At 41.1% G+C, this 121,721-nt stretch overlaps 1 protein-coding gene across 1 annotated transcript; it reads right to left on the bottom strand.

The window, feature by feature from the left end:
- Window positions 1–16,985: 16,985 nt before the first annotated feature.
- On the bottom strand, window positions 16,986–120,628 carry DGKK (diacylglycerol kinase kappa). The gene is made up of 28 exons (XM_030807110.1): window positions 120,074–120,628; window positions 74,595–74,705; window positions 72,808–72,888; window positions 70,767–70,871; window positions 55,087–55,222; window positions 54,529–54,635; window positions 54,099–54,221; window positions 52,092–52,194; window positions 43,969–44,152; window positions 43,159–43,267; window positions 42,272–42,411; window positions 41,162–41,243; window positions 39,359–39,450; window positions 36,272–36,371; window positions 35,075–35,303; window positions 33,438–33,542; window positions 32,886–32,982; window positions 31,219–31,326; window positions 28,689–28,785; window positions 28,335–28,442; window positions 27,275–27,388; window positions 26,807–26,941; window positions 25,142–25,302; window positions 24,408–24,549; window positions 23,355–23,441; window positions 19,779–19,889; window positions 18,465–18,592; window positions 16,986–17,061 (listed from the first exon to the last, which is right to left on the bottom strand). Exons 1-28 carry the CDS (start codon window positions 120,626–120,628, stop codon window positions 16,986–16,988), a joined length of 3,726 nt encoding a protein of 1,241 aa, XP_030662970.1.
- Between the last annotated feature and the right edge of the window lie 1,093 nt (window positions 120,629–121,721).

Here is a 121,721-nt window from a genome sequence, read left to right as displayed (position 1 = left end):
AAGCCCTTAGGTGTCTCAGTGCTTTCCTTCCCTTCAAATCAGTTTCCCATTCTTCCTCCTGACTTGCTTTGCCTTGGAGACCAGACATCACTAGGTTTCCTCCTGCCCCATTCTACTGTATTGCAAGATGACTAAGGGTTACAGCCAGAGAGGTCCAAGCTGCTCAGCAGTGGTTCTGCTGGCACAGCCAACTTTGCATGAACATGCTAAAAGCATTAGGCTGGAAGCCATCTTGCAAATCTCCAGCCTTACTAAAAGGATGTGTCTTGTACCTGCTTTTGAATTCTGGAGCTTTACATCAAGGGGAAAAAATTAACCAGTGGGATTATTTCCCCCTTTTTACCAACGCTGTTCTTTAAAGGTGCTAATGAAACCATCAGTCATTTTTGTTGTTTTTGCAATGCCTCAACATTTATTTTGCACACACTCATCACTACTTCAAAATTAAGATAGCTGTTAGAACTGGAGCTTGTTAAAAGTGGGTGCAAAAGTTATCGTGGTTTTTGCCATTCCTTTTAATGGCAAAAACCACGATAACTTTTGCACCAACCTAATATTTAGTGCCTTATTAAAGAAGCACATCTATTTTTTATCAGGAATTTGCTGGCCCAGTGAGGTGGCTCACGCCTGTTGTCCCAAAACTTAGAGAGGCCAAGGCGGGAAGATCACTTCAGCCCAGGAATTTGAGACCCACCTGGGCAATACAGTGAGACCCTGTCTCTACAAAAAGTTAAAAAGTTAGCCAGGCGGCCGGGCGTGGTGGCTCACACTTGTAATCCCAGCACTTTGGGAGGCTGAGGCAGGCGGATCACGAGGTCAGGAGATCCAGACCACGGTGAAACCCCGTCTCTACTAAAAATACAAAAAAATTAGCCAGGCGTGGTGGTGGGCACCTGTAGTCCCAGCTACTCGGAGGGGCTGAGGCAGGAGAATGGCGTGAACCCGGGAGGTGGAGCTTGCAGTGAGCCGAGATTGCGCCACTGCACTCCAGCCTGGGTGACAGAGCGAGACTCCATCTCAAAAAAAAAAAAAAAAAATTAGCCAGGCACAGTGGCTCATGCCTGTGGTCCCAGCTACTCAGGAGGCTGAGGCAGGAGGATCACTTGAGCCCAGAAGGCAGATGTTGCAGTAAGCCATGATTGTGCCACTGTACTCCAGCCTGGGCAGTAGAGCAAGACCCTGCTTCAAAAAAAAAAAAAAAGAATTTGCTTTTATATTTTGATGACTCTCTCTATATAAATAAAACTAGCTTTCTTTGTAACCTTATGTATTTTTAACAGTTTTATTTTCTTAACTGAATGCAAATTACTTTATATATGTATATATAACTTTATGTCTCCCTATATCTTTAAGATCATAACAGTTTAAAAAACAAAACTAAAAAATTCTAAAAGTTTAACCTACAAAATCATCTATATAGGTCATAAAAACACTCTGATAGAGAAATGTGCCCAGTAATTCATAAATAAAACAAACATAGCCTGTGAAATAATGTGACATGCTTAGAAAAATGCCTGACACATAGCATAAATATCTAATAAATGGTGGTGGTACTCTCTGGTAGTGGAAGGGGCACAGAGTGGCTACAGAGGTAAGGAGGGGTGAGACTGTTTTTTTTTTTTAAAAAGAAAAAGGCCTGGCTGGGCACGGTGGCTCACTCCTGTAATCCCAGCACTTTGGGAGGCTGAGACAGGCAGATCACAAGGTCAGTAGTTTAAGACCAGCCTGGCCAATATAGTGAAACCCCATCTCTACTAAAAATACAAAAAGTTAGCCGGGTGTGGTGGCGGGTGCCTGTAGTCCCAGCTACTCGGGAGGCTGAGGTAGGAGAATCGCTTGAACCCAGGAGGCGGAGGTTGCAGTGAGCTGAGATCATGCCACTCACTCCAGTCTGGGTGACAGCGTGAAACTCTGTCTCAAAATAATAATAATAATAATAAGGCTTATATGGTATGTTAAAGGTTTTTATACTAAGAGTTTTGATTTGGGAGATGTATCAATCAAGGTTAGTCAGAAAACAGAAACCACTCTAGTTATTTCAAACAGAGGAAATTTAATGCAGGGAATTGGTTACTCAAGGACAGAAGAGCTAAGAAGTCACACACACAGCCTGAAGCTTCTGTTATACTTAGGGCTGGAGGAACAGTAGCCAAGAGGTGGTGTCACCAGAGCCCCAGATGCCAGGGATATCAAGCTGGATTTGGAACCAGTGATCAGTTGGGACCAATGAGGGTAGGGCTGATGAAAGGAGGCTGAAGCTGGGAAGGAGACAAAGTTACTGCCAGACCTATTGCTGGAGGCAGAGTGAGAAAGGAAATAGCCTGGCTTCTTTATATTTTAATAGTTTTTGGGGAGCAGGTGGTTTTTTGTTACATGGACAAGTTATTTAGTGGTGATTTCTGAGACTTTGGTGCACCTATTACCTAAGCAGTATGCACTGTACCCTATGTGGGTAGTCTTTTATCCCTCACCCACTCCCATCCTTCCCCCCAAGTCCCCAAAGTCCATTATATAATTCTTATGCCTTTGCATTCTAATAGCTTAGCTCCCACTTATAAGTGAGAACATACGATATTTGGTTTTCCATTCCTGAGTTACTTCACTTAGAAAAATGGTCTCCATTTTTCTCCAACTCCATCCAAGTTGCTGTAAATGCCATTATTTTGTTCCCTTTTATGGCTGAGTAGTAGTCCATGGTATATATATATACCACATTTTCCCTGTCTACTCATTGGTTGATGGGCATTTAGGTTGGTTCCATATTTTTGCAATTGTGAATTATGCTGCTATAAACGTGTGTGCAAGTGTCTTTTTCATATAATGACTTCTTTTCCTTTGCGTGCATACCCAGTAGTGGGATCACTGAATTAAATGTTAGTTCTACTTTTAGTTCTTTAAGGAATCTCCACACTGTTTTCCATAGTGGTTGTACTAGTTTACATTCCCACCAGCAGTGTAAAGGTGTTCTTTTTCACCACACCCACACCAGCATCTATTATTTTTTGACTTTTTTGGATTAAGGTGGTATCTCATTGTGATTTTATGTGTGTTTCCCTGATAATTAGCAATGTTGAACATTTTTCCATATGTTTGTTAGCCATTTGTATATCTTCTTTTGAGAGTTGTCTATTCATGTCCTTTGCCTACTTTTTGATGGGATTGTCTTTTTCTTGCTGATTTGAGTTCCTTGTAGATTCTGGATATTAGTCCTTTGTCAGATGTGTAGTTTGTGAATATTTTTTTCCCACTCTATGGGTTGTCTGTTTACTCTGCTGATTATTTCTTTTGCTGTGCAGTAGCTTTTTAGTTTAATTAGGTCCCATTTATTTATTTTTGTTTTTGTTGCATTTGCTTTTTGGTTCTTGGTCATGAATTATTTGCCTAAGCAATGTCTAGAAGAGTTTTTCCAATGTTAACTTCTAGAATTTTTATGGTTTCAGGTCTTAGATGTAAGTCTCTGATCCATCATGAGTTGATTTTTGTATAAGGTGAGATATGAGGATCTAGTTTTATTCTTCTACATGTGGCTTGCCAATTATCCCAACACCATTTGTTGAATAGGGTTTTCTTTTTCCACTTTGTTTTTGTTTGCTTTGTTGAAGATCAGTTGGCTGTACATATTTGGCTTTATTTCTAGGTTCTCTATGCTGTTCCATTAGTCTATGCGCCTATTTTTATATCAGTACCATCCTGTTTTGGTAACTATACCCTTATAGTATGGTTTGAAGTCAAGTAATGTGATGCCTCCAGATTTGTTCTTTTTGCTTAGTCTTGCTTTGGCTATGCGGGCTCTTTTTTGGTTCCATATGAATTTTAGGATTGTGTTTTCTAGTCCTGTGAAGAATGATGGCGGTATTTTGATGGGAATTGCATTGAATCTGTAGGTTGCTTTTGGCTGTATGGTTATTTTTACAATATTGATTTTACCTATCTGTGAGCATGGGATGTGTTTCCATTTGTTTGAGTCATCTATGATTTCTTTCAGCAGTGTTTTGTAGTTTTCCTTGTAGAGATCTTTCACCTCCCTGGTTAAGTATATTCCTAAGTGTTTTATTTTTATTTTTTGCAGCTGTTGTATAAGGGATTGAGTTCTTGATTTGATTCTCAGCATGGCCGTTGTTGGTGTATAGCAGTGCTGTTGATTTGTGTACATTGATTTTGTATCCTGAAACTTTACTGAATTCATTTATCAGATCTAGGAGTTTTTTGGACAAGTCTTCAGGGTTTACACATACCATACAATTCACCCACTTAAAGTGTATAATTCAGGCCGGGCATGGTGGCTCATGCCTGTAATCCCAACACTTTGGGAGACTGAGGTAGGAGGATTGCCTGGACCCAGGAGTTCAAGATCAGCCTGGGCAACATAGTGAGACCCTGTTTCTACAAAAAATTTAAAAATATTTAAAAAATTAGAAAGTGTGTAATTCAAGTTTTCAGTAAATTCAGTTTTGTGGTTGGGCATGGTGGCTTATGCCTGTAATCCCAGCACGCTGGGAGGCCAAGATGGGCAGATCACTTGAGGTCAGGAGTTTGAGACCAGCCTGGCCAACATGGTGAAACCTCATCTTTACTAAAAATACAAAAATTAGCCGGGCATGGTGGTGCATGCCTGTAATCTCAGCTACTGAGGAGGCTGAGGCAGGAGAATTGCTTGAACCCAGGAGGTGGAGGCTGCTTGAACCCAGGAGGCAGAGGCTGCAGTGAGCCGAGATTGTGCCACTGTACTCCAGCCTGGGTGACAGAGCCAGACTCTGTCTCAAAAAAAAAAAAAAAAGTTTTGTAATCATCACCACAATCTAATTTTGGAACATTTTCATCACCCCTCAAATTAAGCTTCCAACCTGTTAGCAATCAATCTCCTTTCCCCACACCCCATGAGCCCTAGGCAACCACTACTTTACTTTCTCTATCAGTTTGCCTATTCTGGACATTTCATATAAATTGAATCATACAATAGGTGGCCTTTGTGTCTGGCTTCTTTCACATAGCATAATGTTTTCAAGGTTCATCCATGTTGTAGCATGTATCAGTACTTCCTTTTATTGCTGAGTAATATACCATTGTATGGACATATATACATTGTGTTTATTCAGTCATCAGTTGGTAGAAATTTGGGTTTTTCCACTTTTTAGCTATTGGGAATAATTCTGCTATGAACATTCATGTGTAAGTGTATGGGCCTCAGTTTTCATTTCTTTCAGGTATATACTTGGGAGTAGAATTGCTGGATCATGCAATAACTCTATGTTTAACTTGAGAAAGCTCCATACTTTTCCAAAGTGGCTGTACCATTTTACATTCCCATAAACAGTATGTGAGGATTCCAGTTTCTCCACACCCTCTCCAACACTTGTTATTATATATATATATATATATATTTTTTTTTTTGAGACAGAGTCTCGCTCTGTCGCCCAGGCTGGAGTGCAGTGGCGCAATCTCGGCTCACTGCAAGCTCCGCCTCCCGGGTTCACGCCATTCTCCTGCCTCAGCCTCTCTGAGTAGCTGGGACTACAGGCGCCCGCCACCACGCCCGGCTAATTTTTTTTTTTGTATTTTTTAGTGGAGACGGGGTTTCACCGTGGTCTCGATCTCCTGACCTCGTGATCCGCCCGCCTCGGCCTCCCAAAGTGCTGGGATTACAAGCGTGAGCCACCGCGCCTGGCCTTGTTATTATATTTTTACTATAGCCCTCCTAGTGGGTGTAAAGCGATATCTTGTGATTTTGATTTACATTTCCCTGATGGCTAATTATGTTGAGCATATTCTCATGTGCATATTGGCCATTTGTGTATCCTTTTTAGAGAAATATCTATTCAAATCCTTTGCCCATATTTTTTTTTTTTTGAAACAGAGTCTTGCTCTGTTGCCCAGGCTGGAGTGCAGTGGCACAAACATGACTCACTGCAGCCTCAATCTCCTTGGCTCAAGGGATTTTCTTACCTCATTCTCCTGAGTAGCTGGGACTACAGTCACTTGCGACCACACCCAACTAATTTTTTTAATTGTTATTTTTAGTAGAGATGAGGTCTTGCTATGTTGCCCAGGCTGGTCTCAAGCTCCTGTTTGCACATTTTTAATTGGGTTGTCTCTTTATTATTGAGTGGTAAGAGTTTTTTTTTAATATATTCTGGGTCATATATATGATTTGGCAATATTTGATTATACCAATTGTCTTGAAAGTTTTACTTTCTTCATAGTGTTATTTAAAGCATATAAGTTTCAAATTTTGATGAAGTTCAATTTATCCATTTTTAAATGTTTTTACTTTTGGTGTCATAGCTAAGAAACCATCACCCGATCCAAGGTCTTGAAGATTTATCCCTGTTTTCTTCTAAGAATTGTATAGGTTTAGCTCTTATGTTTAGGTTTCAAATTCATTTTAAGTTAATTTTTATATATGGTATATAGGGTTCCAACTTCATTCTTTTGCATATGGATATTTGGTTGTTTCAGCACTATTTGTTGAAAAAAACTATGTTTCCCCCACATAATTATTTTGATATGCTTGTTGAAAATTAAATTAAATATGAGAGCTTATTTCTGGATTCTCAGTTTTATTCCATTTACCTATGTGATATCTAGCCTTATGCCAGTACTGTAATTTTTTTAAAGATTAAAAACAATGACAAACAAAAATTATATTGCTGTAGCTTTGTAGTTTTGAAATTTAAAAAAAGATATGAATCCTCCAATTTTTTTATCCTTTTCAAGTTTATTTTGGTAATTCTGGGTCCCTTGCATTTCCATATGAATTTTAGCATCAACATGTCAGTTTCTGAAAAGAAGTTCACTGGGATTTTTGATAGGGCTCACATTTAACTCATAGGTCAATTTGGGGAATATTTTCATCTTAACCATCTTAAATCTTCCTGTCTATGAACATGGATATCTTTCCTTTTATTTGGGTCGTGTTTAGTTCGTTTCAACAGTTTTTAGTAGTTTTCAGTATATAAGTCTTGTACTTCTTTTCCTAAGTATATTCTAAGTATTTTTTGATTGAGCCATCAGTCGTGGATCACTTTCAATTACCTACTTCATTCCTCACAAACATATTTACCTCTTTACCTATCTCAAGTATCTTTATTTTCTGTTTTAAAGGTTGGACAGACCCACCTACTGTTCAAGGCAACTCAACTACCTTGGGACTTTTCTCCCTCAATTTTTCTCTGTCATCTTAGCCCTTCCCTTGCTTTTCCCTGCCACCATTTCCTGTACTTTCATCCTCTTCCTCTTTTGTAATCTCCATTTCTAGCTTAAAAACATGCTCAAAACGCTCTTGCCACATGCATACAAAATGAAAAGCAAAACAAAACAAAACCCCCCATTTTTTTTTTTCGAGATGGAGTCCTGCTCTGTTGCCCAGGCTGGAGTGCAGTGGCACAATCTCAGCTTACCGCAACCTCCACCTCCCAGGTTCAAGCGATTCTCTTGCCTCAACCTCCTGAGTAGCTGGGATTACAGGTGCATGCCACCACACCCAGCTAATTTTTTTTTTAATTTTTAGTAGAGACGGGGTTTCACCACTGGTTTGGCCAGGCTGGTCTCGAACTCCTGACCTCAGGTGATCCACCCACCTCAGGCTCCCAAAGTGCTGGGATTACAGGCGTGAGCCACTGTGCTCGGCCAAAATAAAACTCTGTATCTGCATCCACCTCCCACCTGCTGTCCAGTTCATCTCTTCTTTGTACTACTTTTAAAGTACACTGACTCACTGTTTCTACTTAACTCATGTTCCATTCAGTCCTTTAACCCATTGTAATGTAGCTTTTGTCCCCTAGCACTTCATTGATGGGCCTTTCGCGGAAACATTGATGATTTTCTGGTTGGCAAATCTAGTTGACAGTTTTGAGCTTTATCTTACTGGAACCCTTTTGCTACGTTTGACACTGGTGTCTTTTCATTCCTTTTGGCACTCTCTAGCCTCTTGGTTTCTGGGCCATTAGATTTTTCTAGTTCTCTCATCTTTCTGACCTTCCTTTTCTATCTTCTTTGTAGGCTGTTTTTGTACCATCTGCCCCTCAAAAGTTGGTGTTCTGTTGGTTTCAGCTTTGGCTCTCTGATTTATCTCCTTGAGTGATCTCAGCTACTCCCATAGTTTCAAGTACCACCAAGCCATTAACTTTTGAGGCTTGGTCTTCAGCTCAAACCTGTGGTCCTAGGTTCAGGCTTATATTTATCTTCTGTTGGCCATGTCTACCTGAATGTCACACAGTTACCTCAAACTGAACATGTCCAAAACTGAATTTTTTCTTTCTGCTAACATGGTTCTATCTTTTATATTCTGTATCTTATCACCATCCACTTAGTCACCCAAACCAGACACTCAGGAGTTCATCTGGGCTCTCTTTTCCCTCCCTAATAATCTCTTATTCAATCATACTGATTTTTTACCTTCAATTCCTAATTTAAAGGCTGACCACTCATATCTTAGACTTCTATGTTTCAATTATGGCCTTATAAGAGTGTGCCATCATTAAGTCTCGCTGATTTTACCTCCCAAATATTTCTTGGATTGGCATTCTCATCATATTCTCTCCTACCACTACCCAGGTTTGAGATCTCATTCTACTGCCTGGATTACTGTGGTAGTTTCCTACCAAATCTCCCTATCTTCAATCTTGTTCCTTTCAAATTCACCTTCCATACAAGCACCAGAAAGATTTATTTAAAATTCAATTTTAGGATTACAGTTCTGGGTAAGATATTTAAGCATCTGTTACCCTTTGTTTCCCACTGAACATGATCATAAAACCCAGATAGAACGCATGGCAACTCATGGCGAGTTTCCCACATTTTTTTTCTCTGGCAACTTAATCCAGTCAGAAACCTTGAAGGGAGCACTATGGTACAGACGGAAAGCTCTAGTGGAAGCTTTCTAGTTCTGGCTTGAGAAGTGAGAGAAGGAATTCCTAAAGCTTGGGGTTGGGGAGGTGGAAATCCCCATCTTTTTATTTCTCTCTTCCTTCACACCCCAATGCTCAGGCAATCATACAGCGTCAGAAACAATGATAGCAATGGGAGCCTTTGAGAACCAATACTCTCAGGGAAGGGACCCGTAATCTCTATTTGAGGTAGGGCTGGGGCCCCAAGAGAGCAAAGCCGCATTCTGTTGATTTTTTTCTCTTTCTGTTCTCCCACTGCTTATCTCCAGATGTGGCACAATTGCAGACATGAACAATTTCTGACTAGTGGACTGAAAGGGAAGTACTAGGAACTGGGGAGTACTGGGGAGAATCTGGAGAAGTAGGAGCTCAGGAAAGTGACCCCATAAAGTTTTTTTTCAATGTGCTCTTTGGTGTGTATCCTCAACCTGTATGTGTTGATCCAGATCCTGATTAGCATACTAAAGAATTTGAGAACTGAGCTGACAGACACCCATCTAGGTTCTAGACTGACCATTTCATGACACACACAGCAGACAGATCCAGATAGCACTGCAAAGGCTTTGAAAACTGAGGTTGGACCCTCAGCCCACAGAAGGCAGGTGGAAAGCTGTGGCCTGAACCTAATCAGATTGACTGCAAAAGCAAACATACATTTTCCATAAAATTTAAACCAGATCTACAATTTTATAATGTCTATCCAGGATATACTCCAGAATTACTAGGCATATGAAGAACCATTGACATCTAAACTTGCATGGCAAAAGACAACAGCAAGGACAAAATGATATAGGTGTTAGAATTATCTGACAAAGTCTTTAAGTCTGCTACCATAAAAACTCAAATGAACAATTGCAAACACTTTTGGAACAAATGTTAAAATATAAATGTTAAGCTATAGAGTCTCATCAAATAGGAATTAGAAGAGCCAAATGGGGCCGGGCGCGGTGGCTCACGCTTGTAATCCCAGCACTTTGGGAGGCCGAGGCGGGCGGATCACGAGGTCAGGAGATCGAGACCACGGTGAAACCCCGTCTCCACTAAAAATACAAAAAAGTTAGCCAGGCGTGGTGGCGGGCGCCTGTAGTCCCAGCTACTCGGAGAGGCTGAGGCAGGAGAATGGCGTGAACCCGGGAGGCGGAGCTTGCAGTGAGCCGAGATCGCGCCACTGCACTCCAGCCTGGGTGACAGAGCGAGACTCCGTCTCAAAAAAAAAAAAAAAAACAAAAGAAGAGCCAAATGGACATTTTAGGATTGAAAAATACAGTAACTGAAATTTAAGAACTCACTGGGTGGACTCAAGAGAGAGGACAAAGGAAAGAGTAAAGTTGAAGGTAGATAAATAGAAATTATGCAATGTGACAGAAAAAAGACTGAAAAAAAAATGAACAATGCCTCAGGGACTTGTAGGACAATAACAAAAGGTCTATCAGTCATGCTGTTAGAGCCCTAGGAGGAGAGGAGAAAGAGAACAGTGCAGAAAAAATCTTTGAAGAAACAGTGGCTGAAAAGTTCTCAAGTTTGGTTAAAGACATCAACCTGTAGGTTTAAGAAAACAAGTGAACATCAACAAGATAAATAAAACCCACAAATAGATAAATCATAGTCAAACTACTGAAAAGGACTAAGAAAAACAGAGAAATGATGCATTATGTACTGCATAGGGGAACAACAATTTGAATGACTATAGATTTATCATCAGAAACTCTGTAGACCAGAAGGAAGAAACAAAATTTTTAAGTGTTGAAAGAATGATCAATCCAGAATTCAGTATCTAGCAAAAAATAACTTTCAGGAATGAAGGTAAAACTTAAAACACAATTTCAGATGAAGGAAAACTAAGAAAATTCACAGCAAGCATATCTGCTGTAAAATAATTGCTAAAGGAATTTCTTCATATAGAAATGAAATGATGGACATAGAAAGTGGAATGATAGATAGTGGAGACTTGGAAGGGTGGGATGATGAAAAAATACTTGGGTACAATGTACATTATTTGGTTGATGGATACACTAAAAGCCCCAACTTGACCACTGCACTATCTATGCTTGTAACAAAATTGCACTTGCATCCCATAAATTAATACAAATTAAAAAAAAAAAAAAAGAAATACCAGAAGGGAAATTGGAACATCTGGAATGAAGGAAGAGCAACAGAACTGGTAAGTATCTGGATAAATATAATCGACTACTCTTTTCTTAAGTTTTGCAAAACATATTTGTTGATTGAAAGCAAAAATTACATTTTGATGGGATTTTCGATGTATGTAAATGTAATACATAAGACAGTAATAGCAAAAAGTGGAGAGAACAAAGGGCTCAATATGCTGGTAGGGTTTTTACATTGCAATTGAAGTGGTAAAATGTTGATTCTAAGCAGACCGTGAAAAGTATATATTTTGTTATCCCCGGAGCAACTACTAAAAAAATTACACAGAGAGATGTCAAAGCCACAATAGATAAATTAAAATGGAATACCAAAAGTTCAAATAATCTTAAAAAAAAAAGGAAAAGGGAAACAGAGAAGAAAAAGAAAACAGAGACCAAATAGAAAATTTTAAAATGGCAAACCCCAGTCCAGTCTTATCAGTAATTACATTAAATGGTCTAAACATACAAATGAAAAGACGTATTGTCAGGATGGATTAAAAAAGCATGACCACATGCTTCCTACAAAAGCTCACGTCAAATATGATGATATAGGTTGGTTAAAAGTAAAAGGCTGAAAACAAATGCCATTTGAAAACCAAAAGAAGGCTGGAGTGGCTATATTAACATGAGACAAAGTTGACTTCACTGCAAAGTGTTAGGAATAAAGAGTGATGTTATATATTGATAGTGTCAATTCACCAAGAAGGCAGCAATCCTAAATGTGTCCTAATAACAGTTTCAAAATACTAGAAGCAAAAAGAAACAAGAAATGAACAAATCCATAATTATAGTTTCAGTAATTGATGGAAGCTAGCAGACAGAAAATCAGAAAAGATATTGAAGAAATGAACACCATTAGCCAACTGAATCCAACTGATGTTTATAGAACACTTCACCAAACAAACGGCAGAATACACATTCTTCTCAAGTGCACATGGGACATTCTCCAAGATAGACCATATCCTAGGCCATAAAACAAGTTTTAACCAATTAAAAACAATAGAAATCACAGAGTGTGTTCTTTGGCCACAATGGAATTAAACTAGAAATGAATAACAGATAAACAATAGTAAAATCTTCAAACACTTGGAAATAACATACCTTTAATCCATGGGTCAAAGAAACTGGAAACCACCCAAAGGACCTCCAGTGGATGAATGGATAAACTGGTGGATCCATGTAATTAAATTCTATTCAGCAATTAAAAGGAACAAACTGTTGATTCACATGACATCTTGAAAGAATATGAAAAGCATTTTGCTGAATTAAAGAAGTCTGTCCCAAAAAGTTACATATTCTATGACATTCTTGAAAGCCCAAAACCCTAGTGATGTAAAATAGATCAGTGGTTAGAAATAGGGTTAAGGTGTGATTATAAAGAAATAATATAAAGGAGATTTCTGGGGCAGTGGAAACTGTTCTGTATCCTGATAGTGGTGGTGGTTACATGAATGTCTACATGTGTTAAAATTCATGGAACTCTACACCAAAAGTAAAGGGCAATTGTATGATCATTTGAAAAATAGACTTAAAATTCAATTCTGATGGTGCTTCACTAGCCTACAGGGTGCAGTACAGACTTCTTAATATGGATTACAGGGCCCACCCTGGTGGTAGCGCCTCAACAACAGGGCTGTTTCCCCTCATAAAGCCTAAGAATGTAGTTTTTATGGGGGTAGACTGAAATGTGGTCCCGAAGGTCACAAATGTTTTGTCTCTAAATAAGACACTTTTCAGTTTGGAAAATCAAGGATTTAGAAGACTCAAGTTCTCACTCTGGTGTAGCATGTTGTGGAATCCTGGTCTAATATAGCTTCAGTTCCCTACCTATTAAACATGACTAAGAACTGGCTCCCCTGGGGTCACTATTAGTGTGGCAGAAATTAAACTGTATTGAATGCTCAGCCGAACTGATTTTGCATTTGAACAGAATATGCCTTTCCACCTCAAACCCCTCTGGAGAGGAGAGGAGTATGTGATGTATGCATTGGGGAGAATAGATTGTATTGTCAGATTTCAAGGTCCCTTATGCATTTATTTAACAGTCTGGGCTACACTCTATCCCACTTTGCCTCCCCAGTAACTAATGCATTCCACTGAGATTTGTATCCTGCAGAGAATTAGCTCCTAGAACAATTACAGTGGCATGTATTTCCCCACAGGATCATCCAGAGTCACAGCTAGGTTTTAGAGTTCTTCATGGCAACTCCTTTAGTATCATGATCATCCCTGATGGAGATTCTTGGTTTGCGCTGCTGCTGTCCTCCCTCACCTGCCATCATGACCTGCATGTGGCTTGTTTAGAGCTTGGATGACCACCCAAGCCCACCTGCCCCCCATTCCCACCACCATTCAACTCCCCTTATGCTGAGGTAAATGATGAGGCACTGGCATTAATTATGTTTATCCATTTATTAAAATATTTCAAGAAGCAATACTTTATTAACATTGAGGACTGGTGTTCCATTTGGCGGGGGGGAGAGGAATAGGCACACTTTGTGGACCTTTTTTTTCTGCTTTTTCCTGTTACCATGTAAATACCCCAGTTTCCTCCCCCAACTAGCCCCTGGCCCTGCTGCTTATTTGCAGGGGCCTCTGAGGAAATAAAAAACACAGAGCAGAAAACAACAATGGATTACAGATTCACTGACAAATAGACAAATGCAATTCCATAAATCATATAGCCAAGCAAGGTCTCATATAGGATGGAATGGTGCTAATGGGTTTGGTTGCTTTGGTATTATTTTCCACCTCTCGTGAAAGAAAAATCCTTCCATTTGTGTCCTGAGGGAAGATGATGTTGACCCTGACTGTTTCTTCTGGCCCAGTTTTATTAAGGTAAAAAATCTCTTTCTTATTCTTACCCTGCCCTTATGGACACAGCACAGGGCCTTTCTGGAGAAAGGGACCCATAACTGTTTACCTCCTATAGTATTGACACCAGAAGCAGTCGGTGGCAGTTCAAATATATTGGCTTTTTCTTCCCCACTATTCTTCTGGCCAGGAATTGCCTACCCAACCAATTCGTCAGAAAGTGCTACCAAAGATACAACCAAACCCTAGAGCTTTGGGTCTTAATGATGTCTGAACATAATTGAGATGGATATTTGGTGTTTGGTCCCACCACCCAAGCAATTGTATTAATTACTGCAAGTAGTTAACAAAGTCCTTAAAGGAGCTCACACTCCCAGGGCTAAGACAACTCCCTTGAGGGATCACTTCTTGCTTTGTTTCCAAGTGAGAATATGCAAGAACTAGTGCTTGGCAAGCTATCTTCCTTTTTGGGAAACTACTGGTAACTTAGCAATTTAGGAGGTAACTGAGGGATTGAGCAAGCCACACCTGCTCCTGGGCCTTGTCATCTATCAACTGTGCTCCATGAGCTGACTCTAGCCCCAAATACTAGTGGTTTCATTCAATATCATTCTGACTCAGAGTGGGAGGACAGGGTAGGTGAAAGGGAATCCACATGGCACAACAGAGCAACAGCAGCATCACTGTGCACAAAGACCTAATTATTGCAGCAAAGTAAGCACAAGAGATGGAGTCTTATTACAGTTTACTATCATCAGTGATAAAAATAATTACAAGACACAGCCCTGCTTAGTCACTGCCAAGATAAAGCTACCTTCTCCCAGGACTTCCTTCTGTTGTCCTAAATTTGCTCATTTGGACATTTTCCCCTTCGGAAAAAGCTCTTCTGAAGAAAATGCAACTTGGTTCCCACTCTGTGAGTGTGTGTGCAGGTGTCAACGCATGCAGCCATAGAGGAGCCAAGTTGGGCTGCAATAGTGAGCTTGCTGATTTCATCTAATACCTCCTCCTGGGAAGAAAGACTAATAACAGAGAAAGCCAAGGACATAACAATAGCACACTCACTACTCAAATATGTACAATAAGCTAACACATTCTGATGCTTAAATAAGTTTTAAATGTTTTCTGTCATCTTTTTCCATTGACTTTCTTCTCTAGTTGTAGAGCTAGGACTTAGTTTGGCACAGCAATCAGACATTTGGGGACTATCCCTTTGTTAATATTTTTCTCCTCACCCCTGCGGAGGTGGAGCACAGGTGGCTGGTTTAAGTGGGTTAGGCTGGTGGAGTTCCAGAGTTGAGAACCAGTGCTTGGAATCTGGATTGTGCACCTCAATGAACCAGCCGTTGGACTGAATCAGGTAATTGAGCACGCTAAGTTTGTCTGAGAAGTAGGGAGAGGCCAGTTTTCTCTTGATAAGTGGGAAGGGACGCTTAACTAAAGGTATGAGTCAAGGGTTGGGTGAAGATGCAAGGCTGATCAGAGAGAACCTCTGTGGGCATTGGGGTTTGATTAGATTTGCCTGACTGGGAGAAGGCATTTTTGAAAAATGTGAATTAGGATTTGTAGCGATTTAGGAATGGTTTGTTTTCATGAGAAATTTGCAAGAAGAACCACAGGAAAGCAGAGGCTTCTAGCCTTCATTTCTCCAGGCCCATGTTTTTTCTGATCACTTCAATGCCCCTCTGTACTCAAGGGAAAAGGGCAAGATGGGAGATTTGAAGGTGACTTGAGGACTGACCCAACAGCCTGTCCAGAAGATCAGGCCAAGATGGAGCTTGTGGGGAAGGGCCTAGGCTGTGACTTAATTGTCAGGCAGTCCCTAGTTCAGGCATCTAAGTCACAGAGCTCAAGGCCTGGTTGCTCCATATAGTCTTTTTATTGGGGAAGGGCACAGTTGCTGATGAAGAGTCTAGGACAAATAGAGCAAAAAAAGGCAGCATGCCAGCTTAAACCCCTTCTTTAGGGCATTGGTGTTTTTGTTCCCCTTTCCATGGCCTGGCTCAGAATTTTAAGGGGGCGTCAGAATCAGCTGGGCCATAGATCCCAGCCACCTCTAAGACGCTGAAAATGCACCAAAAGATTTAGAAGCTCCACCAAGAAATAGGGCAGTTGGTAGAGGTGTATGTGTTATTGTTATGTAGAGTAAGGGGGAGTGGGAAGGGATTCCTGGATTAGCACAATAAATTATAGGGTCACTTAGAGGTCAAGTTGTATTTTCAGTTCTTAAAAATATATATGCGTATGTATATATATATATATACACATCTTTATGTCTCTATACATAATCTATACTGCAGCACAGCGGCAAAACATTTAGTTAAAAAATCCAGCAAGAATGCAGGCAAACACTCCGTGGAGGCATGCAGGCTAGGATCAAGGCAGCAGGAGGGGAGCCTGTATGGTTGCCATGAGGGGTGAGTTCCAACCAATGAGCCCACCAGAGCACCACCTGGACATATGCAGACATACAAGCACACATGGAAAAATGCAAAGGGCTTGCAGAAAGAGAGAGAGAGAGAGAGAGAGAGGTTACCACATCTACAAGAAGAGATTTCACATGGTTATCTTAACAGGAAAGTGGACAAGCCCCCAGGATCTAGTTCTCATTTTAATGAGCCAACTAGAAGACATCTCCTGAAGGTGCAAGTTGCAGTTGGCAGGGATTCGGAGAGACACACAACCAAGCCTGGCTGTCCTGCCTGCCCCCTTCTCTTCATCTCCCTGGGAGTCTGTGTGTCTTTCATTCATTCCTTAGCATTTGATAGTTTCTCTGCTGGTCAGAGAAAACCATTCCAAAACTCCCTGAAGAGGTGAACTCCCTTGAATCCTTTATAGATCCCAGGCCATTCATAAAGAGCTTATCCCAATAAATACTGTAGTTGCTCAAGATGCACAAGGAGAAGGAGAACTGAACAAGACAACTCAGAACAAGAACCTTTGGCCAATGAGGAAATGTAAACCTCTAAGGAGACCAGATTAAGTCCAGGAAAATGCATTAGTGAAAAGAATTGGAGGGTCTTTCTTGGTGGTGCTCATGTTTGTTCCGAAATGATTTAGTCTAGCCTGTATTGAGGTTTTGAGAGTTTTTTTTAGTAGAATTCTCAGTGTTGTGAGTTCTTCCAGCTTTCAAGGGCTACAGTTGAGATCTTGATGGTGTTAGAGGATCATCACCCTCTGCTTCATCTTCATGATGTCTGCGGTGCCATAAACTGCCTTCAGAGGAAAAAAAATGGTATAGAAATAATGCGGTTAGCACAATGCCAGATGCCCAAGTATGCGGACCCAAAAGAGAGCAAAAAGTCTGTTAGAAGATAGACTGGTTTGTTCCTATTGTACTAATCATCTCTGAATCATCAGGGAAAACCAGCTGAAACCATGTGAGCTAAAGACAAATGGGATGAATTTTCAGAACCTGATAATTTATGGAACTGATACTGACTCCATCAGAGTCTTTAGAAATATTTGCAAACACCATTGTCTCCCAATTGACAGACTCTTAAGGAATCAAACTAGTTGGACCATACCTGAGAAAATACAGCTCGATCCAAGAGATTCTCTCTTGGCATTCGTGCAAACTCTTAGTTCCTTGAAAACAAACTGCTACCCTCTGTCCCTTTCTTTTTTTTCTTTTCTTTTTTCTTTCTTTCCATCTTTCTTTCATTTCTCTCCCTTTATCCTTCCTTCCTTTCTTTATTCTTCCTCTCTTTTTCCCCTTCCTTCCTTCCTTCCTTCCTTCCTTCCTTCCTCCCACCCGCCTTCCTCTTTCTTTAGAGATGAGGTCTCACTCTGTTGCCCAGGCTGAAGAGCAGTGGCATGATGACAGCTCTCTGCAGCCTCAGCCTCCCAGGCTCAAGCAATCCTCCCACCTCAGCCTCCCAAGTAGCTAGGACTACTACAAACGCACACCACCATGCTCTATTAATTTTTTATTTTTTGTAGAGACGGGGTCCCACCGTGTTGCCCAGGCTGGTCTTGAACTCCTAGGCTCAAACGGTCTGCCTGCCTCGGCCTTCCAAAGTGTTGGGATTACAGGCGTGAGCCTGTTCCTTTTTTTTCCATGTCCACTATTACTACATCTCTCAAGCTTCCAGGTTGTCTAGGACCAAAATTTAGGAGGGACCACCATGGATATCAGAATTGGCACAACTGAAAACTCTAAGAGAATCTTCTTTTGAATCCTACTGATATGTCAATAGTGCTTAAGACCAATTCTGAAGAAAGAAGAAATGGAACCAAAATTCAAACAATAAAATATACAGATATGTTGCTTTTCTACCACTTACTATAACAGGAACGAAAGTGTTTAGATAGGCCACAGAACCTGTTCCTGATCCTTAGGAGTGAATCAGGCAGAAAAATCACTGCCTGTTTGCATTTTTGTTTTCTGTATATGTCATGGAGACCACACAGGTTCTCCCCTTACCAGTGTCCATATCACTTTCTCTCACCTTGTCCAAGATATGGCTTGGTATCACTTACTGCTAACTCCCAGATGGCCTTCCCCTTCATCATCACCATTCCCACAAACATTTCTAATGGGGGCTTTAGGTCCCTGGGAGGTAGCCAGGCTGTTGGGGGAAGTCTTCACGACCCCTCTGCCTGTGGGGGAGACTTACCAATAAAACTCTGGACACTCTGGCCTGATTTATGCTTGCGTTCTTCTTCTAGCTTTTTCTTTCCCAATTTGGGGAACTTAATTTTCAGCCTGAGGCTTCTACTGTCAGTGTCCGAAGATTTTTCCTGAGAAACCACAAGAGGAAGGTCAAAATGTTAGTTGCCTAATATTCAAAGATAATTGCTTGAGTCCTGGAAAAGTGGTGAACAAGAATGGCTGCAGAGAACAGGGAGATCTGCTCTCTATCCAGGTATGAGAAATACCCCCATCACTGGTCGCATGCCCTAGGAAAGCAATTGATCCTTACCAAGAGGCTACTTGATGCCAGGTGCTTTGCTAGCATTAATAAATGCTCTCATACAACTCTTAAAGCAACCTTGCAAAGTGGTTATTAACATCCCTGTATCAGAGATGAGGAAGCAGAAGCTTGGAGAGGTTAAATATTTCACCTGAGCTCATGTGGCTAGGGATTAGAAGGGTGAGATTGCTAGCGCCACTGCTAGCTCACATGGAATCTCTGCATGAATTAGGAAAAAACACCTCTTCCTTCAGATATATAGTTTGGTGAGCCCTTACTTGCGCCTTGGCCAAATACCTTCTTATAGGGAAGACCCTTGCCTGCCAGGCCAGCTGCTTCCCTGTCTGGAATGCAAAGAGGGTTCTCTAAACATAACTCTTAATTATGAACGTGGGCTCTCTGCTGTGCAGATCATGCAGGCTCTGTAATTCCAGCTCAGGCCTGCTAAAGTGTGCTTGTTTTACTACTGGTCTCAGTAAAACACAATTTTGAGATTAACTTTGTTGTCAGAAAACCCAGAGTGGGAGGGACGGAAAGCAGTAGGGAGAGGTAATATTTGGAAGATTTAACCACCAGTATGGCCTGGGCACCAACCATTTAGAACAGGTATTGGCTGTAAACTGGCATGGCCATACTGGTATGAACCAGATGAAGTTCAGTCCTGGCAGCAGGTGCTGAGCAGGGAGGGGAAATTTGCAGCCAGGAAAACAACACACAAAAAAAACCTGTCTTGCTTATTCTTTCTTGATCATCTCTTGTTACAGAATGAGCCTTCTTTCTGGTTATTTTTCCATAGTCGCCTAATTTTTCTACGTGTTTTCTGCCTACCCTATCTATTTATGATGAAGAGATTGGGGGGAGGTGGGCAGGGAGGAAGCTCCAGTAACCTTCAGTTGAAAGCCAGCACTGGACCCCCTGTACTACAGTCACCGTGTCCTGGCCCACACTGGAAGGGAAGACACTAAGGAAGAATCCCTCTTTCCCTTTATTTCCCAATTCCCAAGATTACGCACCTCTGGAACAAAGATTGGATTCATCCAGTCAATCTCAGATAGCTTTTTGAACTCCTTATTCATGGCATCCAGGGCGCTTTGTAGCGCGGTCTCATCCTCAGCACTTCGCAGCTGGTACAGACAGGAAAAAGAGTGAGTGTCCAATGCCTAGCACTTTTGTAGACGCTTACACTCTCCCCCACTCCCAGTCCCTGCTAGTGACCAAGAGAACACAAGGTGCCAACTTGTATCCCTTTGGCCCATAGCCAGCTGTTTTCTTTCTCAAAAGGAATACCCAGAAAACAACCAAACGGTGGGGCTCTCCTTGGGGCTGGGCATACTTACAGTTTTGCAAGCAGAGAGGTCCTTTGATTAGTATCAATTAACACTGAGCTTCACCCCTACAGCTTAGGGTCCAGGACAAGGGTCCTACTGTTGACCTCCAGTTCCTGGAGACATCTCAGTGTTCCCCTAAGTAAAAGCTACCTAGTTTTGGGCACATACTGTATGCCAAGCACTGTACATACATAATTTTGTCCCATCTTCCCGGTAACCTTACAATACCTTACAAGGTACTATTGTTTTCATTCCATGGGTGAGAAAACAGACTCCAAGAAGTTTAGTGCTCAAGATCACACAGCTAGACAGAACCCAGGTCTGTTTAACTATATAGCCTACCCTCTATACAACACTGTCTTAGCAAAGACATGTGGGGAGGCCAGATGCTGAGGGAATCTTTATTACATGCTTACTGTAATTTAAAGGTTGTTTTGTGAAGCAAGGAGAGAGCTAGAGAGAGGCTGGCTCAACTTTCTCCTCCTGGAAAAGAGGGTCTGTCTCCCCAGGCCATGCTTTGGCCCCCAGCTATCACTATGACTAATTAAGAAATGAGTTCTAGATGGCTTGTCCCACAGGTTCAGGAAGCAAATTTTAGTGCTCCCTAGTAACCCTCAGCGCCCACAAGATGAACTTTGTACAGTCCATGGAAGACTTAAAATGGATTCTTTTGGGACCATCTTCGACTCAGAAGAATCAAGTTCTAGAACATCAACACAGGTGAGATAGTTCACATTCCAGTAAGTAGTGAGCTGGGAGAACAGATGGGCACAGATATCTTCAGCCCTCACATGCTTACAGCCCACCTAACCTAGCCTCACCTCTACTCCCCGGCATGCCCTTTACTTTCAATCTAGTACTTATGTGGCTTCTTGCTGTGCACAGGCCACTTGCTGCTCCAGCCATAGGTCGAGTCTTGCTGGCTGTCACAAATGGGTGGCATGTGAATGAGGGGAGTACAGGGTACGAAGTTATGGTCAGTCACAATGGGATACTGAGGGAGGAGCAAGTCAGTGCCGACAAATAATGTTTTTTGCTTTTCAACTAGTAACTTAAGACAATACAAACTGCCCTAGATGCACGAGACATGTGTGTGCCAAGTAAGGGAAGTGGGAGTTACTGGGAGGGATTCACTTCGTCATCAATTTACTTCTCTTTGCTAACTCTGAGCTCCTTACTGCCCTCCTTCTTCAGGGGGAGGAATAACACCCAAATGAAACAAGCTGTATCTCCATCTCACCTCTAGGACAGCCTTTCTGGAGATACATGGTCATTCTCAGCTGCTGCCTGCTTCTTGGCCACATTTGGATGTGTGGATGTGTATGTGTGTTGAAGTCCTCACCGGGCCCTATGAGGTGGGAGACTTCTCAAGTGTGGTATGTGCTCAAGTTGGGTTGTTGGTTGGTGTGAACCAATTTTCAGGTCATGAGCCTCGGGAAAGTGGTGACAAGAGACCAAACTTACCTATTTCCTGCTGACCAAACAGGCAAGGCTGTTGAGCTCTGCCTATATATAGAAGGTACTTCTGTTGATGTTGTCTGAGGCTCAAAGACTAGCTTGGGGCTCAGATGTTGGGACAGCCTGACCTGATTGCCTTAGCCACTCTGCCTCCTGTGCAGTGTGCCAATTAGATGAGCAAATGAAAAGAGGAGATAGATGCACTTCTGCAATATCAACTCTGAAGCCCCTCTTCAAATAAACCTTAATTAGATGAGAGGCAAGCACAGCACCTGCCTCAGGGCCTTACCAGCCAACCCTAAAGTGGATGATCATAATTAGTCACCTCATCAGAGCACACTCACCAAGTATGCCTATGGGTTTTGCATTCTGAGAAACATGCAACTAGCCTTGTAGCCCAAAAATAGAGCCTCAGTCTGTTCTCCGTAGCACTAATAAAATGTACTATCTATGAAGCTGCTAGTAGGTGCTAGGCACTGATAGGTACTTAATATACAACACCCTGGAGAGGTAGGGATTATAATTCCTATCTCGTAGATATGCAAACTAAGACCCAGAGAGGTGAAGTCGCACAGCTAGTGTTATGGGTTGAATTGTGTCCCCCCAGGAATAATATGCTGAAGACCTAATCCCCAGTATATCAGAATGTGACCTTATTCGGAAATAGGGTCATTGCAGATGCAATTAGTTGTTGAGGTCACATTGGATAGAGTAGGCCCCAATCCAATGTGACTGGTGTCCTTATAAGAAGATGGCCTTGTGAAGACAGAGAAACACAGAACATCATGTGAAGATAGAGGATTGAAGTGATGCATCTACAATCCAAGGAACACCAAAGCTTGCCAGAAAACCACTGGAAGCTAGAAAGAGGCAAAGAAGGACCCCTTACAGGTTTTAGAGAGAGGATGGCCCTGCTGACACCTTGATTTTGGACTTCTAGCTTCCAGAATTGCGAGACAATACATTTCTGTTGTTTGAGGACACCTAGTTCTTGATACTTTGTTATGGCAGCCTTAGGAAACTAATATATTAACAGTTAGTAAGTGGCAGATTTGAGATTTGAACCCAGGAAGCTCCCAATTTTCCCACTATTCCACACCACCTTCTCATAGGGTGAAAGAGGCATGTAGAAACTTGGGAGGTACAAAAAACCAAACACTGCATGTTCTCACTCATAGGTGGGAATTGAACAATGAGAACTCATGGACACAGGAAGGGGAACATCACATTCCGGGGACTGTTGTGGGGTGGGGGGAGGGGGAGGGACAGCATTAGGAGATATACCTAATGCTAAATGACGAGTTAATGGGTGCAGGAAATCAACATGGCACATGGATACATATGTAACAAACCTGCACATTGTGCACATGTACCCTAAAACCTAAAGTATAATTAAAAAAAAAAAAGAAGGAACAAAAAAAAAAAAGAAAAAGATCTTACTAGAAAAAAAAAAAAAGAAACTTGGGAGGTACAAAGCAGCTCAAAAGAGCTCACCTTTTTCTACTGGAGCTGTATCAAGTACGGTAACACTCTACTTTTTATTGGCCTGGTCTGAACCCACAAGACATTTATCAAAGGAGAGGTTGAGACTTTCTCTCAAGAGTATGGTAGTCCCTGTGGATTAGCATAACCCATGAAGTCATACAATCAACAACAATCCTAGGTGACACAGTAGGGACTTCCAGGCAAGCACCTGGCCAAAATGCTCCCACGGGTCTCCAGTGCCCTTGGACCACGCACAAGACCATGACCATGTTCAGATAGAATACTTTGCCCTCCCAGGCTCCAACCCCCTGCACTCACCAGCTTTTCATCCAGGAAAGCTGTGGTGTCATCGTAGAGCCCTTTAAGACTAAATGTAACATCTACAGCATCATTTCTGCTTAGAGTCTGAGAGGAGAAGAACAGAAAAGGAGAGAAAAAGACAAAGACAGGGGAGTTGTTGGTTAGTAAGCATGCAGCTGGCTTCTCTGTGGGAAGGTAGAAGCAGGCTAGTAGGATGTGGCTATAGGTGAAAAAGCAATATTCAAAATATAGCACAACTAGTACAGCATGAGCTGTACTATCAGAACCAGTGCCAGCTGACAACTGCTGGTACAGTAGTTGTGTAGTACTATGTGAAGTGGCAGAGCACGGCTTGGCTTTGGCATCATTGATTGATTGCAGTGGGTATAGGAAAATAGGAAATATGCAAACCAGAGGGTAAATTTAAGGCTACTTGTTGTCCTAGGCCAAAGCCATCATTCCGGGGCAGATGGAATTAGGGCCTAACATCTCTCTTCTTGCAACTCTAGGCCTTGAGTTGTAGGCCTCCTCCAACTGTAATCAGGCCCTGACACAATTATGTCTTTCGCCTAGCACTAAAGTTACTTTTTAAAAGCATCAGTTAAAAATTCTGGCAGTGGACAAAGCCATGGGGTGACACATTTAACATTAAGTGTCCTGCCTGATATGGACCTTTCCCTCAAGAGGAAAACCGAGGCACCCGGAAGTTCTAGTTCCAATGACAGGTGTCCCATTATCAGGTTATGCAGAGATCTACTTGGGATAAGGAAGGGCCAAGTACAAGTTTCTCTTCATTCATTGTCCATTTCTCCCTTGAGGCTGGTGGGATGGATGGCTATCAAGGAAGAGGGCTAGCTCTCAGGCTGATGAAATCTCCTGTGGTTTTCCCCCAGCAACCACCTTGGACCTGTAACAAGTCAAGGAATGCCTGCCTTCCCGTCCACTCTCTCCATCAGTTTACTGCCCTATTTGCCCAGTTTCTCCGTCCAGCCTCTGGCTCCACTTCTTTCCCTTTCATCCTCTTTCCTATCTGTTTTGACTCCTTTCCTTAATTCACTCCTTTCCACTTACTTCAATGGGAATACAGGAAGCTGCGCCCATCTCATTGCCACTGTCTTGGCCATAAAATATATCATTCAGGATGTTAGCGCTGGCATTCACAGAATCCATGAGGACAGACACATGCTGGTGGATCTTGCTCAGGTCATTAAGTCTGTAATAAAGCCAGGACAGATAGATGAGTTGGGATTTCTGAAGGACTTCTGGCCTGGGGCACTGGTGTGGGTTTGGGTAAGGGTAGAAGTGAAAGCCCTGGGTACCTGACTTGGACTCATGACTCCCTCCTGTTATTTCTGCTCTTCTCTAGGTAGCCACCTATGCTAGCAAATGTTTCTACTCTTCTCTAGGTATTTACCTTTACCCATCCTTGTCTCACCTGAATTTAGATACTGGGAACTTGGGGAGGGTAGAAGGCTAGAACAGAGGAGGGCAGCTGACTCTAGGAACTCCAAGGCCCTCCTGATATTTAAGGGCAAGGGTAAACAGTCTTAGTTCTGTTGGGTTTGGAGCAGCATCAAGAGATCCAAATTCATCCCTGGGTCTAATGAGCGATGTCTAACCTGGCTTATTGCTGAGCACAAAGAATATTTCCTGCCTGAATTGTGAGAGTCCCACTCAATTTTTAGAGCTCTAAGCTAAATTCCTCTCTGAGGCCAGGCTCCCTAGTAGCCAATAGACACAAATTGGCTTCTTCTCCCTATGCCTTCTTAGGATTCTCAGCCCTGTATCTAGGCCAGTCCACTTACTTGCTGATGAGGTTTTCTGCAAGCCGAGCTAAGTGCTGCATCTGGGCATACTCCTCATCAGAGAGGCCCTCTTGAGAGTCCTGGGAGTTCAGCTGGGGTTGAGGGGCAGCTTGAATTACAGTATGCTTGTATTCCCACATTTTCATTGAGTTCTCAAAGTCCTGGAGATGAATACAGTGGCATATCCTAATGATTGCTGTAGCTACTAGCGCACGTGACAGATCTGTCTGTGAGCCTGACGTTTGTGGGCAATGGGTATGTGGGTACAGTGGGTAAAGGGGAAGGAGGGCCCCCTGTCCATTCCCCCTGTCATACCCATCTATATACCTATACAAGTATCTATCATTTTATTCAATCTCTTCTGGACTATGCCCTTTTAGTTTTTGTTGTTCTGAGTATGCTGGGTTTTGGGACACCAGGCTTGGATCAGACACATGTCTGCTTCCTAGAAGCTCCCATATGAAGGCATCATGACTGACAAGGCAGTGGAGCACCTTTCATGCTCCCTTCTTTGCCAAATGTAGGCAATATGTGGTGATGCAGTTTAGAGCCAAACATATCTAATTTAATTTTGAATTGTGTTTCTGTCATTTACTAGTTGTGTGACCATTAGCAAATTATTTAACCTCTCTGGTCCTCATTTTCCTCATCTGTAAAATGGGAATAAGTGTATCCACCTCATAAGATTGTGGAGAGAACCTACATGAGAGAAATGTAAAATGCCTAGCACAGAACAGGCAGTTTATAAACTGGACTTCTCTTTCCTTCTCCATTGCTGTTTCCATGGACTTTTCACAGGTTAGAGTGCAAGATAATCTTTAAGCACTGAATATGTGATCAATAATAGCTCCTTTATAAGCTTTAGAAGGTTTAGCTGAAGTGGATGACGTTTATTTTTATTTTTATTTTTTATTTTTTTTTTTGAGACGGAGTCTCGCTCTGTCGCCCAGGCTGGAGTGCAGTGGCGCGATCTCGGCTCACTGCAAGCTCCGCCTCCCGGGTTCAAGCCATTCTCCTGCCTCAGCCTCCCGAGTAACTGGGACTACAGACGCCCGCCAACACGCCCGGCTAATTTTTTTGTATTTTTAGTAGAGACGGGGTTTCACCGTGTTAGCCAGGATGGTCTCGATCTCCTGACCTTGTGGTCCACCCGCCTCGGCCTCCCAAAGTGCTGGGATTACAGGCGTGAGCCACCGCGCCCGGCCAGATGACATTTATTAATGCAGCATTTTAAGGAACCTTAGAGACACCTAAAGACCATATTCAATGCAGAATCTGTTGCTGAAGGAGAAAATTTTTCCATAATCATCTGACGCTTTTAGCTCTCTTTGCAGTGGAAAAAGGAGGATAACCTTGTCCAAAACCAGGGGAGGAAGCTCCTTGTCTCACTCTCTTGGACAGTGTTTGAAAATGTCAGTATATATCAGAGTGTCTTGAGGAGCTTGTTTGCAAATTTGGGTTCCTGGGAACTATGCATCCCTTTGTGGTTCAGTGGGTCTGGTGTGGGGGCCCAAGAATGCATTTATAACCAGCATCTCAAGTGACTCTGATGCCAGGGGCGCACAGACCTCCCTTTGAGGAATTCTACTTGAGTGGAAATATTCAGTACTCAAGTGAGTATGGATGAGGCAGTATAGGAGCCCAAGACAAGCTTTTCCGCCTTACCCGATCTCTTGTCAGCATCTGGGCAGCGTTCTTGTATCTAATCTTGATAAGACCTGGTCTCTGAATCCAGGCCTCCCCATCCACCTGCACTGGGATACCTTCTTCACCATCAATGGTTATCATCACCTCATGGCACTGCCAGAGAAAATGAGGAAGAATGGGAGAGAAAAATGAGGCAACTGCTATAACTCTACCTGATAATCTCGTAGTTATGGCCTTGAATGTGTATCTGAAGCAGGACTGGAAATGATGTGAATCAGATCATCCCAGGAAGAAATGCCTGTTTCCTATGGGCTTTTTTGCTCCATTGGCTTCTGCCACTTCTTCCTCCAACCTCAGTCAGCACTTTACTGTCCACCAGATAACCTGCTCACTCCACCCTGGCATTCTTCTACCCAGTTAATTCCTGGGACTATCCCACATCCTGGGTAGCAGCCCCTTCCTGGTGCCCACCCAGCCCCTGCCTACCTGGGCAATGCGATGATGATGCAGGTTGATGATACGGGACATTGCCATCTGTACAGAACCAAAGATTGCCACCACCTCCAGTTTCCCATCATCAATTGCAGGAGCCTCATATTCCTGAGGAGGAAGAACTGTGTCACATCTCCCACCCTTGAGAAATCACACCCTGTCTATAACAAGAAGGCATGTTTAAAGGCTCCTGGTGAGAATTTTTCTAGCTCATGAAGAGTGGAAACACTTCATTATTAAAAGGGAAAAAGATGAGGTCAGGAAGCCAATCTGGGAAAAGGGTACTGAACTCTTAGCCAGTTCCCTCCTTGTCCAATCCAGCATCATAAATACCTGAGGCCAGTCTTATCGGCCTTATGACCTTCTTAGGTAAACTCAGAGTAAAGGGGTCATGGTCAGTTTCCCAGGAGATTTTATTGACAGAATTCCTTGGAGAAAAGAGCACGGCCTTGGCCGGGCGCAGTGGCTCACAGCTATAATCCCAGCACTTTGGGAGGCCGAGGCGGATGGATCACCTGAGGCCAAAAGTTCAAGGTCGACGAGCCTGGCCAATATGGCAAAACCCTGTCTCTACTAAAAATACAAAAATTAGCTGGGCATGGTGGCTGGCGCCTGTAATCCCAGCTACTCGGGAGGCCGAGGCAGGAGAATCACTTGAACCTGGGAGGCGGAGGTTGCAGTGAGCTGAGATCTTGCCACTCCAGCCTGGATGACAGAGCAAGACTCCGTCTCAGAAAAAAAAAAAAAAAAAAAAGGAAAGAAAAGCATGGTCTAGATAGCCTTTAAAGGATCTGTCAGACCCAAGGAATGGAAAATCCAAAGCCCAGGCAACACCTAAGAGTTGACCTTATCCTGAGGTCTTTGGTTGAATTTTCTGCTTTCGGATGGTAATTGCCTGAAAAACTGATCATACAGCTGCTGATAATAAAGGTTCTCGGCCCACCTCCTCTTCTCCCGTTGTCTATTTTTCACTTCAGTTAGCACAATGCTTCCTTCAGAGAGACCTTAGTGGGATCATGCCTTTCTCCCTCCCCATTCCTTGTTCCATACTAACCGTGGTTGCTGTGTTGCTTCCCCAGAAGTTGATACCTCCGGCATAGCTGGTAATGTTGAGCACTACAATGCCTTGCAGGTTTGGCAAGGAGATGGTTTCTCCGTCACACTGAAAGAAAAGAGTAGCTCTCATTAGCTGGATCTTCAGATAGCAAAATGAAGGAACATTTACAGAGATGGGGAAAGGGCTCTGTCTTTTCTTCCATTATATGGAAATCTATCTTCATGCCTTCCTCCCATGAGCTGTGAGGATCACAGAGTTAAAGCTCAGGAAGAACCAGCATATAGGGTATTCCCAAGGCCGTGAGATTTCCTTTCTCCATACCCAGGAAAGACTACCCGCTTTTCCACTAACCTCCAAATGCACTCGTTCTTCCAGTTTCCTGTAAGAGCGCTGCAAAAGTTCCTTGGTTCCCAGAAGGCCATACCACATCTTGTTCTTAAGGCGGCTACTACAGGGAGGTAAGTATTAAGAAAGCAGAGGGTGAATGATATATAGATAAATGGTGGAGAAAGACAGGAAGGAAAACCATCTTATTTCTCAAATGCCTTCTTACAGAGAGGAGTCATGCTAAATGGTAACTGGACAGTGGTTAATGTAACTGATATCCCATACAAACACTTGCAGAAATGGGTTCCCGGGCCCCTTTGAAGCCTCAGTATCCTATCAATAGATACATTTTCCATTTCTCCTTGCTACCAATATTGGTCCAGACTTGGAAGAAACAGGCTATATTCAGACATCAATGCTCATAAAAAGCTATGAGCATAGCTGGCTGGTACACACCAGCTACCCTAGTTGTGCTACTCCAGGAGATTTCAGCTGCTTGGAATCAATTTCATTTGAAACACGTGACTCTTAGAGTGCAATTTTTTTGAAGCAGCAACTTTTCTGGCAAAGTGAAGTACTTTTCCAAACACCAGATCCATATACTAAATGCTTAATTCAATGCCACGGAACAGATCTAAGCTTAGTAGGGAGATTTTAGAGGAGGAGCCAGTGGAGAAAAATAGGAGACAGGAAAGAATATCAGGTGACTTGAGGTGGAGGTAGGGGGGACAGGGTCTTGCTGACTGTGGAATCTCTGATAGAAATAGATGGGGCGCTTAAGATCACCAGAAAGGCTGGATATAGTTTACTTGGAGCTTGTAAAGTAGAGCCACAGAAATGAGCCATCATCACATGGAATGAGTTTTGAAATGTCAGAAGGCTAGCACAAAATTATTGAGACACTGTTTAAACCATTCATTCTCTGGGCACTTTGGTGTTCTCATCTACAAAAATAGGAGTTTAGGTATATGAAAATACACAATACCTAGAACAAACCAATTCTGAAAAAAAGAATCAAGTGGGGGACTTTCATCTCCCAATTTCAAAAATTACTGCAAAGCTGCAGTTATCAAGATAGTGTGGTACTTGCATAGGATAAACACATAAATAAATAGAACAGAAGTGAGAGTCCAGAAATAAACCCTTGCATTTGTGGTCAATTGATTTTTGACAAAGGTGCCAACACGATTCATTGCGGAAAGGATAGCTCTTTTAAAAAATGGCACTAGATCCAGGCACGGTGGCTCATGCCTATAATCCAACACTTTGGGAAGCCGAGGTGGGCAGATTGCCTGACCTTGGGAATTCGAGACCAGCCTGGGCAAAATGGTGAAACTCCGTCTCTACTAAATTACAAAAAGTTAGTCAGGCATGGTATCATGCACCTGTAGTCCCAGCTACTTGGGAGGCTGAGGCAGGATAATTACTTGAACCCAGGAGGCAGAGGTTGCAGTGAGCCGAGATCATGCCACTGCACTCCAGCCTAGGTGACAGAACAAGTCTCCGTCTCCAAAAAAATAAATAAATAAATAAATAAACAAACAAACAAACAAATAAATAAATAAAAATGGTGGTGAGACAATTAGATATCCACAGGCAAAAAGATAAACTTAGACTCTTACCTTAGACCCTCACACTATACGTAAAAATTAACTCAAAGTAGATCATACACTTAAATGTATTAATAAGAGCTAAAACAATACAAACTTTAGAAGAAAACTTAGGAGCAAATTTTTAAGATCTTAGATTAGGCAAAGATTTCTTACAGATGGCACCAAAAGCATGGCCCATAAAGAAAAAAAACTGATCAATTGGACCGCCTTAGAATTCAATACTTTTGTACTTCAAAGATACCACTAAGAAAATGAAAAGACCAGCAAGAGACTGGGAGAAAATATTTGCAAATCACGTATCTGACAAAGTTCTTGTTTCTCAGCCCAGGCCTGCTTTGAGAAAGAGGTTCTAGTGGTGGTGGCAAGGGTGGGGTGGGATGGGGTGTCACGCTTTTTACTTATAGCTTCAATGTACCACAAGAACTCTGAGACTGACTTAGGTCTTGTCTGAAGTATGAAAGTGCGAGAAGGTGCCATGCAGGCTAACATTGGATAGGATAAAATTAACAGGTCCAGGGGAACCAGGTTAGGAACACCAATAACAAATAGAGGGATGTTTGATACTTTGCAACTTTGTCAAGTGAAAACAGATCTGAAGCCACTACTGAAACCTGGTTAAACTTTCACAGACAGAACAAAGATGGGCGATTTGCTAAATTGAGTCAACATAATCTGTTGTCAGTAACAGTAACACAGGTAGCTGTGTTTACACAGAAATCCACAGGTCTGGATTTGAAGGCAGCTCCAAGTTTAGGATGCCAGTGCAATCATCCAAAATTTGGCGCACACTGTTCCACTAGACTAGTCTTGGGGCCAATGCATTTTACTTCCAGCGGGTCCCTTTCTTTCTGTTGCTTGTCTGAGAGGTAGAGAATGTAGGAATACGTATGTGTATTGTGATTGTGTGTTTGCACGTAGGGAAGGGAGTTTCTTTTCCTTACTTGTATTGCCCTGGGTGTTCATCTCTTCTGGTGTTGAAGTCCAGAGAAATTTTAGCATCCAGTCCAATTCCGAAGTAGTTGTTCATGACACATTTTTCTTTGAAGCATCTGAAATTATTCAAAGAAGAGGACAGACATTGGTGCAGGAAAGAAGTGCCGCTATCATTGGGCATGAAGATGAATCTGCATGATGGAAAACCAGTGAGGGAAGGCCCCCTCCACACTGGGCACTAACTATAACATTTTTGAGAGGCACATGTAGATATCCTTTTGTGTGAACAACTAGCTTATTAGCTGTAAGAGGGAGTGCCTCGCCAGTTGGGAAGCTTCAGTGGGATTGGAACTCATAATAAAGAAGCAACATTGATGATTTTAGTCATCTTCAGAGGGCTTATATATGAGTCGCCCATATTTTCTTCATATGCAGTATTAAGGGAAATACTGTTTACTCCTCTAAAGAACTTTTGAATATCCTAGACACAAATGTGCCATCACAGTTAAGTCTGCACAACTGCTCTCAGTGGTGTCCGACATCAAAGGGCAAAGTGACCACACATTTGGGAGGAAAGACTGATAAAAGAGGGTAGATATGTACATAACAAAAAAGCCAAATTATTTGTCAAGTCTCCTGTGTCCATCTAGGGTGTCAACATCAAAACCAGTGGTGTGCCATAGCCAGCTGGCACCAGCTCATGTAAACTGATTATGCATATCTCTTTCCAACTCCAGATTCAATGGCATTATATCACTAACTTAAATAGGCCATGGTGGAAGGGTTTACACCATAAATGAATCAGGGCTTTCTCCCCCAAGAGAGCAGGTTGTTAAACACTTGCCAGTGCACTATTGATCAAAATTCATTAGGTAGATCCACAAGAGCTCAGACATAAATTTGAGCCAATGGTGAAGTGTGGGGGCAAGAATGCAGGTTGGAGACAGGAATAAAAATTGTTTTCTTAAATAAATTATTTAAGAAAACATAAGTAATTGCTAGCTGTGTCCTTTTGAGAAATTAAAATGGATACAGTTTAGCTGTTTAATCTTAGATTACTTTTTTATTCATTACCATACTGACCCTACATCTCTCACATGAGATTTGCCTCCCTCAACCACAGTCCAGAGATTGGAGTTTCTCTAACTAATGTCCAAACTGATCTTCTTAATGGAACTCAGAATGAGTGAGTATGGCAGAACTTGGCTGCTGGGGATATTCTAAAGAGGGAGAACTTGTGAGACAGATGTCTTTAGATTTGCTGCCTAGTCCCCTAGTGACCATTTAGTTTTTAGTATCTTCAACCATTTACTGTTAAGGGCAACAGTGAAAAAAAGCAAGTCCTCTGTAATAACAACAACTAACATTTATTAATTATTTATAATAATAATAATAACTGCAAATGCATATAACACTTAATTATGGGTGCCAAACACTACTCAGTGCAAGTACTTTTCATATATAAATGTAATAAATACAGCAAACCCATGATGCAAGTTCTACAATGGTCTTCATTTTACATATGAGAAAACTGAGGCTCACATTGGTTTAGTCACTTGTGTAGGTGACACAGCTAGTAAGTAAGAGAAAGGATTTGACTATGGATATCCTGAGATTGTGCTCTTAACAAGAGAAAGAAAGAAGCCATTAAACGGTGATAGAGTTAAATACTTACATAGATTCAGGTGTAAAATGTAAGTGATCCAAGTTAAGGTTGTCTAGGTCCTCACTTTTGAGAGAAGATATAGAAGACAAAGTGCCACGATGAGAACCTAGACACAAAAGACATCACTTGGGTGTTAGATACAAACAAAAAAGCCCTTTCCCCTCACTTGTATTTCGCCCTATTTTCTCTGTGGAGGCAGGGTCAAGCTCAATGACTTTCTCCTAGATAATATTAAGGGTTCTAATTCCAAAGACGGATCCTCTTGGATGGATAGGGACTTCCACTGAGAGAAGAATAAAGCTGGGCTGCTTGCTTGCTGGCAGTGAAAACAACTTCAAATCTTGGATTTCATCAGGCCAGCCTCTTCAATGTTCCTAATGGGGTCATTACTCTGGACATTGGCCTGGGATCTTATAGTGTGAGTTTCTGGGAAAGAGGGAGGGGTATCTACTGCAGGATTATGGCTAAAAGAGGATGCATAAAAAATACATATTTATTCTTTGGGAACTAAACAACAGTGATGAAGGCTACAATAAGGGAGGAAGACAGAAAGATGCTTACGGCGTTGTGGGCTTGTCTGGTTAATATCTTCTGGGTCATCTTCCAGGAAGAAAGTTGAACTAAAGTTCTTAACAGATATTGTCTGTCTGCTTTCCTCATCCAGAACTATAGAGAAAAGTGGGAGGAAGGAAAGCAAAAAAGAAAGGAGAAAGGGAGAGAGGAAGGAAGAAGGGAGGGAGGATGGAAGGAAGGAAAGATTAATTACACTTATTGAACATTTATCAAGCATCTATTTTGTTTAGTTAACGGGTAGATGATGGAGACTCCCATTCGACCATCACGTCTCCTCCATGATACTGTTTGTAGTCTCAGCTTACTTACGGTGTTGCTGTTTTTTCATATGCATGCCTGAGCTTTCTTTGTTTTACTGGTTACTCTTTTTTCTCTCACCCAGTACATGTGGTTGTGAGTAGAAGCTTGTGGCTGTGGATTGGGGTATCGGCATGGGAAACCCTCTGCTCTTCTACCTCCATTCTATTAGTTCATTTACTTATGTGGCTTTTGTCTATAATTGAGCCTCTAGGACTGTGCCACTCTTTCACTCTAATGTCTCACTCCACACCTGGAACATTTGGGAAGTCTCTTTCCTTTCACCAGCCAAATGTTGTATAGCTGAGATGCTCAGTCTCAGCCTGTGTCAAAGCTCATGGGTTCATTCTCTACCCCTACCAGGGAGGTATTTTCCTATCTCATAGCCACAAGCTACACCTCTAAATCTAACATATGTGTTGATGGAGCAGACTGAGGGTTGGTTGTGACAGTTATGTCTACATCCGTTTAATCTGAGCCCCACTGCTTGGAAACTAATTATAGAAATAGAGGCAAATTGACTGTTTAATCCTTCCACTGTGCAGAAGGGAGATTTTCTTTCTTTCTAGGAAACTTGGCTAAGGTTGTACTTGAAGGTACCAAGGCAGGGCAAGGCACCATGGCTAAAAGTCAAGGGCCAGCCAAAGGGACTTCCTTGCTGCGTGGGACTTCCGCTCAGTTCCAATAGTTCAGTTAGAATACACTCAGTCTTATACCACCTTCTGATCTGTTTCTCAAGGTATTGTGGGAAAGAAGTGGTCAGCAAAACATTCAATGCAGAAACTGAGGGAGTTGAAGAGTTTTTATTCTGAGTTGGGAAGTTTGCAGACTGTCGTGAGTTCTGCACAATGGCAATTAATGCCAGAACTGTCAGGACCACTCTCAGGGCCCTTGTGCCTAATTAATACTGTGCAACACATGCAGAGTTGAGCACCATTTTCTTTCTAAAATAGTCATAGGCTCAGTGGTTGGAAAGAAACAGGAGAAGGAGGAAAAAAGTCTTACGGCTGGTGGTGGAAGCTGATAGAGCTTTGAACCGGGTCACTTAGCATCTATTAATATAATTGTATAGGATGAGTGTTGGTTTCCAAAAATGAGTAGCAGGAGTTGACTGTCTGGGAGGTAGGAGGAGCCAAAGGGGTAGCTTAGCAGGACTGAGGCTTTTCAATCAGTAGTCTGAATATTGACTTTGTATGCAATATGAATGCAGAATCTAGACTTTTTGTAGCAGAGTCAGAGAGCAAACCCGGAGTCAGTGAGGCCAGTAAAACATCCTCTGGAACTTTTTCTTTCCCCTACCTCAGTCACTACAACCCTGGCCACCTTACCTTGTTCAACTTGGAATATGATGAGTTTCAAGGATTTCTGGAGATTCTGGGCCTTTGTGGCCAGCTCCAACTTGCACTTGGCTATGTGGTCTATTTGAGGAACGAAGGGCTTCCGATCTGCCTTGCTGCTGTCTGCATATACTGTAGCACTTTTCTCAGCAGAAGTAGCTGCTGCCTCCTCAGCCAGGACATCGATCAGGACACTAAGCTTATCATACATTAAGTCACTCTATGTAGAAAGCAAGGAGACAGGGCATTGTTATGAGGGACCCATGCTTGAGAGGACAGAATGAGGAGTGGTGGTGATATGGGGAAGGGTAGGGAGGGGTAAGAGTTGTCCATAAATGCTGAGCATAGAAAACCACATGTGAGAAGATGAAGTACTTAGCAAAAGAAGTAGGCGGGTAGATGTGATGAGAAAACCAAAGGGTGTTAGGAGATCAAACACATATCATTTGTTTCTGAGTGGCGCCATGCATCAGTGTGTATAGCTGAGTCTTTCTTGTGTCAAACGGGCCTATAAAACAATGTGTAACATGCAAACTTGAGGAAAGACAAATATTTCTGGATTTTCATGGGCACGCTCCTCTGGATATGAATGTGCCTTTGCTTGGGTGCTTGGTGTGTGTCTTTGTATGTGTGTAGGTTTGGGGACCTACATCTGCTGCATGATTTAAGGTCTCGATTCTTAGCTCCATCACTTAATAGTTTGTGATCTGAGGCAAGTTTCTTAACCGCTTTGTGCCTCCATATTCTAGGGTAGTTGTGGGGAATAAATACATTAATATATTAAAAACAGAACAGTCCTTGACACAGAGTAAGTGCTATATAAATGTTGGCTATTGTTGTTAGAGAGGTGAATGTGAATGTATTTGTAGTGTGTATTCGTATGTACATACTTTCAAGCATGTTCTGGCGTACAACCATGCATATACCTGCTTGATGTACACTTGTGTCTAGTTGTGGGCAGATGCTTGGCATGTACATGGTATGTGTGTATGCATGTAGAGTGCCATCCTTCCTTTAGCAAAAGATGGAAGTTCAATGAGGTTAGACCTTCCTCATCAGGGAGGCTTAACAGCTGCCCCTCCTTTCCTTTCTTTTACAATTCCCAGTGAGAGGCATGTTTGCTTTTTATTAAAAAGGGGCCCCTGGCTGCTCCACAAAGAGTATAAGACAAAAGGAATGGAAACTTACTTTCAAAATCACAGACACTATTGCTGTATTGTTCTGTTTTATCTGACCCCAGGCCTTTACAATATCAACCACAAAATCTTCCACGGCTGAACACAGGAATCTGGAAAGAGAAGATAGATGGCACAATGTTACATGAATCATGAGGCCCAGAGCCCTTCTCTCTTACGTCATCAGTCCCCATCCTCCTCCTCTCTCTCTTTCCTGATCTGTCCTCTGTCTCTCACCCTCTCCTCCCAGCCTTTTTCTCTCTGCTTTTTTTTTCCTGTGCATATGGTTAAATATGTTCCATCCCCACTTTAGTCCAGTTTCACACCACTTCCCAAGTCAAGAACCTAACAGAGCTTGACCAGCATTTCTTAGTACTAATTCAGAAAAGAGAATTCACTTGGTCCAACTTGGGTCAGGTTTTCACCTAGGGTCAATCAGCTATGTTTCAAGGGCCCAGCTAATTTACTACAAACAATTATATTGGGAGGACTCTCACTGTGGGAAGTTTTTCTCAAAGGAGAGTGTAGTCGACTGGGCAGGAGCCCCCTAAGAAGTCCCAGGAGAAACAAATGACCCACATATTTAGAAGGGGGAATGTGTTCCTCAGGTTATGAGAAAGCAGCTATAGGTAGATATTGCAGAGACTTTTCTTTTTTTATTTTATTATTATTATACTTTAAGTTTTAGGGTACATGTGCACAATGTGCAGGTGTGTTACATATGTATACATGTGCCATGTTGGTGTGCTGCACCCATTAACTCATCATTTAGCATTAGGTATATCTCCTAAGGCTATCCCTCCCCTCTCCTCCTACCCCACAACAGTCCCCGGAGTGTGATGTTCCCCTTCCTGTGTCCACGTGTTCTCATTGTTCGATTCCCACCTATGAGTGAGAACATGCGGTGTTTGGTTTTTTGTCCTTGCGATAGTTTACTGAGAATGATGATTTCCAGTTTCATCCATGTCCCTACAAAGGACATGAACTCATCCTTTTTTATGGCTGCATAGTATTCCATGGTGTATATGTGCCACATTTTCTTAATCCAGTCTATTGTTGTTGGACATTTGGGTTGGTTCCAAGTCTTTGCTATTGTGAATAGTGCCGCAATAAACATACGTGTGCATGTGTCTTTATAGCAGCATGATTTATAATCCTTTGGGTATATACCCAGTAATGGGATGGCTGGGTCAAATGGTATTTCTAGTTCTAGATCCCTGAGGAATCGCCACACTGACTTCCACAATGGTTGAACTAGTTTCCAGTCCCACCAACAGTGTAAAAGTGTTCCTATTTCTCCAAATCCTCTCCAGCACCTGTTGTTTCCTGACTTTTTAATGATCACCATTCTAACTGGTGTGAGATGGTATCTCATTGTGGTTTTGATTTGCATTTCTCTGATGGCCAGAGATGATGAGCATTTTTTCATGTGTTTTTTGGCTGCATAAATGTCTTCTTTTGAGAAGTGTCTTTTCATGTCCTTTGCCCACTTTTTGATGGGGTTGTTTGTTTTTTTCTTGTAAATTTGTTTGAGTTCACTGTAGATTCTGGATATTAGCCCTTTGTCAGATGAGTAGGTTGCAAAGATTTTCTCCCAGTCTGTAGGTTGCCTGTTCACTCTGATGGTAGTTTCTTTTGCTGTGCAGAAGCTCTTTAGTTTAATTAGATCCCATTTGTCAATTTTGGCTTTTGTTGCCATTGCTTTTGGTGTTTTAGACATGAAGTCCTTGCCCATGCCTATGTCCTGAATGGTAATGCCTAGGTTTTCTTCTAGGGTTTTTATGGTTTTAGGTCTAACATGTAAGTCTTTAATCCATCTTGAATTAATTTTTGTATAAGGTGTAAGGAAGGGATCCAGTTTCAGCTTTCTACATATGGCTAGCCGGTTTTCCCAGCACCATTTATTAAATAGGGAATCCTTTCCTCATTGCTTGTTTTTGTCAGGTTTGTCAAAGATCAGATAGTTGTAGATATGAGGCATTATTTCTGAGGGCTCTGTTCTGTTCCATTGATCTATATCTCTGTTTTGGTACCAGTACCATGCTGTTTTGGTTACTGTAGCCTTGTAGTATAGTTTGAAGTCAGGTAGCGTGATGCCTCCAGCTTTGTTCTTTTGGCTTAGGATTGACTTGGTGATGCGGGCTCTTTTTTGGTTCCATATGAATTAAAGTAGTTTTTTCCAATTCTGTGAAGAAAGTCATTGGTAGCTTGATGGGGATGGCATTGAATCTATAAATTACTTTAGGCAGTGTGGCCATTTTCACGATGTGGATTCTTCCAACCCATGAGCATGGAATGTTCTTCCATTTGTTTGTATCCTCTTTTATTTCACTGAGCAGTGGTTTGTAGTTCTCCTTGAAGAGGTCCTTCACATCCCTTGTAAGTTGGATTCCTAGGTATTTTATTCTCTTTGAAGCAATTGTGAATGGGAGTTCACTCATGATTTGGCTCTCTGTTTGTCTGTTATTGGTGTATAAGAATGCTTGTGATCTTTGTACATTGATTTTGCATCCTGAGACTTTGCTGAAGTTGCTAATCAGCTTAAGGAGATTTTGGGCTGAGACAATAGGGTTTTCTAGATATACAATCATGTCATCTGCAAACAGGGACAATTTGGCTTCCTCTTTTCCTAATTGAATACCCTTTATTTCCTTCTCCTGCCTAATTGCCCTGGCCAGAACTTCCAACACTATGTTGAATAGGAGTGGTGAGAGAGGGCATCCCTGTCTTGTGACAGTTTTCAAAGGGAATGCTTCCAGTTGCAGAGACCTTTCTTAATGTCAAAGATGGAAAGCAAGGTGTCTATACTATAGGGAGCTATGCTATGCTCTTAAATGGTCCATAATGTTGTGTTTCCCTACTATAATTCTCTTCCCAAATCTCTGGCTTGCAATTTTGACTTTTTGGAGCAGCAGATGACTTCACCTCAATGTCATCTTTCTTTCCTAAACTTTCCATTCAGGGGGTTTGAGTTGGGAGAAACCTGATTTGGGAACATAAACATATATTTTCCTTGGCCTTAACATCCCCAGCTATCAAAATGAGCCCCATGTCTGACCTGGGAACAGCCCCAAAGGATGAGAGCCAAAGGAAGACTGACCTGGTTGCGATGATCATCTCTGTGGGGTACTTGGCCTTCAGGATTTTGTTCAACTCGGTGGCTGCAGATTCTAAATGTTGGATGGCAGCAGCCTAGGGGCAAAAGGAGTTCTTAGCTCTGGAATCTTAGTACAATAACACAGTGTGCTGCCCATCCTCATCCCCCGCAGCCTCATTGTTTCTTACTGACTTTACCCGCAACTCAACTGTCTCTCTAGAAATGATAATGATCAAAGAATTCTTGTTGAAGTTCAACAGAGATGATCTTAGATCTAAGTGTATTCTAAAAATTTAGATGCATTTGATTTTCTCTTAATAATCAAAACCTCATACGAAGGAGGTACTATTTCTTTCATGTTTCAAATGAACAAACAATCTCATATTACATAGCCAGTAAGGAATAAAGCTGGATTCGAATCTACATCTTTCCAATTCCAGAATGTAACTTCTTTAATAATATTACTACCAATAATAACAGCACCCACTTACACAGTACTGACTATGTGCCAGGCTCTGTTCTAAGCTACATGTATATTTTTTCATCTAATCCTCATAACAACCCTATGAGATAAAGACTATTATTATCTCCATTTCACAGAAGAGAAAGCTGAGGCCCAGAGAAGGGAAAGATGATAAGTTGTAGAGCCAGGATTCAATTCCAGGTAGTCTGGCTCTTGAGTCTGTGCTCTTAATTACAACTTCTACTCCTTCCTCTCTATCACCCTTGACATTCAAACATCTACCAAGACCTGATAATTCTATTTTTTCAGTATGTCTCAAATGTATCCACTGCTACTCATCCCTGCTACCACTTCACCAGTCCAAATCACCATCACCTCTTGCCTAGACAATGACAACATCTCCTAGCTTTTCTCTTTGCCTCTAGTCTTTTATTCCTTCAATTGTGTCTCCACACACCATGGCACTCCTCTACTTAAACCCCTTCTCTTAGATAGCAGACTGGATAGATGACTGGATATGTGATAAAGCATGCATAGGAAAATGTTAGTAGTAGAGCTACCATTTCAACTTTCATCAATGTAGAAATTTTCATAATAAGATAAGAAAAAAATCCTTCTGTAATTCTTATTGCTCTTAGGATGAAATCCAAACTTCCTACTGTGGTTTGTCAGGCCCTTCCCGGCCTGGCCCCTGATTACTTCGCTAGCCTCATCTTTAGTCACTCTCCCTGAATGCCCCCTCCCTGGCCCCTATGCATCAGCCATTATGAATGTACTTCAGTTTCGTGAATCTTCCATGCTCTCCCTTGCCTTTGGAAGAATACACGCTGTTCCATCTGTGTGGAACAGCCCTCCCCTTTCTTATTCTCCTGATTAACTCCCTCTGGATCTCAAGTCCCTTGTGAAATGGCACTCCTTCTGAGCGGCTTTCCTTGATTTCCCCAGACTGAGATAGATTTTCCTGCTATGTGTTCCCAACCCCCTCTACTTCCTTATATACTAACACTCATACTACTTGATTAAAACAATTTATTTTTCCATCTCTTCAAGTAGACTATGTCATTCTTCTTTACCCACTAGCATATAAGAACATCTCCTAGAATAATATCTCACATAAAGTAGTTACTCCATAAATATTTTGAATGAATAAGTAAATGGGTAAATGAATTATATCCCCAATGCTTAACCTAGTTCTTGGTAAATAGCTGCTGACTGACATGTCACCAACCCTCAATGATCTCATCCTCATCCATGGACAATGCAAAAGCTTCTCTCTGGGTTTTGCCAATTATTTCACTGTGTAATAAAGATATTGGTCTGAATTACAGCTGAACAGTAGTTACCTCAAATCGTGGTACATCCATTTCAACCTGTCCTTTTTGCAGCAGGGTTTGTCTGGGAGCCTCACGAATCATCACACTCCATCTGAAATGAATTTCAAAGACGGATATTTAAGGGTCTGTTTCATGACTGGTAAAATTTAGTGCCTCAAAGGTGAAGATAGAAGTAAAAATGTTTATGTGGTGGGGGGAGGTGGGTTGTAGGGGGTGCCCAAGCAATCTCTGGTCACCTGATCTCAAGGTGACCATAAGAGGGACCTCTGTCTCATGACTTCTGTAGGCCAGTGTGATGGAATGAATTCCCTTCCCTTTACAGGGTTCTCAGAGAGCAGTGCTTCTTAACCAGAGGTAACCATCAAGATCATCTGAGGTGCTTTTGTACAATACACATTCCAGGGCCCTGCCAAGACCTACTGAATCTTTGTGGTGGGGCTCAGGTTGATGTTTTTAAAAAGCTCCCCAGGAGATCCTTATGGGCAGCAATAAATCAAATGCTCCTATATACACCAGCATAGAAAGTCTTTTTTTCCTCAGGAGATAGGATGGTAGTACTTGCTCTTCTCTAGAGCAGTGACAATGTGAGCAAGTTATTTCTAAACTCTCCCTCCATCCCTTTTTTAGTTTCTTTGAAAATCTGATGAAATTATAGACTTTTCCCCAAGAGAGAATATGCTTAAACAGATCATTGGCTCTGCAATTTGAAGAGGGTTCACAGAACCCTTGAACTTTATCCATGGGGCCCCTGCTCTAGAATCCTTTAGTTCTTTGGTGTTTTTGTTGTTGGTTTTGTTTTGTTTTGGTTTGGTTTTTTTTGAGACAGGGTCTCACTCTGTTGCCCAGGCTGGAATGCATTGGCATGATCACGGCCCACTGCAGCCTTGACCTCCCAGTAGGATCCTTTAGTTTTGAAGAGGGGCTTCAATGATGTTTGAAGGATACATGGTAGACCCTGGCTTCCCAAGAGACAAGCCCCACCCAACCCACAAATGGCTCTGAACTGAAGCCAGAAAGGAAATGAGGCTCTATCAGAGAGGTTAAAGTATTCCTGATTGAGATGATGTAACTGATGTGGGACAGGAAGAGGCACAAGGGCCTGGTCTTTTGGCCACTTACCTGTCTAGGATCCTCACACTAGCCTGCTCCACTCTGTTGAGGATGTCCAGAGGTGACTTGCTTTTGTTCCAGAATGCACCCCAGCCCAGGACACGAGCCAGATCATTGCCGGTTCCAAGTGGGATGACTGCCAGCTGACACTGCAAGAACAAAAGGAGACACCCTTTTCAGACAGTCTTTCTATCAAGCTTCACCCATGAAAGAACCCAGAGGGTACTCTTTGGGAAGAATTATGGTCTTAAAACCAGTGGATTTAAGGGACTTCAGATTCTGGGGAAGGTAATGAGAGGATGTTTGCAATTGGGTGAAATTTTCCCTAAGGAGTTGGACCCCAGTGTTAACAACACAGAACCTACTAAGTAAAGGGAAAAGTTGCTGGAATATGACAATATTCATGGCCATGCTTAAAGAAGAGAAATATAGCTGTGAATTTCTATCTGGGCTGGGCCAAGGAGGTGAAGTAAGTCAGGAGACAAAGCTACTGGAGTGAGAAGAGCAAGGGGGCTGCCTAGGGACAGCAAGGAGACATAGAGGAAAGTTTCTGCCACTCTTGAGACTCAAGGAAGAAAATCAGTGGGCTCAGGGGGGGAAGGAAATTGGGGATTGAGTGCTGTCTAAGACCACTTCTGTTTTGTTTGCTCTTCTCCCCTTCAACTCTTCACTTTGAAGCCTAGGGAACAGAGCACTGCTCATTCTTTCTGTCAACGTCACACAGATAGACAACCAGAAAACAGTGTAGATGAGTAGGCTTAGATTGGGAATCTACCAGTCAGGCTGAATATGAAACCTGGGGGAAACATATTTTACAGAGAGGGAGGGCGAAGACTTGGGACTGCACACCCCTACTCTTTCTAGCAATGGCTAAACTGAGTCATCCAGGGACTTACCCTTTCATGTAATCCAAAGGCATCAATCAGAGATAAGACCCAGCTCACACTGCCATCTCCACCACAAACCAGAATGCGAAAGCGAGCAAAGTTCTTGAACATAGACAGCCTGGAAGGACAAAGAGGAAAGGGGGTCATTTCACGAACAGCTGGGTTTTGTAACTTTTCCTACAATGTGTCAGGACACAAGAATTGCTGCTTTGGCACTCTGCTAACAGACCACCTGCCTTCTTTCCCTTAGCCCTTATCTCTCTGTGTATCTAAGACCATAGACCATCCCAGAGATCAGGGTTTGCCTCAACTCATTTTCTTTCTGTGCCTCTGGAAAACACTAGCAACCTAACCAGACCCATTTGCTGAGGCCCAGGAAGATGCCTTGCATGGTGGCCAGTGGGCTCACAGGAACCAGGACTGAGCAGCCAGATGGTCCCAAAATAAAACAGGTCTGTAGAGGAGATATATCTATTTGGTCCCGGGAAAGAGAGTGGCAGGAAAAGTAGACAGCAGTATCCATTTGTCTCTTTCTCTGAGGTTAGGAGGCATAGTTTTACGTTTTCCAACCAAAAAAGATAAAGCAAATCTGAGAGGGGCTTGGACATGGGCTTGAAGGGATTTCTGGGAGAGGGCTAAGAGCCCTCCTACCAGCCAACCCAAAAGGCTCTGGAGTTATGTGTTTGTGTGCTGACTTGAGAAAATAGACATCTCCTGCCCAAATATAAGAACTGATTCCAAGAAGCCTATTTTAGTTTAGAATGTATAGAGGGAAGACTCCCTTACATACCCAATCATATCCATGGGGTACATGCTTACCCTGCTTCAGGTCCACCCTTTAATAGGTCGAACACTTGAGATGGGTTAAGGTATTGCTTGAATTTTCGGAGGAAGATGATCCCCTGATGATCGCCACTTTTGGAGTTGATGAAGATGAGCAAGGGACATGAACAGGCTGATGACCAATCAAGATTCCAGAAGTCTGAAGATACTACTAATTGGCCTGACACAACGAAAAGAAAAAGAAGAAAAAAAAGAACAGACCCGTTGAGATGGAAACGAGACATGACTTAACATCACATTTTGCAATAACTTTTTGAGTATGAGTCTCAGAGAATGAGAATGAGGAGCAGAGGAAAAGTCAAGATACCACCCTGACTGCCAGCTGACACTGCAAGAACAAAAGGAGACACCCTTTTCAGACAGTCTTTCTATCAAGCTTCACCTATGAAAGAACCCAGAGGGTACTCTTTGGGAAGAATTATGGTCTTAAAACCAGTGGATTTAAGGGACTTCAGATTCTGGGGAAGGTAATGAGAGGATGTTTGCAATTGGGTGAAATTTTCCCTAAGGAGTTGGACCCCTGCTTTGAGAATGAGGAGCAGAGGAAAAGTCAAGATACCACCCAGAGGGGCTTAAAAGTATTTGTCGTATTTGTCCGGCTGTCGTCAGACAAATGACATTTGCTGAGCCACTACTACATGCCAAGCATCATGCCAGATACTGCTAGGGGTATAGTCCCTGCCTTCAAGCTCAGGAGAGAGACTCATACACAAGAGTATGTTGGAACATAAGGAATAAAGAAATTGGTGCCACAACCAAGGATTAGTAAAACTGTGAGGAAACTGAGGAAGGAGAGGATTGAGAACCCAGGAGGAAGACCAGCACACAACTAGTCCTTTCTCTGCCCAGGATACCTCAGTTCTTATAGTGAGAAGATACCAGGTCAGGAGAGAGGGGAAGGAAAGGCTGTCATTTAGCCAGGAGCTAATAACAGAACATATCAATGTGGGGTGAAGCAAAGAGCTTTAATCACTTCTCTAAGGCTGTTGTAGAGCAATCTGTATTATCTCACCAACTTCCCTGGGGAAACAAGACTAGGAAAATTATCTGAACAAGGGAGAGGCTTTTAATAATCCCCAATATTGTAGTTACCCATAGAAAAGTAGGGTTATAGCAGTCTAAATAACCAAAGCCGGCCAGCTCGTGCTGAGTCTCAGAGCCTGTTGGCAGGGAGACAGGCAGTGTGCAATGGCCTCCTAAGAGATAGTAGACAAATAGTGAGCCCCCAGACCTTGGAGCTGTGGCTTGACAGGGATGCCTCCGCAAAAATAAATACACAGGGCAAAAAGCATGTGGCTCACTCCTCAGTGGGGGTGGGAGGAGGTGGGTTGAGAAGACCCATCTGTTTTAGCCTGGGTGAAAGAGAACCTGAAGGAAATCTACTTGAGCAGATTTCATAACTGGTTTGCCTGGAAAAATCGAATGCAGGTTTCCTCTATGGGCCAATTCCCACTCACTGGCCAGTGGAGCTTGAAGGCATCCTAAGCCAGCTAGCCAGTCATGCACCTAATTTTTAGGACTTGCCAGGACTCACAGCTACAAGGGGAGTCTTGTAGAAGCTGGGTCGCCTCACTAGCATAGCTCGGAAGTAGTTACTTTCCCTGAATACATTATCCAAAAGTAGTACCCCTTTCAACACTTTTTTACTAAAGTAATATGTTGACACAATGGTAGTTAAGACACATTAATCCCTTCATTCAATAAATATGTATGGAAGGCATTCTCTGTGTCTACTTTATGTCCTGAGAATACAGTGGTGGACAAGATAGAAATAGTCTCTGCCCTTGTGGAACTTGTATTTTAATGGAGGAGACAGACCATAACAAAGAATTATAAAAAAGAATTTGCCATGAAGAAAAATAAAGTAGGGAAAGGGGGTAGATATTGGAAGGGGTGTTATTTTAGACAGAGTGGTCAGGGATGGCTTCTCTCAGGAGGTGACATTTGAGATGAAACTTGAATGAATGCAGGAGTGAGCAATGCAGGGAAGAGTTTTTTTGGGGGTAGGAAGAAGAATAAGTGCCAGGACCCTGAAAAGGGAGACTGTCTGGACTGTCTGAGGACCAGTGAAGAGAATAGTATGGTTGTTGTGGAGTGAGTGAGGGGGGGAGTGGCAGAAGATGAGGTCTCAGAGAGGTGACATGGGACAGATCCAATGGCAACAAGATGTTAGAGGAAGCAGTGCAAAAATAAGGGGAAGACTGTTCAGCATGGACCTGAGACATTACGAGTCAGGTCTTCAGATATTTAAAGAAAATAGTCAAAAGGTGTTAACTTTTTATGTGCTTGCTCCCCTACCCACCAACAATGCAGGCCCCAATTCATGGCTTAGCCCCAAGCTTACCTCTCCCTTGTTTTAGAACCTGTCTGTGCTCTGTGCTTCCCTTTCTCACTCTGCAACCCTCTGTCAACACCCTCTAAGTGAGCATATGACTTTGGGTATGCACCCTAATTAAAGGACTCATGGAAGCAACTTCTTGCCAACATCTAGCGGCTCTCTGAGGTGTGCTTGGAAGCAAGCACTTTCCCTGCCAGAGGTCCTGGAATAAACCTATCTATGCCCCCAATGTTTTTGTTTTGTTTAGTGTCAAAGGCCCTTTGGGGGTAGTTCCTCTCTAAAGGTGAGACAGCAGTGGCAGTGAGACCAACCACTGTGTACTGTTTGGGCCTCAGTTTCCTTATCTTCAAAATGAATCATTCAAAAACTTAAATTAGTTTCCCAGTGTTTAGATGAAAATGGACCTTTAAAAGCCAATCATTATGCTCATAACTTGGCTTCTAAAGATGAGAAGATGGTCAAACTTACTCATAACAAGAAATATACAAATTAAAACTACACCATGTTACCATTTTTTTTGCTTGTCTAGAACATTGGCAAAAAAAAATAGATAACACACTTGACTGGGGAGGCCATGGGGAAATAGGCACTCTCATACACCAAGAATGGAAGTGCTGAGTGACACAAGCCCTGTGGAGGTGAATTTGACAGTATCTATGAAAATTACAGAGGCATATGCATTTTGACCTAGTAATTCCATTTCTCGGAATTTTTCACATAGACGTGTATGTAAAAGGATATGTATGAGGCTGTTCACTGTGGCATTATTTGCAATAGCAAAAGACTGAAAACTACTAAATTATTCAACATAGTTGACTGGTTAAATACGTTATGGTATATCCATACAGCAGAATATCTTGTAAGTGTAAAAAAGAGCGAGGAAGCAATTTGTTGATAAGGAAAAATCTCATAAATATACTGTGAAGGAGAAAAAGAGCAAGGCGCTGAACAATGTGCATAGTATTAAAAGGGGTGGATAAGAATATCTATTTATATTTACTAGTATATACATGAAGAACTACTGGAAGGTATTTAAGAAACTAATGGCAGTATTGAACTGTGAGTGAGGATGGGGGGCTGTAGGAGATTGAGAAGATCAGAGAAAAGATAGCAGCAAGACTTTTCATTACTATGTGTATATATGTATTTCTTTTTTAAAAAACCGAACCATGTGAATATATTAACTAGACAAGAATTAAATTAAGAAATAGGAAAGAAGAATTATGCTAATGCTGTTTATAAATTAAATAGCCATGAGGGTGTAAACTAGAGTGAGCATAGGAAGCTTAGCGAGAAAATTCTGTAATTAAGGCAACTTGAACTTTAGCATCAGACCTCATTTGGTCACAGATGGGAAGACAGTGGGACATAGCCCCAGCAGGAAGGCAGTCCCAGGAGACTACAGGGGCAGCCCCATCTAGCATTTCCCCCTGAGGAAGAGAATATCTGAATTTGAGCAAGGCCAAGTTTGTCAAGAGAATCTTGTGAACCAGGTGACAAAGATGGGTGCCACTGAGGGCAGAAATATAATAATGTTAAGATTTATAACCAGGTGAACAATCCTTCCCACAAGATTGCTTCTGAATAGACTGATGTTAATCATAAGGGAGTGTCCAGTATTATTCCACAATTTTAATTGACAATTCACATGGAAACATAGAAGTCTGGCTTGTGAACTCTGAAGTACTCAAAGCTGGAGGAAGAGATACTGGATGACAGAATCAAGACTGAAAAATGACCTTGTCAGGCTGACCGGTCAAAGTCCGGGGATGAAATGTAAAGGGAATAAATGTGAAGCTTTCCCTTTAGGCTCAAGGACATAAATTGTACCAGAACAGGACAATACGAACTTGACTTGGCAGCATCAAGTGTGAAAAGAGCTTAGGGGATTTAGTTGACTTTAAGCTCCTGATGAGTCAACAGCCTGAAAGAACCTTTCAAAAAAAGCTCATGTTTCTTTGAGCCGCATTAATATAACCATAGTGCCCTAAACAGGGAGCCAACAGTCCCACTCAAATTTATTCTGTTCACTCCACAGAAGATGCGAAATTGGCATAGGTTGGCTTACCATTCTCCTCCCGTACTTTTAAAATCCTCCCTTACAAATGTCAACTCATTTAACCATCATGACACACCTGAGTACAATTGTTATTCCTTATTGGCAGAAAACAAATGCCAGATTAATCACAGAGAGGTTAAGTAACTTGTCCAGGGGCATACAGTAAATGATAGAGTGTGTTTCTAGGACTAGTAGTATCAGCAGCATCTCGGACTTGTTAGAGATGCAAATTCCTGGGCCCCACCCAGATCTACTGAATCAAATGCTCTGGGTGTAGTGCCCAGAAATCTGTATTTTAACAAGCCTTTCAGATGCTTCTGATATAACAACCACTGCACTTCACTATTTTTTCTCCATATGAGCCGGTGATGCTATCTTAGTCGTTGCTCAGCACTGAGCCTTACATACAGGCAGTATTCAGTAAATGTATTAAGGAATTCATGTAACAAATCTTTGACTGTGCGTATACCATATACCCAGGTCTGAGTCAAGTGCTAAGGATACAGAGAGTTCACAGTCTGGGGTGGAAGACGGACACCATTATAATGTCATGTGTTAGGTGCTTTGAGATATGTGTTCTTGGTTTATAGCCAAAGAAGTAATTGATTTGTTTGGGAGAGTGGGAAGAGGCCATTACAGAAGCTGTCAAACAGAGAAGACAATGTTTGATTCTGAGCTGGACCCTAAAGGATAAGAGAAGGAATATACCAAGCAGACTGGATAGGAAAAAGGGATAATTGGAAGGAATTCTCAGAAATTAGAGTCTATTGACTGAATAAATACATGCGTGAACAGATGGGTGTGACTCAACGCTAGCAAGGGCTTTCTCAGAAAGTCATGAGCTGGATGCCCTCATGACCTCAGCTGGGTGCTGAAGAAAGGATTCTCCAGCTCAGCCAGGGGGCATTGAACCAGACCATCTTTAAGGACCTCACATGGCTAAGATTCTGTGACTGGAAGATGCAAAAGATTCCTCTGGGATGGGACCTTCCAGTAGGAAACTTACCCATTAAAGGGCATAAGGCCACAGCCAAGAAGCCAGGAAGAAAGAGTCAAGAAGATAGGGAAGTTTGAAAGACATTTCTAAGAAGTTCCAGGACAAGTAATGCATGATAGAAAGAAGGGCTGTCAGAGAGTGAGATTCAACTGGATCAAGATTGCAGATGACCAGGAGGAAAAGTTAAAAGCTAACTCATGGGATGTTAAATAAGACACCAAACAAAAAGAATAGATTAGCTCAGGTGCTCCTAAGCAATAATATTATATCACTGGTGGAAAGAAGAAAGTAACAATGCCATTATTTGACAAGCTATGACAAGCATAAGAAGTGATATAGGATAGGAAGAAATAAATTTTAAAAACACCAACACAAGGACAGGAAGCACAGAACATGTTTGGCCCAGTTACAAAGGAGAGGCGGCAACCTTCTTAACACCTATTTGGGGTCATTTGTGGCATGCTGAGGTGGGCCATCGGCTTAAAGACATCTTTGTCAGGTCCCTGTGGGGGGTGAGCAAAATGTCTCAGATTCAAAACTAGGTTGATTTCACTACCAGCCTGATTTTGCTCAGCTGACCAGTTTGCTGCTTTTCCTCTTGTATCAACCGCATCTTCCCCTAGTCCCTCATTCTCCTATCTAGGCAAGTATCTCTTATTTACTAAGTCATCAATCTCTTCACCTCTTTGGTCAACTACCTGGTGGGTGACTCCATGTGGATAACTATTTGAGTAGATCTGAGGATAATATATGCATGTATACCTGAGTGAAATTCAGTTTTGTGTCTTTACATGTTATTATGGGGACATATGAGTATACTTGCCTGCAGAAACCCGTATGAATGGCTCATTCCATGTACTAAGGTCTAGCTATATCTGTGTTAGGGTTGGAAAAATAACTGGAAGGATCTAGAGTGGCTGTGTGTGTGTGTGCGCGTGTGCATATATATGAGCACGCACATACACATGTGGTATGTTTAGTTCTAAAACTATGTTGTAACGGCTACAGGAATCTTTGCCCCCTTCTGTTCTCTAAGGAAACCATCTACTCTTCTTTCTTTTCCTTTCTTTGCTTCCAGCTAATGCTGGCTCTTCCCTGGCAGTGAAGTGAGAAACTAGCATCTATATGGGGATAATTTTTAAGTCAGTGAAATGAGGGTTCACTAATCACTCTTGGACCAGTGGGTATCCCACACGTCAGAGATGGACAAATTAGCAAATTAGAGAAATATAGATTAAAACATTCCAGGAAGAATTTGAACTTTCCTCCAGTAAGTGAAATTGACCATATAGAGAGTGAAACTAATCATACACAAACTGAAATTTATGAGCGGTGTATCTCTTCCTTGGCTTAGTGAAATAGTAGTATGTCAGTGGTAAGTATATTAGATTTCTAAATTTCTTATTGTTAGTAAAATAGGTTAGGTCTTGTAAGCTGTGATATGTGATTTTGATCTTGACAGTTCCCACTCTTTAATAATGAGTAATGGGAGAAGCAAATGAACAAGTCAACGGCAAAAAGGAGAGTCTCTCAGAAAAAGCAAAGAAAAAGTAGGGAAGGAGAGGTGAATTCAAAAGGCAAGTGCCAAAGAGTGAATCATCCCTGTGGGGTCTGCACTTTTTATTAGGCTAGGAGACTAGATATTTAGTGGCCCAAGAAGTCGAGGGATTTAATTTTATGGTCCTTTGAGGTTATGTTTTTAGAAACTTAGGCCCTTCACATTTTATCATCTATCCTCATAATAGATAGCTTCATTCCCATTTACAGATGGGGAAAGCAAAGCTCAGAGAATGTAAGTGACTAACCCAACATCACATATCTAGTAAGTAACTAAAGCTCATAATTGCCTAGCTCTTGTTTTTTTCCTTATGTCATGATACCTCCATGTCTTACTTATTCTTAAACAAACACAAAAACTATACAAAATACCCTTCTCCTTGGCTCCTGCTTTTTTTGTTCTAACATTGCTAGACCTCTTGACAGAAGACTCTATACAAAGTTTATTCTTGCTGCATTGATTTCATTACTACCTCCTTTCTGCTCAACCTCCTATAAATGGTTAACATTTCTAAGGTTTTCTCATTTCCAAAAGTCTCTACCATTCCCTTGGCACTTAGCATATGACACACTAAATTGTTAATTGTTGTATTATATCAGTAGCCTGAATCCACAATAATCAATAGCTCTGGCAATGCCCATGTCTTAGATCTTTCTGTAGCCTTCAGATACCTTGAGAACAGAGTTCTTAATAAATCACTAGTGTCCAGGAATTGACAAAGCATCAGTGAAGTTGGGGTAATGATCATGTTAGTTTCATATTTAAGGACAACATTGGTGTTTGTTTCCATTTTAAAAGTAACATAACCTGGCCTTCATGAAGTTCTTCCTTGACCACCTGGACACAAACTTATTTCATGACTTATCCAGTGTTTGGAAATCATGAAAAAGCTGAAATCAATTCTGATCAGAAACAATTGTGAACGAGCTACAGAGAACATGCCCACATACATATCCACCAGAAAGAACAACATTCACAATCCCAAAGGTAAGAGAACCAGGAGCTATCTATATACACATGCACATTCCTACTTCCCCAAAATGTTTGACTGGTTGAGGAGAATAATTTAATTGCAGTCCTTCTTCCCAGCCTTTGCACCTTCCCTGCATCCCCAATGTGCTTCTGAGGTTAAGATTTAACTACTCACCATCGCCTTTGGGGTCGCTTAGAGCAGTGGGAGGAATGACTGATGAGCGATGGCTTCCGAAGCAACATTCCTTGGAAAACCGTCTCCTACAGTCATCATGCACCTGAAACGACAAGAGAAGAGCAGAGAAAAAAAAAGGAGGGGAAGAGAAAAGGATACCATTGATCAGTCTTGAGTTCCAATACCAATATTTAGATCCTTGGTATTTAATCTCCCTTTCTGAGATTTGGTGCCATACATATATCCCTAACTCACCTGAGCACCCCCATTCTACTCTGAGCCTACACTGTCCCTCAGTGTGGCCTCAGAACTCTGGTCCTTTCAAAGGTAGCTTTCAGAAGATACCCACCTACAGGCACTGAGAAATCACCAGTCCTAAGGCACAACCTTAGTGGCCTGCAGAATGCGGAATTTATGTGCAGTATAAAAGAGTTAATAATAATAATGTAATATTACACTTCAATCCTTACAACAACAGGTGTGTGAGGTAGAAAAGACATTATTGAATTCATTTAAAAAATGAAGATACCAAAGCTCAGAGAGGTAAAGGGTTTTGCCCAAGTTCAAACAGCTGGGAAGTGACAGCTGAGACTCTGCTGCCTTTCCCACAAGTGGCCATTCTTTCCAGATTTCTGACATCTTCAAGTGCCACTTCCTGGAAAATTACACAGCTTCTAGGGGGCATGAACCTGGCCTGGTTATTCAAAAGCAATTGAAAAAAAAAAAAAAAAAACAGAGGACAACCAGAGTCTTCTAAGAAGAAGCTCATACTTCAGTTTCTTCTTGTCTAGAAAACTCAGCTTTGGAGAAGCATCTAAAAGGCTAGAAATCTAGATCAGGGTCTCTCAACTTCAGCATTACTGATATTTTGACCCAGATAGTTCTTTGTTATGAGAGGTTGACCTGTGCATTGTAGGAGGTTCAGCAGAATCCCAGGCCTCTACCCACTCCATGTCAGTAGCACTTCCCTCCACCCTGAGTTGCAAAAATAAAAAATGTCTCCACGCATTGACAAATGTCTCGTGGGGGGCTAAATTACCCCCAGTTGAGGACCACTGGTTTAGAGGCATGGTAGTGTTGTAGTTAAGAGTGTGGTCGGCTGGGAACGGTGGCTTATGCTTGTAAGTCCAGCACTTTGGGAGGCCAAGGTGGGAGGATCGCTTGAGCCCAGGGGTTTGAGACCAGCCTGGGAAACATAGCAAGACTCCGTCTCTACAAAAAAATTAAAAAAATTAGCTGGGCATGGTGGCATGTGCCTATAGTCCTGGCTACTCTGAGGAGACTGAGGTGAGAGAAGCCCGGAGCCCACCTCACACGAGCCCAGGAGTTTGAGGCTGCAGTGAGCTGTGATTGTACCACTGTACTCCAGCCTGGGCGGCATAGTGAGACCCTGTCTCAAAAACAAAAAACAAAACCAAAAAGAGCATAGTCTTTGCAGAATTACGTATGAATCAAGACTCTTGCTTACTGGCTGAATGACCTTGGACAAATCACTTCACTTTTCTGACCCTCACTTTCCTCATCTGTAGAATGGGAACAATGAGGCCCGGTTTAGGCTTATTGGAAGGAATAAATGAGATCATGTATATTAAGCACTCAGTATATAGTGGCAATAATAATGTGTTAATATTATCAACCATTTTTAATTAATAAAAGTTACAAGTTCCTAGGAAATAGTGAATGAGAAAGGGAGAAGGTTTCTCAAAGGCAGACTCAGAACTTATTTTTTAATTGCCCATACTGCCATTAGAGAGTTCAGCTTTTCCCACTTGTTAGTAGGCCTCACCAATTAAGAAGCAACAAAGATGGTCTTAAATCTTTCTCCCAAAAGCTCCATAGTCAGATCTGGAAAGGCAGGATACTAAGCTTTATACTATGGAATCTGTTTAACCTGTTTTGAGATAAAGGTTTCTTAGGTTTCTATCTATGTGTATACGTTGTCAAGCTCTAATCCACCCCCTCGCCAGGAGTTAAGTTCTCTAAATATCAATATGAGAAGAGTCTTACCGTAGAATTACACCACAGGCAGCGGAAATCTTGAAGTCTTTGATAACTGCCACAGCTCTCATGACATACTGCACACTGAGAGCTGACAGGCATGTTTCCTTCTACCCATTGATGGGGCATGCTCTGCATAAGGGTAAAAAGACACAGGAGGTAGAAGTTAGAGACATAAGGAGAGAAAGGGCCAACTGGAATAATTGTACTACTCCATGGAGAACATTAGGTAAATGACCCAAATGACCCTGCCCTCCCTACTCCAATGCTAGTGAACAATGACAAGTGGAGGAGGGAGGTTCATTCTTCCAGATAAGTTGGATTGTGAGCCTGGGACTTTGCTTATCTGTAGTTAAGAAGAAGTCTTCCTTCTCCTGTGTATCCTGGTTGAAGGGGACATGGGAGAGGCCGACTGTGGGAAGACATGGCTAGTACTTACTACTTCATCTGCAGGCAGGAGGAGGTCATCAGTGATAGACAATGTATTCCACTTGCAGTCTTTGCTTGCTCTCAAAGCACATAATCTGTGGGATTTCACTTTGCACACTGTGAGAAGAGGAAGAAAAAAGATGGGCGTGAATCTGGTGACAGTGAGGATTCTAATTCCCTTCCCTAAGCTGCTCTGAAAGTTAGAACACAGATGCATTCTAAATAGTTCTAATGCACCTCCAAAAACCTATTTCCAATAGGATCCAGTTCCTTTTTACTCTTACTGGCTAATCTTTTTATTATCCAACTTGAATGAAAATTGATGGTAAGAATGAGGTGATTTCTGTCTTTTTAACACTTGTGATAATATAGTCCTATCCCCGCATACTCATCCCTCTATTTTCATCCCCTTCATGTTAGTTTCCTCCCTTTTTCTTTCCTCAATCAGGGTTAACCTCACACCAGAGTCAGTGACCTAGTATGAGTTAATGTTACTAAAGCCACATGAATTCCTTCATCCCTATATCTACCCACTGAGCTTCACTTCCTAAAGGAATCAGAATGGTACCTTCACAGATGATGGCATCTCTAGATAAGGCAGGAATGCTCTCTCGACAAATATTGCAGTGCTGGGTCCGGTGGCTGTAGCTGGAGTACCAACAGTGCATTCCAACAAGAAAAGGGTTGTTTTCTGCTGCAGGTATCTAAAATAAATAAACGAGAAGAGAGAATGGAGGATGAATCACAGAGATGGATTAAAGAGGGCCTGAAAATCTGCTGCTAAGTCTCAAATGGCCTGCTGTATAGGTGTCAGAGCGTGTGAAGGGGAAGACTGAAAGTTGGAGCCAATACCTGGGACCTGGGATATTTTGTGTGCATTTTTGTTTGTTTTGCCAGTCGTTTTCAAAAAGAAAAATAATAGAGGGGCAGATCCTGGAATAGAAGCTGAAGGCAGGCGTAATTATCTTTTTTTTTTTTTTTTTGAGAGGAAGTCTTGATCTGTCACCAGGCTGGAGTGCAGTGGCACAATCTTGGCTCACTGCAACCTCTGCCTCCAGGATTCAAGTGATTCTCCTGCCTCAGCCTCCCAAGTAGCTGGGACTACAGGCACGCACCACCACGCCCAGCTAATTTTTGTATTTTTAGTAGAGACGGGGTCAAGTGATCTGCCTGCCTCGGCCTCCCAAAGTGCTGGGATTACAAGCGTGAGCCACTGTGCCCGGCCAGGAGTAATGATCTTTATACGGCTTGGCCAATCACTCTATTGTCTTAGTTCAAGCAAAAATGTGTTGTCTTAGCCTTGGCCTTGGTTCTCTAGCCAGGGAATAAAGATAGGAGGTAAGGCTCTGACTCTGGGCTAAGGAATATTATAATAAGGCTTTAACTACCTGCTGGAGGTATACACTTCCCTTCCTGGCTGCCAGATGAGCAGAGCATTGCTTTACCTGGACAACAGTTTCATCTCAGGGAATTCTTTTAGGAATTCCTTGAGTATTCTTTTAGGAATCCCTTGAGTATTCTTTTAGGAATACCATGCTCTGACTGCCTACAGCAGTTTCCTGATTAATCAGCTTAATTCATTCAATAATCCATTAAACAAATATTTACTGAGTAAATACTTTGTGTTTGGCACTTTTCAAAGCATTTGAGATATAGTGAACAAGACACAACCCCTGCCTACATGGAGTGGCATTCTTTTTGGTGTCCTCTTTCATGGTACCGAGTTTGACATTTTTTTTTTGTTAACATGCCTCAACATTTTTTGTTAAATGCTGCATTTGTATTTCACAGCCTGACTTTCATGACTGTAGGGAAGGCAAGGGTATACCAGCAACAGTTTTGAGATTGAAAGAAGGGAAGGGTGAGCACCAAAAAAACTCCAAGGACTCATACCTTTTCACTAATTCCTGGGAATGTCTGATTTTCTCCTTCTCTGCCTTCCCCTGAAGTTTAGACATAGGCGTACACAGAGCTTTTCATTCTTGACATTATAATGAGTTGGGTGTGTAAAGGCATGACAAGACTTTAAAAAGAACTATATTTTCTTCCTGACATCAGTTGACAGTGGGGAGAGAGAGAGCGAGAGAGAGAGAGCTATTGAGGGCTCTAGCACATTAAGTATTCATCCTTGATCAATTTACATGAATTAGCTATCCAAGACATAGCCTGCACATTGCCCTCTCTGATCACTCCTTCCCACTTCTGGCATGCTGGTTACGTGCTAAGCTACTGTTGATTTGACCTGGAACCTTCTGGAAGGGAAAGCTTTTTTGATGAACTAAATGCTCACATGTTCTGGGATTGCTTTGTGATTGTAATGTTTATTGTACATTAAGACACTGGAAAACTCTAGGGTGATAAGAATAGAAGATGGAGAGTCCTGAGGAAGTGACATACTCTTGGCTTTGGCACTTTGAGCTCCTAGAACCTTTCTACTCCCCAAGTCACTAGATTGTAATTCTACAAGCATCTTTTTTTTTTTTCTCCCAGTCTCCTCTCCTCCAATAATTACGAAGAACCTATTATGTATCATCTACCAGGGTAGGCACTGGAGATGCAGAGATGAATAAACCATAGTTGTTTCCCTCAAGGAATTTATAGTCTACTGGAGGAAACAAATTCTAAAACAGATCATTCCTGTATAGAGTGACAAGTGAAGCTCTTCTAGAATGTGCAAGGTTTCACAGGACTGCGTGGAATTCAGAGCTCTGCCTGGGTATAATATTAAATTTCATCGTCCAAATTGCCTACAAATACAAAGGAATAGGTAAAACGGACATTGCTTAGGTTCAGCAGTTGAGGTGATGGAATTTATATTCCTTGTGTACATCCTATTCTGTAAGGAAATGTTGATGCTTCCCACCCTGGATGAGTATGTGTGGTGATTGAACAGTGTCCCCTCAGAAATATGTTCAAGTCCTAACCCTTGGTACCTATGAATGTGACCTTACTTGGAAATAGGGTTTTAACAGATATAATCAAGTTAAGATTAGGCCATAATGGATTAGAACGGGCCCTAATCCAATGACTGGTATCCTTATAGGAAGAGAGGAATTTGGACACAGACACACACACATAAAGAGGAGAACACCTTGTGAAGATACAGAGCACACAGACACAGGGGAGAACACCAGGTGACAATGAAGGCAGAGATTGGAGTGATGCATCTGCAAGACAAAAAATGCCAAAGTTTGCCTGCAATCACCAGAAGCTAGGAGGAGGCAAAGAAAGATCTTTCCCCAGGGTCATCAGAGAAAGCATGGCTCTGCAGATACTTTAATTTGGGACTTCTAGACTCTAAAACTGTGAGACAGTAAGTTGCTGTTGGTTTTAAGTCATCCAGTTTGTAGTTATTTTATTATGGCAGTCCTAGGAAACTAATACAGATTTTGGTACTGGGAAGTGGGATGCTGCTGTAACAAATACCTAAAAATGTGGAAGTGGCTTTGGAACTGGGTAATGGGTAAAGATTAGAAGAATTTTGAGACACATGCTAGAAAAAGCCTAGATTGCCTTGAACCGAGTGTTTCTAAAAATATGCATATTAACGGTGTTTCTGGTGAGGCCTCATGTGAATATGTGGAACATATTGGAAACCAAAGGAAAAGTAATACTTTTATAAGGTAGAGAACATGGCTGATTTTGCTCTACTGTTGGGTGGAAAGTAGACTTTGTGAGCAATAAACTTGAATATTTGACTGAGGAGATTTCCAAGCAAAGCATAAGAGGTGCATCTTGGTTTCTCTTTGCTGTTTATAGTAATATGTGACAGGGAAGTGATACACTCAGGAAAGAAATTGTGTTAGTCTGCTCAGGCATGGCTCAGGCATGATAAAAAAAATACATAGACTGAGTGGCTCAAATACAGAAATCTATTTTCTCACAGTTTATAGCTGGAAAGTCCAAGATCAAGGTATCAATCAATTCAGTTCTTGGTGAGGGCTTCCTTCCTAGCTTGTAGAAGGCCACCTTCTCCCTGTGTACTCTTGTGGTTTTTCCTCAATGTGTGCATGTGGAGAGAGAGAGAGAGAAGAAAGAAAGAGAGAGAGAGAGAATATCTCTTTCTTTTCCTCTTATTATAAGGCCACCAATCCTATCGGATTAGGTCCCCACCCTATGGCCACATTTAACCTTATTTTCCTCCTAAATGTCCTATCTCCAAAGTTACATTAGGGGTTAGAGCATCAACATATTAATTTGGGTGGATGGCACACAATGCAGTCCATAACAGAACTACTAAGCAAAAAGTCACCAGAACTAGGGGGTTTAGAAAATTCTCAGCCTATCCATATTGCAAAACCCAAGAAAGTGTGCCCTGCAGAGAACATCAAGGGTGTGTCTGGACAAAATTTGCTGGAGAGATTAGATGTGGGACACCTGGCTCCGATTAACCACTTCAGCAGAACACTGTCAGATTGGACTGAACTTGGACTTAAGGGGACAGATATGGGATAAAATGAAGGAAGGTTGTCAGACTTCTGAGATTCTATAGGCATGAAACACACTGATAAAGCGACTCAGCTGTGAACATGTGTTATCCTTCAAGAAAATGGACGAATGACTTCCAAGGGTAGCTCAGAGGCCAGCAAGGCTGCTGAGAGAGGCTCAGAGGCCAGAGATGCTGCTGTTGCCATCATAGGCCCAAAGAAAGTGGGCCCAAGGGGCAGGGGCACTGCCTCCTTGGTTCCAGAGGGTGGAGTTGTCTCCTGGGTTCCAGAAGGTGGGGCTATCTCCTTGGTTATGCAGAGGCTTGTGGGGGGATTGACACTCCAGTGAGCTAAGAGGGTAGGGTCAGAGAACAGAACACCTAGCCACAGAGAATTATTCTCAGGCCTGGAGAACCTGATGGAATTTGCCCTGCTGGGTTGCCAATTGTTTTTAAACCCGCAACCATTTTATTCCTTCCATTTTATCCCTTTCAAAATGGGAATATCTGTCCTATGCCTGTCTCAACATTGTATTTTGGAAGCATGTAGCTTGTTTTCTTGGTTTCACACGTCCACAGATGGAGAGAAATATTGCTGAGGATGGACCATACACAGAGTGTCATTCATACCTGATTTAGATTATTTACAAAATGATATTTTGGACTTAGATTTAATGCTGGAATGTGCTATGGCTTTTGAAGATGTTGAGATGACAGGGAACGTATTTTGCACATTGGAAGGACATGAATTTGGGGGGGACTAGAGGGTGGACTCTTGTGAATTGAATTGTGTCCCCCCCAAAGGATATGTTCAAGTCCTAACGTTCACTACCTGTGACTGTGATTCTATATGGAAGTAGGGTCTTTGAAGATATAATAAATTTAAGATGAGATCATACTATATTATGGTGGGCCTCAATCCAATGACTGCTATCTTTATAAAAAGAGAAATTTGAACATAGGTACATACAGAGAGGAGAACACCATGTGAAGACACAGAGGGAACAGACACAGGGGAGAATACTATGTGATGATGAAGGCAGAGATTGGAGTGATGTGTCAGCAAACTAACGAACACCAATAATTACCAGCAACCACCAGAAGCTAGGAAGAGGCCAAAAAAAAAAATCCTCCGATCAGATTCTTCATTTGCCATGGACTGAATGCTTGTGTACCCCCTTCATATCATATGTTGAAATGCTAACCCTCAAGGTGATGGTATTAGGAGATGGGGCCTTTGGGAGGTGATTAGGTCATGAGATTGGAATCCTCATGAATTGGATCAGTGCCCTTATAAAAGAGACCCCAGAGACCCATCTCAGTCCCTTTTCCACCATATGAAGACACAAGAAGACAATTGTCTATGAACCAGGAAGTGGGTCTTCACCAGACACTGAGTCTGCCAGTGGCTTGATCTTGGACTCTCTGGCTTCCGGAAGTGTGAGAAATAATGTTTGCCATTTTAAGCCACCTAGTCTGTGGAATTTTTTTATAGCAGCCCAAACGACCAAGACAGGAATTGGTACTGAGAAGTGAGGAGTACTGCTATAACAAATACTTAAAAATGTAGAAAAAACTTTGAAACTGGGTAATGGGTAGAGGTTAGAAGAGTTTTGAGGTACATGCCAAGAAAGCCTAGATTGTTCTGAATAGAATTTTAAAGGAGATTTTCGTGAGAGCTCAGAAAGGGAAAGGGAGAACTGTAGAGAAAGCTTCTATCTTCTTAGAGTATACCTGAGTAATCATGAACAGAATTTTGGTGGAAATGTGGACCGGCCAAGAACATGTTACTGGACAATAAAGAAAAAGTGATTGTTGTTATAAAGTGGCAAAGAACTTGCCTGAATTGTGTTTGTATTCTAGTGTTTGATGGAAAGTAGAACTTGTGAATGATGAAATTCAATATTTAGCTGAGGATATGTGGTTCCTCCTGACTGCTTATAGTAAAATGTAAGATAGAGAGTGACATCAACAAGATGGTGGAATAGGAGTTCTCCAGCTTCACTCTCTGCACTACAGAAATCCAACTGGCAACTATCCACAGGCAAGAATACCATTATGAATATCCCAGAACTTTGGAGTGAGGCTGAGACACCCTCCTTGGACCACAGAACTGAGAAAAGCCAGGGTCAAATGGCAAAAGTAATGGTTCTCTTTGACTATGCCACTTCCCCCTCAAGCTGGTGCAGTGCCACAAAGAATTTCCTTGGAGTTATTGGTTTCTAAGTGGGAAAAGAGAGTTGAAGGCAGATATTCAGCTTCCTCACATTTTGGGACCCTTCACAGGAAGTCCACTCCTGTCTTGTCCCACGGGAAACATTGGTAGTATCAGCAGGGCTAGGTCACCTGGGGTCAGTAAGAAACAAAAAATGGGGTGGGGCTCACAGTAATCAATGTATAGATCTTGGTGGCTGCTCTGTGTTCCTGCCAATGGAAGCGCCACATCAGAGGAGTTTGCCAATAGCACCGTGCTGCAGGAAACATGGTCCATGGGTCTTCCAGGCTTGAATCCTTAGCTAGCTTCTTCAGACAACCTGGGTGCTCTGATTAACTCTTCCTCAGGCCAAGGGAGAACTGTTAGGCCGGCAATTACCCATGGAGGAACACCTGGCCCCATCCAACCCTAGTGTCAGAGAGGTGATCCAATAAATTCTGATGCTCATTGACAACAAAGCCAGACAAGGACACAACAAAAAAAGAAAACTACAGGCTAATATCCCTGACAAACACAGATGCAAAAATCCTCAATAAAATATTAGCAAACTGAATTTAAGAATACATTAAAAGAATCATTTACCATGATCAAGTGGGATTTATCCCTGAGATAAAAAGATGATGCAACATACATAAATCAATAAGTGTGATTCACCATATCAACAAACGAAGAATTCAAATCACATGATAATCTCAGTGATGCAGAAAAAAAGCATTTGACAAAATTCAAGACCCTTTCATGATTTAAAAAAGAAAAAAACCTCTCAACAGATTAGGTATAGAGGGAATGTAACTAAGCATAATAAAGGCCACGTAACAAACTGATAGGTAGTATCATTCTAAATAGTAAAATGTTGAAAGCTTTTCCTCTAAAATCAGGGACAAGGCCCTGAGGGACAAGGCCCATTCTCATCACTTCTTTTCAAATTCTGATAATTATCACATGTAAAAACCAGAGCAATTAGGCAGGAGAAATAAATAAAAGATATCCTAATAGAAAAGAAACAAGTGAAATTGCCTCTAGTTGCTGATGACATGACCTTATATATTTTAAAAAACCTAAAGACTCTACCAAAAAACTGTTAGAACTGATAAACAAGTTCAGTAAATTTGCAGGATATAAAATCAACATACAAAAATCAGTAGCATTTTATATACGTGTTGAGTATCTCTTATCCAAAATGCCTGGGACCAAAAAGTGTTTCAGATTTCAGATTTTTTAGGATTTTGAGGTATTTGCATTATACTTGACTGTTGAGCATCCCAAATCCAAAAATCTGACATCTGAAATGCCCCAATGAGCATTTCTTTTAAGCATCATATTGGTGCTAAAAAAAGTTTTGGATTTTGGAGCATTTAAGGTTTGGGATTTTGAAATTTGCGATGCTTAACCTGTACCAATAATGAACTATGTGAAAAGGAAATTAAGAAAACAATCCCACTTACAATAGCAACAAAAAAGAAAATACTTAGGCGTAAATTTAACCAAGGAAGTAAAAGACCTGCATACTGAAAACTATAAAAGATCAATTAAAAAATGGAAGAAAACACAAATAAATGGAAAGATATGCTGTGTTCATGGATTGGAATAATTAATTTTGTAAAAAATATTCATACTACCCAAAGCAATCTACAGATTCAATGCAATCCCTATCAAAATTCCAATGTCATTTTTTGAACACCTTTCCTCTAAGATCATCCAATGTCATTTTTCACACAAATGGAAAAAAAATCCTTAAATTTGTATGGAACCACAAAAGACCCTGAATACCCAAAACAATCTTGACCAAAAAGAACAAAGCTGGAAGCATCACACTTGCTGATTTCAAAACATATGTAAAGTGATTATAATTAAAACAGCATGGTACTGGCATAAAAACAGACACATTGACAAATGCAACAGGGTAGGAAACCCAGAAATAAACCCATGCATTTACAGTTAACTGACAGTAGTTGACTGACAGCTTTTGACAAAGTTGCCAAAAACACAAAATGGAGAAAGGGCAGTCTTTTCAATAAATGGTGTTGGCTGGATATCCACATACAGGAGAACACAATTAGACCCTTATATGAGGGGTCCTGAACCCCTGAGCCACAGATTGGTACCAGTCCATGGCCTATTAGGAACCAGGCCTCACAGTAGGAAGTGACCGGTGGACGAGTGAGCATTACTGCCTGAGCTCTGCCTCCTGTCAGATGAGCAGTGGCATTAGATTCTCATAGGAGTGAGAATCCTATTGTGAACTGCACACATGAGGGCTCTGGGTTGCACACTCCTTATGAGAATCTAACTAATGCCTGATGATCTGAGGTGGAACAGTTTCATCCCATAGCCTCCCTACCAACCCCCAACCACAGTCCATGGAAAAATTGTCTTCCATGGAAACGAATCCCAGATGCCAAAAAGTTTGAAGACTGCTGCCTTATACTGTATTAAAAAATCAATTCAAAGTGGGTTAAAGACTTAACTGTAAAAGCTGAAACTGTAGAACTACTGTGATAACACAAGGGAAAAAGCTCCCCAACATTGGTCTGGGCAAGGATGTTTTGGCTCTGACCCCCAAAGCACAAGCAACAAATGCAAAACTGGACAAATGAGATTACATCAAACTAAAAATCTTCTATGCAGCAATGGAAATAATTAACAAAGTGAAAAGACAACCCACAGAGTGGAAGAAAATATTTGCAAACCATACATCTGATAAGAAGATAATATCCAAAATATATAAGGAACTGTAACAACTCAATAGCAATAAAACAGCCCAATTAAAAATGGCAGGAGACCTGAACAGATATTTCTCTAAAGAAGATATACAAATGGTCAATAGGTACATGAAAAAATGCTCAATATCATTAATCATTAAGGAAATGCAAATTAAAACCACATTGAGATATCACACCACACCTGTTAGAATGGCTTTTTAACAAAAAAGATGAAAGATAATAAGTGTTGGAGAGGATGTGGAGAATAGGGAACTCTTAGGCATTGTTGGTAGGAATGTAAATTAACATAGCCATTATGGAAAATGGTACAGGGGTACCTCAAAAAACCTAAAAATAGAACAACCATATGATCCAGTAGTTCCATTTCTAGGTATATGTGGAAAGAAACTGAAATCATTCTGTCAAAGGGATATTTGCACTCCCAAGTTCATTGCAGCATTATTCACAATAGTCAAGATACGGAAGCAGCTTAAGTGTCCATCAACAAATGAATGAATAAATAAAATGTGGTATATATATACAATGGAATGCTATTCAGCATTAAAGAAGGGGGAATTCTATCATTGGTGACAACATGGGTGAATCTGGAGGACATTATGCTAAGTGAAATAAGCTAGCACAGAAAAACAAATACTACATGATCTCATTTATATATGGAATCTGATAAAGTTGAACTCAAAGAAGTAGAGAATAGAATGGTGGTTGAGGGAGAGGAGGAGGGAATGGGGAGATCAAAGGGTACAAAGTTTCAGATAGACAAGAGGAATGAATTTTGAGATCTATTGTGCAGCAGGGTAACTATAGTCAATAACAATGAATTATATAGAGTATGTTTAAATAATTAAGAGAGTAAATTTCAAATATCTCACCATGAAAAATGATAGGTAATCGGGGTGATAGATATGTTAATTAGCTTGATTTAATCATGCCACCTTGTATACATATGTGAAAACATCACATTTTCCTCCATAAATCTGTGTAATTATGATTTGTCAATCAAAATTAATATTAATATTTTTAAAAAATGAAACATAAATAAATAGCTCATTAATCAGTTTTATTTTGATTATAGCTAAAATTATAATATTGTGCATATATTTGGTTAATAAAATGTTATTAAAATGAAAAATGTGAGAGGAGATAAATGAATTGAGGATGGAATTGTTAAGCAAAAAACCCATAGAATTTAGAGATTTTGGAAAATTCTCAGTCTGTCCACATTACAAAAAATAAGAAAATATGTTTGAAAAGGTGTGAAAGACCCACTATTTGATAAGGAGATTAGTGTGGATGTCAATCACAGACTTAATTAGCCATCTCTACAAAAGCCAGTAATAGAGATGGGATTAAAGTAGCAGAACCACTGTCAGCTGAGACTAAAGGAAATTGAGAAAATGGGACGAAACAAAGAAGACCCTACAGGACTGGACCATAGAACTTTTTGGATGTGAACTTCTTCAAGACAAGTAAAGAATGATCCCAAAGGTGATTCAGAGATCAATAGGGCTGCCACTCCCACCACAGGCCCAAAGTGCACAGTTCTAGGTGGCAAGGCTGTCTCCACATTAATTTCAAAGGGTGGAACCAATGCCCAGCAGAACTGTGGGGATGGAACAGTCCAGCAGAGCCCTGGGGGCTTGCCCCTGTTCTAACAGAGAATCATGCCATGAATAGGGCCACTGTAGAGAGCCACAGCATTGGCACTGCCCTGCTGATCTGTGGGGGTGATGTTGCCACCCGCATAGGTCTGGAAGGCAGAGCATTGAGCCAGAGGATTACAGATGCTCCCAGTTTACTATGGGGTTACATCCTGATAAACCCAGTAAGTTCGAAATATTGTTAAGTCAAAAATGGACGTTTTGTAGACATGATGGGATGTAAAAACACAAAGTACAGTATCTCCCAAAACTTTGGCAACACAGTGCACTGTAGAATATGGGCTGTTTACTCTCAAGATTGAGTGGCTCACTGGGAACTGTGGCTTGCTGCTGCCGCCCAGCATGGTACTGCCTATCACTACCTCAGGAAAAGATCAAAATTCAAAATTTTGAAGTACTATTTCTACTAAATGTGTATTGCTTTTGCACCACTGTAAAGTCAAAAAGCTGTGAGTCCAACCATCGTAAGTTGGAGACCATCTGTATTCTCCAAACTTAAGATCTCATGGAGCTTGCCTTGCCAGGTTTTGGACTTGCCTGGGACCTGTCATTTCTTCCTTGTTTTCTATTTCTCCCTTTTAGAATGAGAATGTCTATCCCATGCCTAGCTCACCACTTCTATTTTGGAAGGACATAACTTGTTTGACCTCACAGGTTCACAGCTGGAAATAAATTTTGTCCAAGGCTGTCTCACCCATATCTGATGTAAATGATATTTAGATGATACTTTAGACTTTAGAATTCATGTTGGAATGAGTTAAGACTTTTGGAATTTTTAGGTGAAATGAATGTATTTTACATGTGGGAAGGCCATTAATTTGGAGGTGTGTAGGGGCAGATGGCAATGCACTGAATGCATGCTCCCCACACGTTATAGGAAGTGATGGATCCCTCATGAATGAGATTAGCGCTCTTATAAAAGGGACCCCAGAGAGTTTTCTTGCTCCTTTTTCTGCCATATGAGGATACAATCAGAAGACTCCCATCTATGAACCAAGAAGCAACCCCTCACCAGGCACTGAACCTGCCAGTACCTTGATCTTGGACTCTACAGCCTCCAGAAGTGTGAGAAATACATGTTTGTTGCTTAAGCCACCTAGTCTATGGTATTTTTATTATGGCAGCCTGAACTAAGACATCGCTGATGTAGGGCAGCTAAGGGTACTTTTCCCACCTCCTGAATTCCTTTCAGCATAATCGAGAAGTCAGATATGTGTATTAATTGTTTGTCTAGTAGTTAAATGAAAGCTTATTGACTCCAAAGCACTTTCCAAATGCGAGGATTTAGTAATATTAAGTGTTTGCAAAGTACATAAAAGTATCAGGTGAAATATCCCACAAAGCACAAAGTCGGCTACAGATATAATTCCATAAAGGAGCCTTTTTGGGGATGGCTCACATGATAAAATGTTGAGTTTAGATAAAACGAAGTCAGTAGTTTGTGCTTTAATGTGAACTCAACTGCTCAGTTCTATCAAGGTTTGGGGAATTACAGAAGAGTGTTAGGGCCTCCCAGGTTGGCCATTGGTAGGGTGACCATGTTGTCCAAATTGGGCCACTTTCTACAGTGAAAGGGGAGCTGTTAATACTTATGCTGGGACAAGTGTAAACTGGGCTCAGCCTGAGTAAACCACTAGCCGTGGACCCACTATGCATGAGCTAGAGTCATTTTGCCACTTCAAATTTATTTGTTGATCTATACGATTCAGTCGTCTACCTTAGTATTCCTGCCCCATAATCACAAAGGGTGGAAACTAAAGGACAGAAAGAAGATAATTAGGCGGAATTTACGATATCCTCCTGAGAACTTGGATTAAAAATTAAAAGAACTAAGATATTAATTTTGCCAGGATCAACTTATGATTTTAGGCAAGGCAACTGAACCTCTCTGAGGCTCAGTTTTCTCATCTGCTAAGTGAAATCTTGGAATCATAAGCTTTTCAGGTTGAAAGGAATTTTGAAGTTCATCTAGTTTGCCCACTTAAAAAAATCAATTTTCTGTACAACATCTGACAAGCAGTTCTCCACCTCAAGAGCCAGCTGATGTCATTCCTGCAGCTTACAGTGAATGTTGGAAAGTTATTTCTTCAACTAGACCAAAGTTTCAGAAAAAAAATTTCCAAGATTTAGAGCTTTAGGAACAATTAGATGGACTTTTTTGCAAGAAACTTAGTTCTCTACCTTTGGAAGAGTTCAAATAAAGGCCACATGACTTACATCTCCAGATGCTCTAAAATCTAGTATCTGGAGTCCAGATAACTTTTAAGGTCTATTTCTGTTTCCACGGTCAATGATTCCATGGCAATTCATTAGGAAGAGCTAACTTTTTAATCTAGTCTTCCAAGCAGCTCCTTATTTCAAACTTTTTCCTTTTATTCTTTCTTTAAATCCCCCAGGCTCACACCTTTCATCTGTCTGTGATTTTTCTATTTCATTTGCCTCTTTCTTATATTTAGGTTCTCCCCAACCCCTAACTCAGTATCCACACTTGTCCTCCCTTTCTATCCTCATTCTGGGGCTTAACACGGTCTTGCCATAATTAATCATAGCCTCTTCTCTGAACTTCTGGCCTCTAGTTTTTCCCTTGTCTAATCCATCCTGTATTTCTAAAGTATCCCTCTTATCAATTGTCTTCCCTTTTGAATCCATCCTGAAGCTTAACTTTGAACACATTGCAAATCTTCCCCACTCTTTATCCTGGCATTGAAAAATCTCCATAGTCAGGCCCCATCTACCTCTCAAGACATACTTCTTGGACTCACTTTCCTAAACTTTTCTGGTGAAATGAATTCTCCCTTTCGCTGTATTCCAAAAAGGTTCTGTTTTCCTGTTATTCAGCTTTTGCCTATACCAGTTCCATAGCCCAGGACCTCCCACTGTCCCTAATTCCCTGCCACCAATAAAATACAATCTATCTTTCAAGGTCAGTCTCAAATCTCTCCTCTGTTAACTCTTCCCAGAGGACTCCAGCCCATACTTATCTCTTTCTCCTCTGAACTCCCATACCACTTTATTATCTGTTTCATTTATCTGGCAATCAATCATGCATTGCCTTGTAACATCTCTGAAAACTGTCATTTATCTTGGGTACTGTCATTTAACTATTTCTTTTGTTTCTGTGTATATAGTGTCTCCCTATTACCTACAAAGCTCATTGAGGCCTGGAGCAAGTATTGCATCTTTTTTTTTCTACTCTTTATGAAACAGAATTGGGCAACTAGTAGGGGATGGCTTATTAATGTGTACTGACTAGTTTCCAATAGATTATCCAATTATTTTGTCACCACTTTAATAGACCACTAAATCCATGATTAATCTTCCCTTGCCCTATTTGTCAGGCATTGGTGGTGACAGAAGATAGAAGGGACCATTAGAGATAAGGCACATATGGGAGAAAGCATATTTGACTATTTAAGCTTCAAGTAAGACAAATTGCTAAGATGCTGGTGCCGAGACGTTTCACTATCAGCTAAAAGTGTTCCTTAATAGATTTAGGTCCCTGGAGAAGCTCCACAGAAGTTGTGATTACAACCTGATACAACTCTTCCAAGAGAGTAAACAGGGAGATTTTTTTCCTTTCTAGTTTGTGCTGGGCGATCAACACCTAGGTGTTTAATTCAATGAATTCAGGGATGGTGCACCAATTCTCTGGTAGTCATCAGAATTTCTCTAGCAGTTTTTGCGTTCCTAGAACAATAATTAAAATTCAAAATATCCTATGTGACCTTTTATGCCAAATTGAAAATTTATACGATTCATGAGAAACCCTCCAGTTTGAATAGAGGTTAAGTCACAGGAAGGAAAGATATTGGTCCACAGGGACAAATATAGGAAAGGAGCAGGGAATTCACAACTTTTTATGACTGCCTGTAATGTTGTACCATAGTGGCCTCATTGGTTGGGGCAGGGGGCAAAAAGGGGACGTGCTTCTCCATTAGGAAAGGAAGAAGAAAGTAACAAAGAGGTAAAATTCTGAGTGCTAAATCATATAAAGATCACCATCAAATGCTAAGCAAAGGATCTCTCAATTTAAGCATATATAATGTGGGACTGGAAGAGGCCTTAATGATATTGGAGAGACCTCAAGTCAGCCATCTTGTCATGTTCCCCATCATGCTATAGGGAGCAGAATGTATAGTTACGAGACTAAGTGGTCAAAAGCCTGAGAAGTCCTCGGGGAGTAGGGATGGATGGTTCTTCTCTATGGCATTAGTTTTATTTCTAAACCACATTATCACCAAGCCACTTCACACACTGCTCCATCCAAATTGCCTAGAACAATCTTCTACCCATTGCTAGTTATTTCAGACATTAGGTTGTTTTAAAGTCTGAATTCACCTTCCCCTTTCTCTCTAAGACCTTTACAGCAGAACTTTGCTTCAGGATGAACCATGTATCATTCTCTGTCCAAACTCTGGTTCCAAGATTTCCTGCAGATTCATTTATTCATTCAAAAGATATTTATTGTGCCTTTACTATGTGCCAGAGACTGCTCTAAGTAAATAAGTGACACAGATCTCTCTCCTCTTGGAACTTACATAAATTCTAACTGTGGTAGATCTACAGAAGGGCAAGCAGAGTGTATCTCCTGAAGTTTGATTGCACCAGTTACTGCAGGGAGCAGTGGCCAGAGATTTGGTACTGCCAGGTAAAAAAGAACCCTGCTAAGCTTTGGAGAGGATACTTCTTGCTCTTCCCTCTACATTACTTTTGTAGTAGACAGAAAACAGAAAGGCAAAGAGCATAGTGGTCAAGGACATAGGCTTTGGAGTCACATAGCCTGCATCAGAATCCTGGTTTCACTACTGAATACTGATTCCGCCTTGGACTGGCTCCTACCTCTTTCTGAGTCTCAGTTTCCTTTGCTGCTACTATAGTCATTCAGCAGACCCAAGTCAAGACTGCTGATTCCGGTTTTCCTAACCTAAGGGCATCTACATTAGCTGCTCACATACATCTTGAGTGACTCATCCATTGGGCATACATTGACATCTACATATCAAGTGGATATGTATAGAAGTATCTGCACCACGTACTTACGAAGGTCTGAGTCCAAGTGAATTACTCCTATTTATGAATAATTCTAAAGAGGTTTTCTGCCTATAATTCCTAACCTGGTGGTCTCTGCTTCCATCTTATTATTTCCCTGCTCTAAAGGTGGCTTAACTAATGCAATTAATTATTTACCTATTAAGAATTGTGTGGCTTCTCTACTAGTTTCCTTACCTTATAAATTTCTCCCTGTTGGACGGTTTTTATGATGTTAATCCATTCTTCCATGTCTTTCCGGTTGGGTGCAGCCAGAGTGATTTTTCGTTGTGGTGTGATAACCTAAACAAAAAGTCACATTATTAGCTGGTTCTCACTCCACAACTTTGCCTTCAAACAGAGTCTGTGAACTCTCTAAGAAACTACACAGATGTACCAAGCACAACGTAAGCCACTTCTTGAATATAAGACAGACGTTCCCAGAGCCACTCGTAGCTCCTTAGATACCCATCCAAAATAATAATAATGCTAATAGCAATAATTAACATTTTAATGCCACTCACTATGTGCCAAGAACTATTCTAAAGCACTTTATGCATCTGATTTCATTCAATCTTCATTACAACCCTGTGAGATGGGCATTGTTATTTTTCCCATTTCATAGCCGAGAAAACCAAGACAAAAAGAGTTAAATGATTTGCTCAGGGTCACCCAGCAGGTAAAAAACTAAACCAGAATTGAAATCCAGATTCTTTGGCTTCAGAATTCATTCTTTTAAATACTAAACCATGTACCATCTATTACTCAAGTTAGTTTGCCTGAAAACCCTACTTGCTTACTGCTACTCTGTCTACTTGAAATGGTAAAATTGTATGTGGTTCATTAGGGTGTCCCTGTTTCTGTTTAGTGGGAGAATGAGATGTCTAAAAACCCAGTTTCTTGCTTTCTTATGGTTAGGGACAACCTGAAGAGAATTTTACAGTTGTCTTTCTTAACCCTGCTTGGCACAAGAACCCAGGCAGGAATAATAAGAATGCCACCCTGAGAGTCTAGCAGACGTAGACTATGGGCAGGACTTGATCTTTTCCCAGAGGGCAGGAGGGATCATGGATAGCTACAGCATCAGTCATTGCTTCCATTGCCCTACTTGCCTTTACTATAAGCTCCCCGAGTCCTGAAGCTAGAGCTCACCACACCAACAAGGCATTTGTTTCTTCTTTTGCATGTAACACAGTGAGATTATGTGGTAGATGGAAATAGGAGCTAGTTGGGATTGTGGTAACAGCCACTCCTTTGGTCCAAACCCTTTCTTGAGTGGGGCTGATGTTTAGTGCTTCTGTGCTTTAATTAGGTTAAGGGGCAGCCTAGCCTTTATGATTTCTTTCTTTGTAGAATGGAGACCAAAAACATTAGCCTATAGGCTCATCACCCAAAGACTCAGCTTTTTGGGACTGGTCAACAGAGCCCTCAGTTCTACCCTGTGTCAGGGTGATGTAATGAGAGAGTAACAAAAGCAAAGTCTTCTTAGACCCAGCCGCCCTCCTTTCAAGGGAGGATGGAACATGAACCAACTATGGAAGCAGGATACTGGGTCTGCAGCTCTTTAGTCTGTTAGGTACTATCCCCTACCTGCCTAAACAGGAACTCCAGTCTCCATATCCCACCACTGAGGCTAGGAGAAGACAGTTCTGGAAGGGAGTGGGTAGGAGAATTCCTGGGCCACCAAGCTTTCTATTTTTCAGTGAGTTTTCTGGTCTGGATTCACTTGAATGACCAAAGCCATGTGACATTTCAGCCACACGAAGCCCTAGACACTTCTCTAGAAAATTTTCTGCTTTCTTTGAGGCACTTTCATCAGTAATCTCAACATGGGGTAGATTTCACTTTGAATTAGGGCTCTTATCTACCTCATCAGAGGAGAGGATGTCATGTAACTCAATTATCCTGCCATTTTCTATAACATATTAGCAGTCTCTTGAAAGACTCCCAGTGATACTCTTCTAAATCACCTTCACTGGGAGGACTGATTTTTATAAGTGACATACTCCCTTCCCCTTAAAATCAGCTTAGCTTTATACTGGTAATAAGGAACAAGAACATCACTTTTTTTCTTCCCTATTAGTGGGCTGCTAGAAAATGTTTGCATGAATGATAACACTTTGGGATCAAAGGAAACTTTGGAAACCTGAAGTTCAAAGAAGCAAGAAGTGGTTATGGAAAGCTATCTTCCCAGCTAGCCCCTACCCCTGCCCATTCAGTCATTCCCAATCTTACTTACACAAAAACTGTGGCAAAGGTTTCTACAGCTGCTTTCTGCCACGGTGGCTTGAGACAGATCAATCGTTTCAAAGTGTGCAAACTGGAAAGATATAAGACAGAGAGGGACAAGGAACCGCCTGGTTAATGATGCAAAGAGACATTAAAAGGTAAACACACACACACACACACACACTTACTGACAGGCATTTGTGGCAGTCATGATCCAATCATTTCTTTGGCTTGAGGGCTAAAATTTATTCAGCAACATGATTTTTGTTAATGTATTATGTGACCAAAAAAATGAAATCAAAATAAACTTTTTACAGACATTTATGTGGAATTATAGGAAGGCTTGAGTTGGTCAGTTCAGAATTATTTAAACATAAAGGCTTATGCTGGAAAAGATAATGAGATGTGGTTTAACTAGAGTCCTAGAGAAACAGATTGTGATAAACTCCTATTTTATTGGGTGGCAGCCTTTGCAGTCTTGCTAGTCCCATCCAGTTTGAGGCCTGTGTCTCCTTATTCACTGGCCATAGTAGATACCATCTAGCCAGCAGCAGGAAATCAGTATCATGGATACAGGCAAGGCCGGTTTTACCAGTATACAAACTGTGCAGTCACACAGGGCCCCATGTTCAGAAGGGCCTCACACTTAGTTTAATGCTTTGTTGTTGTCATCTTAAAATTACTTCATAATTTTGTCTTTGAGCATGTGTTTTGTAAGTAAAGTCCGATGGGACAACAGATCATGCATATGAGCAGAGGAGATAGGTGCAATATACATTTCCACCCCATGTCTTGTCGCTCCATGTGCATTTGTGATGCCCGTGAACATAGAATTCTAGTGGACCCATGATGAGTGGGAGTTTAGCAAGACTCAAAGCAAGTACAAGATAAGTGTGTTACATCTATAACTGAGTAAGCAGTAGGGGAGCTGACAGCCCTGAGAGGTCATACTTTCTGTTGGAACCAGAACTTGCTTCAGACATAGGAAAAAGACAACGGTTTCTGAGAAATACGAACAACCAAGAAGCCCTATTGTATTCTTTCTTGCTCATTACACCCCTGTGTTAGCCAACCATTTCTGCTAAAAATGATGACATGGAAAGAAATGGAAAGATAAGGCAACCCATAGTTCTTTCAGTTAAAAAAGTGTTGGTGGAATGTGCAAGTATCGAGAAGTAAAATATGAACAGTTGAGCTAGTTTTGTGCAGTTTTTTTATACTACTGAGAACAAAATACTACGCTTGTATGAGCTACTAAACACAAATTGTATAATTTTAGTGATTCTTTATATGAATTAAATGCTCTTACATTTGCATTTAAAACTGGTGTTGCAGAGTGTGCAGACAAATAGTGAAATTCATGCTAATTATTTAAAATCGTATTTTTCTTTACTTAGAATTACATTAGCAAATAAAAACACCATGACAAGTCTTTGCTTTATATTAATATTTTAGTATAAACATAAAGCATTATATGTTAGTAGCTTTAATACAACTTCCCCCTGCTTTTTGAATAAAGGGCACTACATTTTCATTTTGCACTGGATCCCCAAAATTATAGTAGGTTCTGGGTGCAGAAGCTAGCTGGGAAAAATACAAAAGGAAAGGGATACAGAAAAGAGAAAGGAGAGAAAAGTATCCCCATTTGACCCAAAAGGGCAAGTTAAAAAAAGAGTAGAGGGCTTCAACTTCCACCCTAATGTTTGCTGACATGTCTTTACTTATTAGTCCATCTTCCCACACAAAGGTTTCCTGGCACCCACCCATTAATCTAGTTGACAATATGCTATACATTACCGCTGGATGGTGTGCAAAGTAGAGCTTCCGTCCTTGAACTAGAAAATATCTAAGCTTCCATCTCTTGAAGGAGTTGCAGTTCTTCAGCATAGGTCCTTCCTTCAATATTTTCTGAAAGATAGAAACATGGCGTTGAGCAATTAGATCAATTCATAAGGTCATATCACTTGTTTTCTCAGATGGAAACAGCAGATATCTAGAAGGCTCTATCTTGTCACATATCTGAGAAATGGCCTGAAGGCCAAGTGAGAACACAGTGAAGCTCGTTCAATCAGAGGAGGCATTGGTTACCCTTGGATTACTCATTCAGGATGATATAGGTTTCACGTTTATCAGACTACGTGGCCCAAAAACCGTAGAGGATATCTCTATTTGCAGTAGAGGGCAGGGATGTGAACATCATAAATATAAGAACAGCATTCCTAGGAAAGAACGCGTGGTAGACGAAAAGGCTGTAAAGGCAGATTTTCTGGAAGTCTCCAGATTGTAGCTCCAGACAGGGCTCTCCTGTCAGCTCTTTTAGAGTGTTCCTTTTAGAATATTAAGTTAGATCGTGTTCCTTCCTTGTTCGCAAGCCTCCAATAGCTTCTCAACACGTTTAGAGCCAAATCCAGTCTTTACCATGGTTTGTCTTCAGCAGACTCATGATCTCATGAAGGAGCAAGCACATAAAAAGGAACCACAAGAAAACTACCTTCTGATTACTTTCTTTACATCTCATAGTCTAACCACTGATTTTTCAGTTACCTGCTGAACAGACTGATCCTAACCAAGCATAGAGTCTACTTACCATTTTCATCATTGAGGAAGTTCTCACTTAAGTTAAAGGATAAAAACCAACATGCAAGACTGCCATTTGGGAGAAGTACTCAACCCCACCAAGCTGGAATCAAACCCATACTTAATGGACGAAGGGCCAGACTGAGTTTAAAATCACCAGATCAAGGCTCTACCACGAATTCTATCACCTAAATTAGCATTCACCATTGGGTGGTTGGAGAAGTATTTTGTTTGGCCTACCTAGTGTTTTTCAAAGTTTCAAATTAGTTGGTAATATTTAAAAGGTAGAAGATTTTATATAAAAATTCAGGTTTCCTGTTTCTTTTTTTTTTTTAAAATTAAAACATCTGGTAACACTGAATTTATATTCTCACATGGCAACAATCTGCAGAAACTGAGTACCAGCTACTCCCTTCAGATGGGGTGCCTGACTCCAGCAGGAATTTGAGTTTAGGGCTCTGATCTAAACAATTATTTGCCATTCCTGTTCTCCCAAATACACACACCAACATACACATACACACACACACGTACTCATACACACACATTCAATTCTCTAACCAATTGGATAGTACGAGTGGACAGAGCCTCTGTATCTCAACTGAAAAGTCAGTTCATAAGCAGTCACAATTTACCTGAGCCCTCTTCATAGCTTATGGGAGTTTCAAGGTTATTGTAACACCCTTGGAATGCAAAAGAATGGTGCTGGGGAGTCAGAACAAAGAGAACAATAAGATCTTGTGGGAAGGAGGGAGGTTGCAGTGAGAGAGAGTAAGAAATTATATTTAAATTGTTGAAATTGAGTCATCCAAGAGAAAACAACTGCTGTAAGCATTAAGAATATATTGTTCCTTTCCCCTCTCTGGCCAAGTGGCCTAAAGTACAGTTCTCAAAAATGGCTTTTGGTTTTTTTATCCTAACCCTCTCACCTCTATCCATATACTTCTCCACACTAAGTCTTCATAATACCTAGGCAGTCCTATTTACTCCTTTCTGCTAAAGACTTAATTTCCAAAATTTAACGGCTCCAATTCTGTACAACTGAATCTACACCCATTATCTCTGCCCTTTTCCCAACTTGTTCTGCTCTGTTAAAATTATTAAATGCTTCCTTTACTCTTCTTATTTTGTCGTATGTAATGTCCCCTGTACCAGCTCATTTTACAGTTTTTGGTTAGTTACTTTTCCCTTCCCTCCATTCGCAGTTTAAAGTGTTGCAACTCTGACTGTCGGATATTTACACTACTACATTCTCTTGGCCTGTTCTGAGAAGCACCTACCCTTAAAGAACCCATTTTTCAGGCATTGCAAGTCATGGGCTAGTAAACGAAAATCTTTCAATTTATAACTTGTGAATATGATAGCCCAAGAGGACTCAGATTTTAGCATATGCATTTGATAAGCTCTTTAATGATATTACTATGAACAAGGAGAAATGATTATCTTTGTTCAAGCTCCTATTTTATCTGCCTGCAGATCATATCCCCTTCCTCAGCAAGTCATCCTGTTTGGTTATTCAGAGCCTACTCCCAACAAACCGGTAGCCACCCTCAACTCAGGGGACCCCAGTTAAGCTCTACCACTCAGGGGACCCTTACAGACAATAGAGCTATATAGGAATAAGTTTTCTATATCTCACCATAGTTAATACAAATCTGAAATAGATTCTGATAAGTAAAGATGTATAAGCCCAGGGCAACAACTAGAAAAATAACTTTTAAAAATTATTAATACATCATAAAGCAACAATTAAATACCACTACATGTGGATTAGAAGAGCTAAAACCCAATACAGTGATAATACCAAATGCTGGCAAGAATATGTAGCAACAGAAGCTCTCCTTCATTGCTAGTAGGAATGCAAAATGGTACAACTAGTTTGGAAGACAGTTTGGCGGTTTCTTACAAAATCAAACATACTTCTACCACATGACCTAAAAATTGAAATCTTTGCTATTTACCCAAATGCATTAAAAAGTTATGTCCACACAAAAACCTGCATATGAATGTTTATAGCAGTTTTATTCACAATTGCCAAAACTTGGAAACAATCAAGATGTCCTTCAATAGGTGAATGGGTATACAGACTGTGGTACATCCAGACAATGGAATGTTATCCAGTAATAAAAATAAATGCACTATAAAGCCACGGAAAGACATGGAGGAATTTTAAATGTATATTGCTAAGTAAAAGAAGTCAATCTGAAAACATTAATTATATCAATCCAACTACATAACATTCTGGAAAAGGCAAGACTATAGGGACAGTAAAAAAACTCAGTGGCTGCCAGAAGCTCAAGGGCAGTTGGGAAGAGATGAATAGGTGGAGCACAGGAGATTTTTAGGGCAGTGATACTACCCTGTATGATACTGTAATGGTGGCTACATGTCATTATACATTTGTCAAAACTCATAGAATGTGCAACGCCAAGAATGAACCCTGATGTAAACGATAGATTTTAGTTAATAATGAAAAATCAATATTGGCTCACCAGTTATAACAAATGCACTGCACTAATGCAAGATGTTAATAATAATAATAATAATAATAATTGTCTCAGGACCTTGGTCAGTTTAGTAGCCCCAAGCAGGTAATAGGGGAAACTGAGAGGAGGTGGGAGGGGGTATATGGGTACATTCTTTACTTTCCACTCAATTTTTCTATATATCTAAAACTGCCAAAAATGGTCTCTTAATTTTTTTTTCATAAGCAAGTAAAAACAGGCTGGGAATTCTGAAAAAGAAGAATAATTAAGAGGGAACTACCTGCTATCTAGGTTTTAAAACCTAGTATAAAGCTATAATAATGAAAAAATAATTAAAGGGACTAAAGTGTTAAAATTATTAAAGGAACATAAACATATACCCATGTGATATGGCAGGGGCATAAGTATGTGGAATATTCATTGAAAAATACAACAAAAGCTCTGTCTACACCCTGGCTGTTTCAGGGAGTGGTTGTTTGAGTTCTTTAAGGGAAAAAGAGATGGCAGAAATGAAGTAATCTGTTTTATACCTGATACCCAAGGTCTGAGGGTATGAGAAGGGGAGAGTTTCAATGTGTGTCTACCAGTGGAGATGAGGAAGATTTATTTCTGAAGTGGATGATGAGATTGTGGAGCTACTTTCCAATAATAAATTATTATTATTATTATTATTAACACATTTTAGATTAAGCCTGGAATTACTCTCGTAGATACTATGGCTTGTCAACACGAAGTTTATAATCCTTTGGCACCAGAACAGGGTTGGTAGCTTGTGGGAACTGTCCTTCTTTTGCCTATCAAGTTACTTTGTTTCTTTCAAAAGCCAAATTGCCATCTGGAAACTGGAAACAGGAGGACACAGTCAACCATGACAAGAACAGAATGTCAAGGCTAGGGAGCAGGTAAGCTCTGTGGTTGTAAAATTGTTTAGTGAGATAAACCTCTTCACCAAGTTAAAAGACCCAACAGGGCATTGTTGGAAGGAACCAAATGAAGTCGTATTGCTTTGAATAAGATAAAATGAAGTTAAAACCTACTTTTTGTTAATTAAGTTAGAATGCAAATCTTCTTAGGGGATAGGCAAGGGCTCTCCCTTCAACGCCTACCTTCACAGGGTGCATAATAAAGAGTTCCTTAAGTTCTAAACAGAGGCTCTGTGTCATCAGCTCTGAACTTCTACAAATGCCCAAACCTGGATCTTGGAAAAGGTAAAGTACCTGTAGTCCTTTTCCTTCTGAATTCTGTCCTCCTTTGGGGAAACTTCCCTACTCACCCAATTACTGTTTCTAAATAAACCATTGTTTATTTTGTTAAAACCCCAAAATCAATAGGCAGCCCCAGGAAGCCAGTTTGAACAGGCAGAAGCTAAAAATCCCTTGCTTGATTGCCCCAAGTCGATAAAATATGTGCCTGCAAAACAATCTTTACCTGCTTGGGGCTACTAAACTGAACAAGGTCCTGAGGCAAAAATTGGAAGAAGCAAGGTAGCAAGCAAATGCATCCTGCCAAGGGAGGCACTGAAGGGAGAGCCCTTGCCTATCCCCTAAGAAGATTTGCATAGTGCTTCCTGGTCCCTGGCCTCTGGCAGATAATATCATCTCATTGCCTCCTCATAACTATGCAGTATCACGTCTGACTTCCAGACAGTAAATCTGAGGCTTGGTTTCCCTTACTTTGTTCAAGTACCCACAGTTACAAAATGCTAGTGGACTCTGTGCTTCCTCTCCCCGTGATGAGAAAACTGGGAGGGCCTGGTTAATTAGTATGTACACAACAGGGTGAACACAGACCCCACCCCATCCCCCCTGCCAAACTTCACTCTGAATGACAAGATCACAGATTGCTAAGAATTAAAAACTATTCTCGGCCGGGCGAGCACGCCTGTAATCCCAGCGCTTTGGGAGGCCGAGGCGGGCGGATCACGAGGTCAGGAGATCGAGACCATCCTGGCTAGCACGGTGAAAGCCTGTCTCTACTAAAAATACAAAAAAAAATTAGCCGGGCGTGGTGGCGGGCGCCTGTAGTCCCAGCTACTCGGGAGGCTGAGGCAGGAGAATGGCATAAACCCGGGAAGCGGAGCTTGCAGTGAGCCGAGATCGCGCCACTGCACCAGCCTGAGCGACAGAGCAAGACTCCGTCCCCCCCCCCAAAAAAAAAAGTATTCTATGAACAGCTCTGACTATTCCGTACTAGAACTCTTAATGAGCTTCCCTCAAAGTGGCAAATGGTATTCCTTGTTTTTCTAAAGACCTAACATTCGTTTGCGGGCGAGAAGGGAGTTCTCCAGTTTTTTTAAAGTGACAGTCCAAGATTGACTGGAAGAGTAATTAGAATTCACATATTGACAGCACTTTGTAATTAATAAAGTGCTTTTGCTTCCCATCAGCCCTCTGAAGCAGGTAGTGAAAGGCGTTTTCTAACGCAATTCTGTCCTATGAAAGACACCCTGAAATTAGTATCTTCAAGTGGCTTGCCGGAGGAAATAATTGAAATTTTTCCTCTCAAATAAGATAGCCGATGTTTGTTTTGCAGTTTTGGGACTTTGCAACATCTTGGAGTTAAAATATTTGTCAGAAGAACGCATCTCTGATGTTATTACAAAAGGCAATGAGGAATGGGACTCCACATGGGAAATTTTGCTTGGTGGCCACATTTATAAGTACACAGCTATTTCAGAAGAAGGGACACACATGTAGTCCTCCTGGTCCAAGCTGCCACATTTCTGTGGCAATATCTGTGATGCTGCAGATAGAAATAATTTAGGAAGGGCTGTAGAATCCTTGTACATATTGAAATGTCATGTTACCACTTGACGCTTCTTAAACCACAGCACACTGCAGGCAGGCTTCCTAATCCTTCCTGCCAGCTCTATTAGACATTAAAACCCAAATAACATTATGGTTTCTACCATTAAACCCTCAAGGCTGATTGTTTTGTGGTGAGAGTGGGTATGGTGCTAATTAGTCTCTTGTCCCGAATTCAATCACCACAGAGATCAATTGGCTTCATTCAAATTCAAGAATGTAGGACTCCAAGGCATACGTAATTCAGGTCCTGTGTACAGTGTTCACACAAAATGGTCTTTGCCAAAACCGTGGCAGCCCTTGCAGAGAAGGCTAAAGCTTTGGAAAACTCTGCTTCAGTTTCATTCTGAATCCTCTTTGATAAACCAATACCCAAATCCATTGCTCCCAGAAACTCCCACACCCTGGCACAGGTAGTATCTCTCTCTGGTGCTCTGTACAACTCAGCATGTGTAAATTAATAAATTAATGAGGATAAACATTTCCCTCACTCCATATTTATAAAATATCTTCTATAAAATATCTCAACAGAGTCTGTAAAGCAGCCCAATTTCCTGTATATAATTAACACCCGCCTGCTGCTTAATTGGGAAAGGGCAAGTACAGCTGCTGCTGTGACCTTTTCCTATGCTTCTCCCAAGTCCCTAAAGCTTCTACTATCTGCTACATCTGTTTTTCTGTTGCTTGGTGCATTTCTTTTTTTAAGAGACAGGGTCTTGTTCTGTCACCCAGGCTGAAGTGCAGTGGCACAATCATGACTCACTGTAACCTCAAACTCCTGGCTCAAGTAATCCCCTTGCTTCAGTCTCCTGAGTAGTCAAGACTACAGGTGCCCGCCACCATGTCTGACTAATTTTTTCATCTTTTTGTTAAGACAGTCTCGCTATGTTGCCCAGGCTGGTCTTGAACTCCTGGGCTCAAGCAATCCTCCCACCTCTGTAATCCAATTACAGAAATGAGCCACCATGTCCAGCCTGCTTGGTTCGTTTTTGATGCATAAGGCTTTGGGGAATTATTTACCTTTTCCTAGCAAAAGGGTCCCCTGTTATACAGCCAAGTTGCATTCCACCCCCACCCACTCGAAAAGTAGACAAGCATCATGACATGCACCACTACCTGTTATTAGTTGGCTGCTCTTCCGTTTTAATTTCTCTTGTTGCTCTTGTGTAGGAGGCTGGATCAAGTTAGGGGATGAGTAGGCTATCATTCCCCAGGTGAGAACTGAACTATTACGGGCACAACTGAGAAGGCCAGCTTTCTGTCTATGACTCCTTCAGTCCAAAGACCTGGAACATCTATTCTCTTTGCTTGGGTTAGAGTGCTGGGAAGAAAGCTGTTTCCTAACACTGGCTTGCCAAAGTTGATTCAAAGCAACTGTGTTTGATTTGGTTAAAATGCAACTCTGGGTGCTTTAGGCTTTAAGAAAGGTCAGACCCACTGCTCCACTGAAAGCTTTACATTCCCCAGGGTCCTGTTGGCATGGCAGGAGTCAGACAGACTGGCTCCAGCACTTACTAGCTGTGTGACCTTGGGCAAATCACTTAACCTCTCTGAGCCTCAATTTCCTTGTCTGTTAGATGAGAATACCTTACAGAGCATGTGCCTGCCACTCTGTGAGTCCCTTGTCCCTTGTGGATTGTGGAGCCAAGGGCTGCTGCCATCGCTCTGCTCATGCCACTACTGGAATCTTCCCTCCTGGCTGTCTAAGGGCTGCAGCAGCAGGATGAGGAATAGGATGACCGACTGTCCTGGTTTTCCCAGGAGTTTCAGCACTACAATCAGGAGGGTCTTGGGCAAACTGAGACCTCGTGGTCACCCTAACACTGAAAAGCCAGATCTTTCTACCATGCAGGTCTGCAAGGACTGTATCTGCAAATCTCCTCCCACTGCTTCCTGTGCTAAGGAAGAGCTATAGATGAACATCTATGTCCCTGTTCTCTGTCAGTGAAATAAAAGAAAGTTGATAATGATGCTATACGTATTTAACCAGTTCCTTGCAGATCACTAAAAAGGTATTTTACACACGTGAGCAAACATATATACACATATATTCTTTTTTCTTCCTGTAAATAATAGCATTCTATGTACAATGTTTTGTTTCTTGCTTTCTACACTTAATATACAATGAACCCTTTTAGATGTTGATACATATTAAGTGGTTTCCTTTCTTTTTAAAATTGCATAGCATTCTACTAAATGAATGTAATGTGATTTATTTAAACAATTCCCTATTGAAAGAGTGCTTTCAAATCTTATTTTATTACAAATGACACTGCAAAAACTCTGTATATACATGTCATTTTGCACTGGTCTGAGTACATTGATAAAATAAATATCAAGAGTTGATGACTTTAAAACTAGTCCACTGGGACCATAAAGCCTAAATACCTATAAGTTTTGGGGGAGCAAAAAACATAGAAACAGGAAACCCAGTGAAAGGAACAATGTAAATGGAAGCTTAGCCTTTAAGCCTGTGTCTTCTCAAATCTCTCTGCCCCTCCCCCCTTCTTCTTTTCTATTATTGGAATTCCTAGGGAGGGTAAGGATCACTAATTGTTTGGGGTATGGGGAGGAGGTGAGCAATCTGAGCCCAGGCTGACAAAGTTCTGAAAGTGGTAACCTGGCCCTTTGTAATTGACCTGGGACTAGCTGCATCCAGGAAGGAGGAAGAGCTCTGCTGAGCCCGCCCAGAACTACTTATAGGTTTGAATGCTGGCTTTGCTGCCTACTAGCTGTGCAGCCTTGAACAAGCCATTTCACTGCGACGAGGGGCCACTGTTAAGTTGGTAGGACGGAGATACAAGCTCTGGTCTATGTTAGTTCAAAATGTGTGCTCATGCCACAAAACTGGCCTTTTAACTTTCTGAGCTAACCGTGACCTTAGTAATGAGTAATCTTAGATCTCCCTGCCCTGTTAGAGATTATGAAAATAATGCTCCAAGAGGGGTTGTGCTTACTCAAGTCAAATAGCAAATTAGTGGTAGAGCACTGGGCCTCAGGCCACCTTATTTGTTGTGTTGGGACTACTCACCGACCTCCGTAAGGTGAGTGAAGCTGCCCTATAACTGGAGCCATTGAGTTTTCACTGTATTGGGAATGCCTCTTGCAATATGTGCACAGTTGCAGGGCTCTAGGGTAATGGCATGGAATGGCATGTGAGGAAACCAGCGGGAAGACGGCTTGACTCTAAGAGTAGGATCAAAAGGAAGGGCTGGGTAAGAGCTTTGGGAGTTTGAGGAGAAAAGTGGCTTATGATAAACCTTCCTGCAGAAGGTTGCCTTTGCTCCACAAATCCAGGGAAGACTCAAAGTTCTGAGTAGGGGAAAGAGGATTGTTTCTGACCATTGGAGAGCCAAAAGCCAAGAAACAGGAAATCCAGTGAAAGGAATAGTATAAGTGGAAGCTTCATGGGAGACCCCTATGGCTACAGCAGTAGTTGCTGCTTGCCTAGAGAAGAAGTTTTTTGGTCACACAAATTCCTCCAAAAAGTTACCAGGGTACCTTGGACCCTGGTCCTCAACCTAAGCAAGATCACAGAGGTCAGGACATCAATTAGCTTATCTGGTGCGGCCATCACATAAAAAGTGACAAAGCAATGCCTGCTTCCAATTGCCTTCTTTTCCATTCTTTTACCTGACCATAAGCTACCAGAGATGAAGGTTCTTCTAACATTCCGTGGATGTTTATTCTCTCAGGGACACTTCCCTCACGGCTTTTAACTAACCCTGGGCTCCCACCACCAAGAAACATGCCTTGTTTATCCTAACCATCTACTATGAGAGCAGTGGCTCCTGTTGTGACTCTGGTGATGGCCCTCATTAGAAGCAGCAGGAGTAGCAATTTCTTCTCTAAGTTTCTCTTCAACCCTCCTTCTCCAAAAGAAGAGATTTGTTTCTGGCTGACAAATGCCTGCTATTTGCCCTTGCTTTACATGCATTATCTTATTTAATGCCCACAGCCACAGTCCTGTGAGGGAAGTGAAGAAGTTGGAGCTTAGAGAGGTTAAGTGTCTAGTTCTAAGTCACAGTGAATGGCAGAGCTGGGGTTTGAACCCTGAACTTTTTTACTTTACTGTCTCTCCCCACCCCACTCTCATATCAAATAATTACATGATGACGGTTATCATGATCTGACTTGGGTGTGAGATCTAACTTGGGGATCACTTCAGTTCACCTCTTTTTTCCCCCAGGGGCCACTATTTCACCCAGGAGGAAAAGCCATGGACCAGTGATATCTGTAGATTTCCCACTAGTTTAGCTGAATTTCTTGAAGGGGACCATGTACTGCAAATGATTTCACAAGAAGGGAGGAAAAAAAAAAAAAAACAGTCCTTTAGCGAGGTACCTGAAATGTCATAATCCCAAATTTTGCGTATATACAACTTTGTAACAATATGCTGGACCATGCTTGGGAGCTTCTAAATCTGGAGACTTCAGCCCCCAGAGGTATTTATAAGTGCTTGCAACCTAAAGCCAAAAAGGAAGCTTGTAAATATGCAAATGCAGTTATGCCTTGCTTAAAGACAGAGATATGTTCTGAGAAACGCGTCATTAGGCCATTTCATCATTGTGCAAACATGAGAGTGTGCTTACACAAACCTAGATACCTAGATGGTATAGCCTACTACGCACCTAGGCTATATGGCATAAACTATTGCTCCTAGGCTACAAACCTGTACAGCATATTACTGTAATGTAGGCAATTGTAACACAATGGTATTTGTGTATGTAAACATAAAAGGTACAGTAAATATACAATATTATAATCTTACGGGACCACCATAGTATATGAGGTCCATTGACTGAGACATTGTTATGCAGCGCATGCCTGTATGTAGCTTATTTGGCTACAACTCACTCAAACAGCAAAACAGAGAAACTCAATTTTGGTGATTTCTTCGCTCTGGTTTTTAAAAGTACCCATTTCTTTCCAGTCATGGCTTTAAATGCCTCTTAGAAGTTGGGATGGTGAGCCCACATCAGCTAATCACATGTACTTGGGAAGTACATGTTTATTCCTGAGCTGGGGAGATTGTTTTATTGCCAAACTGGACCCATGCAGACAGCCATCTGAAGGCCTGAATAATACTTAAGAATACATTCACTAAAAAGTCCTCTGGGGAATAAGTGGTTAGATTATAAAGAGCGGATGTGTGGGTTTCGTTTTTACTTTTTCTCAGTTTTATGAAGTGGCATCACCAAGAATCATGAGGAAGGTAGACAGAAATTGATGCTAGACCAGTTGGTTCTGTTTGCTTCTTGCAGCAGTGGTGGTCTAGGGAAGATGAAATTCACTAATTCATTAGGAGTTGTGTATGAGTGGTGGGAAAAGAAGGGGTGTGTGTGTGTGTGTGAGAGAGAGAGAGATTCAAAGAGAGAGAGAGAGAGAGAGAGAATGCCTCTGTACCACCAGTGGTAGGTGAGAGCAGGAGGAAAGTGTCAGGTAAGGTCACCTCAGGGGTTGGATTGGCTTGGGGGTAGAATGGGTGGTGACAGATTGATGGGAGCCCTCACTCAATTCCTAAAGCTGTGGGTAGCGTTGCTGCCTCTGAGCAGAGGATTGTCCCTGGCTGAACACAATTGCCTCACATGGAGTCAGGAGATATGCTAGTTTGACAGTCTATCACACTTGGAGCGAAAAGAGAGGGAAGAGAAGTGACTGCATGAGACACTAATCTGTCAAAGAAGAGACTATGTTGTGGGCCTTTGTTCCACAGAAATTACTGGCCAGGTAACAAAGCTGAAAAGCTGTGCCAATGTGAATGCATTCTTGGTAACAGGAAGCTATCAGGGACAAGCCTCCTGGAGAAATAATAGTGAAATGAAGTGCTAACAGTTGGTGAGTCCTTACTATGTGGGAAGGACTATGCTAATCATGTTCCATTGGTTATCTCATTTGATTTTAGCAACTCTGAAAGGTAGATGCCATGCTAATCTGAGTCTTGGAGAGATGAAGTAGTTTCCCTAATGCATTAATAAATGACAGAGCTAAAATCTCTCTTGAGGTTTCACAAGGACATGAATAACTAGTTATGCCTTCAGTGGAAGGAAAAAAGGAAGGTTTAAACCACTGGTCTTATTGGAAATTATATCCTATTCTAAGTCAATCGACAGAAGAAGGCAGATTTGGCAGGAGTTTGGTGGTGTGAATCACAGCTTGTTGGTTCAGTTTTGTTTTTGTTTTTAATTTTAAATGCTAAAGTAATTAAAGTAATAATTATTTAATTTACACAGCACTTCGTTGGTTATAAAGATATTGAAGATTCTCACTGGATTCTGAACACAACCCTGAGGGGTAGGCCAGGTAAGTAATGCTATTGGCCTTTTTTTTTTTTCAGGTAATAATACTGTGACTCAAAAAAGTACAGTGACTTGCCCAAGGTCATTAAGTAGTAAACTTGTTCTGGTCTTCTGACTTCCAGTACAAGGCTCTTTTCACTGTTATCTCCACACTTTATATGTTCTGTGTTGTTTGATATCATTTTGATTAGTAGTCCATATTTCAAAGCCTAGTTTTACCCTTTCCTGTTATCCTGCAATAAAACTCTCTGCCATCATCACTGGTAAAGAAGTATGACATAATCAAGTGTGCCATTGGCAGGCATTCTCTTGGTTAACGAAAGTAATACCACGCTGGACCCAAAGGGAAATTCTCCTCTGACCTGGATAGCTCCTGGCAATAAAAAAATTAACTTGGCCATACAACTACTGCACAAAAGCATCACACAAGGATCTTACTGAGAAAGACTGAGAGTGCGGCTCTCAGTATTGCCTCCCCTCCCAGGGAGCAACTTCCCACAGCTTGTTCAGATGTTTTACCCTAGAACCTACTGCTACCTTTTTCACAGTGTTTCACCTCCGTTTATTTCCCTGTTGAAACAGCATCCAGATCTGCATCCTTTTCCAACTTCTCCCTGCAGGCAAAAACACCATCCAGATCTGCATCCTTTTCCGATTTCTCCCTGCAGGCAAACACCTGGTAAAATTACACTCCTCTTTAGCCAGGCTGCATTTAAGGGATTAAGGTTGCTGAATCCTAAATGGCCACTAACTACAGTAATCAAATTCTAACACCTACCAGCCAGGGCTTAGAGCAAGGCTGACTGTTACCATCTGGATTTTGTGCTGCTCAACTCTTGATAGCGTATCCAGAAGGACTGACCATAAAAGTACAAATGCAATAAGAGAGAAAGAGAGAGGGGTGGGAGGGAAGGAAGAGATCGGTGGTATTATAACTCAGTCTGATAGGCCTGGAAAGGGAGGAGGAAGAGGAGTAGAAAATAAACAAGAATAGGATGAGCATGTTGCATTGGAGGGCTAGGGGTGGCAGCAAACACTCATAGACTTGTAGATGACAAGGGATGCTTATTTTCCCATCAATGACACATGGGATTCCCACTGGTCCTGGAAAGATCTCTGAGCCACCATTTCATTGACTCTGAGATTGTGCCCTAATCCATATGTGCTGCCCCCTGTTTAAAATTTCTGGGAAGAGGCAGTAGTGGCTACTGGGAAGAGAAGGGTTATCAGCTGCAATCTGGGGGACAGCCAATCTTGAATCACACACACACACACAAAAACAAAACAGTGGGCAAATTTATCCTGTGGGGGAGGGGACTGTCTTTTAATTGGAAACAGGGCCTAAACAATAAAGCTTAATAAAGGGAAGGAGCAAGGGAGATGGCAGGGGAGAGTCCAGTTTGAAACAAAGTCACTAACAGCAATGTACACACCCAAAATTGAAACACAAATACCATGACACAGCTACCCTCCTCTTGCCCCTTCCACCCCTCCGTGCATATACTTAAAAAGCAATGTTCTAATTAGACTGGCATCTGACATCTACACCTTTTCTGAAATATTGTGCTAGGCCCTTTGTATACATTAGTGCTAATAGTCACAACAATGTGCGAGGTAGTTATTATCATTCTCATATTACAGATAAGACACTGAAGCTCAGAATGTTCAACAGACTTCTCCGATACCACACACAGTTACAAAGAGGGATGACTTTGAACTCAAGTCTGTCTGATTCCAAAGCCTAGACACATTTCTACTCATTATATCACACACACTGCCTCTGTTTCCTGGAAAGTGGGGAGTGGTTTGAGGTGAGAGAGGGGGAATAGTTTGCAAAACCAGAAGACACCTGAATAATACCACTTCACAGAAACATTTGCACACAGGTACAATATGGGCACCAATATGGCACCTGGGAAAGACAGTGGACTTAATGGATTCTGAACTCCATGGAGTTTAGCCACCAGCAGTAACCTGCTGTGTGAGCAAATCCTATCACTTCTCCAAGCCGCCATCTCCTTGCTAGGAACTATGGATAAAGATATGAAAATTTGGCACTTGATTCATCAAGGGAAGCCAAGGCATAACAGAAAAAACAAGCTATTAATATCGCTTAGGTCTGTTGCCGTAAAGTAGCCTCCTACCTAATTTAACACTGCGGGGATAGACCCTGGGCCCAGGAATAAAGATTATTCCAAAACTGAGCAGGCCAGGAAGGCAAACCTCAGCATAAAACTCTCTTGGTAAATCACAAATATGTGTCATAGCCAAGTTATGTCTGTCAGGCACAGTGCCCAAAGTGCCACAACTTACCCATAATTAGCACTTGATGGATATTTATAAAGTGAAATTGAATGGGGGAAAACACATCTGGAGAGGACAATGAAAAAGGTGTTCTCAAATGTTCCTGGATTCATTTCTCTATCAATTGGCTCCTAAAAGCCAGTCACTATTGGAAGAAATACACTGAAGATTCTTATATTAATATATCCAAGCACATATATTTATGCAAAACCAATATAGTACAGCAAAAATGAGTGTAGATTTGGACTCAGATAAACCTGAATTTGAAACACAGCTTCATCACTTATTAGGTGTGTGTCCTTAGGCAAGTCATTTAACTTAAAAACCTTAGCAATTTTATCTGTAAAAATACACATAATGGCATTCAACTCTCAGTAGGGATCAAGATAATGCATTAAAGTGCCTAGTGTAAGGTAGAAATGCAATACATATTTCTTATTTCTTTCTGTGAATATGGTGGCTATATTTTTGACCCCTAAATTAGGACACAAGTCTTGTCAAGTATAAGTGTATATGTGGTTGCAACAGTGTAGTGGGGGCTCAATTTGATATTAGTGTTTTGCTCCAAATGTGGAAGCATAATTTACATATAAATAGTCCAAGCCCAGAAGGACTTTACTACCAGATGTTAGGGTACTTTTGATTTGTGTGGATTAGTCCATGCAAGCACAGACTCTTTCCTTCCCATGAGTAACAGAGCAAAGATCACTGGGAAAAGAAACAAAGACTATAAATAGAAAATCAAATTTATGTCTGTGCAAGAATTTGTGCTTACTGTAGACACTCATAGTGCTAGGACTCATGAGGTCCCCAGAGAAAAAAACAGAACCTATTACATCAGAAGAGCTTCTGATGATAGGTATGAAGACTTAAGGTACGTTGAAAGAAATGCTCTACTGAAGCCTGGAAGAGAAACCAGTGTTAAAATAAGAGGGGATGAGAACAGTTAGTATTAGTGAACTCAAGCGTTTGTATCTCTTTAAATTTAGCACATTGACATTTCGAATCTAATGCTCTTGAATGTTTATTATTAAAACATCGAGCCAATTTTTGAAGCCCACAAAAAAGGGCTGAGTTGAAAATATCCTTTTCTGTTGTATTCCATCAGCCACGGTTATGGGAAACGTAGTTTCAAGAGCTGCTATAATCTGCCATAACTGAGGCATCACCATTTACCTGGTGTCAATGTATTCTAGTCATAGTATAACGTAATTCCGGGCCAATAACCTAAGAGGAAAGCAATAGCTTTTAGAGTCTAACCTTGCAAACCCCAAATTAGTTAAATGACATAAAAGTAAATATCACAAGGCCATTTTTCCACGAAACCAACAATGATGAGCAGGGTTTTATCATACCAATGAGTAATATCTATGACTTTACTGGACAGGACCTGGAAGTCTACAATTATGTACTGCGTAACAGCTTCTGCCATGCACTTAGCCTAAAACAAAAATCCAACCCTTTCTTATTCTATTATACTTTGTCATTGATGTGCTTTGGGCTCTCAAGGAAAGTCTAAATGTAGAGTTATACAATGAAAAATGGAAAATGCATCTTCTTGTTTACTGCATGCCTTTGGGAAGCTAAGAGAATTGGAGTGGGTGTCGCAGTAAAAAATCCATCTCCTTGCTCATGGCTATATGGGATGACTGTATAGTTAATCTGTCCCCTCCAAATGGCTGTTCTTACCTTTCTTAGAAGTTCCTCCTCTTCCATTTAGCTTTGATGCAGAGGCAGGAAATGCTAATTCTACTTAGTTCTCAATTCTGTCAGGAGCACTTGAAGATTTGCTATACCAACATGAGGCCAGTGGAAAACCAAGAGAACTTTTAATGTGGGGAAGTGAGTATAGAGTAGGTGGACATAGCTTATGCTAATAAACTCTCTCTGGTTATTATAGAGAAATTAGCTATAAGGGAACTCCCCATTTGCCTTCGATCCTCATGGCTTCCTGGTGAGCAGAACTTCCACTTTAGTGTTCCCAACTTGATGAGCTTTTTGACTTCTCCAGGTCTTTCTCACCTGGAGACGTGGTGAAACCTTTTTCCAGGCTCATGATTCACTGAACTATTTTTACCCAGGAGTAGCAAGTTACATAATGAGAAATAACAGGGAAACATGAACTGAAAACCTCATAAACCTTAAGTAAATATGAAAGGGGACAGTCTCTCTTACCTCAAAATGTATAAAGTGCATACACATACTATCTCCTCATTCAAGGACTCAGAGGTGGCTTGGAATCCCTGTGGTCAATCACGGTTTACTAATTGATTCCCACATATGAATGTTCTCCAAATAGCATGTTTGGAGGTAAGAGGACATTCTAACTGATGGCCTGAAACTAAGGTGGGTACACGAATATTTGGATGAGAGAAGATAGTTCTGGAATGAGCGAATAGTAGAATCAAAGAGAGAAGCGGTAGTTAAAGGAAAAGCTGTCAGTGAAGGATTTCAGGAAGGCAAAATTCCATGTATAGAACCTTTTACAGTATGGAAAAAAAGCATCAAGCACACGTTTTCCACGATGCTTAAAATGTTTTATACATTGTGCCTGATTTGTCCTTTCAACATCCCACAAAGGTAATTGTGGGAGTAGGTTATCATTTTCATAACTCATTGCCTCAGTAGATACACTTAGAGAGTGCTTTCTCTTCCCCACAGTAAAATGTCATATTTTCTTAACAGCATCTATTTCTAAGAATGTCAAAGTGTGTTACAGACCATATTCATTTTGTATTATTGCCATTTATATGGTTTTTAACAGAATGTGTGTGTAGCTATATATTAGCTTAAGTATAAACCTTTTAATACATTGATATAAATAAATAAAAATGATGTCATCTTATGTCATCTTCCTGGGCCAAAATGCTTTCAGGGTCTCATTGATACACTTCAACAACGGATCTTGAGAAATTTCATAAATAACATTCCTTGTCCTCTTGTTGAGTTCTGTGTTCTAATGCAACCTACAGCCCCAAAAGAGGCTTCTTGAATCAGAATGCTCAATTAATTTCCTCAAGGTAAATCTCACAAGGCCATTTCTTCACATAACAAACAACCTAGAGCAACTAAGAGCTAAAAAATATGTGAAATGCACATTTTCAAGTCTCATAACAGGCACTCTACTTAAGTTGGGTACTTTGCTTGAATCCAAGATATATTGCCATCTATTTTCTGAATGGAATATGAAGTCACTCAGGTTTATGTAACTATATTTAAATGAAAGCATAAAACACATTTTGAAAGCCAAATATAAATGTGTTTTGATTAGTCATGCCACAACTGAGAACTGATGATTACAAAATTCTAAACAAACAAACCTATTAAACTTCTTGATTACAGTTTAACAACGGGGCTGTAAAACCCAGGGCTCAGCTGTGTCAAGGTACCCCCTTGACAAATAAGAAGAAGAAACAACACTATTTCAGGACACAGTCACCAAAAACAAAATGTGTGAAGCTGCTCTTTTTGACCTCTCTCTGTCTCAGGATGATGAGACAGATTATGGGGAGTAGATCTGTGTGGGTTGTGGCCTCAACTCTAAGTGGGACCTTGCAGAGGCTTTCATGTATGTATTACGTTTCTATTGTTGAATAACAAATTACCACAAACTTAGTGGCTTAAAAAGTAAACCATTTATTATCTCACAGTTTCTGTAGGTTAGGGGCTCAGGCACAGCTTAGCTGAGTCCTCTGCTTCAACGTGTCACCAGACTGTGATCTAGCTGTCTTCCAGGGCTATGTTCTCATCAAAAGCTTGGCTGTGGAAAGGTATGCTCCCAATCTCCCTTAGGTTGTCGGCAGAATTCAATTCCTTATGGTTACAAGATTGAGGTCTCAGTTTTTTGCTGCAGGCCACGCTTAGCTCCTACAGGCCACGCTTAGCTCCTACAGGCCACGCTTAGCTCCTACAGGCCACCCACAGTTCCTTGATACATGGGCTTCTCCAACATGGCCACTTACTTCATGGCTGCTTATGTCTACAAAGCCAGTGAAAGAGAGTCTGACTAGCTCATCTACTAGCAACACAGAGTTTATATAGATATACATAGTAACATTATCACAGAAGTAACATCTTGTAACTTTTGTCATATTCTGTTGGTTAGAAACAAGTCACCGAAATTCACAGATCCTGCCTACATTCTAGGGGAGGGTATTATACAAAGGGGTGAACACCAGGAGGCAGGGATCATTTGAGGTCACTTTAGGGTTTGTTTGCCACAACACACCAACAATTCTACCCTAGGAAACTTCAAGTCCAGTGGCATAAATCCTCCCATTTCCACTGTGACATCCCTATGCCAGAGAACTAACATCTTTTACATCAGATGCTGTGCTTTGAAATATATTGTACTATACTTAAGCACAAAATGACACAGATAGAACCAAAATGTATTTTTAATACACAAAACAAAGAAATTATGTCCTACATATAAAGCAAAATATTTAGCATCCAAAAAATGTTATTACTGAGGTTTAAAAAAACACTATTTTAAAAAATAATTATAGACTCACAGTAAAGAAATGTGCAAAGAAATGCAGAGGGAGGTTCTGTGCACCCTTCACCTAGCTCCCCCAATGTTAGCATCTTGTATAACTATAGTATGATAGCAAAAGCAAGAGAATGACATTGGTACAATCCATAGAGCTTATTTAGATTTCACCAGTTATACATGCACTCATTGTGTGTGTGTGTGTGTGTGTGTGTGTGTAGCTCTATGCAATTTTATCACATGTGTAGCCTTGGGTAACTATCACCACAATTAAGATACTGAACTGTACCATCAGCACAAAACTCTCTCCTGCTATCCTTCTATAGCCACACCTACTCCTTCTGCCCCCTCCCATCCCTAATCCCTGGCAACCACAAATCTATTCTCCTTTTCTATAATTTGTTAATTCACAATGGTTACATAAATGAAATCATTCAGTCTGTGCCCTTTTAAGATTGGCTTTTTACACTCAGCATAATTTCCTTTGGGTTCATCAAAGTTGTGTTGCTGAGTAGTATTCTATGATAAGAATGTGCCATGGTTTTTATAGCCTATGGGTAGTTTCCAGTATTTGGCTATTATAAATAAAGCTGCCATGAATATTTGTGTGTACATTTCTGCATGAAAATAAGTTCTCATTTCTCTGGAATATATGCCCAACAGTGTAATTGCTGGGTCATATGGTACATCCATGTTTAATGTTTAAAAAAAAACTGCCAAACTATTTTTGAAAGTGACTGTATCATTTTACATTTCCACCGGCAATTTATTTTCTTAACTTCTATTTTAGGTTCAGGGGTACATGTGCAGATTTGTTATATAAGTAAGCTCATTTCACAGGGGTTTGTTGTACAGACTATTTCGTCACCCAGGTATTAAGCCTAGTACTCAACAGTTACTTTTTTCTGATCCTCTCCCTCCTCTCACCCTCCACCCTCAAGTAGGCCCCAGTGTCTGTTGTTCTTCTCTTTTTGTCCATGAGTTCTCATCATTTAGCTCCCACTTATAAGTGAGAACATGCAGTATTTGGTTTTCTGTTCCTGCATTAGTTTGTTAAGGATAATGGTCTCCAGCTCCATCCATGTTCCTGCAAAAAGCATGATCTCATTCTTTGGTATGGCTGCATAGTATTCTATGGTGTGTATGTGCTCCATTTTCTTTATCCAATCTGTCATTGATGGGCATTTAGGTTAATTCTATGTCTTTGCTATTGTGAATAGTGCTGCAATGAACATTCTCATGCATGTGTCTTTATGGTAGAATGATTTATATTCCTTTGGGTATATACTCAGTAATGGGATTGCTGGGTCAAATGGTAGCTCTGTTTTTAGCTCTTTGAGGAATTGCCACACTGCTTCCCACAATGGTTGAACTAATTTACACTCCCACCAACAATGTGTAAGTGTTCCCTTTTCTCCACAACCTCACCAACATCTGTAATTTTTTTACTTTTTAATAGCCATTCTGACTGATGTGAGATGGTATCTCATTGTGGTTTTGATTTGCATTTCTCCAATTATTAGTAATGTTGAGCATTTTTTTCATATGCTTGTTGGTTGCTTATATGTCTTTTGAAAAGTGTCTGTTCATTTCCTTTGCCCACTTTTTTTTTTTTTTTTGGAAATCTGTTGAAAATCCTCGTAGATGCCAGATACTAGACCTCTGTCAGATGCATAGTTTGCAAATATTTTTCCCATTCTGTAGGTTGTCTGTTTACTCTGTTGATAGTTTATTTTGTTGTGAAGAAGCTCTTAAGTTTAATTAGATCCCACTTGTCAAATTTTGCTTTTGTTGCAATTGTGTTTGGCGTCTTCATCATGAAATCTTTGCCAAGTCGTATATCCAGAATGGTATTGCCTAGTTTGTCTTCCAGGGATTTCATTGTTTTGGGTTTTACATTTAAGACTTTAATCCATCTTGAGTTAATTTTTGCATATGGTGTAAGGAAGGGGTCCAGTTTCAATCTTCTGCATATAACTAGCCAGTTATCCCAGCATCACTTATTTAATAGGGAGTCTTTTCCCTATTGCTTGTTTTTGTCAGCTTTGTAGAAAATCAGATGGTTATAGGTGTGCAACCTTATTCCTAGGCTCTCTATTCTGTTCCATTTGTCTATGTGTCTGTTTTTGTACCTGTACTATGCTGTTTTGGTTACTGTAGCCCTGTAGTAAAATTTGAAGTCAGGTAACGTGATGTCTCCAGCTTTGTTCTTTTTACTTAGGATTGCCTTGGTTATTCAGGCTCCTTTTTGGTTCAATATGAATTTTTACATAGTTTTTTCTAGTTCTATGAATAACGTCATTGGTACTTTGATAGGAACATTGTTGAATCTCTAAATTTCTTTGGGCAGTGTGGTCATTTTAATGATATTGATTCTTCCCATCCATGAGCATGGGATGTTTTTCCATGTGTTTGTGTCATCTCTGATTTCTTTGACAAGTGTTTTGTAATTCTCATTGTAAAGGTTTTTCACCTCCTTGGTTAGCCGTATTCATAGGTATTTTATTCCTTTTATAGCAATTGTGAATGGAATTGCGTTCCTGATTTGGCTCTCGGCTTGGCTGTTGTGGAATGCTAGTGGTTTTTCTACATTGATTTTGTATCTTGAGAGTTTGCTGAAGTTGTTTATCAGCTGAAGGAGCTTTGGGGCCAAGACTATGGGGTTTTCTAGATATAGAATCATGTTGTCTGCAAACAGGATGGTCTGACTTCCTCTCTTCCTATTTGGATGCCTTTTATTTCTTTCTCTTGCCTGATTGCTCTGGCCAGGACTTCTAATACTATGTTGAATAGGAGTTCCACCAACAATTTATAAGTGATACAGTTTCTCTACATCCTCTGTAGCACTTGGTGTTGTCATTACTTTTTTATTTTGGCCATTCTAATAGGTGTATAGTGACATCTCATTGTGGTCTTAATTTGTATTTCTCTAATGGCTAATGATGTGGAACATCTTTGCATTTTTTGCTTATTTGCTATTGTATATCCTCTTGGATGAAATGTCTGTGTGTGCCTTTTGTCTCTTTTTTAATTAGATTTTTTGTTTTTTAAATGTTGAGTTTTTAGAGTTATTTATAGAGTCTAGATACAAGTCCTTTGTTGGATATGTGATTTGAAAATATTGTCTCCTAATCTGCAATTTGTCTTTTTATCCTCTTAAGAAGTTCTTTTACAGAGTAAAAGTTGTAAATTTTGATGAGGTATAATTGATCAGTTCTTACTGTTGTGGCTCATGCTTTTGATAGCACATTGTTACATAGTGCCTTTGGAGAAACATTCTTCATGAAATTCTTTCTGCTGTTTTTCATGCTTTTGGAAGCTTTTACATGTATGTTCATGCATGTGTGTATATGTATATGTGCATGTGTACGTGCATGCATGTGTGCATGTGCATGTACGCTGACTGGTCTAACTAGAAAAGCTTGAGCTTATTGCTCATGCATAAATGCTACTGCATATGTACTACGATGGACTTCATAGAACCATAGCTCCTAGAGCTGAATATAATACTGTAAAAGATATTATCTAGTGAGGGTTTATTTACCATGCCTGATGTGCATGGGGAGGAAATAGCTCATAAAATTACAATTCCTCTTCAAATTATATTGCTCCATTTATAAAAATTAAATAGGGAAGTATGACTATTCTGTGTGTATATATATAATATATATATTTATATTTATATAAATCTGTGAAATGTCTTGAAAAGTATGTGGTCATATGTAAGTAAAAAATCTAAAATTCGTTAATGTCTAGGAGAAGTAGTATGTGTATATATATACATACTTTCACAGAAGTTGAGATCCAAGGCCACTGTACAACAAATGCATGACACACCTACCTAATAAGGAACCAACATGAATCAAAATTCAGTAAACTGGAACTCACTGCAGAGCACTGGTTTTAGGTGTTTCATACAAAGACAATCAGATTCTATGAGCTTACATTGTCAAACACTGAATAGTTATCATTATCAGCCAACTCTCAAAACCTAACTTGGCTTAAGGTAGGGCTAGATTTCTGACACTTTACCTTGGGTTGTACCAATATTTAACCAATTTCTGTTATTTGCACGATAATCCTTTGTGTTCAGGGCAGAGTCCAAGTGACTTGCTTGGATTTCCAGTGAGAAACTCTCTTGGGAAGGAGGGGGAGCAATAACTCAGATCTTCTGTATTCTTTTCGGAAATCTTTCAGGACATAAATGTTGCTTTTCAATTTTTTTTTTTTAAAAGGAGTGACTTGAAGGTGACATAAAAATAGCAAGTACAGAACAAACTACCCCCACCCCAGTCAACCTCCAGATAAATGTGGTGGACAGTTTATTTGGGACCCTTAAGCAAAAACATCTGTAAAGATCCTTTGACCCTTTGTTAAATGTAAAATAAATGGATCTCCAGCCACCTGGACAACTCAAATGCAAGAGCTATTTGTGTGGTATTTCTAAACATCGAAAGAGAAATTAGGCATCTAGCAGAGGTTACATCCTTTTTTTGTGGGGGAATATTTTTAACCTTTTATTAAAGCTCCTTTCTCTCTTTTTTTTTCCATCCCATACCCAGTACTTCCATCTTGCAGGCTCTAGCCCCAATACCATTTCCTGGATCCCAAATGGCTGATCTGAAATAGGGCTATTTGATCTTCTTGGAGCTCCCCAGGTAGTTCTGATTTATTTATTTATTCATTTATTTTTTGTGATCAGCCCAGTCTGCCTAGGGACATCTGGGGGTGGGAAGTGCTTTCTAAACAAATTACTCTATTAACTATCTGAGAATGCCCCTCACAGGACTTGACTAAAAGACATAATGCTAGACTCCTACACAGAAACACTAATTCATACTAGTAGGAAGAGAAACACACATACATCAGCAGGGGCAAATCCATATGAGTGTGCATAAGTATACACACAGCCACAAATGGACTCAATAATGCATGGAGGGGGTGAGGTAGGGAGTGGTGAGCTTCAAAATAGATTCTCTTGTTCTTCCGAGAGTCTGTAAAGTCTGCATAGCTATCAAGAGCTCACAATGAGAACTGGATGACCAGTATCCCTTAATAGTGGTGACTCAGAAGATCAGACGCCTACTATGAGTCACAGTTGAAGGTGTCCCAACAGTGAACCAGGTTAAGGGCTTCTATCTGCTTTCTGACCTAGAACTCCCCCTGCAGGATGCCATAGGAATAATGGTCTTCATTGCCCCAGAGGGACTGCAGGAACCTGTGAAGCAGGGAAGAATGGGGAAGTGCCTCTGTATTCACCCTGATAAAATAATTGCCAGGATATTAGAATGAATTGAGTGGCATCTTTTCCTGTGGTGAGTACTGGGGCCTTTTATCCCAGAGCAGGGGCAGGGTAAAGTAGAAGTCATTGTTGTCAGCTTACAGCCTCAACAGCCTGCCCACACTAGCTTGCACACATCAGTTTCCTTCTTTGTTGAGATCACCACTACATTGCAGGAAGACCAAGCTCTGGAATGACAGTTGCATGCTAAACCACATGGTGACACCCCAAAGCAAGAACCATGTGCCCCTTAGGGTGGCAGCCCAGGGAGTAGTCAGAGGGGAGATAGTGGAAGTAATAGCATTTGAGATATTACCCACTTGGAGCCTCCTCTCCTCCCTCACTCCTCCTGTTTTTCCCCTCCTTAAGTGGAACCTGGGAAAGACCCACCCAAAGGTGATGAAATATTCAAATACCTCATCAATAGGCATCCCACAGAGGAAGTGTCTGCTGTAGTAGAAGCCTTGTTCGAAACAGCTAAGACAACGTTCAATGGTATTGGGACTAGAAGACACTGAGGAGAGACAAGGCGGACTAATTTGATTGTTTATTTTTCCTCCCTCTGCGCAGAGATAGAAGCCACATGCCAGAGAACAGAAACCCTAAGCTGCCTCTGAGCAAATAATGTAATGGGTCATACAAAGACTCTAGTGATCAGGCTCCCTAGAGAGAAAAGGCAATGATAAAGCACAATGGCCTTAAGAGATGAGCCGGCTCACAACCACTCCTGTGCTACTGTTTACACCACTAGTACCACGACCTTGCTCAGACACGCATGGGGTATAGAGGGCCCCAATAGCACCTACGACTGAGTTGAAGCTTTCTTGACTGACTTCTCCAGCTACAGTACTTTAACTTTTCCCACGAAAGTCCCCCTGGCAACTAAGAGTCAGTCCCTTGGATTGACTTTAGCTTAGAAAGGGTGACTAACTCTATGTGGCGTTTTTTAAATATTTTCTTTCTTCTAAATCATAGAAAATGTGTACATTAGCCTTCTGTGAGATGGACTTGAGAAACAAGGCACACATTGTTGTCCTTTATGCTGAAATGTAGTACAGGTGAGAGTGATGACTAGTCATGTATATACATGGCTGCAAATAATTGTGGTCACTCTCTTCCATGTTCTACACACAAACCCTATCCTTGAGGCCAGCCTTATCCACTACTCACACCAGGTATTTTTCATACTTTTGCAACTAAGATTCATATTTGGCTCCATATGCAAAAAGACATTCTGTTTCTGAGAGTTCCTGACTAGAACGGTCTGCACATACATTCTCATTTGCTGGAAGTCCAAGGCCAAGCCATGCTGTATTTCAGTGTGCCCCAGAAAGCTTTTCTTCATCCTCTAGGCTTCTGATTACCTGACCACATCATACACTGGCTGTTTAGTTTCCAACTGCCATTTATAAAACACAGAGCACCAACTCGGATGAATGGAACTGTGATGGGAACTTGGATGTTGCTGCCCTGCCTTTGTTGTCTGGCTGACCTCATTCCATTGGTGGGCTTCAAGTGGCAGCTTTCTACTGTATACAGAACTTGATCCTGTTGCAAGATGACACATAAGCTAGGTTTGCCTCACACTTCCCAGAAGGTCAGTGCTGTCTCTTCACAACCATTTATAATCATTTGTCTGTCTTCTAAGGTGTACGCTTAGCAAACACAGCCATTTGACCACAGCAGTGTATACATGACTATCCCTGGCATTCATGTTATTTTTAGACTACTGAGTCAAAGTTCTTCCCAGAGGACAAGAGGCTGCTTGAGACCATGGATTAAATACCTAAATCTGCCTTCATTTCACCTAGAGATGGGGAGTTGACTATAGATGATATCATCAACTGTGAGGAGCCTTAGGGTCTTGGAGACCTTGTCAGGGTAGCCAAACTTGATATCAGAGCTCAGGTCTCTTAATAGTAGCAGATGTTGCAATGTCAGTGCATAAACAGAATAGCCTTGTTCCCTCCAATTCGTCTCATGGATATAAATCCATGCATCAGAAATTGTGTCTACCATGTTTGTTATGCTGCAATCTCAAGTTACAAGGCCATCCTAGGAAAATATAGTTGTCAGTGTTCTCAGATTCAGAACAACTCTAATCAAGAGGGGTGGCAGGGAGGAAGGCAACACAAAATAGTTTTCTTCTCTAAGTGAAAAAATAAAAAAATGGGGCTTTGAAATTTAATGGCACTTCTCTAGTCCTCTATGAATGGGGAAAAACTATGTAGATATTGAATTAATGCCTCTATCTGCTTGAAAAATCTACCTAGGAGAGACTCCAAGTGAAAAGAGCTTCTTTCGGGACTTAGGTTTCTCCAGCAATTTCTTCAGCAGTTGGAATAAAGTTAATACAAAATTTTGTGAACTCTCATACATTGATCATGAAAGTTCACCATTCTTTGCTGAAGGAAGTTCGTCATTTTCCAGAATGATGAAAGTTCATCGTCATCCTCAATGATTGAAGGCAGGTCACCCAAGTGTTACTAATATTCTTGCTAGAGACAAGTGTAAATGAAATTGATGCCAATGCTATGCACCCTGGAAATGATATATTTATATATAATTTATATGTATAATATATATATGAGATAGTGATTAGTCAGATATTGGTAGCTCAGATGTCGGGAAAGATTAAAATAATTACTGACTGAAAACTTAGGAAATCCTACAATTACTAATATCAATGAACTATCTGCCACTTTTCTGGAAAAGTTATGGCAAGAGGCAAGAACTTATTATGAAAAAAGTCAGAGAGGTACATACTAAGTACTCAGAAATACTTGTTGAATTGAATTGCAGATCTTTCTCTTAACATGCCCCTTTAACCAGAAGAGAAAGAAACAGCAGTAATTAAAGGGGATATATGACTCTGATGTTAAGATGCATTGTTAAGATAGCCATCCTTGTTGTTCTGACTTTTTCCTTATTCTGCATAGGGCACTCATCCTTTTGAAAGGAAAAGGGACCACGGGTCATGAACAAGTATAGCGTTTGTTTGAAACGAAATCAGTGTTCTCCACATTGTAGGGGCTACCATAGTTTTAAAGAATCAGTTAGGCACAAGGCACTGAACTAAGAACTTGATATGTCATTCGATCCTTAGAACAACCTTACAAGGTGGGAGTTATTAGACTGATATCATAAATGAGGAAAATGAGACTCAGAAAGGTGACTGAGGGTCTTTGCCCAAGGTCACAGAGCTAGGAAATGACAGAGCTGGGATTGCAACCCAAATGTGTCTGACTCTGAAGCCCGCTGTATTACACTGCAACTCTCTCATTTAGCCTCACACCATACTCTCTGTAGGTAGAAGCAAATCTTAACTCCATTTTAGAGACAAGGACATTAAGGCATAGGACAGAGAAGTATTATTCCAAAGAGTCTAAAACATTTCTTCTTTCGTATAATCTAGGCTTCAAAGCGGGGAAGTGAAGTAAAGAATTCGCCTTCTTCACTAGGGTTCTACCTTAGAAAAATCTCTACCCAGCAATCAGTCTTAGTGACATACTGCTCTATAGGAGGCAGTATACAAAATAATCCAACTTGCTGTGGCAACACCACATTGTGGCAGAGACGGAAGCACAGCATAGTCCTGAGATGCACTTGTTAAAAAACAGTAGTAAGCAGGCAGAAATCTGGGCTCTAACCCTGTCCCCATGCTCTTTACTGTTTTTTAGTGAATGAATTCCACCATGTATTGGTGTCACATTCATTTTAAAGCCATGCAAAGTGCTTTACAGAATTCATAAGGCTTTAAAATACCTTTGAGCCTAGAATTTTAAAGTGCTTCCCAGATATTCTACGGTGGGAAATATGCTTGTTTGCAAATGGATAAATAAGAAGTGAGAGGTTAAAAGATTTATCTCAAATCACAAAGGCACAGCTAGGAATAGAGTCAGTCTGTTAAATCTCAATTCTGGGCCCAAAGCACTAGTCTGGTGTATTTTTAATCTCTTAGGAATTGTAGAACCTCTTGAGAATTCTGATCTCAGGAAGTCTCAAACAGTTTAAATGATGAGTCATCATTATAAGCATTTTAAAAGTTTTAAGCCTTTTAAAAAATCAATCATTACAACCACCTTAAAATGGTATCTCATCTTAAGTCTGTGGATTTGTTTAGCCCTAAAGAAGGTAATTAGTCCGAAAAGGCAGGCAAGTGGCCCCCATTATTCCACTTTGTTTAGAGGAACCTAGATCATTTCTGGGCTCAAAGAGGCTGCTTTGAAAACCTTGTATTAATTATCTTGAGGTGGACTAGGAAGTGGTTTTGTAGTCCGGAGCCTTGGGCTTCAATCTTGACTCTGATCTTCAGTTAAGTTTCCTTTAGCTTTAGTTTTCTCATCTGCACAATGGGAATTAAATGAATATCGCTAATTACACAGGATTGGGGTGAGAATACAAGGACATAGGACATGGGAAATGTGTGTGTATAAGGCAGTAGAGTATGATACAAAAATCAAGTGGTAGTCTAGAAAGACAACTACATTTTTTGCCTATAACATGCCTGATTGGGAAGGTCTCTGAAGGCTCATTCTGAGATATTATAAGCCTACAGAGAAAGCCAATTAGAAGTAGCATTCCTTACATGCATGACAAGGCCTTCCAAAAGTATGACAAACAGACATATACAGGCAACAAAACTGAGACTGAAAGATTCTCTTGAATACCAAAGACTGAATATAGATGTTCCTTCATGTAGCAACTGGCCCTGTATAAAATTCATGGGGGAATTAGCTCCCTTCTCAGACATGGACATCTCTGAAAGCCAATCAAGATCTGATGCTCTCACGGCACAGAAAGATGGTGCATAAAATGGGCAATCCAGAGGGGAAACAAAAGCATTGCAGACCCTCGGATGGCACCCACAAAGAATCCAGCCAGCCTGAGAAAAGGGTGAGTTGCAGAGTGGAGAGAAAATGAGACATTATCCACATCCTATGCTATCTCCTCTGACCATTTCTTTCTCCTTACTCCACTATTCACTTGTTCTCCCCCAGTTCTCTCACACCTTCAGGCTTAAAAAAAAAAAAGAAAAAGAAAAAAACGGTTTTCCCATCTCTGTTCCTTTGCTCACACCGTTTTGCTTGCCTAGAATTCCCTTCTCATCACTCCTCTCAGCACCTCCACCCAAATAAGAAAAATTCTGGAATGTTCTTTTACTCATCATGAACCCAAGTCTACCCCATCTTCCTAGGCCCCAATCAATTCTTATCTCCTTTAAATTTGAGTTTTTCTTGTGGCCATATTCATTTTCTATTTGAGATTACAGTTATTTGTATACTTGGTCTTATTTCCTTTACTTGACTATAATTTCCTTCCTTCAGGCGAATTACAGTTATTGGCACAGTGCTCGACACAGAGTAGGTGTTAAATGAATGATTTTAGATTATCATTGCCTGAGGTAAGCAGGCCACCATCATCTCTCACCTTGATTTCTGCAACAGCCCAAGTAATCTTTCTGCATTCTGTATTGTTCCCTTCCAATCTATCCTTTACGCTGTCACAATATATATCTTAAAAACAGTACTTTCATTATGTTACTCTCCTACTCAAGAACTTTAATTAATGTCCTGCTGTACGTAATAAGGTCCAAATCCCTCTGCCTTTCTCTCAAAGCTCTTTGATATCAGCTGAATAGGGTTCTTGCTGCTTCCAGGTATTTGTGTATGTTGCTTGTTCCCTTGTAGTGGAATGCTTTCTCCTCTCCACAGATCTAAATTCAATTGATCTCAACTCCATCAGGAAGCCTTCCCTAACTTGAATTTGGAGCTAGATTGTCAGTAGGACTAATGCAAGGCTCTCTTTTTTTGTGAGGACTGAGAAGCAACAGCTAAGCTCTGATGTTCCTTTGGCAGTTCAAGTTTTATCTAAAATAGTTTTCTAGTAATTACAAGGAAAGCATCCTCCATCCTTTATTGGTCCTCTTTTGTAATTCTACAGCATTATTCTCTGTACCGCTTTTCCTGTAACAAAATCATATCTTTCCTCATATGTACCTGTCTCCAATGTACATGTTTTGTCTTTCAAATGAGATTGCAGAATTTGCATCTATTTTGTTCTTTCCACAAATTGGGGACCTACTAGGTCTTCAGTTCACACTTTCAAACAATTACTGATTTATTTCCTGATTATTCTGTCTGGCCTTCCCTTTGTTTCCTCCACTGTCTGCAGCTGTTTTAAGGAGCTTATTATTCAGTTGATACCTAAAAGACGGTGTTGACTTGTTAAGACCAGTTTTCTTTAAGAAAGTCCTCACTTTCCCTCAACATTTTCAGAGCAAATCTTATAATGCTCTAAGTATATTTTAGCTTGCTGTCTTTGGAGAACTTTTAATATCTTAATCTATCTATGTATCTATTTATCTGTCTATCACTGCTTTGTTGTTCATGTTAATTCAGCAGTTATTAAGTATAGTACTTAATACTTCACACTTATGTGTGAAGAACATTAAAATAGAATTTTTATATGGAGAACAATATATTCTCATTATTTTAATAAAAGAGAAGTATTTTCATGCTCCTCCTATTAATAACTGGATAAATATTAACCTTCATTGCTAGTTTCCCTAAACACAATATATTCCAAGGCTTATAAATAAGCAGCTGTGTAATGAGAGAAAAGACACTTGAATTCCATCCAACGGCAACACATTAACAATATTCCCCTCCTTTCAAAGCCATTTGGAGGATTTTCATCAACAAAGAGAAAATAGCCAAAGGAAAAATAGAAGTTATTGAAAAAATTACTCAGGATCAACCCTTTAAATGAAAATGTTCCTTAAAAAATTACACATTCTTTCTTTCCTGATTTGCTTCCAATACTTCAACCTCTAATTCAGTATTTTTCCCCTCCCCTTTTCCCTAAACATTATTTGCCCACATTTGTCTACACTCCCTTATTGTCACAATATACGAATTTTGTCAAAGCGAGGCACTGAACTGCCATCTGCTAGAAAATTGTCACAATGAATATATACATCTATGGTGTCTACAATGTGAACCCCTTAGACATGATACCCTCATATAGTGCACAACCTATACAACTTTATGTAGTCATCTTGCCCTGCAGCTATTCTAGAAAGGGTAGAAGTTTTCCTTCTCATTTAAAAGGAAAAGTTGTTCCTTCTGATTGGAAACAAGGTGGCTGTTAGGGTTTCCTGCTCTCTGATTGGAGACTTCATATTCTCTTCCCTGACCAGACCATTTCAAGCTCAGGGTGCTAATCTGATCAGAGGCATTGGTGAAACAAGTTAAGGCTTTTCCTGTAATTAGTAGAACGCTATTTTAGATAAAACTTGGACTGCCAAAGGAACATCAGAGCTTAGCTGTTGCTTCTCAGTCCTCACAAAAAAGAGAGAGCCTTAGAATAGTCCTACTGACACCTAGCTCCAAATTCAAGTGCTAGGTACAGGAGAAATTTGACACTAAGGTAATGAGTCAAGAGCTTTTCAATTAAAGTGAAAAGCCTACCAGAAATAGATTAAATTCTGATTAACAGTTAAGATTAGTGAAAAGGTTACCAAATGGTACTTAGTTATTTGTTTAAACCTGCTCTCCATATAGTACACTTAAATTCTTCAGTGCTATTATGCTGGAGTATTTTAATAAATGTGCATTTTGGATTTTTTTAAGAACTGGGGAGATAGCTCATTCTCATTTTTATTAAAATTAACTATGTTCATGACTGAAGACTAGTAATTCAAGACCACACAATCAATATGGGTCTCCCCCTAGTACATATGGTGCGTCTGTGTGAGTTAGAAAAATCTATTATCCTCTGGGAAGATATGAGGCACTCTTGCTTACCACCGCCTACTGGTAATGCAAAGGTTTGCACAGGGTGCTATGGGAACCCTAGGGGAAGGGTGTCTAGCCCGGATGGGATAGCAGTGAAGGCCTGCTGGATGAGACTGCTGAGCTGAGTTAATGGCACATCACTGGCTTCATTTAAGAGACATAAAAGCTAAGCCACAGAAAGATTAAGCAATGTACCCCATATTGCACCACCATCTAAATTGGAGTCCACCAAAGTGAGGTGACTTCCAATCTAAGAAAGAGTCCAAACCCTTCAACTTCTTGCTACAAGTTACCATGGAGCAAAGATTTTTGTGAGAAAATTCCATACTGATATGCCTCACAGACATGAACATTAGCATATTAAAATGCAGGCACACCAAAATAACCCAGTCCTGCAGCCTTTTAGGACAGCTCATTAACACCTATACCACAATCCTGGCAACCTTTAGTTCTTCACTTTGTGGTTGCTGCAGCTTGCTACAGGAAGATGTATTGCATCAGCTCAAACTTCCTCGGACACCAACTTTAAGAGGCCTGAGTCATTCAAATCATTCCCCAAAGTCCTTCGACCACCAAAGGCAGCAAACAAAAGTACCGCTAATTAAAAATGTAATTAGGGTTTATTATAACTAGCATACATTTGTTCTAGGTCTGATTCACCCTTGCTTTGAACTGGCTTTGTCCTGTTTTTATTTGTGCTTAATTATACTGTTTTATGTGCATTTAATTTTGTAAGATACTTCATATCTTTTCTGGATGCAGGCAGAGTGTAAATTCTAAATAAATAATAAACAATGGATTAAAGTTATGTAGAATTAGCTCTTTTATGTGCTTCATGTACAGTTTATAGTACACCGAGGCCCCTCACAAATTCAACGTGGATGGTACGTTTATGCCTATTTTATAGGACTTGGAACAATTTTGCTGCTTTAAATGATTACAGAGGCTTACAGTTATACACTAGCTTTTACCACATATTTTTAGTTACATCTACAGTTTACTTGGTGTGGTGTTCTTGGACAGGAACACAATCCCCAAAAATAATAACGACCTATAAGCAAAGACAGTGTGCATTATGACAACCCACTTTATGAGATAGTTTTAACACATTCCAGGTTAGGAGGAGGGAAGAAAGAAACTTGAAAGAATGGCCATGTTTCCAAGAAAGTATGATCTACCTTCTGGAATATTACAGGCCAAATTTTAAACCCTGACTTATTTCTTTCTTTTTCTTTTTCTTTTCTTTTTCTTTTTTTTTTTTTTGGTCCCAGGTGCTCCTGCATCACCAGCCTCCTTGCTAAGGAGCTAGTAACAAACAGGGAGCGCAAACTTACTCTCCTCTTAGCCTAAAATAAGCAATTGGGAAGCTAAGTTATTTACAAACTCATTTTAGCATAGAAGAGGAGTGATAAAATACTGCATGTTTTATGTTAAATGTCTGGCTTTCATTTATTATTTCATTGAGAAAAACATGAGATTCTACTGCTAAAAAGGTTTTAAAACCACTGGACTACCTGACCCCAAAGGTTCTTTCCAGGACATTCTATGGGTCTATAATACTGAAGATAAAAGGCTTCACTGGATTTTCATCACGGTTTCTTACTTCCACTATAGAAAACACTGAAGTGAAATAGGAAAAAATGTCATAGAGAAAGCAGATGAGACTTTTGTAACCATGTAATGTGGATAAAAGAGGGCCTGAAACAGTAGGAAAAGGATGCTAGATAACATATTTATTTTCTCCCATTTTAGCTTTTGTAGTTTAAATTGGAATTTAGCATACAAATAAATTGAAACCTGGATAGTTTTTAATTATATGCCCCATCAGCCAACCCTCCACTTCAGCCGTGTTATACTAATCAACAGCTCTTCAATGATTGCACAACATTAATCAGGTGATATACAAAATTTTGTTGGTTGCCTTTATTTATTTATTTTTCTGAGTCTACTTGCCAGAGAATCTATTGCCTTTAAAATTTCAATAGGACTTGCCTCATCTACTTTATTTTTTACAATATTTCAATCAGTACCCTATGATTCCCTGGCCCTGGCCTCACCTGCCCAATTCAAGTATAACTTCACTTCTACTGATACTTTTCACTGTCACTGCTTAATTTAATACCAGTTTTCTCTCTGGGTTTGAGGGGGATATATTGTTCCTACTTTCCTCAAACAACTTCTTCATTTTTTCCCCTAAACTTCTTACATCAAAGTGAATTTGCTATCAGGCAGTCTCTCATATCTGCACCTAATCCATCTCTGAAAACTTGTTGGATGATGAATTTTGAATTGTAGGAACCTTTGTTCCATTATTTAGGTTGGAAAAGCAATAATGCATTTCCACCACATCTAAAAGTCCCAATATTTCTTCAAATATGGTAAAACACTGTTAAATGCCCATGTAACAATCCTCCAAATATGTACCATACTATAAAGCATTTAAAACACCAAGTACCTAATTATTGAACACTTAACAGACGAGCAGATACTTTGTGAGTAGTTCACAATAATGCCCTGCTATACTGGGTACAAAGTACTTCCCACACAAAAAACAACTTTTCAAGCTGTTTCAAAGCTCTACCTTTGTTTTCCACCATTAGAAAAAAAGACAGAGAAATTCAAAAAGTTCAGTGCCAGTGAGGAATTGTGGAAAGGCAAAGTAAGGCTTTTTCAGGAATTTCTAGAAAGAGGACTCACAAGTGCTAGGGAATATAATAAGAAAACCATGAAAAGAACCACTAATGGGTGCTTTGATTCCATGTGAAACCAAAGTGAAGCTCTCACATCCAAAAAAACAAACAAAAAAAATGTCACCAAGTTAAGTAAATTCAAGCAGAGGAGATCATAACAATGTAGAAATTATCATTTTAATTAATTTTACCAGTCAAAGAGAGTTAAGTAGTTTGCACTAGAGGTGAGGTAGGGAAGAAAAGGACAGCAATATCCGAATTCTGGGTAAGAGAAAAGTTGTTTTACTCAAGCTCTGCAGGAGGGAAATTGTCACAGTAAGCATTAATTGAGGTTAGTGAGAAGGGTACCAACTTGTTAATTTTCTGAAATCAAGAATCTTGTTCTGCAGCTTCATTTACTGTCCTCTTTCTTGTTTACACTTAGCTGTTTTAATAAAGCTACATCATATTTTCCTCTATAGTGCAGGAGACATGCACAGCGATGTGAAGAAACCATGAAATAATATGTTAAAGATACATAATAAATGCAAGTAACACTTATCAAGGGAAAATTAAAAATCAAGTTTATTATAAAATGGAACTGAGAAACTACTCTTAGAGTTGGGGTTCAGAGGACAGCACCATGATGCTGGAGCTGACTTCAGGACAGTGAGGACTCAACTGACAGAGCCCAGAGTTAATGAAAACTTTCTGGGTTTCAAGTCTCTTCACTGCCAGCCAAGGAGCTTAACAATTTTTGCTCAGCGGGTACCTTTCATTTCCTGCGTCAAGCTGCAAAATTCCAGAAGAGAAGAGGTAGAGACATTTGCTGCAGGAGAAGGCAAATGAATGAACATCCAGGATTTAGTCCTGCAAGCCGTACTTTCATTCCCCTCTACTCTTGGAGGCAAGGAAAAGATTCAGTCCTCAGACCCACTGCCTCTTGTTTCAGAAGAACACTGCAAAGCTCTGGGTGTGCGGGTGGGTGGGGAGCATTAAGCACATCTCTCAGTATCCTACACGTGCTTGAGGGAAACAAGGGGTAAGAATCCCTGTCCTCAGGGCCAATATTTCCTTTACAGGCTCTTTAAAGCAAGAGGCTTAAACAATAAATGCCTATAATGCTTTGGAAGATGAAAATCTCTGAAGTGCTACTGACCAGGCTGAAGATTCTAATCTTACTCAATAATGCATTACATTTCCCTTTTAAATTACTGATTCAGCCTTGGTTGGGTTGTATACAGTTTATTAACTCTCTCAAGTTTTGAACACACTTGGTTAATGAAAGCTGGATGAATTGAATATTCTATTTCCTTATAATTGTGGATAATGTCCTCATATATTCTTATTTCCCTTCTGGGTATGGCATACCCAGTTTAGCATAATGCTGTAACTTCTTGTTAAAGAGACAAGGCCATCACTAAATTTTTTTTTTTTTTTTTGGCATATGGTTAAAAGTGACTCAGAAATTTAGATTTTTCCTTTTGGGAATTTAACAGTGGGAAGATAAGGTTGGTTTTGTTCTGGATCTCCTTCTCCAAGGCCAAGTCACAAAAGCTAGCTGGACAAATAAAATCCAAGTGTCCAAAAAAGTGCAGTAAGTAAATGTGAGATCAAACTGCATTTGTATATGGGAGCAACTGCAACAATTGTGTCTACATAAAATCTATATACTTATTGCTTCACACGGCAAATATGTCTCTGAATGGTTGTGATTCAAGCATATGTTTAACAATCAGATCAGACAGGAGTTTGACTAGATGAACTTTAAGCTAAAATGAACAAGTGTTTCCTAAATCTAAGGTAGAATAATGAACATGATCTAATAATTAAGCATGTGGGGCTGTGACTGGGGCAGGGTGAAGCCCGAGACACAATTGTGCATTCCCCAAAGTCTTACTACAGAAGACTATAAGCAAATATTCAGAGAAAATAAATGAAAAATATAGCAAAATATTAAGAGTGATTATCTCTGAGTGGTGGGGCACTAGATGATTTTTATTTACCTTTTAGAAGCTTTCTTGATTTTATACATTCTCTGAAATTAGCATGCATTCCTTTATTTTATTACATTGAATTTTAGTTTAAGTAGAGGAATGCTGAGAGAATTGACTATTAATAGTGAATACCTTGGCAAAGCATCTGGTAAAACAACCACCATCTGTATATTTGTTTTGGTAATTGAGTCTCTCATTTACCAGTTTTGCTTAAAGGAAGTCTCATCCATGTGGTTTTGTTCACTGTAGAATCCTCAGTGCTTAGCACAATGCTAAACACAGCACACAGGGAGCAGGTATCAGTTTACGTTTTAAAGAAATAAATGAATTTTAAAATTTGGAAAACATTGAGTCTTACTCTCTGTTTATAAATATGACTTGCAAATTTTATGGATTTGTGAAAATCAAGCCCTTTTATCGCCCTGCAGGAACAGACATCAAAGCCAGCACATAACGAGACATAATGGAGGATGGATCATCTCCATTATTGAGTTGGCGAAGGGTCCCTCCCTGTTAGGTAGGGGTGTCTGACTAATTGGTAGTTAATAGCAAGAGTGTCACTGCTTTTGAGTTTATCATCAACTCTTAATTCTCTGTAGTGTTAGATGGGAACAATGACGCAGCGAATTCCCAAATCATTTGTTTGGTTTGGAAAAGAGGTATGATCTTTCCCCAGAAGGTTTGCCTCCTAATTCTTTTTCCTTTGAACAGTGCCTTTCTTGGGAGTGTCACCTACCTGGATGACGGGGAAGGTAACCAGAAATAGACTGGGGCAGTGGGAAGCCAGCCTGGGATTAAAATGTATCATCCTTTAGCCTTAGTGCTGAATGTAAGGTTCACTGGTGCCATTTGAGAAGGATAGTACCTTTTCTTTGTACAACACTTCAGAGTCTGTGGAGCCTGTGGGAGAAGTGAGTGCTTTTTTTTTTTTTTTGAGGCTTTTTTTCTGTCTTTGCTTTTTCTTTTAAAAAATCTCAGGAAGAAAGTTCAATAGTGTTGGAGGGATTATGGCCAACTTGCCTTAGATTAGGAAGATTTCTTCCCTTTTCCTCAAATATTTTTTTTCTCCTCTTGGATGTGGAGAGGAATAAAGTCCACTGATTTTAGTAAAATTGAAGGTATCTCCTCTTACAATGGAAGATTTTTTTCTTTAAAAATCTCCAGGGGAAAAGATTCATTGCTTTTGGTGGAGGTGGGGGAGCATCTCTTTAGGTCTGGAGGATTTCCATTAAAAAATAGGTTTTGTGGAGAGGACCTACAAGGGCAACTTGTTTTAATGAAGCTGGGGAGCCCTCCCTAGTAGGATTTTTCTTTCTTTCCTTTTCTTTAAAAGGAACAGTTTATTGGGAAAAATTAGAATGGGGGAACATCTCTCCTGGAAAGATCCTCTTTTCCTTTCCTTGCTTTTTTTTTTTTTTTTTTTTTTTTTTTTTTTAATAAAACAGTGAAGGCTGAAAGATAAATAAGGTCCCTGGGATAGGGTGAGATTGGGTACATCCCCACCCCCCACACACATGCACATTCCCCACCTTGAACAAGCTTGAGAAAGAGATTTTGTGTTTTTTTTCTTTCCTTATTGTGGGGGATGGAGAAGGTAGTCATCAGGAATAATATGCAATGTCTGCAGTAAGGTGTTGGTGCATTTTCCTGGAGAGAATTTCTTCCTTTGATCCTTTAAAAAATAATCCCTTTGTTAATTTTCTTCTTCCTCTCTTTCCCACCCCTCCTTCTCTACCACCTTCACTCTATCCTAGCTAGTCCTTTTCCCCTTCCCTTCACATTTCTCCCCCCATCCTTCTTCTTCCTCTCTCTCCCCCTCCTTTCCTCCCTCTCCCCTCTTTCTTTTTCCCTCTCTCTCTCTCCTCCCTTCTCTTCCCCTCTTTCTTTTTCCCTCTCCACCTCTCCCCTTTGTCTCTGTCTCTGGCTCCCTCCCTTCCTCTGTCTCTCTCCCTCTTTTTTCCTCTCCCTATCTCAGTCTCTCCCTACCCGCTCCTACCTTCCTCTCCTCTCTCCCCTACCTTCCTCTCCTCTCTCCCTGTCCAGCTTTCCCGCTCGCTCCCTTCTCCCCTCCTCCCTCCCTCCCTCTCCCTGTTTCTCTCTCTTCTTCTCCCTTCTCTTCCTTCTTTCTCCCTCTCTCCTTCTCTTTGTTTCTTTTTTGTTTTCAGAAAAATATTCCAGGACTTTGGTGAGTTTGGGGGCATCTTCAGTCCTTAAGAAAAATATTTCTGTTTAAAATATACTGTTCATGTTCTTCCCTCCCCCGCCCCCCATAATTCTAAATGTATTTGCTTGTTTTGAGAAAAAAAGGGGCTTTTTTGAGGCTGAGAATACTTTTGTTTAAGAGGACTTTCTTGGCTTTGTGTTTCTCCCCTATCTTTTCTATTTATTCTCAAATTACAAAAATTCTATATTAAGAATAAATCTTTTGGTAAATTATATAAATATATTAAATTATCACATGTACCCTGAAAATATGTACATCTATTATGCATCAGTTAAAAATTAATTAAAAATAAATAAATAAATAAAAAGAACAAAGTTTTTGAGTGAATTTGAGTCAACTCCCATTAGAAGGATTTTCTTTTATTTTTTCTTCGTTTGGGAGGGACAGCATTAGGAGACACACCTAATGCTAAATGACGAGTTAATGGGTGCAGCACACCAACATGGCACATGGATACATATGTAACAAACCTGCACATTGTGCACATGTACCCTAAAACTTAAAGTACAATTAAAAAAATCGGTTTTTTTTTTGGTTGTGTTTTGACAGAAAAATTCATGGGTCTTTGTGACATTGAAGTACTTCCTCTCTTTAAGAGGATTCTGTTTTTGTTTCATTAGTAATATCCTCTTCACCAACACATATACCTTTCCATTCTTAATTTTATTTTAAATCTTAAAAAAAATTGTATTTTAAGAATAAGGTTTATGCTCTTTAGTCATGGAGGATTGGTATTTCTTTTGTCCCTCCCTGCCCCCCTCTTCTTGGAATTAAAAATTCAGGAGATTTGGTATAATCAGGGACCTATCCTTTAATATTCCTTTTTTTTTAAATTAAAATGTGTGTATCTAGAGGGGAGGATTCGTAAATTTCATTAACTTTTATGATTTTTGAGAATATCTGCCCTTAAAAAGATTTCCTTTTTTTGTTTGTTTTCCTTAATTTCTTTTTTTTTAATTGAAGGGGTGGCAAATGAAGCTTATTATCCTTGGTGAGGTTGAAGATCCTTTAAGAGGATCGCCCTTTCTTTTAGTTCCTTTTTTCAATTTTGTTTGTTTTTTGTTTTGGGGAGAATACTAGGTCTCTTATCTTGTGGTTAGAGGGATGGTATCTTTCTTTTAACTATTTTTAAAAATTGAGATGTAATTTACATACCATAAAATTCATCATCTTAACATATACAATTTTGTGGGTTTTAGTGTATCCACCAGGTTGTGCACCCATCACCATTCTCTGATTCTAGAACATTTTAATCACCCTCAAAAGAAGCCCTGTACTCTTTAGCCATCATCCCCTTTTCCACCTCCCATATTGCTTCACTCATTTCCTTTCCATCTCTAAGGATTTGCCTGTTCTGCACATTTTATGTAATTGGGGAAAACAATGTCAGGAAGCTTTGATGAGATTGGTGGACCTTCCCTTTATTTTTGCCCCCTTAATTTTCTCAAGAGATTGAGCATGAGCCATGGAGTCAAATAAAGTTTACAAATTTCATGAGTATTTTAAGGTTAGAAATACTGTTTAAGATGATTTCTCTTTTTTAATTTTAAAATTTTTCTTTGGGGGATATAAGTTCCATGGGCTTTGATGAGAGTGAGGAGAACTTCCTTTTAGAAGCTCTTTCTTTTTTTTTCTTAAAATAATTTTCAGAGGAGAGATAAGTTTCATTATCTGGGGTCACTGTCCCTTTTCTCTTTTCAAATTCATAAATTTGTTTTCATTATTTTGAGAATGAGCTCTATTTGCTTTGGTGAGGGTGGGGCATCTCCCTTTAGAATGGCTGCTTGCTTGCTTTTTTTTTTTCCTTTAAAATTATTTTTTTTCCCACTGAAAGAATTACAGTGGGTGGGCTTTGGAAAGGTCGGGCACCCTATGCTTAGCAGGATTTCAATTTATTTCCTTTACAAAACTCACACACACCAACAAAAAAGGTCTTTGTGAGTAATCGGTTCAGGGTCTCTGCCTCTTCTCGTTTCTTCTCGGGCTCCTCTTCTATGCTGGCCCCCTCTGGGAGCATCAGAAGTGGGGCAGCAACCACTGCTTTGGAAAAAAAATCAGAGCTGATGAAATGTCAGCTAAAAGACTGTTCTTAGACAAATGAGGATCCTATGTATCATAAAAGGCCATATGTCAGATTTTTAAAAAAATCTACAGTAGAAAATTCAATCACTACATCCTATAAGCTGTCAAGTTTTATTTTTGCCCTCCCCCACCTGCTGCCTTGTTCAAGGAAATAAAAGGGTTAATAATGCAGAGGAAAGCACCCTGTAAACTGTAAAGTGCCACAGGAGCAGAAGGAACTATATAATCCTTATTAGAATACCCCTGAATGGTTTCCTGGTTTCTATGGATTTTTTTTTTTTTTTTTTTTCCTTTCCTTGGAGGCACTTTCCCTTTGGGCTGCAGATCTGCAGAAGCCCTAGTCGGAGATTTTAATAAATGCATAAGAATTGTACTCTGAGAAACTAAAGACCACTGAAAATGTTCATCATCTTTTCTAGAACACCCTGTAGTGCTTAGGAACTATTAGAATATACCAAATAAATCAGATGGTATCATCAAAGCTTGGCAAGGAGGGGGGAAAAACTGAAGAGAAAAGAAGGTAATTTCATTCTGACCTTCAATAGGTTAAACATCTGAATCTATAATCCCAAATCTGTTTACAGTCACTGCAGATACTCTGTTCACTTAGGAAAAAAATTTATTATCCCCTGAAGCTAACGATATCATTATTAGTCTGCTGTTGCTGGGACTGCATGGGATAAGGACACTTTCCAAGCCATTAAAAAAAATTGTTAGTAATTTGCTTCTTAATTATAGTTCCAATAACAACTCTGAAAACGGAAAGATTGACTGTATTTCCTTAAGGGCTATATATTCCATGCCATTTAAATAAGTATTTACTTCTCACTCTGAAACCAATGAGAACAAATTTTTATTCATTCACAGCAGCAGCCTCTACATTGCTGGAAATGGATAGGTTTCAAGCTTCAGTAAGTGTTTATTAAGCAAAATCAAGGAGGGCTACATTGAACTAGGCACTGAGAAAGGCCACCCCTATTTTTGAGAAGCTCAGAATCACTAATAAAATATTCTGATAGGAATCACCACATATCATATAAACAAATGCTTGCTATTTTGCAAGAAAATGTACAAAAGTATCAGTTTTGCGCATAAAAGCTGTCCTGATATGGTTTGAGGATAATGGTTATTACTGCGCAGTCATCAGGAGGGATACACAGACCCCTTTTATCTCCCCCAAAAGCCATGAAAGTGTACTTCCCCCCAGATTTTCATCAATCATTTGTATGATGTGATTTTCATTTCATAGCTGGTCAAAACCCAATGAATAAACAAAATTTTGTCTTTCTTCAAGCACAGCTGATGAGAGAGAAAGAAGCATGGTCTACTTCATATAAGCCCCATCCCTCCCCCAAGAGAGTTACAGCATTGCTAAAGAACCAATTCACACATCCTTACTTACACTTGCTGCCACCAGGTGGGAGACCACGGCTCATTTCCTGGGAATTGAAACATTTTAGAAAGGAAAGAAATAGACATGTTTGGTTCACAGACTGACTGTGTTATCCTGGTAGCTATTTGGAAAGAAAACATGAGCCCCCTTTTCTTAGTCAATTGCAGGTTCTGAAACTTTCCTGAAATCCCAAAAAAGAGCAGACTACAAGGCTGAAAGATGTTGGTTTTTTGCTACAATACCAGTCAACAAAATTACCTGGGAGAAACTTGCAGTCACATTCAAACACTTGGTTTTGCTCATTTCATCCTTTGAATTATCAGGACGGTTTCATGCTTGCTATGGAGGATTTCATTGCATGATGAGACCTGTATTTTGTTTTGTTCCCTGACATTTTGCGCACATATGTATAGTATGTGTGTGTGTTAGGGGTGTGTGCACGCCTGTGCGTGTTGCACAGTTGCTTCCCCCCAAGCTTGCCTCGAGGAGGCAGTGTTTGAAAACATCACCCCAGCTAAGATGACAACCTGTTTGCCTTGAATGTTAAGATACAAGCCAGCTGGTTGCAGGTGCCATTTGTCTGAGGAAGATGCAGGAGAGAATGATCCTATCACTGAAGATCAGATGTTCCCAGCTGCACCAGACAGCAATTGCATAGCAACATTGAGGGTGTTGTAAAAGGGTTTGGCTCCAAGCAATTTAATTTGAGCACGTACCTAGATCCTTTGCATCCTTCAAAATTCTCCAGAGCCACTGATTAATCTGCATGGCCTTCTTAACGGATGGTCGTGGTTCTTAACCCCATTCTACAGATAAGTGATTCAACAAATATCTGGCTCTACTAAGGGCAAAGTGAAACCCCTGGGATCCTGGTCTCCTGCCAGTGTTGCCAAATGTCTGTGGGTCAGCTAGCCAGCACTTCTGTGTGGGCACTATGTAAAGGAAACGAATCTGATTCCGCTTACCTTAATCTTCCTCATCTGTCTGGCAATGACATTTTCCTGTCAAACAGGTAGGAGATGCCTTCACATGGGAGCAGGGGATGCTTTTCACTGGGGGAAGGGTCCTGGTCTCCAGTCAGCCTTCCAGAGGCCAAAGAGGAGATGCATTCTTTGGGTATTGGGTCCCCACGTGTCAGTTTCACAGCCATGTTCCCAAAATTTCGCTTAAGATGGCCACAAGTCAGGTGACTCCTGCTTGTCTCTTTCCCACCAGCTTAATGCAAACTCTTCCAAAAAGACAAGATCAATCACCCGGTGAGGGTGAGCTCCCAAATCTAGCCACCCCAACTTTGCCCTTCTTAAGATTACTGCAGGAAAGGGTATTTTCAGGAAGGAGAGGGATACATCCCCTGGTGAGAGCTAGGGTGTGAATTTTTAAAAAATTGTCAGAGTCTCCCACCGTCCTGTTTTATTATTTTTAAACCTCTGCACTTTCTTTTCTCTGTGAAACTTTTCATTTTAGCCTTCTTTTTCAGTCATTCGTCATTGCAGATATTTTGCAAACTCAAGCCTCCCTACTAAGAACTCAGGAAGCAACCAACGCTTCCATTTCGTGATGCCAACCTCTGCCCCCTCCCCTCCTGCATTCTACATTCTATAAGTGTGCGGTCCATAGCACAAGGGTTCCTGAGCCGTGTCCTTATGGTCTGCTAGGCAGCAGGATGGACCGGTATTGTTCGTGTGTTGTTATTCGTGTGTGTGTGTGTGTGTGTGAATGCGCGCGCGTGTGTATGTTTTCCTGCAGGGGAAGCTAAATTGAGGTGTGTGTGTGCATTATCATGGTTTTCACAGTTTTGTGGAACGAAGTTTAGGGGAAAGGAAGAGTAGGGAGAGTGCAGAGAAAGCAGGAAAGACACGCACACTCCCGCTGAAGAGCAGACGGGGTTTCAGGGTCCAAGGCAAACACGAAAACCTGTTTCCTCCCTACTCCCCTTGGGCGAGTGCCAGAGATTCTCCACTCATCTTTTCCCTGCTAAGTGTAACGATTTAGAAGGCGTCGCGGTAGACTGGTAGAGATGAAGGTTCCCCTTCACCCGTTCTGCAATCCCAACTCCTATTTTCGTGTCTCTAAACCAGGACTCCTGTACCATTCCAACTGGCCCTGGTGCGGGATGCCAGTTGCCCCGTTTGTGACGCTGTGCATCATTGTATCACTGCGTTTGCACCTACCTGCTGGGAAATCCTGCAGACAGATGGAATGGTGGCTTCTACACACGCATGCTCTCCCCCTCCTCCCGGAGAACCCTGCCCTTCCCCTGCAGTGCGCGTGGGCGACGCCCATCCCCTTGTCCCCACCAGGAGTACCAGCTCGAAGCAGCCGGCAGAGGCGCCGGGCACCTCCCTGGAGCGCCGCCAGTTGCGCCCAGCTGAGGCGCCCCCTCCCCAGTGGCAGGGAGGGGGCCAAGCAGGCGGCGGCTCCGCAGCTTGGGCCTCTGCGGCAGTGACCGCGGCTAAGAGGTGTGTCCCACCGCCCCCACTCAATCCGTCTGCTATGTACTCGGGGCCAGCCCCAAACACTTCTCCAGGTCTCTTGGGCTCCCCGAGGGTATCTTCCTCCTCTCTTTCAAGATATTGGCGCTCACCGCACTGTCGCTTCTCCTCACGGGGAAAATCGCTCCGATTCCCACCCCCTGCTGTCACCCCGGTTTCTAGCCCTAAACAGCCCATTCGTGATTCCCACATGTTGCTTCCCGCCTCCCAACCCCTTCCCATTCCCCCGGGTTCCCCGATCCCTGCATCTTTCTCAGCATCTTGGCCAGCCAATGCCAGACAAGCGGGATGCAAGGGGTACTCGGAGTCCCGCGGGCTCCATAGCCATCTGACTTCGCCTTGCTTCTTTTCCCCGCTTCAGGGGGTCTTTTGCTTACCTTTATTCTGGACCACGACATTGGCGTTCTGGGCGATGGCGATGGCGATGGCGAGGTCTTTAGACCTCTCTCTCGAGTGTCCACCGAACATTGCAATAGACATGGTGCTGGACTTGGACGGGACTCTGGAGCCGCCTCAGGGCAGAACTCTGGGGCCAGATCGGTCACAGGTTCTGGGGTCGGCTCTGGGGCAACTTCTGGAGTCAGCTCTGGGACCGACTCTAGGGCAGGTTCTGGAGTCGGCTCTGGGGCAGACTCTGTGGCAGGTTCTGGGGCCGGTTCTGAGGCCGGCTCTGTGGCTGGTTCTGGGGTCGGTTCTGTGTACAGTTCTGTGGCTGGTTCTGAGGTCGCCTCCGGACGGGGTCCTGGAGCAAGCTCTGGACAGGGCTCTGGTATGGGTTCTGGCGAAGCCTGGAAAAGCAGCGGCGGAGCCGGCGGCGGAGCTGGTGGTGGTGGCGGCGGCGGCCAAGGCGGCGGAGGCTCTGGAGACTCAGCGGGCTGCTCTCCATCCTGAGGCTGGGCAGTGCCCTGGGCCGCGGCAGCTCCGCGGTCCATGGCCGCACACCGCTTCAGGTCTGGGCAGCCTGCGTCCCTAAGCCTGGAAGGCTAAAGTACCCTCGGGCGCCCCGCCCACTCCAGTCCGGCAGCCCCTCGCAGGGTGCCAAACTTTCCCCCATCCCACTCCATGGCTGGCTCGGCTCTGAGGTCTAACCCGTGGGCGCTCAGCGTCTCCCTATGCTGGAACACGCCCCTCAGTGAGCGCACACCTCTTCGTAAGCAGCCACGGGTCCGATGGGCGGGAAGCAGAGGGGCTTGCGAACGCGGACTGGGCAGAGCGCTTGATGACCTCCTAGCGACGCGCGGGAGGGGAGGGGAGAGACAAAAAGGGGAGGGGGAGTGGAGCGGCGTGGAGGTTGGGGGGCGGGCTGGAGCCTTGCCGTGTTTAACCCTTTAGTGACACGAATGAAAAAAAAAAAGCCAGAGGCGAAGTTGAGGGTCTTTGCAATCCCCCAACCACTTAGCTGCTGGTCAGAATAGCTTCCATCCTGTATCTGCTCTCTCACCTCAGCAGCAGGTGAGCTTAGCCTCGGACCAACCTCTTGCCCCCCATCTCCAAGCCTCGATGGGCAAGTAATGCTTTTTATCTAAGCCGGGAAAAGAAATTAAGCGGCATGGTGTGTGTGGAGGGGGGGTGGGGGGCGGGTGTTCAGCCTTCTTTGGATTGAAGTAGAATTTGCCCCCCTTCGGTTTTTTGCATTTCTGAGCTTTGCCAGATCCAAGCGGTTTGCCGTTGGATACAGAGTTTGAGGTGATTCGGGAAAGGACTGTGATGAGGGAGGCTGGCGCCCCGGCTTTCCGCAGCCTGCAGCCTCCCTGAGAGCAAGGCGAGAGTGCCCCGGCAGCAGCTGGGCTTCGCGCTCCGGAGCTGAGGCTATCCGGGCGTCTGTCTGGCTTGCCTATGCCATAGGAGCCTGCCTTGTGCATTTAGCTGGATTTCCCAGCCATCGGCAGGAGTTTGTTTTTTTTTTTCTCCCCCAAACTTGTTAACGCGCGCGCGCGCGTGCGCGCGCGTGTGTGTGTGTGTGTGTGTGGGGGGGGTGGGTGTCTTGGGCTGGGGAAATTCACTGCAACACCCACACCTTTTTCA

Source organism: Nomascus leucogenys, chromosome X, assembly GCF_006542625.1.
Source record: "Nomascus leucogenys isolate Asia chromosome X, Asia_NLE_v1, whole genome shotgun sequence".
Taxonomy (NCBI): Eukaryota; Metazoa; Chordata; class Mammalia; order Primates; family Hylobatidae; genus Nomascus; species Nomascus leucogenys.
The sequence above is the reverse complement of the archived record's forward strand: the minus strand, read 5'-3'. Positions and strand labels throughout refer to the sequence as shown.

What these genes read in the sequence shown, in the direction of transcription:
- DGKK (XM_030807110.1), bottom strand. Translation starts at nt 120,628, where the DNA reads ATGGACCGCGGAGCTGCCGCGGCCCAGGGCACTGCCCAGCCTCAGGAT. An exon ending in AAGGGTGGACCTGAAGCAGG is followed by an intron (nt 43,268 to 43,968) that starts GTAAGCATGTAC and finishes TTGTCCTTCCAG; the next exon opens with GCTGTCTATGTTCAAGAACT. An exon ending in GCAGAAAACCTCATCAGCAA is followed by an intron (nt 24,550 to 25,141) that starts GTAAGTGGACTG and finishes GCTTTATTACAG; the next exon opens with ACTTAATGACCTGAGCAAGA.